The sequence below is a fragment of the Lethenteron reissneri genome, chromosome 50, assembly GCF_015708825.2.
Source record: "Lethenteron reissneri isolate LAM-NWPU_2019-01 chromosome 50, ASM1570882v1, whole genome shotgun sequence".
Classification (NCBI taxonomy): domain Eukaryota; kingdom Metazoa; phylum Chordata; class Hyperoartia; order Petromyzontiformes; family Petromyzontidae; genus Lethenteron; species Lethenteron reissneri.
The window spans coordinates 1203834-1344775 of record NC_083828.1 but is presented as its reverse complement, the minus strand read 5'-3'; the positions used below and the strand labels follow the sequence as shown (position 1 = coordinate 1344775).

General features: G+C 55.5%; 6 protein-coding genes across 13 annotated transcripts in view; 3 read left to right on the top strand and 3 right to left on the bottom strand.

Annotated features, from left to right (window-relative positions):
- Nucleotides 1-4764, bottom strand: part of EPB41L4A (erythrocyte membrane protein band 4.1 like 4A) — a 40077-nt gene extending 35313 nt beyond the window's left edge. For all 3 annotated transcript variants that reach the window (XM_061572343.1, XM_061572344.1, XM_061572341.1), the window contains exon 1: nucleotides 4505-4764. The gene's annotated coding sequence lies outside the window, so the exon portion shown is untranslated. The remainder of the gene's footprint in view (nucleotides 1-4504) is intronic.
- Nucleotides 4765-7668: 2904 nt separating this feature from the next.
- On the top strand, nucleotides 7669-13801 carry RPS15 (ribosomal protein S15). Its single transcript, XM_061572394.1, has 4 exons — nucleotides 7669-7753; nucleotides 9423-9511; nucleotides 11200-11434; nucleotides 13625-13801. Exons 1-4 carry the CDS (start codon nucleotides 7751-7753, stop codon nucleotides 13736-13738), a joined length of 441 nt encoding a protein of 146 aa, XP_061428378.1. The 5' UTR covers nucleotides 7669-7750; the 3' UTR covers nucleotides 13739-13801.
- A 5946-nt stretch (nucleotides 13802-19747) lies between these two features.
- On the top strand, nucleotides 19748-87130 carry LOC133355049 (adenomatous polyposis coli protein-like). 6 transcript variants are annotated; one of them, XM_061572307.1, is made up of 15 exons: nucleotides 19748-20027; nucleotides 25042-25200; nucleotides 34371-34464; nucleotides 37458-37716; nucleotides 49476-49584; nucleotides 50053-50166; nucleotides 52080-52172; nucleotides 70295-70390; nucleotides 73143-73554; nucleotides 74209-74304; nucleotides 74601-74740; nucleotides 75946-76023; nucleotides 76372-76488; nucleotides 77317-77531; nucleotides 78315-87130. In XM_061572307.1, exons 2-15 carry the CDS (start codon nucleotides 25060-25062, stop codon nucleotides 85477-85479), a joined length of 9129 nt encoding a protein of 3042 aa, XP_061428291.1. In that variant the 5' UTR covers nucleotides 19748-20027; nucleotides 25042-25059; the 3' UTR covers nucleotides 85480-87130. The 6 variants fall into 6 exon arrangements, with proteins under 6 accessions (XP_061428291.1, XP_061428290.1, XP_061428293.1 ...); XM_061572306.1 differs by having other exon boundaries at nucleotides 70295-70414; XM_061572309.1 differs by lacking the exons at nucleotides 19748-20027; nucleotides 34371-34464; nucleotides 37458-37716 and having other exon boundaries at nucleotides 25085-25200; nucleotides 70295-70414.
- A 116-nt stretch (nucleotides 87131-87246) lies between these two features.
- Nucleotides 87247-92445, bottom strand: SRP19 (signal recognition particle 19). The gene is made up of 5 exons (XM_061572396.1): nucleotides 91988-92445; nucleotides 90579-90654; nucleotides 90001-90072; nucleotides 89305-89413; nucleotides 87247-88391 (listed from the first exon to the last, which is right to left on the bottom strand). The coding sequence occupies exons 1-5, from the start codon at nucleotides 92023-92025 to the stop codon at nucleotides 88261-88263; spliced, it is 426 nt and encodes a 141-aa protein (XP_061428380.1). The 5' UTR covers nucleotides 92026-92445; the 3' UTR covers nucleotides 87247-88260.
- Nucleotides 92446-93539: 1094 nt separating this feature from the next.
- On the bottom strand, nucleotides 93540-101010 carry C50H19orf25 (chromosome 50 C19orf25 homolog). Its single transcript, XM_061572397.1, has 2 exons — nucleotides 100581-101010; nucleotides 93540-96832 (listed from the first exon to the last, which is right to left on the bottom strand). Exons 1-2 carry the CDS (start codon nucleotides 100711-100713, stop codon nucleotides 96594-96596), a joined length of 372 nt encoding a protein of 123 aa, XP_061428381.1. The 5' UTR covers nucleotides 100714-101010; the 3' UTR covers nucleotides 93540-96593.
- Nucleotides 101011-106965: 5955 nt separating this feature from the next.
- LOC133355006 (microtubule-associated protein 1B-like) lies at nucleotides 106966-135503 on the top strand. The gene is given in 14 exon segments (XM_061572263.1): nucleotides 106966-107220; nucleotides 117830-117931; nucleotides 120230-120312; nucleotides 121713-121856; nucleotides 122531-122650; nucleotides 123709-123855; nucleotides 124554-124676; nucleotides 125350-125804; nucleotides 125806-125947; nucleotides 125949-126125; nucleotides 126161-128209; nucleotides 128211-130647; nucleotides 131632-131858; nucleotides 132206-135503. Coding segments are annotated over 14 exon segments (6546 nt in total). The 5' UTR covers nucleotides 106966-107036; the 3' UTR covers nucleotides 132362-135503.
- The last annotated feature ends 5439 nt before the right edge of the window (nucleotides 135504-140942 follow it).

The window sequence follows — 140942 nt, the reverse complement described above, 5'->3', positions numbered from 1 at the left end:
TTGACCATACTTCACCACGCCGGCTAGCGTGTGGGCCCAGGGCCGGGTCAGATATCACCGACGTCATCTTGAGGTCGCCGGGTTCGTAGCGCAAAGCGCGTTAACCGCTGAGCCCACCGCTCCATTGGACCCCCCACGGCAGCGCCAATTGACACTTGACTGACTGATAAGGCGACAAGCGCCCTGGGAAGGGCAGCACGTAGTCATCATCAACATCGGGGACCGCCTCCAGGCCAAGCCATTCATTCGTTATTATATTTTTTACGCGCACAAGTTGAACGTAAAGAGGACTTTCAAAGGCACGAGAGAGAGATATAAATTGAAGGGAGAGAAACGTCTTAAAATTCTGACTGCAGGAACACACCGATCGGAGCGTGGTGCAGTGAGAGAGGCAGGAGGGAGTGAACCTGGCTCCCGGTGCCTGTCGCAAGTCTCCATGACGACAGAGTCATTCGTTTGCAAGGCAATTTTGCAGTGCGAGAAACTAGAGTTCTTCCAGGTGGGGATCAAAGCGTTGGCACATCAAAGATGATGATGGTGGTGGCGGTGGTGATAATGATGGTGATGGGCCAAGTTCACTGGGCTGCATTTCAGATGAATGCCTCGTGGCTGCGTACCGTATGAAGTTAAGTTTTAGGACTTCACATCGCACGGTCTACCACTTACAAATGGCCCAAAAGTTACATTAATCCAGGTCGCTGCAATAAGCAAATTAGCGGCACTAATTGGGCACAAACGGGCAGTAGTTTTGAGGTGGTGACACTGAATTTCTCGTGTTGGTGTGCTCAGTAAACCGCACTCACTGCTAGAGTGGGGAGCGGTGGCACAGTGGTTAGCGCGCTGCCCTCCGACTCGAGTTCAATTCCCACTCCCCGACCAAAATTCAGTGACAGCGAATATCCGAGCTGCTCCTGGGCCTCCGCTAGGTCGACTCAGCCTTAAATGACCAGCTCGTGCAGCGTGTGTGTATAAGACATCAGCACCGGGGAGACAAAGGCGGTTGGGCGAGGCGTTGGCTACACCTCCCCCTAGTTGCGCTAATCCGGCCTTCACAGGTGCTCGCGAACGGCACTTGCCCCACGTCTTGTGAAGTCCGTATGGGGGATTTGTAGTTGATGTTGCCCGCCAGCGGCATTTTGCAAGTCGTCTAGGAAGGGTGTCTACGCCGCTGATGCAGAGACACAACGTGGCCTCGCCAAGGCCACGCGTCGCTCCCTCCTCTCTCCGGGGCTTTGTGCCACCACACACAGGCATGGACCCCCCTGCCTCGCCTTCAACAGAGGCTGTTGGGGGGTTCCGCCTGTGAAGACAGCCGGCACGGCACACGAGGAGGTGGCGTGGCCAGCACCACGCACGGCCGCACGGCTGCTCAATTCAGGCTGAGTGTATCTACCGGAGGCCCAGGACCCGGCTGAGGTTCGTAGCGCGGTGCAACTCGACTCCACTGCAACACCGCAGCCACACACGGACACGGACACACACTATACACACACGCGCGTAGTTTTTACGCACGCGCACCGCACGCACTCACACAATGCACACCTTATGTGTTTTGCTCGCCACTAACACAGCCGCCTCTTCTCTGAGATCCCCCCCAGCAGCAGCAGGCCACCAAGGCCGTGCCAGCTCGGCCAACGCTCTGCCTGTAGCCATGACCGGCGCGCAAACCACTACAACAACAGCAGCAGCAGCAACAACAACAGCAGCAGCAACAACAACAACACCACCACGCAGGAGGAGGCGACACGCGGAGTGAGGAGATACACGGGGGGACAGGAGAAGGTACGGAGAGGTGGGGGCAGACACACGGGAAGATAAATGAAGAGGCACCGGGAGATGGGGGGAACAGACGTGGGGAGACACGAGGAGACACGGGTATACGTCTGAAACGTCAAGGATATGAAGGGAGAGAGACAGGGAGACACGGAGAGGCACGGAGTAACACAGACAAACGAGGCGAGAGCATGAGACAATTGTAGACACATAAAGACACGGGACGCATGGGGAGACGCAGTGACATGACATGGACAGACACGGAGACACACAGTGAGACACGGGGACACACAGTGAGACACGGGGACACACAGTGAGACACGGTGAGACACGGGGACACACAGTGAGACACGGTGAGACACGGGGACACACAGTGAGACACGGGGGACACACACTGTGAGACACGGGGACACACAGTGAGACACGGAGACACAGTGAGACACGGGGACACACAGTGAGACACGGTGAGACACGGAGACACACAGTGAGACACGGGGACACAGTGAGACACGGGGACACACAGTGAGACACGGGGACACACAGTGAGACACGGGGACACACAGTGAGACACGGGGACACACTGTGAGACACGGAGACACACAGTGAGACACGAGGATACTTCAGGAGACTCGAGGAGACTCGGTGAGCCACAGTGAGACTCGGTGAGCCACAGTGAGGCTCGGGGAGACTTTGTGAGACTTTGTGAGCCACAGTGAGGCTCGGGGAGACTTTGTGAGACTCTCGGGGAGAATCGGGGGGACTTTGTGAGACTTTGTGAGCCACAGTGAGGCTCGGGGAGACTTTGTGAGACTCTCGGGGAGACTCGGGGGGACTTTGTGAGCCACAGTGAGGCTCGGGGAGACTTTGTGAGACTCTCGGGGAGACTCGGGGGGACTTTGTGAGCCACAGTGAGGCTCGGGGAGACTTTGTGAGACTCTCGGGGAGACTTGGGGGGACTTTGTGAGCCACAGTGAGGCTCGGGGAGACTTTGTGAGGCTCAGGGAGACACTGAGAGGCTTTGTGAACGTGTCCCGACCTGTGGGCGCGTCACCTGACACCGCAGCAGCGAGTCAGGGAGCTTCGTGACGACGACCCCCGCCACGTGACCCTGCAGCCCTGCCTGGTGAGCAGTCACCCAGCCAGTCACCAGGTAGCCACTGCTGTCACCCAGACAGTCACCCAGTCAGTCACTCAGACAGTCAACCAGCCAGTCACCCAGTTATTCACCCAGTCACCCAGCCAGTCACCCAGTTAGTCACCCAGACAGTCACCCAGACAGTCACCAGGTAGCCACTGCTGTCACCCAGACAGTCACCAGACAGTCACCCAGTTAGTCACCGAGTCACCCAGCCAGTCACCCAGTTAGTCACCCAGCCAGTCACCCAGACAGTCACTGCTGTCAACTAGGCAGTCACCCAGCCAGTCACCCAGCCAGTCACCCAGCCACTCACCCAGCCAGTCACCCAGTTAGTCACCCAGTCACCCAGCCAGTCACTGCTGTCAACTAGGCAGTCACCCAGCCAGTCACCCAGCCAGTCACCCAGCCAGTCACACAGACAGTCACGCAGTTAGTCACCCAGCCAGTCACCAGACAGTCACCCAGACAGTCACCCAGTCACCCAGACAGTCACCCAGACAGTCACCCAGCCAGTCACCCAGACAGTCACCCAGTCACCCAGACAGTCACCCAGACAGTCACCCAGTCACCCAGACAGTCACCCAGCCAGTCACCCAGACAGCCACTGCTGTCACCCAGACAGTCACTAGTCAGCCACTGCTGTCACCCAGACAGTCAGAGTATTCACAGTAGTTACTGAGACTTACTATCTACTAACAAAATATAATTAGAGTGATGATAGTCATCAAGACAGGCCCTAGCCATGGCTAGTCAGTGACGGTAGTCACCAAGTTGGCCGATCTAATTGATGAGGCAGTTAACAATCAATCGCGACTGAGCGATCGTTGCCAACGTCTGGAGTGGCTTGGGCGTTTGCGAGCTACAGCTGACTGGGTAACCAGGGATAACCTGGGGTAACTTGGGGTAACTTGGGGTAACTTGGGGTAACCAGGGATAACCTGGGGTAACCAGGGGTAACCAGGGGTAGCCTGGGGTAACCTGAGGTAGCCAGGGGTAACCTGGGGCACCGCAGGGCGAACTTGGGTCGCTAATTGAAGGCAGCAGCAGTAGCTTCGGCCCTCACTCAGCAGTGGAGAGTGAGCAGGGGCTGGTGACGGCGGCCGCGGTGGAGGTTCAACGTAACGAAGCAGGCAAGCTCGAGACACTGAACCTCATCGGCGGAAGAGACAACAACGACGACGAGAAGGGGGAGAAGCTGGCCTCGTTGGGTATTGGGCCACAGGGCCCCACGTGACTTAGTTAGCGAGCGCCTATTAAGTCACTCGAGCGGTCACCCGAGCAGACACGGCCACGTCCGCCACGGAGATGGAGCGCACACGTTCGGATGTCGAATGCCCCCCCCCCCCCGTCAGACAGCCAGCAACAAACAGCACCATCGAAGTGTCAAAGGTAACGCAGTAGCTGCAACAACAGTTGACGCGTATGAAGGAGGGACATTGCCCGAACCGTCGTCTGTTGTCCACACAGTAGTATTATTGACACGGACTGTGTGTTAACAGTGGTGGAATCGAGAAGGCAAGGCTATGAGAGAGAGTGGCGAGGGGGACACAGCGAGAGAGACGAGAGCGGCACGGGGAGGGCTCCCCTCCTTACCCGCTCAGCTGCCAGGGGGAGCCGCCAGGGACGTCATCAAAACATCCCCAGCGGGGGCAGCAGCAGCAGCGAGCTCGACATCCTTGGCGGCACCGCAGCAGCTGCAGCAGCAGCAGCAGCTACAGCAGCAGCAACAACAGCAGCAGCAGCTACAGCAGCAACAGCATCAGCTGCAGCAGCTACAGCAGCAACAGCAGCAGCAACAACAGCAGCTGCAGCAACAGCAACAACAGCAGCTGCAGCAGGAGCGACTGACAGCGGCAGCAGCTGCTGCCTACTGCTGCTACGACAGCAGCTGACGGGCAGTGGCTGTGGGGGGGAGGGTCGAGGCCCCCACCCACATCCCCGCCCCCACGTGACGTCACACGGGGGGGGGGGGTTGGGCCCGTCGCTGAGGGGGGGCGACAGCAAGGGACGATGTCACGTGGTTGGGGTTGAGGTGGCCGAGGGCGGGGTGGGGTGGTGGAGGGGCGGGGTGAAGTGGTGGAGGGGAGGGATAGGGGGTGAGGGGCGGGGTGAGGTGGTGGAGGGGCGGGGGTGGGGTGGTGGAGGGGAGGGGTAGGGGGGTGAGGGGCGGGGTGAGGTGGTGGAGGGGCGGGGTGGGGTGGGATAGGGGGGTGAGGGGCGGGGTGGGGTGGTGGAGGGGAGGGGTAGGGGAGTGAGGGGCGGGTGAGGTGGTGGAGGGGAGGGGTAGGGGGTGAGGGGCGGGGTGGGGTGGTGGAGGGGAGGGGTAGGGGGTGAGGGGCGGGTGAGGTGGTGGAGGGGTGGGATAGGGGGGTGAGGGGCGGGGTGGGGTGGTGGAGGGGAGGGGTAGGGGGTGAGGGGCGGGGTGGGGTGGTGGAGGGGAGGGGTAGGGGGTGAGGGGCGGGGTGGGGTGGTGGAGGGGAGGGGTAGGGGGTGAGGTGAGGGGTAGGGGGTGAGGGGCGGGGTGGGGTGGTGGAGGGGAGGGATAGGGGGGTGAGGGGCGGGGTGAGGGGAGGGGTTGGGTGAGGTCGTCCCTTATGTAGATTATGGATGCAAAGAATGTAAGAGATAAGCGAGACAGTCCTGCTTATATCTCCAATCCCACATCTGTCCTTCCACACCACTAAACTATGTCTTTACACATCCCACGTTTCAGCAGCATTGGTTCAACAATCAAAACTCTGGACCGGTTTCGACTTTCAGAATCTAAAGATGTATTGATACCGGAGGAATCCGATAAGCTATGAAGCTCTTTCCCCACGGTAATCGGAATGCAGTGTCTCGTCAGCGGCCAGGCTCGCTAGAACAAATCGATTCATTCTGGTGAACTGCCAGACGTGTATAGGCCCCACTCTGTTGGACATGGGTTCGATAGTTTGACACAAAACGAAACGATTCATTGAGTATTGATACATTGATTGTTGTGTCAGCTGAAAGCGAATCAGGTTGGAGAGTTATTGGCGAAGAAACTGAACTTGATTGTAGTATGATATATTAGCACGATTGGCTCTGTATGGAGCGAAATAAGTTCAACATACACGCTGCTATGTTTGATTGTTTATATATATATTCGATTTTCAACATTTAAAAGCAGGATATTTATACATTATATACCATGTCTAATACCTGTGGATTTAATATGTCACGGATTATCATTTTTTTTATTTTGCATGACCAATATTCAAATTATGATTGATCAGTTGTGTTAATGTGCAGCATACATTATATTGTTAACGATCGAACATTATTTCATATTTTGTTAATAATTGAGGACGTATTAAATACGTCATATAATGTGTTGTCGAAAATCGAACATATACACAAAGTATAAAATAAAATATCAACAAATATCAATCCACAGCTCAACAATAAGAGTTCACATATTGGGCTATACTGCTGCTGCGTTGGGCAGTGGTGGACACGCACAATGAACATCCTCACTGATCAATAATAACACGTGGCCTTCAAAATAACAAAAGGTGACGTTTCGGGCAGTGGCCCTTCTTCATGGCACATCGAGTGAACAAGCAACGTCGGGTCAACTGTTCCAGTAGCGTGCCAACGTTGATGCAACGTTGAATGTTGACTGGGTAAAGTGCGTGTGTGTGCTATTAGTACGGTTAGCTAGGTACGGTGCGAAAGAAGTTCAACATACAGTACGTACATTAGTTTAATGTATGTGCTTTGAAGAAGGGGTAAACGTATTATTAATGCCACAGTATTTTAAAAATAGATTGAAAGCTAATTTCTTTAGAACTGCCTTGTGTTTAGTTTGTTGTCCTTCCACCGCACACCTCCGATTAACGCGGTTGGCAATGTGCGGTGTGAAAAAATTCAACATCACATACAAATTCTAGATTTGAAGCTTTCGTGACTGCAAGGATTCATACTCTTAGTTTTTCGGTAAAGTCACGTAGGTAAAAAGAAAGAAAAAAAAATATGAATATGTAAAATTTGTATTATTAGTTATTCTATTGATTTTATTATTTATTTTTACCCACGTGACTTTACCGAAAAAACGTAAGAGTATCACATACAAAGCCATGGCAGTATGTGTGAGAGTGCGTATTGTTGTTGTGTTGTTGTTGTGTATATAGCGGTCGTGTGAGGTGGGTTGAATCGCCAAGCAGAGTGGCGCAGCGGAAGCGTGCTGGGCCCATAACCCAGAGGTCGATGGATCGAAACCATCCTCTGCTAGCTGTTATTTTTTTAATTTTTGGACAGCGATTACTTTTTTTTAAATAAGTACTATATTTTTTGGGGTAAAAATTTCCAATAATCGAAGTCTGCTCTATATGTTTCAATAGATAACTGATGTCAAATAATTAATTTAAAACATTCATATACTTGTGGCTGTCTGGGAGGAACGTCTCGTTAACCAAATCCTGACACTCATGACTTACACTTTGCAGACCTCTCTCTATGTTGCTGTGAAGAAGGGCCATTGCTCGAAACGTCGCCTGTTGGTTTTCCCTTTGAAGGCCACACACACAGTGTGATTGTTGAGTGATGTTTGAGACCCTGCGAGGTTTTTCTAAACAAATACATTAGCATTTTAAACTCGTTACGCAAGTAAATTACCAAATCCAAACCCGCTCAGCCGCTTATGTAAATTAGTAAATCCAATATCCCCCGCTGTGCCGCTTATGTAAACGAGCAAATCCAAATCTCGCGACGCCGCGCGCTCTTATCCATACTACGGAATCGAATGCAGCGTTACATCTCGCGATAACTCACGTCCCGCGGGAACTCTCACCCCCTCTTTCGCAAGCGGCCTCCAAGATGGTGAGTATGGTGGTGTTTCGGCGTCGTTCGCCAATCCTTTAGCATCGCCTTCCCTGTCTCTCCTAGCGACTTCTATCGCATATCCCCGCGAAGGAAGGATCCCCTCGCTCGCGTTCGCGCCTTCATTTGTCTCGGATGGCGTCGGAATATTGTGTTTTTGTCTCAATATGGTTAGTGTGCGCGGCGCGGCCTTATCGGCAAGGCCTTGTCGGCGAGGCTTCCTCTTGAGTGTAGCGATGTTCAATGGTTACGTGGTTATGAATGTAGTTTTATTGTACACGGCGAGCGGTTGTGAATTGTTATATTATTTTTAATATTGAATTATATTTTTGGAACTTTTTAAAATCCCCTCAGGATAGTCTCATCCTACCCCTTTTACTGATTGCAATAGACTCGAGTGTACAGTACTATACGGTGCTAGGATAGTGCTCAAGGGAGTGAGTGAAGCTGTCGTCGTAGTATATACATTTACGTTTTACGTAGCTTTCAGCCCCTTGGTCAATCCACTATTGATGAAGACCTCGCCGCATGTCAAGACAGAGCGGGGATCTCAAGAGTTTTAGTTTGACCACGCTAGTCCACTCTGGCGGGTTGGTGAGGGAGGTTTTGTCTGGGCCGCGTTCATAGGGCAGTGTACTAACAACCACATTGCAACCGCTACCCCCCCCCATCCCATGGAATTTATAAAGAGTCGATATGGATAACGTTCGCAGTTATTCTCATTTGACTTTTGTCCTCTCCGTTGCTTTGGAAAAGGAATTGGTCGCAAAATTGAGGCCGGAAAATAACTTAGACCGGTACCACGGCATGGGAATGTGGAATTTCCATCATCGGCTCGGGGCCATAAAATATATGTATAGGATTAGCGCTGACCTGCACGCGTGGTTGGAGTTGGAAGACGCTTTAATGTGAGCTATGAAGAAAGGCCGTTGCCCGAAACGTCGGCAGTTTTATATATTTAAAAGCGGTGCTGTTGAGGTGTTTTTGTTACTTGTACCCGTGCACCACTGCCACAACGCAGCAGCAGCAGCACCATCAAATAATTGGTTTCACTTGAGGTCGGTGCCTGGTTCTCTTAACAGTTCGGGTCTCTCGCATGCGCTGTGTCCATAATAAGACACAAGTTAGCACACAGTCCCAGTGGTTATTTAGAGTTTTGGGCGGCGGCGCATTTGTAACACTTACCTGGGTTTTATTCTAGATTCCGTTCACCTTGGTATTGTGAAGGGCTTGTTCTCCCCGTGTTCTGCATGGGATTGCTCCAGGTTCCGTTTCCTTGAATCGATTAAACAAACTAGCACACAGTTACTGGTATTTTCCCAATACTGTACATGACTGATAAAAAGTTACCTGCAAATTACGCAATTGGGGTTACACGCAGCAGCAGCGTCGGCCACGACTGCAAAAACTCGGTAGGACCCTCCTGAAAATGTGTCTTGAGAATCGGGCCTTTCTGGGGAGCCAAACGTAAAGATGATAACGGGTCAGGGACTCGTACTTACTTGCGATGAATCTGCGGGGACCGTGGCGTCCGCCTCGTACGATACCTGCATGTTATACTGTCATTACTATGCATTTCATGTGAAGTGTTACACAAGCAGCAGGCATATCCATGTGCCAGTCAGGCGGCGTGTTTGTCTCCTCTAACTGGTTGCGCCGTCCCTCGCAGGCGGATCAAGGCGACCAGAAGAAGAAGCGCACCTTCCGCAAGTACACGTACCGCGGCGTGGACTTGGACCAGCTGCTGGACATGTCCAAGTGAGTAGTCGGTCACGTGGGTGGACGTCTCAGGCGAGTGGTGACTCCGGAGGTTGCCCGGTGGCTCTGGAGATTCGAGCGTCGAGCTATCAATGCTATGATGTTGGGATTGAATCCGGGCTTCGGGCCCTGCGTGTGATTAAACCAAGGTTGTAGTGGAGATAACGGTCTCAGCATGGTCACCAATGACTTCACAACAACAGCAAAAACGTCATGTTAATTGCACTTTATGAGACACAATTTCAGCCCTGAAGTTTGAAAAATATTAGTTTGACTCTCATGTGAAGAACATTTCTGTTATTGGTAGAGTGAGTGGGAAAGTGCTGCCCCATTACTGTGGATTAAAAGGTCACTTGAAGGGATCTGAGGTATTTCTATGACATCCGCTTCCACAGCGTGAAGCGTAGCATCGCTCTGCGAGAGATCCAAATGGATACGTCGTCTCTTGACGATGTGACACAGCTCAATCTGAATACTATTGCGGGGAGGGAGTTTAAAAAACGTGGGAGGAGCCTTTCACAGAGCCATGTATCAAGGCGGCTGTGGCTCTATTCCACTGAATTTTCCATTGTAGGGGGCAAAACCGCATTATTGTTCGAGCGAAACGTTAACATTGCTCCTGCAGTAAAGGAGCTCGGTCTGACCCTGTAGCGATGTGTGCTTGAGTGCCCCCTCAGGTCGGTGGCTTTCAAATGTCCGTAGCCCAGCAGCTCGGCTTTCCAGCTCAATGGCGCCTTTGGTTATTAACAAGGCCGGCAATGGGAACCACAGGCTAGAGTTACTGTGACGCTTGAATGGTGTGGGGGAGAGGGTTGGGAGAAAGGGAAGCGGTCTTTATCCCCGTGTTCAAAACTATTTCTGTGGCATGAAACTCACCATGTCGGCATTGCCTTCAGCATCAGTAGCCATGATCTGATGGCCTCTCCCAAGTCGCCCCCACCGCTCATTATTCTGCTGGGTGGGAGACGGTATACTTTTCATGTTACCTTAAACAGAACAGTCATCTAGGTAAAGTGGATGTCGTTAATATATGATCAGTAGAGCTATAGAGAAAAGCCATAGTAGTGTGATTGTGGCCATGCAACCCAAACTATAGACCATATTGGAAACCCACGGATACATAGAGACTCGAAGATACAAAGAGATGCATTAAAGACAAGCCACAGTAGTGCGGTTGTGGCCATGCAATAATTTATGAACCACTAGTCTTCACTCCTTCAATGGAGGAATAGGAAAACTAGACGAACTCTCCTGAAACCCTCTCTTTGTGACGAGCAGACCTCGATATTGGCATTTAGCTCCTGAACATTATATTGCCATACAAGAATGGAAGACTATCATGCAATGTAATAATCCACCTAGTACTTCCGCACAAGCTGATTTTATTGATCCATCTCCCTCGTTGGATATCCTCTTGCGTGTGTCTTTTAAAATCGATAGGACCGATGAAAATTGTGTCCATAACAAATGCTTACTGGAAAACATGATAAAATAAGGATTTTTTTATCTGAATGAAAGAAAGTTATCTCCTGCTTCTGACCGGAAACAGTGCTGCAAAAGAAAAGCACTCCCTTAAGGATCTTTGATTTTGTGTAAGATGACATTCCGATACCCCTTAATCTGATGTTGTGTTTCTGTGTGCCGCGTGCGTGCCTGTGTCTCCCCGTGATCGCGTGCGAACTACGCAGTGAGCAGCTGATGCAGATGTTCAGTGCACGCCAGCGGCGACGGTACAACCGCGGGCTGCGCCGGAAGCAGCTGTCTCTGCTGAAGCGCCTGCGCAAGGCGAAGAAGGACGCGCCACCGCTGGAGAAGCCGGAGGTGGTGAAGACGCATCTGCGTGACATGGTCATCATCCCCGAGATGGTGGGCAGCATGGTGGGCGTGTACAACGGCAAGACCTTCAACCAGGTCGAAGTCAAGGTACTAAAAAGTTTTCTTCGTGCTTTTGTTATTTTGGGCTGAGGCTACGGTCTCCCTCGCTGCTGCGGGTGTAATGGTCGGCATACTGGACTGGCAATACACAGGTCACCGATTTAACCTGTTGTGGCTGTGCTTGGGCTCAACGTATCTCGTTTGTAAAATAGCCGGGAAACTGGATAAACTGGGAACCAACCGTGTAACCAATCAAATAAACTCTAATTTCATTCCATCTCCCAGCTTGGTAGTTGAGCCATTGAGCAGTTGAGCCAAAGGACAGTTTCACCAATGGGCAGTCTTAGACACTACAGTCTTAAACCCTTAACATCTATCCTCTAAACACATCACCCCAAACTTGACCCTGAATGATACATTCTAATCCCACATGAAAACTAAAGCAGCGGCGTCACTTAACCCTTTGAGACGTCTGCAAGTTGCAGAGTGGGTCCTGTTCACCCCTGAATCTCGGAACGCGCAAGCGGTTGGCGTTAACCGCTAACCGTATAACGCCGCTGTTTTTAAAGGCATTGTACTCACCGCAGAGAACTGCAGCAACACGATCGCACTCTAGCAATAGCTGGTGCCAAACTGCCACGTCCTCCCGCATGGCTTTGTGGGAGCCTCAGTACCGATTAAGTTATTTTATTTTTTTCTCCCAGATTCTGTTCCGATGAAGTACATGTACGTCATGGAATTGTAAAGGACTTGTAATCCAACTACAGCTTCACCCCTCGCACTGCTCGTTCCCTGCTACCGTCTTCTTCCAAGTTCATAAAACCTTGCACAAACATTTTGAACGTTAGAGAAGTGGGAACTATGGCTAAGCGCAACAGAACTCATTCAAGTGGCCTAACTATCAAATACAGACGTCCTTTGCATAACGTGCTACATTGTTTTATTTGAAAAATATTTTTAACAAAAAAAATGTAAGTTTTCTATTCAGTTTTTTTTCTTGAGCACGTAACTGAAACACATAGCATAAGTGTGAAGTATGTTCCTTAAAGATGAATCGTGTAACTGCAAATTCGTGCTCTGGTGGGGGGCGCATTACTTGAGGGGCGCTTGTACAATAGTACATAATTTGTAAGGATTGTTTGCCATGCCCGCAATTCTATACAATAGAAAAATATATAACTCGGTTTTTATCAGCAGGGTCCATGACATGGCAAGTTGTGTTTTGAATTATCATTGATAATTATGAATCGCTCACCTTGGATGACGTACGTTTATATTATTTCAGAATCATACCTAAAATTCGAAGGGTCTCTTGGTCTTAAACCTATTTGTTTAAGTCGTGATGGCCTAGCTCCACTGCTACGGAGTGGGAGCTGCAGCTGTTTGCACAGCGAGACAAAGTAAGGCAGCATCTAGTTGTGCGTACGTTTGCCAAGCCGGCTGAAAAGCCCACTGCTTGTCTGCTGGGGTTAATCCCTTGTAAAAGCGGATTGATTTATTGTGGGCCTTTATAATGGCGATGCCTCAGTCTTTTTCTGGAAAGTTCACTTAAATGTTTTCTTTTTATGTTTGGCATTCCTAAATGAATATGCTTAATGGCAACACTTCAAGTTAGTGGGGCAAACCATGAGCATCTCCCGTTTGCTGGAGGCTTCCTCTTCGTACCCAGAGGCTTTCTGAAAAGCTTTGTGCGGCTCATCAATCCCCAGTGCTTTCAAAGCAGCTACAAAAGGCCAGCAGCAGTAATAATAATAATGCCTTTTACCCTGGAAACCGCATTGAGTCTCAAGACTTTGAGAAGTGTCCTGCGTTGAGCACTCTGTTTGGCCAGTTCTATGTTTAGATACAGGTAGAACTCTTACCACGATTCTATTTAAGAATACAGTATAGCTTCGTATGTTATGATACTAATCTTTATTGATGAATGAAGTTAATAGGTCACCTACACATTTGCACGCTTGCAAATTAGACTATTCCTGGGCTCCAGTTCTCACCTGGTTAAACAAAATCAACTTGAATTTGCCTGTGGGTTGTGTAATGTGTGTAAAGGTATAGGCTGCAATAAAATGCTGCTAATTCAGTGTGGCATTTGTCCCCCTCCCACCTACGAATGTGTACACTTGTAATATAATCCTGCTCGTGTTTACCTTTCGTCTCGTTTGCAAAAAGATTTAATCTCCGTGGTGGTGGACTCTCGCCTGGGTGTAAATAATTGTGGTGTGCTTGTGTTTGTTTCAGCCCGAGATGATTGGCCACTACCTGGGCGAGTTCTCCATCACCTACAAGCCCGTGAAGCACGGTCGGCCCGGTATCGGTGCCACCCACTCTTCCCGTTTTATCCCGCTGAAGTAAAATCTCTGTGCACATGCCTTGATTTTGTTCAGAATCAATACAAAATAAAAAAAAATCCCAGTATCCTTTTCCCCGAGTCGTCTTTGAGCCATTCTGATGTTTGGTTTGCAGCTTTTAACGGATGCCCGCCTCCACCGCGTTTTCTTTCGCTTGAGTTGTCTGTGAAAGGGCCACTGCTGCAGCTGAAGAAGAATGGGAGAGAGCCGGACTAATGGAATGTTTGAAAATGCTTTGTACCAACGTGCGCGGTTGTTGTTGGCATGTCGTGTCCAATTTCTTTGCGAGACGGCGGTTGTGCAATGCTGCAATTCCGCTTGGTGGAATGGTACGCGAATGTCAAGCGATGGCCTGGTTTGAGATTTTAATTTTTCATGCAGCAAATATTCTTTCTTAAGTCGTGGTTGCTGAGGAACAAACTCAAAAGTCCAACCCTCTCAAGCAGTCAAAAACAAACCGCATTATTGACGTTATAATGGATACTTATATTATACTTTATTTGAAAAAGAGGTTATAGCTTAGGAAAAATAGGGGATGAAAGTGATTTTCAGAGTGAGGGAAGGAGAGTTGTGACCTATCGTGAGTGGGTGAGCAGATGAAGCAAGTTTTTTGAGTCGGTGGGCGAGTGTGTTGTGATACGCAGTGTTGAGTGAACGTTGCATGAGATGAAACGAAGTCCGGTAGGCTGCGTCCTCAACATAGAGGAGGAATCGATGAGGGAAGTTAATGGGAACGGTCATGGTTCATTGCTGAAGTATTTTACGAACAGCGCTAACAAGATGGCGCTGCCCAAGTGGTCTCGGCGTGGTCAATAGGTTTATTGCCACCACATTGCGCCAATTGACATGTGCTGTGCCTGATTAGTTCATCAATACATCTGAATTCAGTTATTTGGTGATGCCGCTTCTTTTGCAGTGGTGCATAAGCAGCACAACAAAACACTCAACACATTCATCGATAACACTGGTCTTGAAAGGGGAAGGTATAGGTGACGTTTTGAGCGATGGTCCTCTATAGCAACAAAATAGTTCTTTGAAAATGACCATTGCCATACTAGCCAAAAGGGTGGATTGAACCGCAACGGATATATGAATCTTAACGGGTGCCTGCTGAAGAAGAGGAATGCACTGTACCTGTGACCTTTGTAAATACAGGTGTGTGTGTGTGTTATTCGTAAAAGGTAATGCTTTAATGTGTGCTTTCGCAATACAAAGTACGACAATGGTACAAACAACTCGGCTCCTGGACGATATTTAAATTGCGCTTCTTACCAACTCTTTCGCCTGCTATGCACGACGCCGTGGGTTCGATCCCCGACCCTTGACGCCTGCTGTATATTTGAAGTTTGCATGTGATCGTGTGGATTTTTCTCCAGGTTTTCCGGTTTCTCTTTTAAACATAACATACGTTGAAGAGTAGTTGGGTGCTATACAATTTCATGTAGTAAGCCACTTCGTTGAGCTATCATTTGCGGATAGGTCGCTTCTGACATTTATGTAGTGCAGTGGCCCTTACCTGGTAAAATAAAAAAATGCTGTTTGAATAATTGAAATGCGTCACGCCGTGACTGGACCCGCTGTATCGTTAGTACGTTGCGCGCGTGCCAATAACATTCTTTACTCATCCCGCCGGAAACTGTTCCCAGTTCCTGGCTTTCAGAAGCGGTAACGGATTCTGAGACTTGTTTATTATCGGTTTTATCATTGAACAACCCCGTGCATGCATAGACACGGACATTGTGTACAGGTGACCGAATCGCACGAAATATCAATTTGTAACTGTGCCGCTGCACAGCGTTGCCTCGTAGCGAGCGACGCCGAGAATGGGGAAGGCTGTCAAATTATAATGAGCAGGCGCCAAAATTGTCTCAGCTCTGCGCTCCTCTATTGAGGTGGTACTCCCACCTGGGGGAACGCGAGGTGATTTATACATGCATGAAATATACAGTACATGAGTAATTGGTTGAAATATCACGTACGAATCTGGAAATATAAAATAACTACGATAACATTTAAATCCGTATGGTAACATAACGATATAAAAGGCATTTCTAAACGCAATGATCGTAAACAATGCCGTTTTCAGGAGTAACCAGCGAGCGAGAACAAATTACATTTCGCATGCAGAGCGGTCGCTGGTTATTTTATTTCCCTCGCAGTTCGTGGCTCGTTAGGATAACCTCATTAAATGGACAGTTGGTTAAAGTATAGGTGTTCATTTTTCATTCATTTATTTCTCAGAACCAGGTTGAGTCAGGCAAGGGTTAAAAATAATTTCATCAGTAGCCAGACAAGGTTGAGAACCACTGTGTCTCTATATGAAGGTGTTGTCGGTCAATGAACGAGTGTTTATATGTGGGATTCAAGCCGATCACCTGGAGAATGCTCACGCCTGCGAGGTGATGACTAATCCGGTACGGGCGGGACTGGTGGAGGAGGCCACATTTTGGCTGTACCGCCATCTCCTGACGCGCCAGAGTACAGCACCCTCGACACCCATGGGGAGGGAGTTTCACAATGCTTGTGCCATCCACCAATAGTAATAGGTTTTTACCCTTTCATCTGGTACAAAAACTGACACCTTTATACAAGAGGTCATGTTTGCAATAACCACAACACAAGCAGTCAAAATGCAAACAAAAAGAAATAACTGATAATGATATACACTGTCCTTGAAGTTGATTGGTCCACACCCGAGACAGCTTTTTTTAGAGCCTAGTCTCACATGGTGTTGGACCAGACGACGCCAACAGGCGTACTATACCCATGTTCGCTGCCTCCACGAGGGCTGGATTACAGGCCACGTGCGTCGCCACCGCCGCCCGGAATGCGACTGTGTTCGTCTGATATTGAGAGCTCAGCTGCGGCTGGAGTCTGGATAAGCGGTCGGATGTGCGAAACTGGCTGCTGGTCCCAGTATACCGGATCATTCTAGTAGCACAAGTAGCAAATGCTACGGGCCCCACACTTTCAAGAGCCACGCGCTAAATGTTTTCAGCTATAAATTCCGGTTCAATGATTCTGCACTAGCTCTATTACTATAGTACTATACCGCCTTCAACTTTTATGAACGACTGTATTTTAAGGTTAGCGATTTGTCTGTCAATGAAACAGGTGTTAAGATTATGATATAAAGCTTTCGTGACTGCAGGGATTAATATTCTTGGTTTTTTCGGTAAAGTCACGTAGAAGAGAAATAATAAAATAATAAAAAATATTAAACAATAAAATTCTCACGACGTTTAGACTGCAACACAAGCAATCATCAGGTGTGAAATCCACAGCAAGGCAGTCGTGTACGGACTTCATCACCAATAAAATGTTCTTGCTGTGGGTTTCACACCTGATGATTGCTTGTGTTGCAGTCGAGACGTCGTGAGAATTTTATTGTTTTATATTTTTATTATTTTATTATTTTCCTTCTACGTGACTTTACCGAAAGAACCAAGAATATAATAGGTGTTAAGATGTTAAAGCTACAAACTGAAACATTTTACGACGAGAGCATGTTTTTTGTTTGCATGTTCACCACGGGTATATGTGGATACTGCAGACATGGTTCCCTGCAAAAGGTTTCAAGTTTTGTGTTTTAACATCTTAACACCTGTGTGTTCTTTCCAGCGAGAGTAAAACCTGTTCTTATATCTGTACGGTATTTCCCCTCTCAGTCCGCTCTGAGGCAGTCGTACGGACCTCATCACCACGACTTACCTGAGGCAGTCGCACGGACTATTCATCACCACGACTGATCTGCACGTTGTGCTTAAGGCCCTCCGTCGTCCAGCAGTGGATGATATATGAAGAGGGCCCTTCTTTATAACACGTGCACACAGTCCATTGTGTCCATGACATCGCGGGGACTGATCCACGTACGCGCAACATCAATCGAACGGCTCCGTGTAACCTCGGAGGATGACAGTTTGGTTTGGTGTTTACAACTCGGTTCATAATCATCCCCGGCTGAATCTGCCACGTGGTGATATGCGTGGACTCCACCGTGCAATGAACTACACATGAACGCGTGTCCCAGTCAACATGGGATGTTCGGCAAACAGTTGCAACCGCGTGGCAACGTTTCGGGCAATGACCCTCCTTCATAGCACACACATTAGCATACCTGTCAACCCCTTATCAGTGCCTACCTCATTACAGACCAACTCAGACCGTAGTGGTCACCCCGTGCCCTTACAAATCTCAACGTTCATCCTACAAAGTCCCATCACAAGGGAGAAACACAAACAAATACACAAAACTAAAAATTTTGTCCGTATTGAAACGGCTGTACGCCGTATTGACCTGAAAACTCAATTTTCCTGTACAAGAATGCAGGTAAACCGTATGGGTTGACAGCTATGCATCAGCACACACGTGTGTGTGTGTAGTCGAAACGTCGCCGATTATATATTTTCCTTTAAAGGTCACAAAATGTTGTTGACGAATGCGAGTTGTTTTTACGGCAGTAATTGCATTCAACAAACTATTCGACAAGAGACTTCATGGGTCTGTAAATCGTCAGTTTTATCACCCGATAAATGATTAATTAGTGGGCCGTAAATTGCAATGATTGTACCGTCGTGGGACTGTGAATGATGCTGCGGGAGACACGTGGAAGTGCAGTTCTCCCCACGCTCAATTCACCTCCACGATCCGCACATGCGTGGGGGGAGGCCACCGTCCAGCAGTGGATTAACAAACAGGGGTAGGGTGTGGGGGGCTGTGCGTGTGTTGTTGGCAGAGTTCATTAATGCTGCGGTGTTGTTCGCGTGCGCCACGAGGGGGCGACTGCTGCATGGGCGGGGCTGGGAGGAGGAGGCGGGCTTAGTGCGTGTTGGTGTTTGGGTTGCCTCCCGTGGAAGTGGTTGGTTGCCAAATGCGTCGAGGACCCCTCGACCACCCGGCACGACGCTCACGCTCGCACGCGGCGACTCTCCCTGCCCGCCGACCACGTGGGTGACGGGGGCGTGGCCATTGAAGACGAGCTGAACCCCGAATAGTGGGCGTAGCTCCAACGGGAGAGCCCCATTGGTTAGTTTGTAAAAAAATGGGCGTATTTCGATTTAAAGCTTCTTTCGTGACTGCAGGGATTCATCTTCTTGGTTCTTTCGGTAAAGTAACGTAGAATGGAAATAGACAGACCTGTTCTCCACCTGAGCACGGCTGCTTGCGTTGTGGCCGAAACGTCGTGAAAATTAATTTTATCATGTTTTATTTTTATTATTTTATTATTTCCATTCTACGTGTCTTTACCGAAAGAACCAAGAAGAAAAATGGGCGTAGGCGATCATTTTATGGGCGTGGCTTGTTGGGGAGTGGGCGCGGCAGTGAAAGGGGCGTGGCTCTTATTACGAGCCCCCCCCCCCCCCAATTGATTCCTTTGTATCACAATCAGAATATGTATTTATACTCGAGGACTCCGATGACCTATAACGCTCTTTTTCACAGATGTCCAGTCGGGGCGTGACCCACTAATCCGAATCTCCACCATGGAGGAATCGGATGAGCTATGAAGCTCTTTCACAGATTTCCAGTAGGGGCGGTGCGAGAAACTAAAACGTGATCGAGTCGGCTCCATTGGCTGACACCGGGGTGGTGGGGGGGTGGCTCCGATTGGGTGGTCTAAATAAGTGGGCGTGGTCAACAAGGTAACGGGGCGTGGCTTATCGCGATGAGGGCGTGGCTTTCCTGGGAACTGCTCCGATGTCCCCCCCCATCGGTTTCTTCGTCGTAGCGGGCGTGGCTAGATAGTGGGCGTGGCTTGATAGTGGGCGTGGCTTAATAGAGGGCGTGGCTTGATAGTGGGCGTGGCTTGATAGAGGGCGTGGCTTGATAGTGGGCGTGGCTTGATAGTGGGCGTGGCTTAATAGAGGGCGTGGCTTGATAGTGGGCGTGGCTTGATAGAGGGCGTGGCTTGATAGTGGGCGTGGTTTGATAGAGGGCATGGCTTGATAGTGGGCGTGGCTCTGTCAAAAAAGAAGCGGGCGTGTTCGTATTTTGGTCACGTGACGCGAGGCTGAGCGAGGTGGGGGTGGCCCAGGGTCTGTGCCCCCCTCCCCCTCCCCGCAGAGCTCCGTGCCAGGCGAGGGCCGCGCTCGTCCCCACAGCCGCCCGAGCCGCCGTCTTCCTCCATCTCACCCCGAGTCGGACCCCCATTCGACCCCAAGCCGCCGCTCAACTTTCTCTGCGGCGCCGCGAATCATGTGACGGCGACGTCGACCGGAGCTCGCGAGACGCCCGCGACTGTGTGGAGGCGGACGGCGATCGCCAAGGGCTTTGTGCGGCCCGTACGCGCGGAGGTGGGTGGCGGTGGTGGCGGTGATGGCCCCTTCCCTGCGCCCGTGTGTGTGTGTGGGGGGGGGGTCCTTGCGACTCCCTCGGCTGTCTATCTTCGGGCCCCGCAGTCCCGGTACCCCCCTCGTAAGGGTGTCCCGAGGGGACGCGAAGGGTCGAGGTGGAGACGGCCGCTATTGTGGTGGTGGTGGACGGGGGGTAGGGGGTGCGGTAACGCGCATCGTGATGGTGGTGGGGCTACCGTAGTGCTGCTGATCCCCGGCGCTTGTTTGTGATTGATGGCGAGGGACGTAGTGGTGGGGCTTCTTCTGGTGTGTAGATGGTGGTGGGGCTTCTTCTGGTGTGTAGATGGCGGTGGGGCTTCTTCTGGTGTGTAGATGGTGGTGGGGCTTCTTCTGGTGTGTAGATGGTGGTGGGGCTTCTTCTGGTGTGTAGATGGCGGTGGGGCTTCTTCTGGTGTGTAGATGGTGGTGGGGCTTCTTCTGGTGTGTAGATGGCGGTGGGGCTTCTTCTGGTGTGTAGATGGTGGTGGGGCTTCTTCTGGTGTGTAGATGGTGGTGGGGCTTCTTCTGGTGTGTAGATGGCGGTGGGGCTTCTTCTGGTGTGTAGATGGCGGTGGGGCTTCTTCTGGTGTGTAGATGGCGGTGGGGCTTCTTCTGGTGTGTAGATGGTGGTGGGGCTTCTTCTGGTGTGTAGATGGTGGTGGGGCTTCTTCTGGTGTGTAGATGGCGGTGGGGCTTCTTCTGGTGTGTAGATGGTGGTGGGGCTTCTTCTGGTGTGTAGATGGCGGTGGGGCTTCTTCTGGTGTGTAGATGGTGGTGGGGCTTCTTCTGGTGTGTAGATGGCGGTGGGGCTTCTTCTGGTGTGTAGATGGCGGTGGGGCTCGCGGGACCGTAGCGTGGTGGCTATCGGCACCGAGGCGTTGTTGATGTGGTTGACGGTGAGGTTGTTGTCAGGGTTGTGGTGTTGAGGTGGTTGACGGTGAGGTTGTTGTCAGGGTTGTGGTGTTGAGGTGGTTGACGGTGAGGTTGTTGTCAGGGTTGTGGTGTTGAGGTGGTTGACGGTGAGGTTGTTGTCAGGGTTGTGGTGTTGAGGTGGTTGACGGTGAGGTTGTTGTCAGGGTTGTGGTGTTGAGGTGGTTGACGGTGAGGTTGTTGTCAGGGTTGTGGTGTTGAGGTGGTTGACGGTGAGGTTGTTGTCAGGGTTGTGGTGTCGAGGTGGTTGACGGTGAGGTTGTTGTCAGGGTTGTGGTATTGAGGTGGTTGACGGTGAGGTTGTTGTCAGGGTTGTGGTGCTGAGGTGGTTGACGGTGAGGTTGTTGTCAGGGTTGTGGTGTTGATGTGGTTGACGGTGAGGTTGTTGTCAGGGTTGTGGTGCTGAGGTGGTTGACGGTGAGGTTGTTGTCAGGGTTGTGGTGTTGATGTGGTTGACGGTGAGGTTGTTGTCAGGGTTGTGGTGCTGAGGTGGTTGACGGTGAGGTTGTTGTCAGGGTTGTGGTGTTGATGTGGTTGACGGTGAGGTTGTTGTCAGGGTTGTGGTGCTGAGGTGGTTGACGGTGAGGTTGTTGTCAGGGTTGTGGTGTTGATGAGTGGCAGGTACGGGGGGGGGGGATTAGGCGGAGGGTGTGAGCAGCTCGGATTCAAGGCCTGGTCTCGTGTGTAGTGTGGTGTTTGTGTGTGGTGTGCGTGAGACTGGTGGGTGAGGCTGTGTGTGGAGTGTGTGTGGTGAGTGTGTGTGGTGTGAGTGTTTGTGGTGTGTGTAGTGTGAGTGTTTGTGGTGTGTGTGTGGTGTGTGTGTGTGGTGTGAGTGTGGTGTTGATGTGTGTGGTGTGAGTGTGGTGTTGATGTGTGTGGTGTGAGTGTGTGTGGTGTTTGTGTGGTGAGTGTGTTTGTGTGGTGAGTGTGTTTGTGGTGTGAATGTTTGTGGTGTGAGTGTGTGTGGTGTGAGTGTTTGTGGTGTGAGTGTGTGGTGTGTGTGATATTTGTGGTGTGAGTGATACTGGTGTGTGTGATATTTGTGGTGTGAGTGATACTGCTGTGAGTGGTGTGAGTCTGCGGCGTGAGCTTGGTGTGTGAGACTGTGAGTGAGCCTGGTGAGTGAGTCTGTGGTGTGTGAGGCTGGTGTGTGAGTGTATGTGAGTGAGTCTGTGGTGGGTGAGTGTGTGAGTCTGTGGTGAGTGAGGCTGGTGTGTGAGCTGTATTGTGTGTGTAAGAATGTGCGGTGTGCCATACAGCGATGTGGGTTTGCTCTCGTAGGGTTTGCAACTAAAGCTGCATTGCATGCGTGGTGTGTAGGTGGGTGTTTGGTTTGTGTTCACATGGCCACATTCGGTGTTGTGTGTCTATGAGGCTGTGGCGACTGTGTGTAAGGCTGAACGGTGTGTGTGTGTAATGGGACTGTGTTGGGTTCACGACGCCTGTGGCTCTGAGTGTGCGCGTCCTGCCGTGTGTCGGTTCACCGCAGTGATCGGACTCGCAAACACCGCGATGTGGGAACCCTCGCCTCCGGGACTCCCGCTAGCAAACCACCATGGGCCCCTAAGTACACCTAGCCTGGCACCAGTTCCACAGTGACCGCAACGCGACTAATAGCTGGAAAGCAGCAGCAGTTGTTGTTAGTGAATAGCTCGTCAGGGGCAGCAGGAGGAGGAGGCTCTGCCAGTCTGCTCCTCATGTCTGCCTCGCGTTGCCATTGATTGGGTGGTGGCATGTGAGGGTCTGCACCCCCCTGGGTGGCGGGACAGGTAACGATGTCGCCGCCGCCGCCGCCGCCGCCTTGCTTGGCTGGCTTTAGTGTCCGCGATGAGGTGAGGCGTCGAGTTGGATTGAACAGGAATCGACTGCTGCATCATCATCATCGTCGTTGTCGTTATTGTTGTTATCATGGGGAGCGGTAGTGCAGCGGTTAGCGCGCTGCGCTATGAACCCGGAGACACGGGTTCGATTCCCGCTCACGGCCAACACCAGTGAAGATTATCTGAACCGGTCCTGGGCCTCCCCTAGGTCGACTCAGCCTGAAATGAGTACCTGGTGCGATGTGTTAACATCGCCACTGGGGAGACAAAGGCGGTCGGGCGTGGTGCTGGCCACCCACCCCCTCGTGTACCGTTCCGGCCTTCATAGGTGCTCGCTAACAGCACTTGCCCCTACAGTCTGTTAAGGCTATACGGGGGATCTTTGTTGTGTGCACATGGCCTGGCACAAGCGTCGTGGTGACGTCACCGCCACTTCGTGGCGAATGGCGATTGTTGGTGTGTGTCTGTGTGTGTGTGTGTTTGTTCGTGTGTCTGTATGTGTGTGTGTCTGTTTGTGTGTCTGTGTGTGTCTGTCTGTTTGTGTGTGTCTGTGTGTGATGGATGGGCGCCTTCGGACCTCGATTGTTGATCCCGGGTGTTACGAGTCGCTCCCTCGGCATCTCCCCCCCCTTCCCCTCTCAAACTACGCATGGTCGCCATTTGGAGCTTCGCGATTCAATTCACGAATCCTTTTTTGTTTTATGCGCGGTCTTCGCATTGTGGAAGAATGTCGCGCCTCAAGTGGCTGGTGGGGGTCACGTAAATCAGCTGCTCGCTGACCTCCATGGGGGGGTGGCGTGACACGGCCCAGCGGAGGCGCCTCCGCCGCATGTTGCAGAGGTGTTCACGGTTTGATTCTCGGCGGCTTCTCCTGGTTAACAGTGCGGTGTGTATTTGTAGTATTGTCATTAACCATAACATACTACCCGCAGTCCCGCTTCGCAGCGGACCTTAAAGATCCCCTGACGTCGTTATAAAGAAGCAGGCCATTGTGTGCCGGCGTCACGGTGGTGACAATCTCGCCGAGCTCAAAAAGTGTCGCCGCAAGTCACTCAAGTTGGGATGACGGTAACAATCGTAGCCCCCCCCCCGCCCTGGCCGGCAAACTCCAGGTCCGCTCGCCCGCCAGGCGCTGAGTGGCCTCTTGGCGCACAGGGCCGGCTGCCCCTGGGGAATCATGCGTTGAGATGTGACGTGACGTGCAAGTCGCCCATCGCGCCTAACGGATGGTCACATTCGGACCTCGTTTGTCTATCCCGCGTGGAACGATTCGCTCCCCCACCTGCCATTCACTTTGATTTGGTTGCCGTGCGGAGCTGCGTGAGACAGCCTGGCGTGAAGGGGGGGGGGGGCGGCTCAGTCGATAACAGCAACTCGTTCCCAATCGCCGCCTGGGTTGTTGCCTGCGATCACTTTCGCTGCCTCTCTCTGGCGATGTCGACGTGCAAATCGCAGGCCATCGTCTCCCGTGTTGACAGCAACTCCGCCTCTAATAAGCTGGGGTTCGTCGCTCAGAATCGAACCAATCTACCCAAACGGCAATGGATACTCGTAGTCATTTATATGCATTCATTAACCCCCACCCACTTCGCGCAAGAAGAGCGCACAAGTGATGTCATCACATCTACTACCCCTCTATTTAAGGAACAAAACAGGAGGACTACCCCACAAATCTGGCTGTCGCCTGATGAAGCGAGTCGTAATTACTGGCGAAACGTCGTACTCAGATTGTGAATGTTGTGGCTTGGCTCTCCAACACCGGTTAGTGCTGTACTAGTGACGAATTGGCACGTTCTGTTTACGTGACGAACCTGTCGAGAAGGAGCCGTGTAACTTGGCTCGCCAGGAGGGTGGTACAGCAAATAAGTGGACTCCACCATTTCCGTCTGTATTGGATCGAGTGTTTCCCCCTCGCGTGTGTGGGTTTTCTCTGAATGCTCTGATTTCCTACCACATGTAAGCACTTGTTAAATCGCCGATAACACCTTCATGTATAGAGGACTGCAGAGCTTGGGCAATTGTTAGTAGCGCCGGCTCATCACCGCGTGGCTGCCGCTGCCTACCCGCTCGTCCGTGGTTCCCCCTCGTGCCTCCGAGTCGATCTTTTTGTATGAGAGCGAGCGAAGACTTTGCGGCGACGCGTTACAAGGTAAAATAGTTCTCCTGATGAGTCCCATCCTACTTGCTGTACCTAATGTTCGGCGTGCTCTGCGTGTGTGTCGCAGGCTCAAGAAGCATGTGCGATGGCGCTGCCGAGCGTGTCGTATGACCAGCTCCTCATGCAGGTGGAGGCCCTCAAGATGGAGAACTCGAACCTCCGCCAGGAACTGGAGGACAACTCAAACCACCTCACCAAACTGGAGAGCGAGGCGTCGAGCATGAAGGTGTGTCGCGTCACGTAGCGCCGCGTCCTAGAAACCTTGGAGGTCGCGTGCCTGTCGTGCAGCAGCAGCTACTGGATCTGGTAGTGGGTCATTAACATTGTTTCTGTTGTTATTGGCAGGCCTCATTATTGGTAGGCCTGATTTATTAGGCTTGTTTACCCAGCAGAAAATTTTACCGAGTCCCAAAACTCTTTATCGGGAGGGTCCTACCGAGTTGTCGCAGTGTGTAATCTCCACCTCAGTAATTTGCAGGTAACCTCTCAGCATTGTGATGTTTTTGGCCGATACTTGTTACATTGTGTGTGGGGGTTTTTTTTAGCCCTTGGAAGGAAACCGGTGAAGCTGGAGGAAACCCATGCAGAATAAGGGGAGAACACACTTGCAGAATAGAGGGAGAACATATAACCTCCACACCAGAAAGGCACCCAAGTTAGGAATCGAACCCGGGGGGGGCCCTTCCTGCTGTGGGGCATGAGTGTTACCGCTGCGCCGCCCATACAAAGTGTTGGCGAGGAACGGTGGCATATAAAGCTTTGGCCACGGTGACTTCTTGATCTTCATCAGTGCCATTGCCAGGTTGAAAATACTCCCCGTCCAATACCCGTTTAGTGTGGCTAAGATGCTTATCGCAGTGACGGATTATTATGTCGTTTTGCTGGCCCTTTGGAGGTGGTAGGCCTCATGTTGCCGCGGGTTGTGTGAAATGAAGTCGTCGGCCAGATGGGGCCTGTGGTGCCAAAGGTTCTCCACCCTTGAGTTATATGCAGGCCTCCTCAAGCCATTGCACCAACCCTCACGGTCACACGACGCAACAGTCCACCTAGTTCCTGCACACGAGCTGACCCCATCGCTCCATCTCCCTGACGGACGTCATTACGGGAACTGCCATTTAAGCGCAGATTCGTGACCCATACTTCGCTGTGCTGGCCAGCGCGAGTCGGTGAAGCTATCCCACCCGTTTGTGGGGAGTAGAATCGCGGCACCTTGCCATCGGCCTTTCTCGGGTTAGCCACGGCTAGTCATAGAGATGGGAGTTACAGCTGGTTTCTGGATGATCTGTATGGATTTTTGTAGTGTTATCCGACCATTGTGTGTGTGCATCGGAGTTCTCTGAGTGTTCTGCTTTCTTCCAAATGTAAATGTATAATTAAGGAATTGGCCAAACATCCCTTTGTTGGGTTCCTTCTTGGGAGGAGTCTTAAGTGGCACTCACATGGACAAATATAGAATTATTATTATTGCATGATAAAACATAGCCTTCAAACGAATTCATACATAATTTAAACGTATTACCCCTGAATCTTAAATTCGGTTGTTGGCGAAGTGGATTTGCCCTCCGTAGGAGTACAGTGCGGGGCAGCGGTGCTGTGGTGGTTCACGCACTGTCCCTCTGAGCACAGTCACACGAGTCTGATTCCTGGCCACGGCTAACAATAGTGGCGAGTGATATATACAAAGTGCAACGGAATGACCAGCGTGGTGAAGTATGTTCAAATAATCCTCACCCAGCAGTGGATTGACAAAGTGCTGCAGATCGTTCTTATGACTCGTATGACGACTGCAGGGCCGCATTTAGATTTCCATCGCGGCGGGTAAAATCCAGTCGCGGTAACTGGCTGAAATAAAATGGTCAAAACTTATTCATATAGTTTTTAGAAATATCCAGTGCAGTAAACATCCACGCAGTTGGCTTTTCACGTGAGGAACACGGGAGCTGCCACAGTGGTGGTGTTAACGGTCAGCAGCACGCACTGGACTTACGGTCCAGAGGTCACCGGTTCTATTCCATCTCCATTCCTAGCAGTTCAATCAATGGGGAAAGTTTTTTAAATCCACCCACCCCACCTCCCACCACTGCTCCTGTCCAGTCACCAGCAGTATAAAATGGGTACATCACCGTTCGCACGATTAGCGGGTCACGTGTGGTGGTGGTGGTGGGACAGAGTGTGGCAATGCCCACCACAAGCTGTGATCGATTCTCTAAACACTTAACTGGGTTACCGGTGACCGATCAACACCCCTAGTTTCCATCATTAGCGCGACACTGCTGATGATTTACGCGGCCAGCTTACCATCCCTTGCGAAGGGCGGCGCAGTTGCCATTGATTTCCACGTCCTCGCGTCTGCCCACACGCAAACCCTGGCCGCCCGCGGCGCTCTCCCCATGAGCACGTGTCTCGTTCTCGTCGGCCGCGGCTGCGGTGTTTTTGATTGGTTCGTTCGAACATTGATTTCTCTGGACACAGCCGGCGCAATTCATGCGTCTCGCTTTGGCCGTATATCGAGAGGCTGATGGCGGAATGGGCGAGGGCGGATAATTGAAGGTGCTGTGGCTTTGGCCGGTCGGGTAGGATTTATGGCGTACTGTGCGGGGGGCGCGTTGCGTGTGTCCGGAGTGGTCTTTGGGGCGGTCAAGTAACGATTCGCACGGAGCCTGCTGTTGGGGAGATTGAGGTTCTGGAATTGGCATTTTTCGAATTGCCAACCACTTTTGAAAAAAACTAAAGGCTGTGTTTTTCCTTCTCCAATCATATTGCGGTCGTGCTATCGACATTATGTCATGAGGTGAAGAACTTTCTTTTGGAATCTTCGGCAGAGAGTCGGCTGACTGCAACCCTGCATCAGTGAAGGGCCTATGGAAGGCGATGTCACATAACTACTGCTGTTCTATCCTTTGTATGATTGCAGCAATATAAATCAAGATTGCAGCAATATAAATCAAGATTGCAGCAATATAAATCAAGATTGCAGCAATATAAATCAAGATTGCAGCAATATGAATCAAGATTGCAGCAATATGTTCAGGAGATAAATGTCAAACTCTAGGTCTGCTGGCCACGATGAGAGGGCCTCAGGAGAGAGCTTGTGCTCCTCTATTGAATTAGTGGCGAGCACAGTCTGTTCTGCTCTAACGCGAATTGGATACAACGTGATGTATGTATTGGGGAACAACTTTTCATAACGCGGATGCGAATTGGATATAACGCGATCGATTGAGAAGGAATAAGCGGTCGTATGGCTGCCTCGGTGTAGCATCACACAAGGATGCATGTCAATGCCGGGAGATGCAGCGTTTGTGTCTCGAATGAGATGTTTATTCAACAGTGTACTTTACCACCAATTCAAGTCCTGAATACCCTTCGGGAATCGCGCTGTCAACGTCCTAGAATCCGCCCAGTTCTGGAAGAATGTTGGTGAATCGAGTGGAACAATGCAGACGTCCAGTATACATACATCGCAACTACTGCTGAGATCCCTTTCACTGGCCTCTTACTAAGACTCGGCGATGCTACACTGCGTGTCGTCCTGTGGAGATGGTGATAAGGTGGAAAAATCCTAATTTATGCGATTGTTTTTCAGTTTAACTCGTAGGCTTTCACGACCAGTATCATCCATAATACAGGGGGGGGGGGGGGGGTTGCGATTAGATCGCTGAAATATAAATGTGTCGTTAACCCACCACTACTACCACCCGACACAACCAATTAGCGGAATTTGAATGTGTTTATTATGCGATGGTTTCTGTCTGCAGTCATTAGTTGCCGGGTTAAGATTGTTGACTCTCTGCAATCGGGGACCCAGTTTCAACCACGGGCGTTTGAAACTCAATTCACATTCAGGACCTCAGCGGTGCCGCTCGCTTCGTGGCTCTGACACCGCCGTTATGACCCCCCCCCCCCCCCGAGCCACGCGGCCGCCTTGTCAGCTGCCGTGTCGATGATGCCCTCTCTGAGCTCGCGTGAGTTTCTAGACATTTTCTTGTTTTGTTTGTGTGCATTCATCACAAATACTCAACTGCCGTAACCGCATTGCTGAGCCGATGCACAGATCGCCTCCATCACACCAGTGGGCTTTCCATTGCACCATTAGGTTGATCATTACACCAGTGGGCTGACCATTACGCCAATGGGCTAACTATTAAAACAATGGGCTACCATTACACCAGTGGGCTTACCATTACATCGGCAGGCTTACCATTGCACCAGTGGGCTTACCATCACACCAGTGAGCTTAGCATCACACCAGCGAGTTTACCACTACACCACAGGACGGTCACAAGATTCTGGTGTCAGCACAAAATGCCGCAGTGAGATTCCTTGTGCTGCCTCCCGAGTCGTCCGTGTTTACCAGATCTCAAAATAGCAACAAAGATTCATGCCGGTGGTGGGCGGGGAGCTAAACTCGTCCCGTTTGTCATTGCTGCTCGTGCTGTCGATGGAGCCCTCGCTGGGGCATGCCCCGTCAAGATGGTCTGCGGTGCTCGTTCAGGGCGGCCGTAACAGGGAGGATTTTGGCAAATGCTCCAATTGCAAGGGCGGCGGTGGCGGCAGGGGCCCTGACACGAACACTCTAAGCTGAACAGTTTTTTTTATTTCACCAGTTAAGGCCCACTGAGCTACGTAGCTTGTATTCAGAAGCGACGACCTGGCCATCACAATTGATGTCTCAACGAAGTGGCTTGTCACTTGCAAATTTCGAGCAGCCACATACTCTAAACGCATGTAAATCCAGAGGACCCGGAGAAAAATCCACGCGACTATGGCGAGAACATGCTAACTCCAAATATACAGACGTGAGGTTTGGGAGTGAACCCACGACCTCCTGTATACCAGGCGAGGTAATTAACATCCCGCCGCCGTGACGCCACTCACCGTGTGCTCCCTCTGCCGGTGAGTGTTGTTGTTGTTGTTGTTAAATTGCGTTTTATGTTTTGTTAATTAATTTTTTGAGCCAGGCCGGGCCAATAAAACAGCACTGACATCTAAAACGCGATCGCAGGATGAACGAGTGTCACAGCAAAGGCATTTTGGCCAATCGGTGGACCGCCTTCCTTAGTTGTACGCGTTCTTTTTTGTGTGGCCGATGTTGACAGCTGTCATTTTTACATTGAGGTGGTTGAGCCAGATGATTGCATCGGGAGAATTGTCGTGGTGAATGGCTCTGATGACCTGCAGTGTTGGCGAAGTGGGTCTGTGCGGCGTGATTGCAAGTCACATTCCAGATGCTCTGGCCACTCTAGAGTCTGCAAGCAATGTAATTGTATTTGTGAATCGAGCATTGATTCGTTTTTATACGTTTCACGGTCCTGTTCTGGGTGACCACAGTGACCGCAGAGATTAAAATTTGTGCAGTCGTCATCGGGTATCCGCATCTGCTGCTGCCGCTGCCGCCATGGTTTGTGTTACAGATGATGGGGGTTAGGGGTTGTGGTCCAGAAGCTGCAGGGCGTAAGATCGTAGCCAGGGATCTTTTACGCCGTCAGGTCTTTCACAAGGAGGTGTTTGTTCGCGAGTTCACGTGAACCCCCATTCGGCTTTTCAAGCATCGTCATCGTCAGGGTTGAAGTTGCTATCAAATCGGTGTTGGCTTACCTTCGTCGGACACTCAGCACTGCCGATAGTCGGCAAGGAGGCAGCGAACGTGACGATTGCTTTCACTCTTTGTGCACACCCCTCTGCTGGTAGTGAACGTATCGTTACGAGCAGCGTGGAGGTTGTATATCGATTAAGCCCCCCTTTTAAAATCGACTATTTTTCAGTGCATTAAAATCCTTAAGCAGAGTCCTTGGCACGCCGTGTGAAAGATCATCATTGGAGAGACACATTTGGCCGGGCATTGTCGTGGCCACACCCCACCGACTACGTTACGTACCATGCCAATTGCAGAAGGCGCGCTCGCGCACAGCACAGTGTAAAGCCGGCCAATGCTGCATAAGCGCGTCCCCTTTTAACGATGCACACGCAGCCCGCGGACGCTTTCCAACATAGCAGCCACTCTCCTCCTTGGGATGTGCGCGGTAGCGTGCTGTCGGAGTGGCGGTGGGGGGGGCGACCTACATAGCAGGATGTGGCATTGTCTGCTCGGGTATCACCGAGTGGGGGGAAATCCTTTGCTTCTGATGGTCTCGTGAGTTGGTGGCGGTGGGGGACGTGTGGAGTGTGGGATGGGCAGCCTCGGTGGTGGCGAGGGGGTGGCGGCGGCGATGGGGGTGGAGGAGCAGGAAGGCAGGAGGGATTACATCTCAGAAACGTGACACCGGCAGACGGCCGGGATTCAAATTAACGTGTAAAGCCAGGAAGCCATTTCACTTAGCGGCTGCTGTGCGGTTGTGGGTGCAGTGTAGAGTGTTGGCGGGAGGGGGAGGTGACGGGTAGGCGGTGGTGGAGGAGCGGGAGTGCCGCCGATGGCTCCGAGGTCGGTTGGGGTGCAGCCGCCGTGCGCTGCTGAGAGCGGATCTGTTTTTGTTCCGGCCTGCAGTCGCCGCTCACGGATTGCTGCCGAGCCAGACGGTCGCTGCGATGCATCGAGAGGGCGCACGCGCAGACGTGGAGGGCCGTTAATTGGGGCGATTTGTCCGTCGCTCCGTCGCAAATATTTCTGTCTCGGTGCCAGTCTCGCCGTTTGTTATCCTGCAGAATGTTGACTCGGGCAGTACGCAGTCGGCGCGGTCTTGCGTGTGTGAACGCCGCGGGGACTTGTGGGTGTGCGTGCTGCTTACACGTGTACTGCTCGTTGAAGGAGCGGCATCTTAACGTGGACCACGAGTCCCCGCTATCTCGGACGTGGCGAGGCCGGCGTCCCACTGATCTCCCATCGGGTGTCATCGCACCACCGAAGGCAGTTTGCACGTGATGGCTCGGCTGCGTTAATTATTTAGCCGCGCCGACAACATCGATAACGTGTGCCCCCTCCCGTGTCAATCCGGAGCGGTGCAAATGTCATGCTGCCAAGGTGCTGCCGCTCTCTCCTTGAGAGAATGGAAGATGAATGCGCAGCGTGGGCAGCTGCGCGGGCAGGATGTGCGGCGGGGTTGCGAGTTACATTCCAGACAACGCGCTCCGGCCACTCCAGAGCCTGCGAGCAATGTAATTGTCACGAACCACCTCTGTTAGTCTTTAATAATTGATCGGCCCTAATGCAGGAGCATCAAATAAATTAATAAATAAAGCACGTGAGCCTCGGCCCTCTGATGATGTCAGCCGCTTGCTCTGTCTCGCCGGAAACGGGGTCGAGTGGCACAAGAAGAGCGCGTGCGTGCGTGCGCACAGCTTCTCGTTCGCCACTGCTCCGCGCCCTCGGGGGGGCGGGGGTGGGGGAGTGGCTCTCTCTCCGCGCGTGCGTGAGCAGAGCGCCGGCGCGCTGCGCAGAGCGGCTGTGGGGGGGATGGCGGCACGCGTCTGGCTCCGTGTGGAATCGTAGCGGCGCCGTCGTCGCCTGCCACGCAGAATCCGCGGCGCTGCCACCGAAGGAAGAAGGCTTTGAATTAGAATTGGATCGGCTCCGGTGGTGTTATTTAATCGCTGTTATTAGCGACGTAGGGGTTTATTTTTTATTAGATTTTTTTTTGCAAAATTACCATTTTCGTTGGCAGAATAGGCTGAATTAGACGTTTACATCGGCGTGAGCTCTAGAGTGGGGGGCGGGGGGGCGCCCTGCGTTTGAGCAGCGTGCTTGCTGGATCGGCGAGCGAGACGCACGGTCGCTGCTTCTTCACTGGTCAGGCGGCCAGGCGGGCAGCCGCGAGGCGACGCCGCCGCTGACGACGAGAAAGAGAGAGAGAGGGCGCGAGGGATTTTGCCGAGCCGGCAATCGGTGCCAAGCTTCCGCCGGTCGTCGAGCCGCGAGAACGACAGCTGCCTTCCTAATGCGGCGGCCGGGGGGGGTGCGGGGGCGGCGCTGGGAAAGTTACAAGGACGTGCGGTGACGCCGCTTCACCACTGTGCCTTGGCCGTCGCTGCCGGCGGGGAGGGGTCGGTGGTTTGAGCTCGTCGGTGGTGGCGGCCGTGCGGCGCTCTTCATCTCGGGAGCCGCGGGCGTTCGCTCGAGGAAAAAGGCGAGGCCCTCGCCGCTGGGCGCCTTGCGGGAAGCTGCCTCGTCGAAGTGATCCACGAATAAAATGACGTGCGCCGGGCCCTGCGACGTTTCCGCCCCGCTCGCTGTGATTCTGCGTCCTTAAGGACACGGTCGGGCGGATCCAATTAATAATAATCTGCAAGACGGAAAATTGCGCGAGCGCACGAGCGACTTATCGAATAACAGGCTCTTCTCTCGTCTGCTGCATCCGTCCTTCAGGAAGCTGCCCCATCAGCAAAAATTGCATGCATTAGTGCGGCGCTCCCTCGCTCCTAATTTGCATACCTGTTGTGTCCACGCGAAACAAAAAAACCCGTTATCCTCTTCAGGCACAAAACCCAGCGAGCGGCGGTGAGCGTCGAGGGCCTGCCGGTGCTTTTGGCGCCGATCGCACCGCGCGTCCGGCAAACAAACGAATTGGCCTCGTTCACCGATAGTTTATGCAAAGTAGAGACGCCCGTTCTGCAAAACCTCTCTGCCAGCTGCTGCTGCTGCTGCCTGCTTGCGTGCAATAATCAGGGACGCAACAACAAGAGACTGGCCTTCTGCGTGGGGTGAAGGACACGGCCGGGGCCGATACGGAACGTGGGCAGGGTGGCAACGTCACTTGCAGAGATTGACAGCAACCAATCCCTCCCCGCTGCGAGGAGCGCGCCTCGGGGCGCGTGCGGCAGAGCGGCCGTGGGATCGCGCTGCGACCACTCGGCTGTAGGACTGGAGGCCTCGGAAAGCGCCGCCGCTCGGTCACGCCGGACGAGCCTGCGCCCCCCCCCCCCCCCTCCGCCGCTCTACGTGTGACAGCCCCAGATTCCCGGACGTACGATTGGGGAAATTCCTGCGGGGAGTTTGAGGTGCCCTCATTAATATTATTATTATAGTCTTCGTCTCAGCCATTGTCTATCTGCTGCTGGACAAAGGCTACCCAACACTCGCTGCCTCTGTCCCGTCACAGCCCTGCGACGCCACGACCCATCTCACTCGTGCACGCCAAGCGGTGGTGGTGGTCGTCGTCCACTCGGGCGCGTTTCCCCCATTTGCCTACCGCTTCGTCGTTAGCCTCGACCGCCGCCCACCGTCCCTTCTAGCCACGACCTGTCCCCGCCCGAGCCAGCTTCAACGCCGACTTGTCTAAAGGCCGACCGGCGTCTTATCAGCGAAGAGACCGATCGACGAGGCTTGGCGGAGTGGCGGCTTGTCCGGCGGATGGCGGCGGTGCCGATGGTGGCGATGGTGGCGGCGGCGGGGTCGGCGGTGATGGCGGCGAGTGGATGAGCATGATCCTCCTGTTCCTCCTGGGCGTTCACTCTGTGCTGCAGGAGGTGCTCAAGCAGCTTCAGAGCAGCGTGAAGGGAGACACGCTGGAGATGGCGGCGGCAGCCACACCCGAGGCCCTGCTCGATCGTCTGAAGGGTAAACCGTGCGCTGGCACACATCACATACATCACGCACACACACACACATCACACACATCGCACACACACACACCACACACCACACACATCGCACACATCACACACATCGCACACACACATCACACACATCGCACACACACATCACACACATCGCACACATACACACACATCACACACACATCACACACATCGCACACACACACATCGCACACACACCACACACACCATTAGACAACGACCCCCCCCCCTCCCCTATAAAGCCTTGTATTGTTGGGGCAAGATGTGTTGGCGACCACCTAATGAAGGCCCGCATAGCACATGAAGGGTGGGTGACCAACACCACACCCAGTTCCCTTTGTGGGCCCATTGCTGATCACGCGCCCCACACACACCTCGAAGAGATCATGTTCGTGTACCACACACCACACACAGGCCATACACTCCACGCGTAGACCATGCACACACCATGCACACCACCACTCGCGTTGTGCACACACCATGCGTGCACCATACTACACGCACATACAACATGCAATCATACGATGTTGTAACGTGCATGAACCACACATGGACCGTGCACACAGCTTAAACTTCCCACACACTCAGTCTGCCAGACCGTTCAACCACCACACTGCAGGTCACAACAACACACTCACCCACTCACCACACTGCAGGTCACGACAACACTCACCCATCCACTCACCACACTGCAGGTCACAACAATACTCACTCATCCACTCTCCCACTCGCCACACTGCAGGTCACAACAACACTCACCCACTCACTCACCACACTGCAGGTCACAACAACACTCACCCATCCACTCTCCCACTCACCACACTGCAGGTCACAACAACACTCACCCATCCACTCACTCACCACACTGCAGGTCACAACAACACCCATCCACTCTCCCACTCACCACACTGCAGGTCACAACAACACTCACCCATCCACTCACTCACCACACTGCAGGTCACAACAACACTCACCCACCCACTCACTCACCACACTGCAGGTCACAACAACACTCACCACACTGCAGGTCACATCAACACTCACCCACTCACTCACCCACCACACTGCAGGTCACAACAACACTCACCCACTCACTCTCCCACCACACTGCAGGTCACAACAACACTCACCCACTCACTCACCCACCACACTGCAGGTCACAACAACACTCACCCACTCACTCACCCACCACACTGCAGGTCACAACAACACTCACCCACTCACTCACCCACCACACTGCAGGTCACAACAACACTCACCCACTCACTCACCCACCACACTGCAGGTCACAACAACACTCACCCACTCACTCACCACACTGCAGGTAACAACGACACTCACCCACTCACTCACCCACCACACTGCAGGTCACAACAACACTCACCCACTCACTCACCACACTGCAGGTAACAACGACACTCACCCACTCACTCACTCACCACACTGCAGGTCACAACAACACTGACCCACTCACTCACTCACCACACTGCAGGTCACAACAACACTCACCCACTCACCACACTGCAGGTCACAACAACACTCACCCACTCACTCACTCACCAGACTGCAGGTCACAACAACACTCACCCACTCACTCACTCACCAGACTGCAGGTCACAACAACACTCACCCACTCACTCACCCACTCACTCACTCACCACACTGCAGGTCACAACAACACTCACCCATCCACTCACTCACCACACTGCAGGTCACAACAACACTCACCCACTCACTCACCACACTGCAGGTCACAACAACACAATTCACCCATGCACTCACTCACTACACTGCAGGTCACAACAACACTCACCCACTCTCCCACCCACCACACTGCAGGTCACCTAACTTCTCTTACCGCTTCTTACTCGCACTGCTCTCCTTTTGAATTCCCCTCCCATGATCGTCTCCCTCCCCCCAATATCTGACAGTAATAAGCTCGCTCAATTCCAGGACCATGTCACTATATTGTTTATCTATTACAACTCTGATACGTGTGCTCTTTGTTGCTGGCCACTTGACGTTCTGGGCTTTTCGGCCATGTGCTTAGCAACGGTTTGAAAACGAGCAAACTAAATCTGCACGCAAGTTCCAAGTTGATTTCATTTAGCCAGGTGAGAACTCAAGACAGCCAGGATCAGAGTGGCCCGAGTCACCAAATCATTCACACGCAGCCTTTCGAAATCAGTGTCATGATTCATAATAGATTTTTTGTGTCAGATCGTGTAAATTAAATTTTGTCGAAGCTATGACTAACCTCTATCACCATGTAATTATATATACAAACCTTTAACACAATTTATCATGATCTAATGCAGCATTGTAATTTATTCAAATACGTTCAACTTGATGTACCACTTCCTGCCTCACCACCTCCAGCCCAAGAAGACTGGAGGACATTTTCACAATCCTGGCAACCGCTGGTTGTAACCACCAGCAAAGCGCCCACACCCAATTCCATGAGTGTTGATCCCTCTCCAACGACAACGCTGGCGCTGCTGCTGAAGCAGTAATACATCGGCCGCTTTTGTTTCATGGCAGCTTTATTAATTGGCCATGTCGGTTGGAGGAGGGCGTACGACACAACACATTTTACTCACAATGGCGATCTGACCCAAGAATAAATTGTGAACACGCAGCTACGGCCAGTTAACCCGGACGTGCGTTGCTCCATTCTTGCAATCCTCGCAGAGGCTTTTGGTCGCCCATCGAACAAAGGCGGTCACCGCATCGCACGCTTTCAGATGCGCTTTTGGGGCCATCTGGAACGCTCTTCCGTCCGATATTAGGAAGGCACTGGAGCTATGCACTTTTAAATCATCATCTAGACTGAATACAAATTTCTGTAGAACTGCTTTTTGTGTTTAGATATTTGTCCTTCCCACACACCTCCGATTATCTCGGTTGGCTACGTACTGTATGAAAGAAGTTCAACATTGTACATACGTGTGCGCACATTGCCGCCCGGCGCAGACCTGGAGGGCGTGTGCCGTGGCGGGGTGAAGCTGCGCTCCAAGGTGGTGCTGTGCAGCAACGGGGGCGGGGGCGACGGGTCGCCGCTGTCTAGCCGCTCGGGCGACAGCAGCCCGATCGCGGGCGGCGGCGGCGGCGGCGGCAGCAGCAGCAGCACCGCATCGGCGGGCACCACCGGGGCGGGTGGGCACAAGCCCCGGAGCTGCCTCAACGGCAGCCGCAGGAGCGCGGGTTACCTGGAGGAGCTGGAGAAGGAGAGGTAATGCGGGGTGGGGTTGGGGTACTCGCTCTCACCTGTGCTCCATTGCTTAGCCGGGCTGTGGTGGTGGTGGCGGTGGTGGTCGTGGCGGTGGTGGCGGTGGTGGCGGTGGTGGTGGTGGCTGTGGTGGCGGTGGTGGTGGTGGCGGTGGTGGCGGTGGCTGTGGTGGCGGTGGTGGCGGCGGCGGCGGTGGCGGTCGTGGCGGTGGTGGTGGCGGTGGTGGTAGCGGTGGTGGTGGCGGTGGCGGCGGTGGCGGCGGTGGCGGCGGTGGCGGCGGTGGCGGCGGTGGCGGCGGTGGCGGTGGGGGTGGCGGTGGTGGCGGTGGTGGTGGTGGTGGCTGTGCTGCACGCGGCCTGTGGTCCAGTACTGTGGAAGAGGCAACAGTGAGGGTTAGTGGATGACACAAAAATGTTGTGAAAATGCATTTCTGCCGGCGTAGAGGAGGAGCTGTACCCTGGTTCATTCACCGAGAGAAGGCAGTACAGCAAGTGGGTTAAAGTCCTGTTTAAATTTTACGGGGATCGAGTGTTGCCTCCTCACGTGTGTGGGTTTTCTCCGGGTGCTCCGGTTTCCACCTCCGAGTCACCGCCTGGCTGCCTTCCCGCTTGTCTGTGGGTCCTCATCATGCCTCTTAAGTCGTTCTCTCTCTACGAGAGTGAGTAAATACTGTGCGCATTACAATATTAAATTAGAATAAGGACATTACAAGATTACATAATAATTATTATTCATGATCATAATATACATCATCACGTTTCACCTCAACACATTTATAAGGGGGCACCCCCCCCCGGTGGCAGCTGACTGTGTGTGGCACAGGGGTTGGTAAGTGTGTGGCACAGGGGCTGCTGAAGGAAGGTGGGGGAACCCACCGGGACCTGTTTGAGATATCAACCGGTCAACAATGTTAGCCACGGCCGGGAATTGAATTGGGGTTCACCAGGTTCTCAGCTTTCTGTGTGTGGTATTCACAGGTAGTGTTGGTAACTGACTTTGTATTTTAAACCAGGTGAGAGCGTGCAGAGAGAGAGGCCAAAGATATTATTTTCTCAAGCGAGATCTGGGTCAGAACAAGTACGGCCAGAAAAAACGAAACGGAACTCCGGTGCGGTCAAACACACGGCAGTACAGAATGAGGGACACGTTTAGAATGTTAATTTGAAGTGCAATTTCGAAGATTGATCAGTTGGAAGAAGATTTATCCGTTCATTTCTAAAGAATCAATAAAGATGCACTTTTACAAATTAAACAGGCTTGGGGTAGATTGATGATGAATGTGTAGGGCATTGTATAACTGTTCTACGATTATAATGCAATTGTGCATCTTGCCACGTTATGAACAAAGAATGCCCCTGAAGGAGACGTTGTAGAACTACTTTTGAGGCCACTTGCCAGCACGAGTGGCGCACATGGCAGTCAAACGGAAATGTTCTAATTCCCACCGGGATAATTCACAAGGAAGTGTTAATGTGGTGATGGTGGTTTCTATTTGTGCAGTCATCGGTGACCTGCCTGATACCATCAACTCCACGACACTTCAGAACCCGGTTTAATCACAACCCAGTCTATGCAAGTCTATTGGGGTCTTATATGAGTCCGTGGGTCTCCGTGCGAGCTTACGTGGCTCTCATTTGTGACCAAGCGGGAACCATCAACTCCTTGCACTTGAGAGCCACGGTTTGGGCGCCAAGAACCCGGACTCACATCCACATTTTTACAAGTGCCGGCTCGGTTGGCAACGCCACGACCATTATGAACCTCCCCGTAATCCTCCCGGCTGGCTCGAGACGCCGCTCACAGAAGACAATTACAAAACATCGCTGCGTTTCGTAATCCGGTGTCAAAAGCAAGTGATATTAAATAAGAATGATGTTGCCGAACAAATTATTATTGTATCGGCTCAACGCTAAGTTGAGCTGAAACGGTCACGATAATTTTGATGCATTGTTAAATGCATGTACACCATGTGACAGTTGAATTTTGTTTGGCCGTGTTGGGTGGTGGAGCGTTCTTAACGACAAACATTTGGCCGGATGGTTAAACAATAGTTTAACCCAATGTAATGAGTCATTATATTGGTCATGGCGAAGACCTACTCCGCATTAAAATATACTGTATACAAAACTAATTGCGAAAGCTCCCCCACCCCCTGACGAAACGTGGCCCTGGTCCACGAACGAGGGTAACCGATGCAAGGGAGTCATCGGCTGGGCGTGTGACCCCGTGGTCGGCGAGCCGCGTGCTTTGTCATCGCTTCCCGGTGCCTTCTGGGCCAAGGGGCCGAGTCCAACCTTGCGTCGTCATCGCCCCCCCCCTCTGTCCCCACCATCCCCCCAATCCCCCAATCCCACCTATCCCACTCAGGTGCTCATCGCCCCCCCTCCGTCCCCACCATCCCCCCAATCCCCCAATCCCACCTATCCCACCCAGGTGCTCGTCGCCCGCTCTCAGCCAGTCGTCATCGTGACGGCTCCCCTTGTGGGTCTCTGTGTTAAGAATGTAATGATTCATTCCCATCGCTACCACCCTCCACCACCACCACTTTCCCCCCCAATCTGATGGATCGTCATGATTCAAGATAGTGGTTTGATGAAAGGACCGACTCCATCTTGTCCTTTTTCAATTTCATCTCTATTGTCAGTCTCGCTTGCATTGTCCGTCTCATCCATACGGTCTCTTTTGTACTCTCTGCCTCATCCGCACTTTGTTGTTGTTACTGTCTGTCTCATCCGTACTGTCTCAGTCATGCCATCCATCTCGTTTGCGTGGCCTCATTTGTAAATTGCACGCTCAGCTGCATTGTGTGCGCTCTCCGCACCGCACCGTCTCCCTTGCACCACTTTTACCCGTACCGTGTGCCCTGCCCTGTTGTCCCCTTCTCCTTTATACCATCTCCTTCATTACGCCCGTTAAGTCTGTGGGTATCATTTACACCAATTACGGATCGTAGGCCGCATGGTTCTATCGGTTCGGCTCCTCCCCAGGGATGGTTACGCCGAGCGAGCGTGCCCTGTGTGCTGCCACAGCAACGCTCGGGCAGTCCACAGAGACGGTGATGCCGACCGCGCCCTCCCACCCCTCGGCACTTAGGGCTTTTGCTGTCAAGCGTGCGTTATTCATTTGTTGTCCAGCGGTAGAGATCTTTAGCCCTGGCTCGCCAGGAGAAGACAGTACATCACAAATGTGGACTCCACCTGCTCCATCTGTACGGGATGTCGGGTTTCCCCCTCGCTCGCACACGTGGATTTTCTCCGGGTGTTCCGGTTTCCTTGCACATTTATAGACATTAAATTATTGGCCAATAACATCTTCACATATATAGAGGACCGCATCGGTTGGGCAATCGTTGGTGCAGGCTTATGGCGTGGCTGCCTTCCTGCTTGTCTGCGGTTCCTCCTTACGCCTCCGAGTCGTCCTCTCTCTGTCTACGAGAGTGCACGAACACTGTGTGGCAGCGGTGCTGCATTCCAAGTTGACATTATTATTAGAAAGAATCGCACAGAAACCCACTGACTCACATAGTGGACTCATCGAAGCACGTAGAGACTCGTCGACGGCTCGGAGAACCGGTGGGACCGGCGGTCCGGTGATTACTCTTCGGGACGGTGGCGTTCACCCAGATCTACAGCAGAAATATCAGCGATGCAGCAGCATACGGTGATTATTGTTTGTCTTGTTAAGCCTGTTTACCCAGGAAAGGCTCACCGATTTTCAAGGCTGCTGCTTTGTGTGGTCTGAATTGAGTTATTAGGAGGTAATTTTTCAGTCTTGAGGTGTTTTGGCCAATTGCAGTTACATTGTACGAATTAAAATTAATTTATTTTAGCTCCAAGAGGAAACCGTCGAACCTGGAGAAACGCCATACAGATCAGGGGGAGAACATACAAACTCTACACAGACAGGCACCAGAATCGGGAATCGAATCCAGGGCCTTTTTGCTTTGAGGCACGAATTCTACAACAGCGCTGCCAACATGCCGCCTAACACACACAACGACACGATGTGGATTACATGGCGTGTAAATGCGACCGCGTCTCAAGACGCTGTAACGGCGCCGTCCCTTTGTGCAAGCGCTGCCACACGCAGCCTGCCAGGAGGGGCAGGGTGTGGCCACGCCTGTGACATCCGCACAAAGGGGCCAGGGCCGCTCGCGATGCAACTGGCCTATGGTGCATCGAGCGGCATCGGTTCTCACGCGTGCGATGGTTTACGACGATTCGCCGTTCTTTGGCAATCCACTGCTGGACGAAGGCCCTCCCCCACGCGGTGTCGGTGGTCATAGCGCTTGTTGGGGACGGTGACAATGGCCGGCTAGCGGCAGCGCGTTTGCCACTCGTTGCGACGGTTTACGGTTCGAATCCGGCAGGCCACTCCGATTACCACCGCGGGTATAAGAATAATAATAATAACCGTGGTCATGGTGCTAGGCGCCGTCTGCTCCGCATTGGAGGGTAAAGATCCCCCCTGATGTCATTCGCGAGCAGCCCTTTTTTGTGCTCTGATGTCGGGGTCCACATTTGACAAATTAAAAAATTGCACCGCAAATTACTCAATTGGGATTGTACCCACAGCAGCACTCATCACCTCTTACTGGCATCAGACTAATGCCCGAGATTATTCTTGCACAAAAAGAGCAAGTCAGTGAGAGAGAGAGAGCAATCGAGTGAGAGAGAGAGCGAGTCAGAGAGAGAGAGAGCGAGTGAGTTAAATAGCAAGGGAAGTGAGTGAGAGAGCAAGTGAGTGAGAGTGAGTGAGAGAGAGAGAGCGAGTCAGAGAGAGAGAGAGCGAGTGAGTTAAATAGCAAGGGAAGTGAGTGAGAGAGCGAGTGAGTGAGAGAGCGAGTGAGTGAGTGAGAGAGCAATCGAGTGAGAGAGAGAGCGAGTGAGAGAGAGAGAGCGAGTCAGAGAGAGAGAGAGCGAGTGAGTTAAATAGCAAGGGAAGTGAGTGAGTGAGAGAGTGAGTGAGAGAGAGAGAGCGAGTCAGAGAGAGAGAGAGCGAGTGAGTTAAATAGCAAGGGAAGTGAGTGAGAGAGCAAGTGAGTGAGAGAGTGAGTGAGTGAGAGAGCAAGCGAGTGGCCCAACCTCTAATCCTACCCCACAGTGCCCTATTGATTTCTGTCTCCTATGGCATCATGGCAGGATGCGGTAATAATCAACAGAGAGGACCCCGTATCGATGTCGCAGCTGAGTGCATCCTTGGCTAAAGCGCAGAGCGTCGCGTTGCTTACGCTGGCTCAACATACCGCACGCGCAGCGTGGATTTGTTTTATTTACAGTTTTTGGTCTTTTCTTCCAATTATTATTTGCAACCCACCTGCGGGCTACACCGTTATCACAGGATGATCGGGCGATCTCGTTGGGAAATCGGGAAAAAGTGACGAAACGTAACCCCCACCACGCTCCAGCGAACGGCCGTCAGGAAGATGACACCACGGAGCTACTTCTGACAAATCCCTCCAGTTGCTTCTCTCCCCGTGCTAGGAGGCCACTGCAGTGTCTCGCACGCCCCGCAGTCGAGGCGTTTGTCACGTGGCAGTCAAACCGAGTTTTTTTTTGTACTCCTCAGAGCTGGAGTATAATTTAAGTGAGATATACGAGTTTACCCTTGTCGTCTTTGAGGAGCGAACTCCCACACCCACCGATAATTGACACAACGTCCTCCCCAACCCTCCGATCCCTCCGCTGGCTCCCAATCCAGTCCCAGATAAACCTCCGGATCGTCTCGACCGTCATCAAGATCCTCCATCGACTCGCCTTTGCTTACCTCTCCCCTCTCTCTGCCTCACTCTACTCCCCTCCACGCACTTTGCTGGCGCTCCCCTCATCCCGGCGCATGATGTCCCGTGGGCCCACCGTGCGATTGCACCGCCTGCACACTCGTCGGCTACGCCCGCTGCGTTGGGCATCCCTTTCCGGGCTCTCTCTTCGCTGCCGTATTTGCCGTGCTGCCTAAATTCCTCCGCACGCTGCACGCGCACGTCACTACTTGTGACACGGACGCGCGCGGTTTGGCGTGCGTCTGCGCTAGTACCCTCTGTGTGTGGTGGCGGCAGCGGCAGCGATATCGCTGCCAACGCGAAATTTCTAGAGGGCGTGAACGACGGTTTTTGCATTCTCATTTCTTTTCTCTCCCTCTCTCCGTTTCTGGGTCCTGTTTGGCCGTGGCCGATGAATGGAAGGGGAATTCAAAGTGGTGGTGGCGGGGGGGGGGGGGTGGTGGTGGTGGGGGGGGGCACTGCCGCCGCACATGCGCCGCTTTGCCGGTTTGTTCCGACGCGAGAGCCTCGTTGCTCCCGCACCAAGTTGCTATGGTGTGGAGCAGCCCGCTGATGAGAGGGGCCCTTTATTTCGCCTTTTCTTTAACCGCATACAAGACGACGTGCACTGCGTGAGGAATTGAGCGAATGTATCCCACAAGCCAGGGGTGGAGGGGCCCCTCCTGGAGAAGGGCGTTGTTCTGCGTGGCGCCGTCGTTCATTTACGTGCATTTAATAAATGTGCAGCGTTGCGGTGCCCTTTTGGTTTAATCCACTGCCGGGTGAGGGCCCTCCCCACGCCCCGGTGTGGGTCTTGGGGTTTAGTTTGACCATACTTCACCAACCTGGTCAATGCAGGTTGGCGAATGGTGGTGTAGATGTGTAGATTTTTCTGCACTGCTGTGTGCTGCCCGCCACGTAGACCCTCAGCAGCCTATAGCACCTGTGTGTGCGTGGTGGTCGCCGGTCAGAGCGCTACCCAAGCTTAACCCGGGCGGTGACGCGTTCGTCACTTGTTACGGAGGCTGACTGTTCACAATCCAGCGACCGCCCTGGTTAATACTGCAGCGTGTGTGTTGACCGTAGTAATAATGCTAAAACCAAACAATTTTCTATATTACGAGGCAAGGCCCACTGAGCTATATATCTCTTTTTCAGAAGCCACTTGGCCACAATTGAGAGCTCAACGAAGTGGATTATCACGTGGCAATGTATAGCAGCCAAATACTCTGAACGCACGTTGATTCTAAATGTGGAGGAAAAAACCCCAGAACCCAGATAAAAATCCACACGACCACGGGAGGGAGAACACGCAACCTCCAAATCAACAGCAGTCAGAGGTGCGATTGAACCCACGACCTCCTCCAGACCAGGCGAGATAGTTAACATCTCGCTACCATGGGCCACCACGCCGTCTGCTTCACTCGCAGTGGACATTATAGTTCCGGTGACGCCATTCGCAAGAGTGAACCATTGTGTGCCAGTGTCAGGGTCCAAATTGACCAAATTTGGAATTACACCGCAAGTCGCTCAATTGGGACGATACACATAACAGCACTCACTGGCCCCTACTTGCAGACTAATGCCCCACAGGCCACTGTTGCAAATAAGACTTATCCCGAGTTGTCACATGATTAAACTAAATTAACATGACTTGGTTTGCTGACTCAATCACTCACTCAAACCTCCATCCAGCCACTCAATGACTCACTTTCTCATTCACTAATTGACTCACTCACTCTTGCAAAATAACTTTTATCCTGGTCTCTTCAGTTCTCCTCACCCGGTTGAACAAATACTCTTGAAACTCGAACCGTGCTTAACAGCCGAGGTCAGACGACAATTGTGGGTGTGGTCTGGGCAATGTGGTCGTGGGTAACAGAGTCACTCGGGAAGTTTGTTCGATGCCCGCTCACTCCGTCACAATGGGGTGATTTTGCCCATTTTGGGGTGGCATGGCTCGCCATAAGACATTTGTGTTTTGTGCCTGGATCTCTTGATTTGTCAACAATCTAGATATAGAAAACTAAAAACTCACTGATAACAAAATCTGTGTTCATCGCATTGAAAACTAAAGGACGGGTACTGGTAGCGGTACGCAAGCACAACAAATGAACTCCCTATGTCTGTCACCAACACAAGCTTAAAATATAAAATTGGCAGGGCGGCACTAAGCACCTTCTATAAGCACGGTTGGCTACGTACGGTGTGAAAGAAGTTCAACATACGTACACAAGTGGCTTGTGATCCAGCACTCTGGAGGCAGCAGCGAGGGTTGGTGGATCGCCACACAGATGCTGCGAAACTCCGTTCCCCGTGGGTGTTGAGGAGGAGCCATTATTCCCTGGCTCGCCAGGAGGAAGCGGTACAGCAAAATTGAGGATTCCACCTTGTTCCGTGTGTAAGCGACGGTGTTTTCTCCTCGCACGCGTGGGGGTTCTCTCCGGTTCTGCGGTTTCCCCCCACGTGTATAAGCACTCATTAAGTGGCCGATAACACCTTCATGTAGCAAGGACCCCAGAGCTTGGGCAATTGTTGGTAGCACTGCCTCGCCACATTGCTGCTTCCTTTCCCATTCGCCTCCTCCAAGACGCCTAATCCTGCGATCAAATCGCCCAGAATTCACCCTCCCGGAAGCCAAACGGGACTGAGCCTGGATAGCGATGGGATGGGTGGCCGCTGTGCGTCACCGACGTCGTGGGCTGCGGGAATATGTGGTGGTCAGCAGTGGGGGCCGTGCGGCAAAACATTGTTGTACTGCACTTATATGCTCCCCACGTCTGTGCTCCTCTCCCAGCTTCACCAGGCCGCGCCGACAAAGCGTGCCGAAGCGTGGTCGGTTCACCCCGACGGATCTGCGCAGCATGGCGAGACCCTCATCCAGCAGCGGATTTGCCAGTGGGGGCCTTTTACGTCTTGTAGGCGCGTTAGGCGCGTAACAAAAATACAAGTAACAGACCCGACACTGTGAGGAGTGTCCCCCGATTCATTGTGTTGCCTTTCTTGATCAATCGGATGAAGGGGGCTGGGAGAGAGCCTTTCTTTACTTTGTGATGTGGCCAAGGGGCCTCCAGCTTCTCCCGAAAGCCATTCGTGAATTTAAGCTGCTGTCTGTCCGTGTCCCGTTCCCCCGTGATGCTAATGCGCCTGCTTGTGATTTTGCTCGTGTAGCACCACAAAGGCGCCGCGTCTCGGCGCCCGCTCTCCGCGGAAAGTAGGTCACCCGCTCTGCCGACGTTACTGCGGCAGCGGCGGCGGTCTCGTCGCTATAGGCTGGGACGTGTCCTCCTCGCCATGTGCGAGGAGGGAGGGAGGGTGGATTAGAAGGAGGAGGGAGGGAGATACGGGGAGGATGAAGGAGGATTTGCTTCAAGGTCCAGCGAGACAGCCCTGCGGGTCCAAAAAAATATATAAAATTAATTTGACCGGCTGCCCTTTGTTTGCTATTTGCACGGCGACGATGCCTCCGATTCCCCGCTTAATTTATGACCCCCCAGCGCTTGCATCTTCCCCTTGTCGAGGCATATCTATGACGAAGTGCGAAAGATCCGTCAGCATTGCGTAGCCGGTATATAAATATATATTTTAATAAGCGTCTCGGTCTCTCTCAACCCCCTCCCCCAACCACGGTGTAAAATCTTTACGCGGCCCTTGGTGGGGGAGGGGTGGTGAGGTTATGGGGGTCATTGTTTTTGTGATGAGCTGCAATCTGGCGGTGGCACACGTGGGGTTTTTACGGCGGGAGCGGTGACTCTATATATTTTTAGTGGGATGGTGAGGCCGACGACGTAAAAGCCATATTGATTTTGGGTTCTGCATAAAGGGTTTTCTCTGGCGAACGTGCGGTCCGCACGTTTTGTTGGCGCAAAAGAACCTTTCGTGCATGGCTCGGGCGCCCGGGGGCTCTTCGTTTATTTGCAGCGTTCCGCTTTCATCGTCGCTATTCATTTTCTCGTCGCCGTATTTTCTGCCGGTGCAGCTTTTTTTTTATTATAATCGTTGGGCCGCCCTTCGTGGTTGAGCCTGCGGTTACTGACAGGGGCGGGAGGCGCCGGGAATAGCGGCACGAAGGTGCACTCTCCCCTCTTAAGAGCAGGGGGGCGCGGGGCGGGAGCTCGGTGCGCACGGCAGCAGCGATGCTCACGGAAATCGATGTCGCATTGAGGAGCGCCGCCGGCAGCTGATTCCCCACGAAGTGGCACAAGGTCACGTCGTGCTGGCTCCGCCTTCCCACGTGCGTGTTCACATCTGGGGCCCTTTGTCAATCCACTGCTAGATGATGGTCTACCCTCTACCCCTCCCTCCCCTCTACCCCCCCCCCCCCCCCGACGACACCCCCACAGTGCTGGTCGTGTGTGTTGCTCGATCATAATTAGCCCACCCTGGGCAGCGTGCGTTTGTGCGGAGAGGAAGAGGGAAGAGGGCCCCCGGGGAGCCTGTGTGGACGTCGCTCGTCACCGACGGCTCCCGTGGCCGGGAATCGAACTTGGATGGCCACGTTCATAGGGAGCAGAGCGTCTGCCACTGCACCACCGCATGACTGCTCCATGTCTCAGCTTCCATGATCATTATACGACCATTTACACAAAGGGTTTCGCAGACAGTATTATGATTCCTAATTGATTATTGGGTTACGTGGCTTATCCAATAAAACATTTATGAATAATAATGAGTACGGTGTATCATTCGTAATTAGATTATTTTGGGTTAGATCGTGTTGGTGTAATGCTCCAGAGCCAATTGCATTGTCACGTCGTGATTTATTTGGTTTTGCATAAAAACCAGAGGAGGATGAGAAACATTGAAAAGCCCGTGCAAATTTACGGCTGTTTGTACGACGTATCACTGGAGATTGGATCCAGCATCATCAGCCGTTAAAAAAAAGCTCCAGCTAAGTCCATAAGGACCTGGATCAGGAACCTCTTTAACACAGAGAGCTGAGCTGCTGTTAACAGCTGACGATGCTGCACTTAATCTCCGGCGAAACGTCGTGCGAAGTTGTCGTACTTTCGTTTGTTCTCTTCCTCCACCTCCGGCGACTTTTTGGACTAATCAAATCAGTCGCTATAATTGCCCGTGACGTGACAACTTGATTTGGTCGGCGCTGTTGCACAGTGGTGGAGGGTTACAGTGAAACAAGTCGACATTGTTGTCTACACGACCATCTAACCCGCACGAAATCTATTAATGAATCGTGAATTCTGCTTGTATAAAAAGAAGCCTACGTATAAAATTAATGGGGATGTGTGGAAACGTGAACGCTTGCCGGTGTCCGTGGAAACGTGACGTTATAACCACAGTGCTGTCCGTCGTCATCGCCACCGCCCCTTTGGCGTTTTGTTCATTCCGTTGCATGGGGCGTCTCGCGTATGCAGTTTTGGGGACTAACAAAACAGCAAAGAGACCCGGGGATGTGTGCAACACACGTATCTCAGGGGCTCACCGGAGAGATTCGTATGAAATCAAAACCACTCGACAAAAATACGCCGTGTGAAATGCATCAAATTATAAAAAAAATCGCAGCCCTGTAGGAAGAAGAGGGTGGCAGAGTGGTGCCAGCGCACCGACAACCACTGTGGCTCGCAGCGAGAAGGAATCCTGGGTGCGATTCCTGACTCGGACGCCTTTCTGCGCGGAAGGTTTTTATGTTCCCGCCCTGCTCTGCGCGCGTTCCCTCCAGGTTCTCCGGATTTGCTCCCAGAGCTAAAACGAACACTCGGTGTCACTGGCATTGGCCAAACATCACCAATGCTGGAAACGTCCCTGCAAATGAGACCAAGGCTGCCGGGCATGGTGCTAGCCACCCACCCCCCTCGTGTGCCGTGCCGGCCTTCATATGTGCTCACAAACAGGCCCCAACAGTCTGTTAGGCTGTACGGGGGATCGTTGTCTAAGTTGTGGTGTTGGATGCCCGGTGCCTGCGGCATTGGAGGCGACGCACGTGTGCGGTCACGGAGTTTATCTGACACGTCGGTCCATCCGTCCTTCTGTCCGTGACGCACAGGTCTCTCCTGCTGGCTGAGATCGAGCGAGAGGAGCGCGAGAAGGACTGGTACTACGCGCAGCTCCAGAACCTCACCAAGCGCATCGACGGGCTCCCTCTCACCGACGGGGTGAGCGGCATCATCACCGCCACCGCCACCGCCACCGGTCGGGAATTGTGGTGGTACAGGCCACCCCCCCACCCCCCACCCCCTTGTGTGCCGTGCCGGCCTTCATAAGAGCGCCACGGTGGCAGAATGTGAAGTACCTCGCCTGGTGTGCAGGAGGTCGTGGGTTCGATCCCGACCTTGACGCATGCTGTATCTTTTGAGTTTGCGCGTCTCCCTGTGGTCGCGTGGATTTTTTTCCACGTCCTCCGGTTTTTCCCTACACATTTAGAAGCGTGCGTTTCGAGTGTTTGGCTGCTATAAATTTCCACTTTTGTTGGGCTATTGTTTGTGGCCAGGTGGCTTCTGAAAAAGAGCTGCATAGCTCGGTGGCCCTTACCTGGAAAAATAAAACAAGTAAAACCGACCTCGCTGACGGCGCTTGCTCCCCGACAGCCTGTGTAGCGGCTTGGTGTGCCCGTCCCTCCCCAGCACTACCTGCAAACGGACGTGACGCGCCGGGAGCTGGAGCTGGAGGCTCAGAACATCCGCACCGCGATGGAGGAGCGGCTGGGCACTTGCCAGCAGATGGCGCAGAGAGCACAGGTGCCGCCCGATTGCGCAATCCCCCCCCCACCCCCCCTTCACCAGAATGCCCTGGTTCCGCATCTCCACTTTAATGTCATTATTTCCCAAATGGTTTTTATTAGGGCTGAACGATTAATCGATTTCAAATCGAAATCGCAATTTGAAACAATGCGATTAGCAAATCGCAAAGGCTGCGATTTTTTGCAATTTGAAGAGTCCTCTTACTTTCTTATTGGAATTAAAGTTAATTTTTTTAATTATTATAACTGTATTGATTTAACTTAACAATTGTTCTATGTTTGATTGTTCTATATCAATTAAAACATTTTAATAAATGCATGGAAGCAATTCATATCTTTTAAGTTCTCATCCTTGCATTAGAATATAAAGAGCAGTTCATATTTTGATGGTATCTTGTGGTAATGCTCCATCACATGTTTAAATCTTATTACACAGTGAATATTGAACTGAAGCTGGACTTGAATAAATGTAATCGCATATCAAAGCGCAATATCTGTCAGAAAAGTCGCAATTATATATTTTCCCCAAATCGTTCAGCCCTAGTTTTTATCCTGATTGTTATCGGTGACGTAATAATAATGATGATGTAATTTTGTACGTCGTCACGAAGGAAGGCCCTGCTGTGTGTTACGGAGGGGTTTCGTGCCACTCATCCACTCATCCACTTACCAACCCACCTGATCATTCACTCGCACTCAATCGCTCATCCACTCACTCACTTATGCATCCAATCACGCACCCATCCACTCACCCTGTCACTCATTAACCCGCTCACCCACACACATGTTCACTGACCCGCCCATTCTCATCCAATTGCTCATTTTTGTATATTTTGTATTGGGGCGGCATTTTCTGTGTGCGTTGTGACGTCACTCGAGTGATGCTTATTGAGTGCGATCTCATTTGAGTCGCGTTGTCACGAGTCAAAGAATCCTTTTGGATTCTTTGCAAGGCGGTGCGTCGATTCGTGTCAAGAGTACGGCCCACGATGGCGGATGTCACAGAGCTACATCTGAGCGACAGTCGTCTGCACACACAGTAGGGGGCAGCGCTTTCCCGCTCGCTCTGCCGTTTGAGATTCGTGTTTGGCGCATGACGATCACACCGATGTTTCATTCTCAGAGATGGAATTTTGCCTAATGAGGTGCACAACAAAATGAAATGTCATCAGGGTTTTTTGTACAGAGACCATTAGCTCGCTACGCTTGAGAACCCGGTTTAATTATGACTCGGGCTACGTAAAACTATGTGTCTCTGTGTGAATGTGTCGGTCTCTGTGTGAGTGGGTTTTTATATGAATCTCTCGGTCACTTTATGAGTCTATTGGTCTCAATGTTAGTTTGTAGCGCTCTGGCTCCGTGTAAAATTATGGGTCTCTCTGTGAGTCTATGGATCTCTATAGTGTCTATGATTGCTCTGTGAGTCTATGGGTCTGTATGAAAACCGTTGGTGAGCGGGCTGAAACCATCAACTCGAGGATCCGGTTTCATCACTGTGGTTGGGATTGAAACCTGGATTCGAACCCAGGGTCTCAGCGGTGCCGGCTCGGCTTCTCTGACCTCCGAGCCACCTGGCCAGTCCACTCGGTTCTGTGCGTTATGTTGAGCTTCTTTTGCACCACATACGTAGCCAACCGTGCTAGTCGGAGGTGCGGGGGAAGGACAACAAACGAAACACAAAATACAGTTCTAAAGAAATGAGTTTTCAATCTAGATTTAAAAGGTCATAGCTCTAGTGGCTTCCGAATATCGGAAGGAAGGGCGTTCCAGACGGCCGCAGAAGTGCATCTGAAAGCGCGCGATGCGGCAGTGACCGTCTTTGTTTGACGGCGAGCCAAAAGCCGCTTGTGCGACGGGAGTGCCGGCGGGACGCGGTCATCTGAGCTGCAACGCCGTGCCTCTCTCCCACAGGTGGACGTGCTACGCATCAAGGAGATCGACCAGGAGATAGCGCGCGTGCGCCAGCTGCTGCACGAGGCCCAGGGCGTCGGCAGCGACGGCGAGGTGAGCGCCGGCGAAGGGGCTCTCTGTTTTGTGGCCGGTGGCGGGGCGCGCCCGCATTGCTCGGTCGCTCGCTTGTAGCCTCCGGTATTATCTTGGCACGAAAATTTGCCGACTCGCAGAGAAGCAAATGAAGCGGACGCTATCGGTGTAGAGCGCAGGACGCTGGGTCGGGGCGCCGGGTTACGATATCCGGCACTTTGATGGATTGTCATGAGTCAGAGATGCGATGATTCAATTCGAGAGCCCATTCTTGTGGTCTCTTGCTCACGTTTCCCATGTTTGCTCTGACGTCCGTACGGTGTTATTAAAATCAAGATTATTATTCCCTCCATTAATGTCAATTTAACACGAGAGTATCGTTTGCATATCATTTGCCTAAAAATGTAAGTCATCGATTGTCACTCGCACCATTGGCACTCCTCGAAGACACTGGCGTAGCCATCAACTGCCTGTGTTGCGATCGAAACGTCGTAGTTTTTCGTATTTTGTTTGTTCTACGTGACTTTACCGAAAGACCCAAAGAATATCAACAGACCGATGTACACATCTTCTTCATAAACAGAACATTAAAGACACAAGCCCCAGTATCTCGATTTTGGTCATACAATACAAACTATGGACTATAGAGTAAACCACTGTAAGCTGCGCTCCTTCAAAGTAGGAGTAGCAGTAAAACTACACGAATCTCTCTGCCGAAGCCCTTTCGTCACGGACCTGAACATTTGCAATTAGCTCCTGAACATATTGTCATTGTGGGCAAGAATATAATTCGCAGAGTTCACTGTACATGGAATATCGTGAGCATAGCAACAACAACAGCAAATTAAATATACACGGCGTATTTTAAGCCCGTCGCATCTTACGAGCATTTACCAAATTGACAAATGATTAAGTTCGGGTGGAACGAGAGTGCGGGTCACAGGGCAGGGGAAGACGTGATGCAGCAAAGAGAGAGAGAGAGAGTGACTCCGTGGCATGGTCGGAGACAAAGCAGCCATGGCCCAGCACCCACAGCAGTAACAACAAGCTCCAAGCTTATTTTGTTTAACCACGTGAGAACTCAAGAAGAGACCAGGATAGAATCACATTTACAAGAGCCGCTTGGGTGAAGGAGTGAGTGGCTGAGTGGAAAAATCGCCCGATGATGCTGGATGTAATATCCAGTGAAACGTCACATTACTCAAAGTGTAAATACTGTGGATTTACTCTCCAACACACCGGTGGGCTGAAGTAGCAACTAATTGGTGCGTTTTGTTTACACAATAAACCTTACTGGTTGGCTGTGTCGGGTGGTGGCGGGTAACCGACACATTTATACGTACGCGATCTAACCCTAAACACCTTTATTATGAATAATATTGGCCGCGAAAGTTTACGTGTCAAACTGGCTGAGTGAGTCGGCGAGTGAGCAGTAAATGAGTGAGTGGGTGGGCGGGTGAGTGGGCCGTGGAGTTCAAGTTACAAGTTGATTCTGTTGAGCCAGGGTGAGAGCTCAAGAGACCAGGAGGGGTCTCATTTGCAAGAGTGAGTGACCTCCTTCACCCGAATGACAAAACAAATTAAGTACAGCAATGAAGAAATGAGAAATCATCGCCAAAACGCCTGTGTCATAACATGACAAATTGATAAATAGTGCACAAATAGAAGTTGACGTTATCTAATACATTCTCAGGAGGTGGGGGGGGGGGGCGCAGGGATAGGGGGCGGAAGAAGGCTTTGAATTAGATTCATTTTTCAGTCAATCAAGTTTAATCAATCATTTGCGGAATCCATCTGTGATTCGGTGTCTCTGTGCTTCTGCCCAGCTTAGCACCTTTAAGGAGGACCAACATGACGGGCTCGGCTGGTACATCCAGCGGAAAGAAAAACAATCGCGTTACCCGATTCGTTTGTTTTGTGTTAGTTGGCGAAGGTGTAATGCCGATCAAAGTTGAACTATAACCCTCCACCACCCAGCGACAGAGCCAACCAAATCAAGTTGTCAAGTCGTGGCTAAAAATATGCCGACTGATTTGGTTTCTAGTAAACATTCTTACTTATACCTACACGATCTAACTCAACAATAAACTAATTGCGAATCGTTATATTGCTCGAGAAAGCCGGCGTATAATCTTAATAACATTCATTGCTTGAGGTTGGGGCACGGACAAGTCTTAAGTGGAAACGTGTTACACTGATGATGACATCATGGTTGTGGTAGTGATTGTGGTGATGCTGATGTTTAGCATGAGAGTGATGATTTCGTGAGGTTATGATGGCAATGATGGTGTTAGTGATGAAAACAGTGGTGGTGACGACGACGACGATGATAGCAGTGACGATGGTTGGAGGCTGACAATAGTGGGGTTAGCACCGGCCGTCCGGCCCATTTCCTTGACTGCAGTGACCGTGACGATGATGACATTGGTAATGAAGCTAATACTGGTTACTTCGACAACAACAACAATAACAATTAAAGTAATAACGACTCTCTTTGTAATCACATCGCCTCTCGTTATTAATGCCCGATTCGTCCATTTGACCGCGCGCGCTCCGATCCGAGCAAATTTGCTCGCGCTCCGTTCCAACGGGCCTGGACGCCCGCCCGCCCGCCTGCCCGCCTGCAACAATGGGCGGCTTGGGTTTTGAACGATGGCCGTCGTCGCATCGACGGCTCGGCCAATCCCCCTGGCAACGGAGCGACCGCCGCGGCGCTTTGTGAGGCCTCCGCTTGTCGGGGTGGCACAGGGGCAAGGCGTTGTGCGGAAGCCAAGGGGATGTTTTTGCGTGGGCTCTCGTGTCGTTTAAAAAAAAATAGTTTCTTAGTTTTAGTACCCGGGCAGACAACGACGTAAATCTCCCTCTTGTGTCTTTGTTTTGCGATGGATTTTTTTTTGCTGCGCAATCTGAAATGAGCCTGGCGGTGGTGGCTACGTTGCTGCACGTGGCTGCTGCCTGTAGCCCGGCAGCACTGTGGAGGAAGCAGCCAGGGTTGGTGGATCACCGCACAGATGTTGTGAAACTCCCTTCCCCTGGGCGTCGAGGTGCGAGACGTACCCCGGCTCGCCAGGAGAAGCAAAAATGTAGACGCCACCTGTTCAATCTTTATGGGATAGCGTTGTTCCTTAGCACGTGTGGTTTTCTCCGGGTGTAAACAATTTAATATATCGAGGACCACAGAGCTTGGGGCGGGGAGGGGAGTGCGTTTGTCTCTGTGCGTGTTGAATCGGCGGCAACGGAAGTCCGATGGGGAGCCCGTCAGCGCAAATGACGTTTGCGTGTTTGGCCATTTTTGTGCTCTGGCTTTTGTCTCCCGGCTTCTTTGGGGCCGCCCTTCTGATGGATCAGTTTGTCCACTTGTTCACATGGTGGTCATCAACACGCCCCCCCGTGGCTTAGATACAGCTCCACTCCATCCCAGCGCCGAGCACCCAGCCAGTCGTGTGCGAGCCGGAGCGTCCCCGTGACCGCGCATGGCCACCGTATTTAACCCAAGTACTGACGTGCAGTTTTTCAATTGGTTAAAGTTGGTTATAACAACGCAACTTCATGCGGCAGTTTCGTTCGTATCCCACCGTGACGGGCGGACGGAGTGGACGCATAAACGCGTTCGACGTCGGCTGGAAAGCGTAAATAACGCTCCCAAGTCAAAAAGTGGTCCCTGTGGTCAAATAAACATCTGCCTGGTACTCATGTTAGGATTTTTTTTGTACATTGCAATAAAAGCAACATGAATAGCATTACAAGCTGCGAATGGGCTCGTGAAAATAACGGGGATATTGTTAGGGAACCTGTCATACCCGGGCACCCTGACCATGCGTTAGCCCGGTACGTTAGCGGACGCTCCGCGGTGCGTGAGAGGGAACAAGAGCGCTGTATGATGGGGGGGGGGGGGGGGGGGGGACCATCGCGTCTCCCTCTGTAAGGCGATAAGAATGTTGGGTCTTACCCAGAATCCCCACGGCTGCTGCGGAGTGGCAGACGAGACGGCCGCCCCCCCTTCCCCCCTCCCCGTGTCACTCCCTCTCACATCCGCTCCACTCCATCGCGCACCGCACTTATTGCCTGCTGTGGTTGATGTGCAGAGGGCTCCGGGAAAAAAAAAATCTGCGGAAGCTTTCGGTTTTTGCGGTTATTACTATGCGGTCGCGCACGTACGTACGTGATTGAGAAGCGGGAGGTATGTGAGAGGTTGGCACACATACGTCCGCACACGTACACAAATAAAGACAAAGATCCCTCGTATAGCCTTTAACAGATTTTTCGAGCAAGTGCTGTTAGCCAGCACATTTGAGTGATCAACACCACACCTGGCCACCTTTGTCTCCCCAGTGCAATTTTGTTTACACACCGAGTCGACGTCGGGGAGGTCCGCAATCGATTCAGATGTGCACCACTGTTATTGGCTGTGAGCGCGAATCGAACTTGCGTCGCCCGGGTTCGCAGCGATGGAACAAAACATTTTTCAGCCGCCATCTGCTCCGGCTTCATCATTATAACACGGTGTGGATCTACCGTGTTTTAATGATTTCGCGACTCCATACAGACGGAACAGAAACAGTGGATACGTTTACTGTGCAGAGAGAGGCTCTCGGTCGCTGGCAGAGGAGAAGTGGGGGGATGGCCTTGAGCCTGGGCTCGATCAGGGGCAGGGAGTCGAGAGCACGGACGGATGGATGGGGGAAGGAAATTCCTGAGGCAGCAGAGGAAGAGAATGAGTGACCTCCCACGGAGAGAAGGTTGATTGCGGGCTTCGGTAGAAAGCCTTGGTTGATGGAGCGGAGAGGGCGAGGGAAGTAGAGAGCGATGGGAGGAGAGAGGTGGTGGGGAGCCGATGGGGGGGGGAGGGAGTTGAGTGAGACGAGAGAGGCAGGAGAGTGGTGCATGGAGGGGAGTCGAGTGAGATGAGAGAGGTAAGCAGAGGTGAGTCTGTGGAGTGCGGTCTTGTAATTGACCCGGGGTTGTGGGCCGACCCCCGCGCGTTGGGGTTACGTGGCCTCATCTCACGGGGGGCGAGTGAGCAGACCGCAGTCTGCAAAACAGTCTGGAAGCAACGGTAGAAAATTCCACATTCCCATCGCAGGGACGGTCGGTCTCTCCGCTCGACAATTTGCGACGGAACAAATATCACACGAAGGTGCACAGCCAGATTCCCAGGGAAACCGCCGGGTGGAGGAGGGTTTAACGACACGAAATTTCACGCGGCGATCTGACACTAAAAAAAATTGTCAATTGCGATTCGGAATGTCTGGTCACTCCAGCCCCTGCGTCGTGTTGAATGTGTCCGTCCACTGGAGCCGGATTGAACGGCAACGCTCCCCCACCTTCATGGTCGATTCTCCAGTGATCGTTTTGTCCTGTGCGAGTTGTCTCATGGTTATTTATTTATTTTCGAAAACGATTCCGAGAGTATTTCTCGCACCGCCCTTGGTCACGTGACGCCGCAGCTGACGCGATAGAAATGGAGGCAGTCGTCGGTGAGAGCAGAGATCGTTGGGCGGCCGCGGTGTCCTCTCCACCCCCGCCGCTCGGAGCCGCCGGCGGTTCGCTGCTGCTGCTGCCGCTGTTGCTGCGTGGGCCGCGGGTGCCGTCCCCGGCACTGTCTCCCGCGAGGGTTCTTCTGCCGTCGGTTGTCAACAGCTGCTGCCGCGGCGGTCACCGCTCGTGGCCCGCAGCAAGAAGGGACCTTGGTTCGATTCCCGACGCCGGCCCCCTTTTTTGCGTGGAGTTTGTGTCTTCTCCCCTTGTTGAAGTGAGAGTGTGTGAGCGTGTGTGTGAGCAGTGGCGAAGTGGTTAGCGTGCTTGCAATGTGAACCCGGTGAACCGAGTTCGATTTCAGCTCACGGCCAACACCAGTGACAATTAGCTGAACCAGTCCAGGGCGTCCGCTAGGTCGACTCAGCCTTAAATGAGTACCTGACGCCGGGTGTCAACATCGCTGCGAGAGAGTTAAAGGCAGTTGGGCGTGGTGCTGGCCACCCACTTCCCTCGTGTACCATGCCCGTTCTTAAGTGCTCGCTCACGGCACTTGACCCAAAAGGCTGTCAAGGTTAAATGGGGGATATTTGTATTAGTGTGAGAGTCAGTGTGTAGAGTTTGTATGTTCTCCCCTTGTTCTATACGAGGATTCCTCTGGGTTTCCTCCGCAAAAAAATCATTCTAACTGGTTTTGACTAACTTAAATTGGCCCTCCTTTCCTCGCTCCCCCCCCCCAGCCCCTGCTGCTTGAGCTTGGTGTGGGCCCTGGTGCAGGTGCACCGCCTGCACACTCGATAGCTGCGCCGCTGTTAGCGAAACAGTTCGTCCGAGACACAGGAAATGGAACTCGTGTATTGAAGACATATTGACGAGTGATGGTAATGTGGTCATGATGGGTGTAGTGATGGCCATGGTGGTGGTGGTGGTGCTGGTTACTGTGATTTTCGTAATGATGGTGTTAAAGGCAGTAGCAATGATGATGTTGCTTATAGTAGTGTTGAGAGTGATGTTTCTGTAAGTGATGATGATGTTCATGTTGCTGGTGATGTTAGTGGAATGTAGTAATCATGATGATGCTACGATGATGATGTCACTCGGTATGGTAGTGGCCATGATGATGATGATGATGCTGGTGACGATGTTGCTCGCCACGTGGTATTGGTGAATAATGAGATCACTGCGGCCCCCCCCCTGCATTAGTTGTGGCCTTGACGTGACATCTGGCTGTGCGCCTATGAGAGGGCTTCTTCCCCCCCCCCCCCGCACGGCAGACGGCAACCCCCAACAGCTGCTTCTCCTGCTGCCTGCTCCATTTTCATATTTTATGCTTCGCAGCAAAAACTCGATTTTGCTGGAGTCGAGGTTTTCCCGCTTGCGGTCCGTGGCAGAGGTTACGCGGGTGCACAGCGATAGCTGGGAAAGCGAACCGTCATCAAGGGTTATCTATCCAGGATGTGTCCTGTTACCCTTATCCTCAGAATGATCAGGGCTTAATTTCTTACTGAATATTTTCCAGGTCACTGGTCGACTGGGGGGTAGGTAGGTAGGTAGCTGGCGACACGTGACCAGGAGTATCCATTCGCAAAGAGGTATGGTGGATGTGGTGTAAAGTAACGCGTGCGCAACGGCCTGTCGCCTACATGCGCACGTGTAGACGTGTGGCGGTCAGTGGGTGGCCTGTGAGCGCGACGTACCCTTGACGAGGGTGGCGCTTCACCACTGCTGGCGGCACGGATCCGGGGTGGACGCTGCCCGGCCCTCGGTGACGCCGATGTACCCCGGAGTCGGCTGGGCGAAGTGGCGGCGGACGCCCCAAGTTTAGCGCGGGAGCGTGGTTATTTTCACCGCCTTGTTTTGCCGCAGATAAAAACTAGCGGCGGCACATTTCGTTTGCATCGTCCGGTTTGTGTGGCAGCGCCGATGTGACCGGGGCCGGTGTGATCGGGGCCGGTGTGCGAGCGGCGCTGTGCTCTGGGGCTCGGGGGTTTTCCCGCGAGAGCCGCCGGAATTCCAGATTTGTTGCGCCGGCGGTCGTGGTTTCTGTACGTGCGGAGGGATAATGGTAATTATGATCGTGATGAAGCACTGCTGGGTTTCACGGACACAGGCTGCGGTAGTTTCACATTTGGGGGTGGGGGGGGGGTTGCTGCTGTTGCGTGTAATCCCAGTTGAGTCATTTGCAGTGTGATTTTTTTTAATTTGGCAAACTTGGACCGTGAAGCCGGTACGCAGTGGCCTACTACTCTTTAAGAGCGATGTCACGGGACCTTTCAACGTTCCACTGCGAATGAAGCAGACGGCACGTCGTGGTTGTCGGAGTAAATTTACGGGCAATACACACAACTGTGGTATTAAGCAGGGCGGCCCGCCTGAATCAAACCACGCACCTTTGCGGCGAGCGGCGGCGAACGCGGCTAACCCGAGGCCGCATCACCGCCCCCTGGATGGCGAGCGGCCTCCAGGAGCTCTGTGGCCCTGACGTCGTTTGTCCAGCCCGGTGTTTGGCAGAAGAAGTAATAAAATCTAACAATAATACACGAATCAGCCTAATTGGACGCTGCAGCTGCAGCGGCACGGTGTTGTGTTTCTCCGCTGCGATTGTCGCTGGTTATTTTTCCCTGTTGTAAACGGACCGCGTGCTTTTGTTTGCCTCGGCTGTTAAATCTGCTGGGCATGCGGGGGTTTAATGAGGATCCGGCGGATTAGCCGGTGCTCTTGCTGGGCCTAACGAGCTTGCGTGGCACCAGTCGTGCCTTAGATTGAGTGCACGGAAGCTCCGTGCCCATTTTGTGTAAATGCACATTGTCGATTGTTCCCGTTTGAAAGCGATCGAAAGCTATGCGGCTAGCTGTGTCGGGTCAGTTGGAATATCGCAGCGATTATTCAGCAGTTTTGCAATTGAACCCTGGGTCCCACGGAGAAGGGGGTCAGGGCAGTCTAGGGAGATAGGAGCTACAGCAAGACCCAGGCAGGGGGCCCTAGAAATCAGCGGAAGTTATTGGTATCCCTCGCATTTATCATCGCTAGAGCGGTCGCGATGTGTCGAGGGATGCATTGATCAGCGCACGCATTTGCATGCCATGCATAATTCAGGCTCTAACAAAACTGAAAGAAAAAAAATCCGACAAAATCGGTCGTTCCTCGAGAATAAGACGAGGCTTCCGCAGATTTTTTTTGTTCCTGCAATCTGTCTTGCAAGTGAGGAGTCACGTGAGCAAGCGGCTGGTGCCTTGGCTTTGCAGCCGGAGAGCGGGCGGGTGAGAGCGAATAAGAGAGAGCAAATGAGAGAGAGGGAGCGCTAGTGGGAGCGCTAGTGAGAGCGCAAGCAAAGTGCGAGCGAGCGGGAGAGCGAGAGAAATATCAGGGCAGGAGCGAGCGCGCACGCGCGCCTGCGAGATGCAGCGAGCGAGACGGCGAGGGAGGAGTGAGCGAACGAGCGAGCGAGCACACGGGGACCGCGGGTGGGCGAGCGGATGGATGGGCGGACGCCACTGAGCATGCTCCGTCCTCCATTGTCCGGCGCGTCGCGGCACCGAGCCTCGCCGCGGCCTCCCTCTGCGCGCCCACAATTTGCACGCTCGCCGGCGCGCGCCGTGTCTGCGTGGACCTTAGTCGCCGGGGTCACGACGCCCCTCCGCTAATTCGTCGAGTGGACGTTCGCAAGCTGCCCGCCCGCTCGCTCACCCGCCCGCCTGCCTGTGTGCGCGTGTGCGGCGGCGGCGGCAGCAGCTATTTGTCCGCGGTGCTGAGCTCACGCTGCCGCGGTCGTCGCGGGAGTGGCGGTGGATCGATTGGCCCAGTGGCCCGAGACTCGGTGCCGGTGCCGGAGCGGCGGTAGTTGTGGCGTGGCTCCGGGCTGGCTCGGTGCGGACGGGGGAGGGCGGGGGCAGGTGCAGGGATCGTGGCAGTTGCCGGACATAGGTGCGTTCCCAGCTGCAGGTAAAAGGATTGGCCGACAGCTGAGTACAGGTGAGCAGATGGGTGTACATTTAGGAGTGTAGGAAGGTGAGGGTACAGGCGCACAGGGCTGGAAGCCATTAGTGGACAGCTGCAGCGGCAGGTCTAAGCACAGGCGAGCGGATCGGTGCAGGCACAGGTGTGGGAGAGGTGACCTAAGACTAGAGGGAGGTGTTGGCACAGGTGAATGTACAGGTGAAGCGGCCAGGTGGGAGGGCGAGTTCAGGTGGGCAGACAGGCGGAGGCTTAGCTCGGGTGAGCAGACAGGTGAATGCACAGGTGAGGAGACAAAGGCACGGTGCCCCCACCCGCGCCGCCGCAGCCGGTGTCCCGGCCCCGTCGCACCTGCGGGCCCTCCCATGCCGGAGTGGAGCGCCGCGCTCATGTTGAGGTTCTTCGCCAACCGCAAGTCGGTGCCGCACAGGGAGGGCGCGGGCGGCCTGCGCGGCTCCCGTGGACTCGGCGGCAGTTCCGCCTCGGTGGATTCGGACCACGACCCCCCAGAGTGCCGCCAGGTAACGTGACGGAGGGGTGGGGGGGGGGGGCAGAGGGTGGGGGCTGGGGGGGGCCTGTCGCTTCAATTTCTCACTGGATATTTTTAACCGGTCGCTGATGGACTGACTGGATAGGTGGCACGTGATTACTCGTAGCCAGAGGGCATAACGGGAGGGGTACTGGATTTGGTGTGCTGGGTGTGAATATAGTTGACGAGGTCGCCGACCCGGACAGAGCGTAGGGATGTTTGACACTTGCTGGCGGCTGTGCCAGTCAGGTGGTGGTGGGCTCTTGACGACACCAATTCGCTCAGATCATTACCGTGGCCTCGCCCAACAATTCATCACGACGCAGGTTTGTCGTTGCAGTCCAGAGGGGACTCAATGTTTGGGTCTCGGATTAACTGACGTGTGGGGACTGGAACCTTCTTTCTTCTCCACGCGCCGAACAGGCCATCATGCAGTGAGCATGCTTATCGATCTCTCCATGTTACTAATCATCTTCACCACCACGAGCCATGGTTTATCCACTGCTGGATGAAGACCTCCCGATGCCCGTTGCCACACGTATCACGGTGCGTGCGGATGCCGCACGATCCGTGGCGCGCCCGCTCACGCGGTGCCGCTTATTGCGGACGCCCTCGTCCGGCGAGGTTCCACCCTCGACCGTCGGCCATCGCTCCCCTCCGAGGCACGGAGCCGTCCTGCCACGAGGCCCACCAAAGTATCCTCAAGTCGCCACGATGTCACCCACTTGCGTTTGTTCCCCGATCCGTGCGTTTTCCCCTTCCTGTCCTCTCAATGCGCAAACGCGCAACACTCGGCGCTTCTTGTTTGCGGGCTCGTCAGCTTTCGTTCCGTGTTTACGATCCCTGTCGTGTCGCGGCAGTCTGCCCTCACACCCCCCCCCCCCCCCGCAAGGCATTCGGAGGCCCCTCATCCAGCAGGGGCTTGACGACAGGGGGTCTGTTCACGTTTCGGGGACGTCACTTCCGATGAGTGTCCGCACTCTAAACGGGAGCGCATTGAGAAGCGCGGCGGTAATGGTGGTGCGCAGCATCGCCCTTTGTTAATTAACGATTGAGCGGCGATGGATTCCAAACGTTTCCTGTCGATTGCCTCTCGTATTCCTTCCGAGAAGCTTTCATCTGCTCCACTAGGCCGCTGCGTGTTTTCGCAAATCTGTCTGGGCTCTGCTCTCCAGCCTCCCGCACTCTGTGCAAGGTCTCTCCTCGTGGCGGATTCGGGCTGCCGAGTTCCGCCGTGGCAGCCGGGTGCCGACTCGTTACAGGCGTTACCGTTGCCTCGGTTTGTTGGTTGATTTCGGTCTCTGGAAACTCGCGATTTGACGGCATCGAGCAGCGCGTGATATTGTTGATGTGTACTGCATAATGATAGAATGTGACCCACTAGCAATCCCTTACTTTCACTGCAGCTTAAATTAAAAAAAAAAAATTTCTTCAATCCAGTCCTGCGGGCCCTGGATCGCGACGATTCGATTAATTTGCGACAAGGGTGCGGAATTGTTTGTGCTGCCTCGTCTCCAACTGCGGTGACTGCGGGAGTCTCGCAGACGGGAGGAAGCGATGGCAAGGCGGCGTTTGGGGATGCTGGTGACGTCATCGACCTTTCGACCGTGACCTCGTGAGGTGACGTCGCTCGGCGGGGCCATCTTCCCGTCGGCTCTCCGTGATAAACCGCCGTCGCTGTGAGCGGCGCGCCATTTGACGAGTCGTGAATCTTCCGAAGGCAGGCGCTCGTACAAAGGGGCCCAGTGTGCCCGGGCGGCGCGTCGCAGCGATCAGCTCGGGCAGATCCTGGCCGCGAGATGCAGCCGCCGGTGCCAGCTCTTGCGTCTTCTTTCTGGTGGCGGGGTGGAGGGGGAGGGGGAACTTTCACATCGTGCTGGCGTCAGCGCTGTTTTTTTTTTACGGGCGATGATGCCTTTGGCCCCGGTACAGATTCGTCGCTTCCAGCAATCGCGCTCGAACAGACAACGTAAATGTATCTTGCGGCGTGGGTGCCGAATCGGGTGTCCTGGCGCGGTGACAACGCCGCCCCGGTGATGTCACACGCGTCTTGTAAGGCTCACACTGTGCCTCTTGTTGTGCCGATGGCTTGGAGAATCATCGCGGTCGATGGTGGAGGCAGAGGTGGTGCCACACCTCTCCCCTCCTCCTCCGTGATTATATTTCTCATCAGCAATGTCCACGGCTGTGGACGCTGCTGACGTTTGGACGGCGATTGTCGGAGTAGAAGGGGAAAGGGTTGAATAAAAACCGGCGAGACGGAATGAGCAAGCGAGCAGGGGAGGGAGGGAGGGAGAGATGATTCCTTGCTGCCTGGCTGCTCGCTGCGGTTGCCTGGCAACGCGAGGCTGTGCGAGGGGAGCGAGGGAGCGAGGGAGGGAGGTGCACAATGGCCGTGGCACTACGTGACCAGAGAGGGAATCTCCACAAAATATGGCCGAGCGACCCCGGGCGTCGTGCGCTGCCTCCCTCTCCCCGCGGCTCGGCGTGTGCCGGCGCCCCGTGGCTCGTTTAACGGTCGGGTCGCCGATGTCGGGGAGGAACCGTATCGGCTTCATCGCCCGGGCGACGGCGCTGCGGTGCGGTCCCACGTGACCCGTACGACCGACAGCTGTAATTCATAATCCCCCGAGCACAAAGCGGCAGCAGCAGCAGCAGCGTGTCAGCACTGTCTTGTGCAGCGCTCGCAGTCCGCACGGTGGCGGCGCCATTCACGCGTTGGGTGTCGGTGCAGTTTGCAGGGCTTTGCTCGGTTGCTTTGCCGATTGAATGAATGAGAATCGCTTAAATTCAACACCACACAGGCTTTTGCGATCGATGTTAAGTACAAGGCTGGAGGACATTTTTACAATTCTGGCAAACTGCCTGATGATGATTAAGATGCGAGTAGCAACTTCGGTATTCGGTTGTTAAATTCGTGTGGATCGCTCTCCAACACACCGGTGTGTTGTCCAGCATACTGGGTGTGTACTCCAGCACGCTGCTGGTGGTGCTGCTGAAGCAGTGATCAATAGCCACATTTGTTCAACTGACAACTTAATGAATCGGCTGTGGCGGGTGGAGGATGGTCCACGACACAGATTTCACTCGTGCTACTTGACCCAAAAATCAATGATCAATCGTAAGAATAATTCACGGCCTTCTGTCAAGCCACTGCTGGATGAAGCCTTCCACGTGCCTTTGCCGGTCGTGTGCACGGTCGCAACCAATCCACTGCTGGACGTGTGGGCCTCCGCATTGGTGCAGGTCATGGGATGTTGATTGACCGTACTTCACCACGCTGGTTCAGTGCGGGTGGGTGAAGGAGTTGGGTAGCTGGGGGGGCAGCGGCGGGGGGGGGGGGTGAAGGACAATAGGGCTGAGCCGGCTCGGCTCCAATCCCTGCACAAAGGAAGCGCGGCGGGGCCAGGTGAGCGAGTTCGCATCGAGCTCGTCGCGACGACCGGATCGGTTCGCCCATCATCATCATCGATCGCTACACTCAACGATGCGCGCCTCGAACCGCGCACGGACTATTTTCAGAGAATGCAAATTGTAGGCAAAATAATAAGAACGGTGTACACGTCAATGCTAATCAGTCGAAACGCAGCAAGGCAGCGGATTGCCGTGCCCTGAGCTGTCGTGTGAACACGTCGATTCGTGAGCTGCCGTTTGCTGTGCAATGTAAACCAAACAAGTTTTAGTTTACCAGGCAAGGCCCACGAAGTGACCTGGCCACGAATTCTAGCTCAACGAGGTGGCTCGTCATCTAAGCGCATGTTGACTCTAAATGAGGAGGGGAAAATGCACTCGACTTCGGGGAGAGAGAACGTGCAAACTCGAAAATGTACAGGCGTTAGGGACGGGATGAAACCCATCACCTCCTGTGTATACCAGGCGAGGTAGTGAACGTCTCACCACCACGGCGCCCTCTGGGTTCTCCTGTTTCCTCCCATAGCTAAACACACACACAGCGTAACTGGCCTTGGCCAAAATATCCACAATTATATTCAATGGAGGATTACACAAAGCAGGAACGTCTCCCATCCCTTCTGCACACACCTGACAGGACCCTCATGAAAATAAAGAGACTTAACGAGGCTTTACTGGGTAAACGAGCGTGCGTAACGATAATAATCGTAACTGGCATGCCGCGTGGAGTTGTTTGGCTGCCCTGCAGCATCCAGCACGCGGATAAATCGTTCACGAGAAAAATGGGTCATTGATTGTGCGTGGGGTAATTAAAATAAATTAGTGGGGCAATTAATCACGGAGCGATCGCGCGGAAGTTGGCACACCTGAACCGCGAGCTCGGGGACCTGGGTTCGACTCCAGGGTGAGGGCTCACAGCGGTGGCGAGTGATACCTGAACCGATTCCAGGGTGACGGCTCACAGCGGTGGCGAGTGATACCTGAACTGATTCCAGGGTGACGGCTCACAGCGGTGGCGAGTGATACCTGAACCGATTCCAGTGTGACGGCTCACAGCGGTGGCGAGTGATACCTGAACCGATTCCAGGGTGACGGCTCACAGCGGTGGCGAGTGATACCTGAACTGATTCCAGTGTGACGGCTCACAGCGGTGGCGAGTGATACCTGAACCGATTTCAGGGTGACGGCTCACAGCGGTGGCGAGTGATACCTGAACCGGTCCAGGGTGACGGCTCACAGCGGTGGAGAGTGATACCTGAACCGGTCCAGTGTGACGGCTCACAGCGGTGGCGAGTGATACCTGAACCGATTTCAGGGTGACGGCTCACAGCGGTGGCGAGTGATACCTGAACCAGTCCAGGGTGACGGCTCACAGCGGTGGAGAGTGATACCTGAACCGGTCCAGTGTGACGGCTCACAGCGGTGGCGAGTGATACCTGAACCGGTCCAGGGTGACGGCTCACAGCGGTGGTGAGTGATACCTGAACCGATTTCAGGGTGACGGCTCACAGCGGTGGCGAGTGATACCTGAACCAGTCCAGGGTGACGGCTCACAGCGGTGGCGAGTGATACCTGAACCGGTCCAGGGTGACGGCTCACAGCGGTGGCGAGTGATACCTGAACCGGTCCAGGGTGACGGCTCACAGCGGTGGCGAGTGATACCTGAACCAGTCCAGGGTGACGGCTCACAGCGGTGGCGAGTGATACCTGAACCGGTCCAGGGTGACGGCTCACAGCGGTGGCGAGTGATACCTGAACCGGTCCAGGGTGACGGCTCACAGCGGTGGCGAGTGATACCTGAACCGATTCCAGGGTGACGGCTCACAGCGGTGGCGAGTGATACCTGAACCGATTCCAGGGTGACGGCTCACAGCGGTGGCGAGTGATACCTGAACCGGTGCAGTGTGCGCGTGCTGCCCTCTTCACCAATGCCGCACTGCAACAATGCCTGGGCCCCCTCTGTCCGGCCCGTGGACCCTAGCGGTGCAGGTGCACCGCCTGCACACTCGACGGCTCCGCCGATGTCCATTAAAGCGCTGGGAGCGTGACGGGTTTCCTTTTCATTCCTGTTGCCGTATGCCCCTGTACCGTTCCCGTTTATCTGTAATGTGCACCGATGCCTCATTAATTGAGGCCGATATTGGCGTGTAAAATAAATATTGATTGAGTGAAACTCACATTGACACCTATGGACTGCTGTTGAGACGCGTAGACTCGCATAGGCTGGGTTGTCCTCAAGTCTAGACTCGCATATAAACCCGTAAGGGATCCTCGGGCGATGCTGCTGCACTGGGGGACAAGCACGAATAACAAACAACGTGGGCCAATAACACTGCGGCATTAAAGGAAATTATATAATCGCCGATGTGTCGGGCAATTGCCCCTATTTATAGAACATAAGTTCAAAACCCAGAGAGACAGGATGGATGGAGACTGCGCTTGTTTACATTATGGAGGCCTGATGAGAATTACACTAAAACAATGTTTTCCGATCATTAATTTTTAAAGTGGTATATGTCACAGCAGCATAGAAAGCCATAGAGACAGAGATACATAGGTACCTATCGTCTCATAGAAACCCATATAGAGTGGCATCACGTGGTCGGCATGGGCCCTGGTGCAAGGAATGCTATGGCCACCCCTTGTCCAACTTCCCCCACCCCCCTCTACCACCCCCCTCTTCGTAGCTCCGGCAGGTGCAGCTGCACTGCCTGCACACCCGATAGTCACGGCACTGGCGAGGGCATTTAGCCTGCTGCTTCCATTGTGTGTTTACGGGGGAGGAGGGAGAGGGGGGAGGGAGAGGGGGGGAGGGAGAGGGGGGAGGGAGAGGGGGGGAGGGAGAGGGGGGGAGGGAGAGGGGGGGGAGGGAGAGGGGGGGAGGGAGAGGGGGGGAGGGAGAGGGGGGGAGGGAGAGGGGGGGAGGGAGAGGGGGGGAGGGAGAGGGGGGAGGGAGAGGGGGGTGTGTGCCCTTGCCCCACTGGGCGCTTGCGTGCGCCGCCCGTGCCGGAGTCGTCGGAGCGTCGTGAATCTGTGATTGTTACTTGATGGCACCTGGGAGAACAAAGCCCTGCACCACGCTAGGCCCTCCGCACGTACGCAGTCCATCCCCGGTGTGTCTCGGTGTGACTGCAGCCTAAGATGCTGTGTACAGAAACAGTGGGCGATATTCACTTGGAGAGAGAGAGAGGCCGTCAGGCACAGGCACAGGAGAAGATGAAGGGCTCAAGTCCTGGACTTGAACAGAGGCAGGGAGTCGACAGCACAGGTGGCTGGGGGGAGGGGAGTTGCAGACAAATGTATGTGTGTGCGTGTTCCTGTGTGTGTATTCTGTGTGTGTGTTCCTGTGTTCCCGTATGTGTGTGTATTCTCATGTGTGCGTGTTCCTGTGTTCCCTTGTGTGTTCCTGTATTGCTAGGTGTGGATTTTAGGAGTCGTGGCGCAGTGGTTGGCGCGATGCGCTCCAAACTGGTGTGACCTGAGCTCAATTTCTATCCCGTGGCTAACACCAGTGGCTAACACCAGTGGCTAACACCAGTGGCGAGCGATATCACAACTCGTCCTGGGCTGTCCCCTTGGTCAGCAACTTTAGATGATAAGTTGGCACAGTGAGCAAACATCAGCAATGGGTGGGGACAAAGGTGGCAGGGCTTGGTGCAGGCCGTTACACACCCTTGTGTGTGCCATTCCAGCCTTAACAGGTGCTTGCTAACAGCCATTGCTCTGACTGTGTCTCTGTGGTTACACGGAGGATGTTGGGATTTCTGTACGCGCGTGTGTGTGCGCACGCGCGTTTGGTGCACGTGCGTTGCGCTTGACCGGCTGCCTTGGATGGCCGTGTCAAATCAGATGTTCACACCTCGGGACTAGCGTTGGCGGTGTCAAAACGAATGAGAAGTGACAGCGAGAAAATCTCATTTCTGTTCTGCGGCCGCGGTGTCAGCGCATAGCGTAACGCAGATCGTTATTCATCCGCGCTTCACTCGTTCACTTTTGCGTTCAATGATTCGTGATTGATAAATTTTTTGAGGCCAGGCCACGTTAATGATCTGCCCAAAATGTAACTTCCTGGATTTTTTTTTTATGTCCTGGAACTTGTCCTGGAGTTGCTTGGTGCCGTTTCAAGCGAAACGTCGCGTATCTCTCACACTTGGCTACATTCGGTTGTGAGAATTGTTCAGAAAACTTACCGCCAGTGGGTGAGTGAGTGTCTGGGTTAGTGGCTAAGTGAGTGAGTGTGTTCGTGAGTGAGTTGGTGGGTGAGTGGATAAGTGAGTTAGTGGGTCGGTGAGTGAGTGTGTGAGTGAGTGAGCGTGTGAGCGTAATAATCGGCGCATTATTAAACGCTTGTAAACCGTGTTAGATGGTGGAGGGGTTTCTAACAAAACAAACTGATCGGATAATTACATGGCCTAACCCAAAGCCCGTATCGCGAGTGCATGTCGGCAGATTGATCCTTCGCCTCCCGTCCCCCCGTGCCCTTCAAGTTAACTCCGCTGCCCAGAACGTTCAAAAGTTAACGTGCGATGCATCGCACGTTAGCCGTGTTTCACGGATGTAGCAATGCGTTGTGAATGAAACCGCGTGTTGTACCTCCACCGCATCTCTCGACGGTGTACAGACATCGAGGCCCTTTGACTCGCACAGAGAACCGTAGATTCACGTAGAGAAACCCGTGCAGTAGAAAGCAGCAGTGTGGATGTGCACGTTGTGTGAGGTGTGAGCGCCTCGCAATATGCTGCTGCTGCTGTTTCTGTTGCTGCTGTCACTGCAGAGCTCTGGAGGGCAGGAGCACGACGTGGGCAGTGTGATGAGCTTCAGCAGTACGTGCTCGTTACCGCGGCAACCGGCGAGCCACCTGGGTACCAAGGTAACGGAGGACGTCAGAGTTCAGGTTTCTGCCTTCTCCACTGCCCTCTTTCACTCTGTGCCGAGTCTGTTTACTACACACAACCCTGATAACCGCAAACACCTATCCGCACACCTTCTCACCCTCGCTTCCTTATAACTTCTGTGGCTTAATGGTGAGCAGCGGCGCTGGACTTGCGATCTCGAGGTCGCTGGTTCGATTCCATCTCCTGGAGCGGCAGTTGAAGCGACGGGGCAAGTTTCTTAAATCCCCACCGCCGCCCCCGCCGTCAACCCAGCAGCCGTGTAAATGGGCTCCCCCACAGTTGACCTGTGATCGGCCGCTCGCGTACAGCGGGGCAAAGTGGCGGGTACGCCCTCATCTCTTCCCACACGACTGGCTAAAAGCGGAAGAGTAGACCAAAAACGCCCTCTCGGGCAGGGCGTCGGCAACCTGCGGCTCCGGGCTCGGCGCGCGGCTCTTTCGGGACTGCCGCTTGGTGACGTTATTCACCACGCACGTTGCGGCTCTCGATACGTTGAGATTTTTTTTGTTTACCGGATTCGACCAAAAACGGCTGCTTTTGTTATTTTGGTTGCCGACCCCTGGCTGATCCCAATTGAGGAATCAGCGATGTAATTTAAAACATTTGGTCACATAGACCGTGATGTTGGCACACAACGGCCGACTCTTGCGAATTACGTCACGTGGTCCTTGACCGGTAAATCACGCCCGCAGAATTAACCAGGGTGGCCGCCAGAATCGAACCGCGAACCTCTGCAGCCAGCGGCGAACGTGCTCCCGCGGAGCCCTTGTCAGTCGCCAAACACATGTACACGCACATGCATGTTACAGCCATTTCATATATCTCTGAACCGTGATGACCTCGCCAATGCATAGCCACTCGGCCTAAACTAACGCTTCAATCTGCACGTCTGGTCACCACTCGTCAATGCCGAACCTTGCAACCGCTAAGCTCAGTCAGACCTTGACAACTGCGCAGCATGCTTGGCTACTGAGCATTTATTGCCTCTTCTCATGTTATCTCATTAATCATAATGCGGCTGCTTGCATGTTTTGCAACAAAAACTTCCGTGCGTTATTGAATGCATTGCCAAATGAATGTGTACACGTGTGTGTGCTTGTAAACGGTGGTTATCACCGCGGTGGTGTGTATTAGCGATAATAATTCACTCATGGTGGACATTCGCAAGAGTAGGCCATTGTGTGCCAGCATCACTGTCAAGATTTTCCTCATCGGGAAAATGACAGCAACTGACTCAGTTGGGATGACACGTACAGGAGCGATCATCATCTCCCCCCCCTCCCCTACTGGCAGACGAATGCCCATTCAAATATATGATTCTGACTATAACTGAATATACATTTCGTCTCGTCCATCGTCGGAGGTTCGATGCGGCTCACAGGGACGCCGCCTCCTCCGTTAATTTTCTGAGCGCTGCTGCTTCTCGCCCGTCTTTGTCTCCCCCACGGCGTGGGGTCCCGTCCGCATTTAGCCCCGGCCCCCGCACCGTTGAGGTTCAGCCGTTTTGTACACGCAAAGGTGCAGCCACATTGTCAGTGCTTTACTGGAGGAGGAGGTGATTAGTAGACAACGCTTCTCCACGCTGGCCTGTGCAGGTTGGTGAAGGCGATGTGGCATAGTGCAGCACAACAAAGGATTGCTTTGCGAAGGCCTTCCCTTCTTAAGCCACTGCCATCCCTCGCAATCCTGCCCACACCGCCCCTTCTGTGCCGCTCATCCGGGCTTAACCCGAGGTGTAACGAGATTGCGTGCATTCCGGGTGATTTGGTCCTAGGAGCCATTGTTTTGTTCCCTGTAATTGGGGCCGCGTGCGTGAAGCGTTCGGGGGTGGGTGGGCAGGGGGTCAGCGGTGGTGAGGATAGGAGGCGGTGGAATCGGCGGCAGTAACCGCATGCACCAGCTTCTCGCTCGCTGTGCCGCCAAGCCGGTTTTAGAGTCTCCGTTTTCCGTGCTCGTTGGCCGCCCGGCATCGGAACACGTGACCCGATCCACACGGGCGTACGCAGACAACGCGTCTCCTTCGCATAGAATCCGTTTCTCCGCGTAACGCAATGCGAGCGTTTCTGACGCATCCCATCAGCCGCCCTGCACGGCCTTCCGTCTGCCAGTGTGCATAATCGCAGCGGCATTCTCTCGTGAGAGTGCAGACCACAGTGGCTGACCGTATGGTCCAGCAGTATTGATTCAAACACTCGGTTGTGACATGGTGTCTCATCAGCAGGCCTCAGGCTTGCTTGATTCAATACTGGCGAAATGCTAATCTATGGGTCCTAGATACTGTCTGTCGTAATCGGTCCAGAGGTTTGCTTGTGTATATATCTGCCCCTGTTATTTGTGGACACCTGTATATAGAAACCTGGCCAAGTAGCTCAGCGATAGAGCGGGCGGCAGCTCACGAATCCAGTGGGTTACGAGTTAATATTATGGTCGAGATTTGATTCGGTCCATCATCCAATAAATACCTATGGAGGTCGAGAAAATGAGAACCACTTTGTATGAAAGTCAACGGCGATTGTCCTATTGGGAGGCTCGCCCTGCCCCCCCCCCGCTAGAGGAATGTGCAATGGCCACGAGTGGCTCCGCAAAGCTGTAAACGGGACATTTAGCACCAATGCCTCGACGCTCGTGTGAGCAGCGACGTTGACCAGTTGTAGCAACCACGGCTGGGTGTGTGCGTCGATCGTGACGACGCGCGTGCCACGGTCGCTGCCGCTGGGGGTGCCCTAGGTGGAGATGGTCTACTCGCTGCTGTCCATGCTGGGCACGCACGACAAGGACGACATGTCGCGCACGCTGCTCGCCATGAGCAGCTCGCAAGACAGCTGCATCGCCATGCGCCAGTCGGGCTGCCTGCCGCTGCTCATCCAGCTGCTGCACGGCAACAACAAGGACTCGTCGCTGCTCGGCGCTGCCAAGGGCAACCGGGAGGCGCGGGCGCGCGCTAGCGCGGCGCTCCACAACATCGTGCACTCGCAGCCCGACGACAAGCGCGGCCACCGCGAGATGCGCGTGCTCCACCTGCTGGAGCAGATCCGCGCCTACTGCGAGGCGTGCTGGGAGTGGCAGGACGGCAGGGAGGCCGCCGGCGGCGTTGGCGCCGCGGCGTCCGCCATCGCCGCCGACGTCTCGTCCGTCGGCAGTAAGGAGGGGCTCCGCCTTCGCACCACCGCATCACCGCACCTCCGCACCACCGCACCACCGCACCACCGCACCACCGTCACGATAGGCATCCGGAGGGCACAGACTCTCCGGTTGCCTGGGTGGAAAACGAGCTGTGCGCTGGCCCAGTCCTGGCCAGCTGGCTCAGAAATCTAAACACGTTCTGTTTGTACCGCCTCCGTTCCTTGGCAATTGTACGTCCGCAGCTGTGTCGTGGGACCAAGTGTGTCGTGGTGCAATGTGGTGTTCACGGGGTCGGGGCACCGTCGCTTAGAGACCTGGGTTTGAATCTCGGCGACCGCCTGCGATCAAAGTGGGTTGTCAGACCGCAGCGAGTTCACTCGAGGGAGATCTTCAGACGCGCCTCTCACCGCGGGCCCTCACGGGGCGGCGGTGTCGCGGAACAAGTTCTCGGCCTCGTGACCCAACGCCAACAGCGGCGTGGTGCTGACAAGATTCCCCGACGAGCCAGATGTGCCGCCTGACTGCGTGCCACATCTGCCGCGAGCACCCCCGCATGTTTTGCTGTCGGAACAAAGTGGCCCCTCCACCCCTCGGGCACACCGCTCATTTGTCCGACGTTCCCCCCCCCCCCCCTCCACTGTGTGCTGCCCCCGGCTCCGTGCGATGACAGAGCCATCGCCGGTGGAGAATCAGATCGGGCCGGCGATCTGCGTGCTCATGAAGCTGTCGTTCGACGAGGACCACCGGCACGCCATGAACGAGCTCGGTGAGGGCAGCACCGCACCGGGTGGCGGCTCTCGTGGCCGCCGGGGTGACGCGAGTGAGGAGTGCGCCAGTCGGAGTGAGCTAGTCCGAGAGAGCGAGTGGTGGGTGGTTAAGTGAGCTGGTGAGCGAGTGAATGTATGAATCGGGAGTGTGCATGTTGGTGAGCGACAGTGAGTGGGGGGGATCAGGTGTGTGAGCGAGTGAGCGGCTGAGCAGGCGAGTGAGTGAGTGTGCGAGCAGGTGGGCGAGCGGGTGATTGAGCCGGAGAGTAACTATACACGCTGGCGCTCCCTGCAGGTGGACTGCAGGCGATCGCCGAGCTGCTGCAGGCCGACTGCGAGATGTTTGCGATGACGAGCGACCAGTACAACGTCACGCTGCGGCGCTACGCTGGCATGGCGCTCACCAACTTGACGTTCGGTGACGTCGCCAACAAGGTGCGTGCCGACGCCGCCCGGCCCGTTGCGCCGCCGCGGAGACCACCGGGGAGGGCTCGCCGGGGACAAGGATCATCGTTGTCATCGGCCGTGATCAAGCACCGAGTGTAGAATTGATTGGTGCGCGTTGGTGAAAGGAAATTACTCGCCACTGAGGTTAGCCGTAGCCGGGCATCGAACTCGGGTGGCCCGGGGTCACGGGGCGGTTCTCTAACTGCCGCTGCACCACGGCTCCACCCCTTGCGGGGGCTTCACTTTGCAGGTCACGGATACGGCCTGAGACGGGAGAACATTGTCACAATTCTGGCAACTGCCTGATGATGGTTGTTGAAACTACTGGCGAAATGTCCGCACCTGACATTCTCAATGCGTGTGGATCACTCTCCAACGCAGCGGTGGTGCTGCTTTGAAGCAGTAATAAATTGGCCGCGTTTGTTCACCAGACAATTTCAGGTGGAGGAAGGGTGCACGGCCCACACATTCTACGCGACCATCTGACCCAAAAGTTAATTGTAATGCTGGGCATGTTGAAGGTCGTCGGTAATTACCAGTCGTGTGCTTGTATCAGAAGTTGCCCTAATTTTCCACCACCCCCCCACCCACCAGTGTAATGCAAGCACATGTTGCTTATATCAGAATTGTGCTTCTACAAAGTCAGCAGTTTCCTGTTCAAATGTAGCTCGTCTTTATGTGTAAAGCCCTGCAGAGCCAGTGGTGGAAGTTGCAAGTTCCCATGGCGGGAGTGGTGGCGGAGGGGGGTGCGAGTCTAACCATCGGACAGCCACTGTTGACTTCTACCACAAAGTGGTGCTTCTTTTATCAACCCTGGAGGGATGATGATGGGCCGAGTCAACCCCACCCCCAACCAAGATTTGAACTCTGAACCTTCTTATGGCGAGCCTCGGCCGCTGAGAGTCACCCGCGTGCTCATGGCCACCGTGTACAGCGTGAGGACTGCTTATAAAAGCTGACTGAAGCTAATTTGTGGAACTACTGCCAACCCCCTCCTTTCTGTCTGCCCTGTACAATCAACATATCCCCTGCCTACGTGTGTGGCCTGGCGTGTGCGTGGCGTGTGCGTGGCGTGTACATGGCGTGTGCGTGGCGTGTTCGTGGCGTGTGCCTGGCGTGTGCGTGGCGTGTGCATGGCGTGTGGCGTGACGTGTGCGTGGCGTGTGCGTGCTGCTTGCTGTGTTCGTACGCAGGCCACGCTGTGCTCGATGCGGGGCTGCATGCGTGGCATGGTGGCCCAGCTGAAGGCTGACAGCGAGGATCTCCGACAGGTAAGAACACGACGACACTAATGGTAACCACAGGGAAAGGTCGTGGAGTCGAGGATGCTAATGTAATGAGAACAGAGATAGGAAGAGTTAAGAGAAGAGAAAGAATAGTGGGAAATTAGAGGAAAATCGTGGAAAAATAAGGGAGAAACGGGAGCCAAAGGATCAGGCGAGATGAAGAGAATTAGGAGGGAAGAGGCAACATCAGGGCCTCGACGCTGCTGCACGGAAGAGCGCCGTTTGCTGAAAACAGCAGGTGGAGGGCATAGGGTGGGGGGGGGGGTTGAGCGTGGGGTGGCTGCCGCAAACTCGGCGGGGCTCTAACCGCCGGCCGTGGTGTGCGTGCCGCAGGTGATCGCCAGCGTCCTGCGCAACCTCTCGTGGCGAGCGGACGTCACGAGCAAGAAGATCCTGCGGGAGGTGGGCAGCGTCTCGGCCCTCACCAAGTGCGCCCTGGAGGTGAAGAAGGTAAGCGGCAGATTTAGCTTCCGAAGTAATAGTTGGATTTCTTCATCGCACGTGGTATTGGCCGAAGGCAGGGGTATAGTGTCCATAATAGAGGTGTTTGGGTTAGATCGCCACGTACATATATAAATGTGTCGTTAATCTCGCCACCACCTGACAGGGCCAACTAGTAAGGGTTGTCACGTAAACAGAACGTGCCAATTCGTCACTAGAGAGCCAAGCCACTACATTTACAATCTGAGTTCGACGTTTCGCAAGTAATTACAACCAGCTTCATCAGGCGACAGCCAGATTTGTGGAGAAGTCCACCTGTTTCGTTCCTTATATAGAGGGGTAGTAGATGTGGTGACCACGCTTCTGCGCTCTTGTGCAAAGTGCCAACGGTAATCCCTATTGAAGTATGCTGCTCTTTGTAGGCATCATTTAAATAATGTATTATTTGATGATTCGCTTCCACGCAGCACTAAGACGGGAGCTATCCGAACGGTTAAAATTATTTTTATTCTTTCAATTTCGATAGATTCTCTAATCAGTCTTGGCCAGTAGTAGCTAGTCTTGCACATAACTTCAACATTATCTAAACCAATTGAGTGTCCTGGTTGGCACGCTTGTTCTGCTACTGCTGACAGTGATATTTGGGAGTATTTAATGTTTCTCTGATGATAAAGTGTCGCTCGTCCACTCGCCAACCCACCCACCTGGATCGTTCACCCGCCCACATCATTCATCCACTCACCCTCTTGCTCACCAACACACTCATTATATATATATATATATATGCTGATGATGTGATGATGTGATGATGGTGGGGCGGGCGTACGGGTTTCACAGGAGTCGACGCTCAAGAGCGTGCTGAGCGCCCTCTGGAACCTGTCGGCCCACTGCACGGAGAACAAGGCGGACATCTGTGCGGTGGTGGGCGCGCTGGGCTTCCTCGTGGACACGCTGGCCTACCGCAGCCAGACCAACACGCTCGCCATCATCGAGAGCGGCGGCGGCATCTTGCGCAACGTCTCCAGCCTCATCGCCACCAACGAGGACTACAGGTGAGCGCCGACAATGCTACGCGTGTGTGAGCGTGTGTGAGCGTGCGTGAGCGTGTGTGAAGGTGTGTGAGCGTGTGTGAGCGTGTGTGAAGGTGTGTGAAGGTGTGTGAGCGTGTGCGAAGGTGTGCGAGCGTGTGCGAGCGTGTGCGAGCGTGTGTGAGCGTGTGTGAGCATGTGTGAGCATGTGTGTGAGCGTGTGGTGTGAAGGTGTGTGAGCGTGTGTGAGCTTGTGTGAGTGTGTGCGAGCGTGTGCGAAGGTGTGTGAGCGTGCGCATGTACTTGGAGCGGCGAGTTCGTTTTCCGCTCACGGCCAAACACCAGTGACGATTATTTGAATCGGCCCTGGGCCTCTGGTGCGATGTGTAATCATCGCTACGAGGGAGACAAAGGCGGCTGGCATGGTGCTGGTCATCCACCCCCTCGTTTGCCGTGCCGTCCTTCATAGGTGCTCGCTCACAGCGCTTGCCCCAATAGTCTGTTAAAGGCTATATAGGGGATCTTTATCTTTAGTTTTTTATATTTTATTGAGGGTTCTGCTAGGTTTGTCGTAGTATTTGGTGGGAGGGTTTCGCGACGCTGCTGCTGCTACTGCTGCCGCTGAGTCGTTACGAAGCTGGTGTCGCCCTCCCCTCGCATCCCCCTCTCCCTCCTCTCTCCCTCACATCCCCCTCCCCTCTCCCTCACATCCCCCTCCCCTCTCCCTCCCCTCTCCCTCCCCTCTCCCTCCCCTCTCCCTCCCCTCTCCCTCACATCCCCCTCCCCTCGCCTTCCCCTCGCCCCCAGGCAAATCCTGCGCGAGCACAACTGCCTGCAGACGCTGCTGCAGCACCTCAAGTCGCACAGCCTGACCATCGTGAGCAACGCGTGCGGCACGCTCTGGAACCTGTCGGCCCGCAACGCGCGCGACCAGGAGGCGCTCTGGGACATGGGCGCCGTCGCCATGCTCAAGAACCTCATTCACTCCAAGCACAAAATGATCGCCATGGGCAGCGCCGCCGCCCTGCGCAACCTCATGGCCAACCGGCCCGCCAAGTACAAGGACGCCAACATCCTGTCACCGGATTCCGGCATGCCCACGCTCGCCGTGCGCAAGCAGCGGGCGCTGGAGGCCGAGCTGGACGCCCAGAACCTGACGGAGACTTTCGACAACATCGACAACCTCAGCCCAAAGGCGCAGCACCGCAGCAAGTCGGCGCACAAGCCCCAGCGGCACGGCCTGGTTAGCGAGTACGTGCTGGACGGCGGCGGCGGCGGCGGGCGCAAGAACGGCGTGAACGTGTGCCGGGCGGACGCCGCGGCCGGCGGCGGAGGCGAGCCGGTGGCGCTGTCGCCGTTCGTCAACTCGCCGCTGCTGCACGGGCACCACCACCACAACCTGTACCCCAAGGAGCGGCACCACCTGCCGGCCGATGGCGCCAAGGGGGAGTCGCCGGCGCTGGGCGCGGAGCGCGAGCCGAGGGCCGCGGACGCGTACCGCGTGGGCGGCGCGATGGAGGCGGTGCCGGATGTGAGCAAGCACTCCCGCGTCGCCTGGGCCATCGAGGACGCCGCGGCGGCGGCGGGAAGCTCGGCGTCCTCCGTCGACGGGGCGAGGTCGCTGTCGTCGGACGGACGCGGGGGCGGCACCTCGTACCCGCAGCCCAACGCGCCCGGCTACGGCAAGGCGGACGGGCAGAGCCGCGGCTTCCAGTACCACTACGGCGGCGTGGAGTTCAAGGCGGCGCACAGGGACGGAGGCCGAGCCGGTGGGAAGACCGCGCACTCCAAAGGCGCGTCGGGGAAGGCGCCGTCCGATTCTGCGGCTTTCGAGAAGGAGAAGGGGAAGTACCACAGCTACGGCAAGTACCCGCCCGACCTGGCGCAGAAGATTCACAGCGCCAACCACCTGGACGAGAACGACTCGGAGACGGACACGCCCATCAACTACAGCCTCAAGTACTCGGACGAGCAGCTCAACTCGGGCCGGCAGAGTCCGAGCCGCGGCAGCGACGTGTGGGTGCGGCAGAAGCAGGAAGCGGAGAGCGGCGACAAGCAGAGCGCGGAGGAGAAGGGCCTCGCCGGCCAGTTCCCCGGCTACTGCAAGCGGCCACAGTACGCGCCGCAGCACGAGGCCGCCGCGCATTTCTACCCGATGCGGCCGGGCGGCGGCGGAGATGGCGGCGGCAAGAGGGAGCCACCCGTCGAGCGGCGCATCAACGCGGCGGACTGCCAGGACGACGACTACGAGGACGACAAGCCGACCAACTACAGCGAGCGCTACTCGGAGGAGGAGAACCAGGAGGAGGAGGAGGAGGCGGAGGCGGCGGCACTCGGCGGGTACCGAATGAAGCTGCCGGAGAAGGGACGCGTGCGGGACGAGCCCATCGACTACAGCCTCAAGTACCCGGCGGAGTACGGCCCCACGGGGCACAAGCTCTTCATGGGCGTGAAAAAGATGAGCGCCGAGAAGGAGTCGGCGCACGTGGCCGGCAAGCCTGCCAACGTGCGCGTCGGCAAGCTGGCGGCGCGCGACGGCAACGCGGCGGCGGGGGGGGCCGGCGAGCCCGGCCTGTACGCCAACAGGCAGGCGGCCAGCGGCGACAAGATGCAGACCTTCTGCCTGGAGGGCACGCCCATCTGCTTCTCGCGCTGCAGCTCGCTGTCCTCGCTGAGCAGCGCCGACGACGGCATGGAGACGTCGCACCACCCACCGAGCGGGAAGTCCGGCGCCGGCCGGGCCGACATCCGGATCGTCGACCTGGCGGAGGACGGCGCCGGCGCCGGGGAAGAGGAGAGCCCCGAGCCGTCGCCGGCGGCGCGGCGCGCCAAGGCGGCGCGGCACCAGGGCGAGGGGGCGCACCACAAGACGGTAGACTTTTCGGGCGCCAAGTCGCCGTCCAAGTCCGGTTCGCAGACGCCCAAGAGTCCGCTGGACCACTACGTGCAGGAGACGCCGCTCGTGTTCAGCCGGTGCAGCTCGGTCAGCTCGCTGGACAGCTACCCCGACTCGTCTATCGCCAGCTCCATCCAGAGCGACCCCGTGAGCGGCACGGTGAGCGGCGTCATCAGCCCCAGCGAGCTGCCCGACAGCCCCGGGCAGACCATGCCGCCCAGCCGCAGCAAGACGCCGCCGCCGCCGCGGCTGCGGTCGGAGCGGCCGGACGACGAGGACGAGGGCCGCGAGGGGCCCGGCGAGGGCGGCGCCAAGCCGGACGGGGGCCGGCAGCCGTGGCGCGGCAAGGCGGACGCCGGCGCGCAGGGCACCCAGTCGCGGGACTCGCTGCTGCACTTCGAGACGGAGGCGACGCCGGACGGGTTCTCGTGCGCGTCCAGCCTCAGCGCGCTCAGCATGGACGAGCCGCCGATCGCCAAGGACGCGGAGCTGCGCGGCGCGGCGCTGGCGGCCGTCGTGGAGGAGGCGGCCGCCGAGGCCGCGTCGCCGGAGGCGGCGCAGAACTCGGCGACGCCGGCCGAGCGGGCGCGCCGCGGTCGCCGCGCCGAGGAGAGCGGCAGCGCGGAGGCGCTGGAGGACTCGGAGGACGACTCGAACATCCTCGAGGAGTGCATCAACTCGGCGATGCCCACAAAGTCCACGGCGGCCAAGCAGAAGAAGGATGCGGCCGCCGCCCCGTCGCACAAGGCGTTGGGCGCGAAGGGCCGCACGGCGGCGGCGGCGGCGCCCAAGAAGCCGAGCCAGCTGCCGCTGTACCAGGCCCGCGGCGGCACACGCCTCCCCGTGCAGGCGCCCAAGCACGTGAGCTTCACCAGCGAGATCTTCAACCGGGACGTGCCCAACGTGTACTGCACGGAGGGGACGCCCATCAACTTCTCTACGGCCACGTCGCTCAGCGACCTCACCTTCGATTCGCCGCCCAACGAGGCGACCGGCGAAGTCGGCGCGGGCGGCGACGCCGCCGAGCAGCGGGACGCCGTCCCCACGGAAGGGCGCAGCAACGACGAGGAGGAGGGCGGCCGCGCCGCCGCGGGGACCCCCGGTGCCGGTGGCGCCAAGCCGTCGGAGAACGACATCCTCGCCGAGTGCATCAGCTCCGCGATGCCCAAGGGAAAAAGCCACAAACCGCACCGGGTCAAGAAGATCATGGACCAAATGCAGCAGGGCCCGGCGGCCGGGGGAGAATCGGCCAAGTCGAAGCTGCCCTCCCTGCGCTCGGCGGCGCAGGGCCGCCTGCTCCTGCAGCCGACACCGGCAAACGACTCGCTCGAGACGTACCGCACCGAAGGGACACCCGTCAACTTCTCCGCGGCCACCTCGCTCGGCGACCTGACCGCGGACGACACGGCGGAGCGGCGCGACGGCGGGGAGGCGGCGCCGGCGCCGGCGAGGAGGCCGCCGGCCAGGCACGAGGCACGCGGAGGCGGCCACCGGGGCCCGCCGGCGGCGGCGCGCGAAGAGCGGCCGCGGCCCGGCTTCTCGTCGGACTCGCCGCTCCACTTCACGCCCATCGAGGGCACGCCGTACTGCTTCTCGCGAAACGACTCGCTCAGCTCGCTCGACTTCGAGGACGACGAGACGGACCTCGCCGGCGACAAGGCGGGACTCGAGACGGACGGGGCGGCAACCGACGCTCCCTCGGGGGGGGCCAGGGGCCCGGGGAAGAAATCGGGAGAGGCCAGCGCCGTCGGAAGAGGCGGCGGTTACCACAAGGGCCCCAAGTCGGGGCCGCCGGCCGCCAAGGGCGTCCACAAGCCGGCGGCCATCCCGGAGGAGGGCCAGAAGCCGGGAACAAAGCTGCCCAAGGGACTGCCGAAGCTCGTGCCTACGAGCCAGCTGCCGCGTGCCGAGAAGAACGCGGACAAGAGGGGGAGCGGCCTGGAGGAGCAGGTGCAGAGGTTTGCGGTGGAGGACACGCCCGTGTCCTTCTCGCGCAACTCCTCGCTGAGCTCGCTGAGCGACATCGACCGCGACAACAACAACCGGGGAGGGGCGCGCACGGCCGGCGGCGGCGAGGGGGCCGGCGCCACGGAGAGGCCTCCCGCGCGGGCCAAGGCCGCCGAGCCGTCGGCCTACGCTCCGCGGGCGTTCCGCGTGGAGGACACTCCCGTGTGCTTCTCGAGGAACAGCTCGCTCAGCTCGCTGAGCGTCGACTCGGAGGACGACCTGCTGCAGGAGTGCATCTCGTCGGCCATGCCGCAGCGGCGCAAGCAGCAGCGCACGCGCAAGGCCGAGGCCAAGGAGCAGGGGGCGGCCGGCGACGACGGCGGCGCCCCCCCCGACCCGTTCGTCAGGAGGTTGAGAGCGCGCGGGCAGGAGGCGGCCGTGAGGGACCACGGTCCCGGCACCGTGGAGCCGGAGAGGGACGGCGGGGCAGCGGCCGTGAACCGCGAGGGTGGGGTCCCCGTGGAGCGGTTCGACAGCCCCGGCTCCGAGAAGATCGGCTCGCCCGATTCGGAGAGCTTCGACTGGAAGGCCATCCAGGAGGGCGCCAACTCGATCGTGAGCAGCCTGAACCAGGCGGCCGCGTGCCTGTCTCGGCGCGCCTCCTCCGACTCGGACTCGATCCTCTCGCTCGTGTCGGGCCTCTCGCTGGGCTCGCCGCTCCACATGACGCCCGAGCACGAGAACAAGTCGCTGTCCGGCGGCCGCGGCGGTGGCCCTCGCATCGTCAAGGCCGCGGAGAAGGGCGGCGGCGGTGGCGGCGGCGAGTGGCGCAAGGGAGACGAGGAGGCGGTGCCCAAGGCTGTCAAGGGAGGCAAGAAGGTGTACCGCAGCGGCATCACGGGGAAGGCGCGGCCCAGCTCGGACTCGGCGGTGCCGTGCCTGTCTCGCCCCGCTCAGCCGCCGGCGGCCGTGGTGCCCATCGTGACGCGGGGCCGGGCCACCGCACCGTCGCCGGGTCTCAGGAACCCCTCCCCCACCGCCAGCCCCGCCCCGAAGAAGCCGGTCGCCAAGACGCCGGTCGGCTCGAAGAGCCCGGCGTCGGCGCGCGCGCCGGCCGGCACGAGCCGTTCCATCAGCGCGCCGGCGCGCTCCGACATGAGCTCCGCGGCGAGGCCGTCTCTGAGCTTGGGCCCCGTGACGCCCAAGGCCGTGGGCTCGCGGCTGGAGCAGCTGGCCAGCGCCCGCAGCCTCCAGTCCCCGGCGCGAAAGTCGCTCTCTCCGGGGCGCGCCTCCATGTCGCCCGGACGCAACTCCTTCCCGTCGGGCCGCAACGGTGCGCGCGGCGCCGCCGCGGGGGGCAGGAGCGGGCAGACGTCGGCCGGCACGTCGTCCCCCAACGCCCCCTCGTCGCGATCGTCCAGCTCGGGGAACCTGGCCTGCCTCCCGACCAGCGGAAACCTGTCCTGCCTGCCCTCCAGCCGCTCCCTGGGCTCCTCCACGCCCCCGCGGCAGATCACGCCGCCCAAGGCCGGCGGCGCGGCGGTGGCGGCGGGGAGCAGGGTCGACGGGAACGGGGCCGTCGGACGGCCGGAGCCCGCGGGCGCCCGGGGATCCCCCGGAGCCAAGATGGTGGCGCAGACGAGCGGCAGGAGCGGCGGCATCCCGGCGAAGCGCGCGGAGCTGGCGCGGATGTCGTCCACCAGGTCGAGCGAGAGCGAGTCGGAGCGATCGGACAAACCCGCGCTGGTGCGGCAGTCCACCTTCATCAAGGAGACGCCGAGCCCGGACCTCCGCAAGAAGCTGAAGGAGTCGGCGTCGTGCGAGTCCGTGTCGGGGCTGCCCGAGCTGTCGCCCAACTCGGAGCGAGGCCTCGAGGGGAGAGGGGGCGGCGCGGGGTTAGCGGAGGAGCGCGCCGGCAACGGCGCCCGAGCGCGGCCGAGCCGATCGCAGTCGCGCAGCCCCACCCGCGTCCCCACGGGCCGCTCGGGCACGTGGAAGCGCGAGGGCAGCAAGCACAGCTCTTCGCTGCCCCGCGTGGGCACCTGGCGGCGGGTGGGCAGCTCCTCCTCCATCCTGTCCGCCTCCTCCGAGTCGTCGGACAAGACGAGGAGCGAGGACGTGAAGCCTCGGCAGGGGGCGGCGGTGTTCAAAGCCCTGGGAGGAGGGGGAGGAGGAGGGGGAGGAGCCAAGGGTCACCCTCCCAACGGCGGGAAAGGCCGTCCGGACAAGCTTCACCCAAACGCGCAGGCTGGCCAGGCGGCGACTGAGAAGCGCAGCAATGCGCTGCAGTCTGGCCAGCGCTTGACAACGGACAGGGCCTCCAAGACGGGCCCCGTGCACGGGACGGGAATCTCAGACGGCCCGTCCGGCGGGGAGAGCGGCCACCGGTCGCGGGGCACCTGGCGGAAGCTCAGAGACGCGGCGGACGTGAGCGCGTCGCCGCCACCGCCGCAGCAGCAGCAGAACGTGGACGCGCACGCCAACCACGAGCCGGCGCTGCGGATGGCGCCCGCCGTCTCCAAGACGGAGGACGTGTGGGTGCGCATCGAGGACTGCCCCATCAACAACCCGCGCTCGAGCAAGTCGGCGAGCGGCAGCGACGGAGCAGCCACGTCGCCCGACAAGACGAGCCAGTCGGGCCTGGACGACTTCTCGGAGGGCGGGACGTGCAGCAGAGACGCGTCGACGCTGAGCCTCAACCACGAGGCCGACGGCGGCGGCGGCGGCGATGCCGAGCGGGAACGCGAGCGTCCGCCGTCCGCCGGGCAGCAGTCGCCCGAGTTGGAGTCGCAGCCGACGCTGAGCGAGAAGACGCCGTTCAGCTCCAACAGTTCGAGCAAGCACAGCTCCCCGAGCGGCGCCGTCTCCGTGCGCGTCACACCCTTCAACTACGTGCCGAGCCCGCGCAAGTCCAGCGCCGACGCCAGTAGCGGGGCCGTTGTCGTTGGCGGCGGTGCCGGCAGCGGTGGCGGCGTGGTGGTGGCGGCGGCCAGGCCGTCCCAGATTCCCACGCCCGTTGTTGGCAAGCGGCACGAGGAGCCGAAGGCGGAGGGCGGTGGCGGCGGCGGCGACGCCGATGACGCCAACACCAAGCTGCACTCGGGGTCGTACCTCGTCACGTCCGTGTGAGCCGGGGGGGTCGAGACGCCTTCGCGTGCCGCCGCCGCCCGCGGTGTCGCCGATTATGACGATGAAAATAATAATCCCGACGATGACCGAACTGCGGTGAACACGCCAAGGGTGTGGGAAGGGGGGTGGGGGGATGGGTTTGCACTTTTTTCTGTTTGTGCGTGACGAGAGCGATGTGTTACTGTGGGCGGAACCGCGACAAAATAAATCAAGGTGTACGTTTTTACCTAGAATTTGCAATGTGAAGTGCGTTCCAATGAAGTTAACTTAAACGGTGGAACTCACTTTTATTTATTGAACAAAAAAAAAGTTCAAACCAACTTATGAATTATTTGAAGTTTTAATCGACTCATTTTGACTACTTGATAGTAGGCTGTGTTTTTTCCAGATCTCACCCCCACCTCACCCACCCCGAGAGTTGCATCTTGATCCTGGGCTTGTCGTGGTTTCTCAGTGTTTACTGTCGCAATGGCATGCTGCTGCTGCACTCCGGCAGGCATAACGGTTTGTACATAGCAATGGATTGTGTCTCGGTGTGTGTTGTGGGGTTTCTTTTCTATTTTACACCCCCCAATGACCTTTTCGTAAGTTTTAGTTCCTCTGGGCTCACCCCACAAGCCATAAATCCACCCCTTCGCCACTACAACTACTACTGCTGTCAGCGCTCGCGAGTCTTTTAAGCAGTGCTCGTGTATCCACTGGAAACACACTACTCGTCCTCATTAGCGGGATGCTTTAATGTGCGATTGTACAGCCTGGTCAATATTTAATGCGTACAACGCGCGTCTTTGTTCCTGTCGCCGGCGTTCCGGCGGTCTGCAAGAGGGTTACTTTGTGGGATGTCGCCCGTTGCCGATGGCGCCGTGCTCTCGCCGGCTTGCGAGCGTGACGGCGCGCAGGCATTGGTGCCGTCGAGGAGAACTCTGCAGCGGTCTGGGGGTCACGTAGCAGTGTGTGTCGTCTGTTGTGTAACAAGTAGCTTTTCACTCGTGTAATTATGATTGTCAGCAATTGACCTCGGTGTTGAACTGCCCTCTCAAGAGTATTATGACGAACACGGAGACCGCCCATTGGCAGGACTCCCCGTGAGCGAACCGTGTGCGATTTAAAACGTACGATAAACTTAACGACAGGGGCCTGAGTTTTTATCTCGCCGTTCCATCTAATTTATTCTTCATCGACGAGGCCAAACCTGGCTTGTGATTGCCAACTCTTCCCTCCTCCGCGACCTTAACACCGTTTTGGCCCCGACGCCTTTCTCATTGGTGGTCGCGAGCGGGGCCCAAACGAGACGGCCATTCTTTCCCTCGTGGGTCGGCGGCACGCCATCGTCGCTGAAGGCGTCCCGACACTCGACTCGGCAGCGCTTTTGCTTTAAGAGACAGGGGAAAGGGCTGAGACGGACAGTCCCGAGGACACGCGTTTGCACACAGGGATTGCTTCATTGAGAAGCTAGAGCTTAGCTGCCAGGCTGTACTCCCTAACCCCCCCCCCATCCTCCCGTTCGTTTATGCAGAAGTAGACGTGGAAACCATTGTGCGAACTACCCTGAATGTATGAGATTTTGCTTTTTTAATGCGCTGTACTCCAGTCTATATGAGGAATTGTTAATGTAAATGAGTTAATTGACAATAAATTGGTATAACCTGCAGGACTGTGTTGTTCTACGTTTTGCTCGGCGTGCTGGGAACTGAAGTGCAGGCGAGGGGCGCCACCTTGCCTTGGTGCGTGCCCTTCGCGAAAAGATGCTCACACCAAAGCCTTGAGCAGAGGACATACATTACTTTATTTTGTAAGACAGCACAAGGTGGTAGGTAAACTGCAGACCATGCAGTACCCATGGACATGCAATTATTCTATGGCAGCTCTTATTAAGGCCATGACCCACTCCGAACATTTCAAGGGCAATTGTCACCGTGGGATTTCTCATTGTAGAAAACTCAATTCAGATTCAAGCTGCCCCCTCGTGGGAACGGGGCAAGAACTTCCAATCAGATGGGCAGAGGGCACAGCACTGCCTCATGGCGTCACACTACATGCATCTTTAAAAAAATGTCAGCTTCCAAATCCAGCATGAGTGGGATCTGGGCAGACGGAAGAGAAAGCCTTCCGATTGTTCTTCTGTTTAGTTATGTATTGACTGGCTGACTTCAATAAAGGAATGACGGCATGACAAGTTGACTAACCTATTAACTAGTCCTGACCCATACCTAATCATCGAGTACTCGGCCTACCCATCCCCAATCAACTAATGACTTGTACTAGGGCCTACCCCATCCCTCAGATAGTAACTACATTGCCTACCCCATCTGTAATCCGGTTCATTTACAGTCTGTAAATGAACCAGATTGTTCAGCATGCACACTTGTAATCAAGCTATGCTTTGATTGGCTAGAGCGATCTATCTCACACCATTCCATTGCCGACTCAAGTTGCCTTGGTCGTTCATGGTTAATGCATTGTAGACAACATTTGCCCTAAAATTGCCCCAGTGGATCGTGGCCTTTAGCCAAGAGGTACAAATTCACATGAGCTGACCCACACAGAACTCGAAGACGGTCGTACTTTGAGCCGACAAGGGGAAGGAACAGTCCCAAGTGTGTGCGGCTGTCACGTTTTAGATTTGTGGAACAGTTATCCTGACAAGCGCTGTAGAGCCCGTTAACGGGGTGGTACGCGATGACGGAGAAGATGGAGAAGACGGGTGAAGAGGTGTCGCTGGTTCGTGAATCTGAAGTCGAGGATGAGAGAGGAGCCATGACGGTGACGGTGTTGGCGGCATCACTTCTTCTTTTTCTTGCCCTTGCGGCTGCTGTCGCCGGGCTGGCTGGCCGGCTCGGCGCCGCCCGTCTTGGTTGTACGCGCCTTCAGCTTGGGGATCATGTCGGCCGTGTAGGTGAAGAGTGCCTGGCCTGCGCGCCACACCGTACAGAGAGATCACGTCATCGTCTCTCCATCAGTAACGCACGATTATTCGCAACACAGGTCACCATTGCGCCCGACCTCAAAGCCTGACGTTTGAATGAATTAGCGACTTAGTCCACATCTACCGGTACTAATACAATAAAGAATTAAATAGCATCGTATAACTGCGTGACAATTTCAACTTGGAACGCGCCGCAGTGTTTGCTCACTCTCGAATGAGAGAGAACGGCTCGGGGCATGAAGAGGAACCACAAACAGGTGGGACTCGGACGAGCAGCAGCAGCAAGGCGGTGAGCCGATGCCAACAATTGCCCAAGCTCTGCGGTCCCCTATATGTAATAAGATGTTTCGGCCAATTAATGAGTGTTTACATGTAGACGGGCAGTGGTGGTTATGCACACCTGTAATCCAGCACTGGAAGCAGCAAGGGTGGTGGATCGCAAAAATGTTAAGCTCCATTCCTGCGGGCGTTGAGGTGCCATACCCTGGCTCGCCAGGATGTTGCAGAGGTCGGAATCCAGTGGCTGTCCCGATGAACCATAATAATACTGCTACGTACCTGTCTCCTTAACTAACAGCTGATGTCAAAGATATCATGAGGTAATTTGAACCGTGGCGTCATGGTCCAAATTTGCCAATTCTTTAAAAATGACAACTAGAATCACACAGCAGAAACATCGCCCCCTTACTGTGAAACCACTGCAGAACTGCGCCTGTGAAACAGCTGCCCCTTCCTTTTTTGACGATCGCCCTTCGCTATCGAAACCATACCGCCAATACCAAATTTGATCAGTTATTATCACTGTAGGGAACTCTTTTCCCCCTGCCATCATTAATAATTTATTATTGTTCATTACCATTCTTAATTATGAGGGGGTTGTGCACGTGTGCTGGACTCACGAGTGGGGATGGCCTCCAGCACTGGGGAGCCGTCCTCGTTCTTCAGCTGCACGCGGATCCGTCCGCGGAACTGCACGTCGCGGTTCCACTCGCGGGGGTACATCTTGTTCTGCGGACCGCAGAGGCCACAAGGTCACACGAGCACCGCAATCCGCACAAGTTCGCAACATTTGGTGTTGGCGCAATCCTTCTTATAGTGCAGGGCTATCATCACGAGGGAAGACCCTGCCATGTTTCACACGGGGCTATAGTGTCACTCACCCTCATGCATTTATACACTCAATGCCAAAAGGTCCCATGATACAGCTGCTCACCCCGAGATATAAATACTCTGATAAGTGCATTGGCTTTGTACTCTTCCTCGTTTGGCGTTCTCTGGCCTGACACTGGTGAGACGAGGCCATGAAGAAGGCTGTCTCTGGTGTCGGCCAATGAGTTTCAAAGACAATGCCAAATATTATAATCACGGATGTTGGTTTGCATGTTCACCACAAGTCGGTGTGGTTAATGCAGACTTGATTCCTTGCAAAAGGTTTCTATTTGGTGTTTGAACATTTTAACACCAGTTTTATTGCCAAAAAGGGTCAAACCTATTCTTATTTTTCATACAAATCGACGATTTGAACTTTCAGTCGACTTGATTGACCGACCGACCGTCCGTCCCAGCTCCAGCGATGGAGTACGTTGAGGCCTTACCTCTACCACAACGTTCATGCCCGCCGCTACGAGGACATCCCTGATCTCCACGTAGGTCGGATTCTCCACCGCCTGATGGCACACACACACCGAGATTCCAATTGGTAAACACCTAATTGGCCAATGAGTAGCAATTACTAAACGTCAAGCAGAGAAGTGTTGACAACAGAGGATTGCGGGGTGCACTGCGCTCCAAACCGGGCGAACCAAGTTTGATTCCTGGCCACAGCTAAATCAGTGGCGGCCGGGAAAATTCTGAACCGTTTCTCGGTGCACACTTCACCAATCCGCACTCGGGGGGATGGTTAAGGGTCAAACAAGGCACGCTTGACAGACACGGCATAGGGAGGCCCTAACTGAGCAGTGGCTTGACAGAGACAAGCTGCTGTACGTAATCAAGATTGTACGTTAATTATACAGGTAGGAACAACAGGTTCCACACTGCCCACCAGGGATTATTTGTCTGTCACGCATAATTGTCTGTCGTGCACGAATTCGCTGACCAACCAAGTTCCTACCTGCCCACTCCGAAGGGACGTGTTTAATTACGATGATTTACGACGAGAGCCGCCCCTCACCTTATCCTTTGGTACCCTCCTCCCTTCCGCTATCGTCTTCTTGCTGTTCAGGTACGCGGGGTAGATGCAGACGAACCTGTGGCAACACGCCACAAACAAGACGGGGCATCACGGGTGGGATGAGACCGTGTCGCATCATAAACACCGGTGATGATTCTCAGCGCATAGTAATTCCACGAACCTCCTGACATTGGAGCATGGGTAAAACATTTCATCGCATTTATAATTAGTTTATTTTGGGTTAGTTCGTGTATGTCAATGTTTTAATTAAAAACCCTCCACCACCCGACACAGCCTATCATGTCGGAAAATATGCCAACTAATTTTGCTTTGGCGTATTTTCCAACTCTCAAGGGATGTGGTTATGATCAGCTGCTCAAACTGAATTCGCGATGATGCATTAACCCTGCTCACTCATTCAAGAGGTCATCACGGCCATACACTCGCAACAGACGCGTTCGCGCCACGCCATCGCTTCTTCCCCGATGCCAGATTTCGCAGTTAACGTCATGTCGACACCAGACGGACGCCATCCATTTGTTCATCATTATCAGCAGTGGTCTCTCCACTGCTGGATGAAGGCCTCATCGCCATGCGGCCGTCATCACGATTCTACGATGTAAGAATCCATCTGGCGAGCTAATTGCATCGCTCCATCTCCGCAATCAACGTTTTGTTTTATATGAGAAACACGTTGGTTAAGTCGCAATAGCTTGTGGTGATGCTGTACCGTCCGCCTTCGACATATGTTTCGGAAAATAACGAAAGTGGAACAATAACCGCGAAACGTGCTCGAACTGACTCGGAGAGCCTGAGGAGCACGAGGATGAGAGAACACACAAGCGGGATGGAGACTTCTTCATCTCCATGCGATGAAGTGACGGGGGCTTCGGAAGGCCACGTCATGGCGAGAAGGGATGTTGGTGGGCGTGTGGTCGAGACTAATGAATGAGTGTCAGCCAGGGAAGGGAACGCGTCCCAGAGAGAGAGATGGTACCCACGGGGAGATGGAGCGGTGGAATCAGTTTGCGTGCGAGCCCCCAGAGGGTTTCACGATCATCGCGGAGTCGTGAAGGCCTCCATCCAGCAGTTGATTTGACCAAGGCGGGTACCGATTAAATTTAATTACAAACAAAATTGCAATCGCAGACATGCCTCGCAACTTTATTGTGTCGCCTCAGTGTCTCAATTTGCGCGTTAAAACAACGAAATAATTATAAACGTTAAGGAGTTGTGACGGAACCCGTGTTATTCGCGCACCCGTCACCGCCCTAGACTAGCGCCGCGTACCGACCCAGCGGCTTCGCTGGCGGGCGGGCAACTCAGGCCAGGCCGTGGTCGTGAGTGGGCCCGTCGTGAAGTCGGTCATCCTCACTCCCCTTTGCCTTCCCCAGGTCCCTGTCGCTCACCTCTCCTTGTCGGCGGGCGTCTTGTTGAGGTGCGACATAACGCAACAGTCGATGGCTGTGGTCGGGATTCCGTCGAAGTCGACGTAGTGTAGCGTCAGGCCTCGGTGGGAGTCCGGGTCCCACCCAGCACTAGGCCCGGGGACAAACCGCGTCCCCAAGTCACTCTTATTGTATTACAGAAAAGTGTTAAAGATGAAATTACATTTACAATCTACCTAGAGAAGCACAGACACGCCGCGTGGATGCCGTAGAGGATGTTTTGAGTCGCGGCTCTGGTTACTCGGAGCGCTGCGAGTGGTGTCCGCACGGCCTCCCAGCTGCCTCTGGAAGGGGCCGGTGGCTGCAGCGAGTTAATTATTTATTTAGATTTGGCTCCGACTCACGCGAGCCGCGGGTTTAGGTCGCGAGAGACGCGCGCCCTGAGTTTAATACGAACGGCGACTATTTTGTTTTTGTTTTACGTTGATAATATATTGGAAAAAATTTTGCTGTTTTTTATTTAATTATCGATCTGCAAAAAACACGCCGAGAGGTATCGACGGCGGCGGCATGGCGCCACCACGTGGCCACTGCTTGCCACGCCGGTCACTCCCACGCGGTTTCGTGTCACTTTCAAAGGCACTTAACGCGGTGGAATGCATTGGCTTGCGTGGTGAAGTATGGTCAATTAACGATCCCTGCCCCCTCCCCCCCCACTAACCCACGTGGCGTTCCCAGGCGGGACCTTCATTCTGCAATGGAGTCGGCGCGACTACACATTTCCCAAGCTCTGCGGTCCTCTTTCCTCTATATATCAAGATGTCATCGGGGCAATTAATTGGGAGGAAACCACAGCAACCGGAGAAAATCAACGCATGCGAGGGGGAGAAACTCTATCCCATACATTCGGAACTGGTGGAGTCCACACTTTGCATTCACATGAGGAAGAGCGTTCAGCTGGCTACCAAGCTAGCCAGGCTAGCCAGGTAAATGATCCTGCATGTGGCCTGTGATCCAGCACTGTGGGGACAGCGAAGGTTGGTGGATCATGGCACAAATGCTGCGATAGGGATTTCCCCGAGTGCCCCGGTTTCCTCCCACGTGTAAACACTCATTCGTTGGCCGATAACGCCTCAATACCGCAGAGATTGGGCAAATATTGGCACTGGATCATCTCGTCGCTGCCTTGCTGCTTCTCTGTGGTTCCTTGTGCATCCGAGACGTTCTTGCTCTACGAGAAAGAGCAAATACTGTGCGGTGGTGCGTTACACATTAACATTATGATTGCCAGCATTGGTTAAAGGCAGGCACAGGACAAAAAAATAAATGCATTAAACTGGAGAATGTTTACTGAAAATAGCTCATTGGTGATGTGGGGTCACGCTTGGTTTCGGGCATCCAAAGGTTTGTGCTTGGGGAAGGTGTCTGCATCACGATTCATCTTGGATACCCTTGCGATTGAGGCTGCATTTTATATTGCCTTCATCTCCCGGTGTAATACAGGTGAAATACCACGACAGGGAGTGCTAAGCGTCATAGGAATATTTACAAGCATGGACACGAGCATTTGAGGTCAAAGTTTTATTTCAAGAGGAAAAGGTCACGTGTCTCTAGGCGAGCCCAGCCATCCCAAGATTGTGATTAAACGAAATCGTGAAACGCCACACCCTCTTTCCATCTCGCCGACAGGCGAGTATAATCAGCTTGCCGATATGCACGGTTGGCTACGTACGGTGCGAAAGAAGTTCAACATACATGAGTACATCATAAGCCGTGAGATAACCACTGTTGGGATGGAGGCCCCCTCTCCAAACTGTCGCCATCCCTCAGTTACAAAATATAACGATCCATCCTCGCTCCTGCACAACGGGTCATCTCATCGCTCCATCTCCTCGGCAGGCGCCCTCCCTTTAGCTGGCTACTCACAGTCGTTATTCTCGGCTCCCAGTCAGCACCCTTGACACCCTTGATGGCGACGTGTCCTGCCCAAGCCCACTCACAACTGACCCAAACGAGGTCTGATGATACAAATTATGCAGTCAGAATGTCAATGCATTAAAAGTAAGAGTTTTATTGAGGAAAGGTGTGCTATCAGGTGGTATTGATAATGCGCAGAATTATCTATCAAATGCACCACAATAAAATCTGCTCTTTTTGTTTTTATCCCAAGTCTCTTGGATTTTATTTTTCAATGGTGAATGGGTACAGTAATGTCAGGTCACACCTCTAATTATATTTATAAAAAAATGATCACTGAGATTCAACTCTATTGCAGGAAGGGTCCTACATCAGGATGTTTGGTCAACTCCACATTCGAGTGTTTGGACTGCGGAACGAAATCAGAGTACCCAGTTAAAATAAAGCATGCATACAATGTGATAACTCCCAAGAGCTCTGCACAGTGCAGTTTGTGCATCCACGTGCACTGCTGCCATAACTCCTGGTCACTTAGTAGCCTGGCATGTTTGAGATTTTCGCACATCTCTGTTATCCACCAACCCTTTCCTCTACAGCGCTGGATCACAGGTGCGCGCGGATATCTGGCGCAATCACACACAATACAGGGTTGGCCTTCAAACATTCAAAAGCGATAATGGCATAAATACACACACCCCCAAGAAGGCACAATTATTTTCTTTAGTACACATTTAAAAGCCACCTGCTTTTTAATCCCACCACCAATCCAGCATTCCCTCTGCATCATCCTCATGCTTATAATTAGCCACGGCCAATCCGCGCCTGGACGAAGGCTTCTCCAAGCCGTTTCCATCTCTCACGGTAACAATCCATCCTTAACCTGCACAAGAGTCCATTTCATTGCTCCATCTCCCTCCGTGCACGTGGAACAAGTTAATTTAAAAATAATTTATCCTGCAGAGACATGCCAATGCAGAGGAAGAAAGTAACCATCAAAAGAAGCCCGATGCTCCGCTCATGTTCACGCTGGCCCACTGCTAATGGACACGCCTTGCAGCCGGTCAAAATCCACATAAGCATGACATATGCAAACTGCAGCAGTCGCTCAGCTCTTATTTTTAGCTACACTCCTATGCTGCGTGACCCAGGCAGACTGAGTTTGAAGCTTCATTAATGAGAGGACTTTAAAGTGATGGGGGAGCATGTCATCATGGCACTAGCGACGTCGTGACATCACTCATGTATTATTATGGTAAATCAGTGACATCACTGCAGTGCTATGATGAAAAGCTTGACCTAATTTGGCCTTTTCTTACCAAGCTGGCAGCCGCAGTCTTCAGAAGACTTTTCGCGCAAGTGTCGTTAACGAGCACCTATGAAGGCCGGCACACCGCACACGAGGGGGGTGGGTGGCCAACAATGCACAGCCGCCTTCGTCTCTCCAATGATTGTGTTTTCACACCGCTCCAGGTTCTAGTTTTGAATGCTGAGTCAACATGGGGGGGGGGGGGGCAACGCGGGACCTCTTAAAATATTTGCCACTGTCTAATAGTCGTAAGCAGAACTGAACTCAGATCACCGAAGTTTTTAGCAGAGCGCGCGACCCACTATGCTACCGCTACCCACCCATACACACATGCGTAAACCGTGTAGCAAAAACATTTAGAACTGTTTGTTTTCTTGGATTGTATCTTCCCATAAAACGCATCATCACGTCGCCGAGGTCGTCCTGGCACTCGAGAGACCGTGGCGCTACGTGACTCTACGGTGTTTGACTTTCAAGTCCACCGTTTTGATGAGGCGGGTGTGGAAGTGGCGGTGGGAGTACTGCAGGCCGGCAATGTGAGACAGTATCTGAGGCGACTTTGCACCTCCCACGTACACGGGCACCAACCTGAACAAAACGGATGGCTCCAAGCATTGATGTAGGCTCCAGTGCATAATGGATCTGTACCAGGCTGACTCCAGTGACTGCGGGGACAGCACCACCACGGAGCAGCGGCTGCTTTGGATGACATTGGTGACTGCTTTGATGGCCAGCTCACCAGCCACCTCATCGACATGGTCCACAAAGCGGCGGAGATCCTTTGAGTCGAGCGTGTTCGTGATGTCTTCCGCCACCGCGCTGTCCTCCTCGCAATACCACAGGGAGTAGTCATAAATCATGCGTCTCTCGCTGGAGGAGCTTGGCTGCTTGGACGTGGCACGAACCATTCGGTTCTCAGGTGTCGGTCGCCCAAGATTTCCCTTCACCGGGAAAACCACGACCGGCAGCCCAACATCACCGAAACGTGCCTTGCGTGGAAAGTACGATAACGGTACCAGCTAAGTGGTTAAAAAAGAAAGGTTAAAATGCAGCCCTGCAATTACTTGCTCAAACCCCTGCTGGTGGAAGGGCTAATGGTACACAATGGTAAGTGGCAATATTTCACGTTACTACCAAGTACGACTTCAAATTTACCAGCAGGTCATGAGAAGCACTGAATAAACCTGTCAGGATGTGAGAAAAGGGTCAAGGGAATGTACCGTCCAGTATGCTGATAAATACTAAAGACCAGCCCACGAAACTTCAGCGTACCCTAACAATCACTTGTAAACACTAATTTGAGAAGGGCTGGGAACTCTGCATGCGGTGCCACGTGATTTGATGCGACGGGCTTTCACGATTCCGTGTCTCCGGAAGCGGGGGACAACCGAGAAGGCACCTCCCTCAGGCCACCAGGCCTGCGCCCTCGTTGGCCTTGGCCTGTAGCTCGGCGACGGTGGCCTGCAGCTCCTCCTCGCTGCTCTGCAGCTGCTGAAGCTTCTCGTCCAACAGGCTCCGCGCGGCACGCAGCTGCTGGTGCGTCTCCACGAAGCGCCGGCAGCGCTGGAAGCAGTCGTGGACCTGGGTGTCTGTGGTCTCGTGCTCAGGACGCCCGCCCATGTCCTGCACCCCTGCTCCTCCTCCTGTGCCAGAGGTGACATTTGAGAGCAGAGCTTAGTGCAGTGGCATAACAACTGAGTGTGTAGGCCGGGAACTGGAACCCCTGTGACAGGGGTTTTCAGGCACCAGGCTACAAAGACCTTATCTTAACGTAATTTATATAGCGCTTTAACCAAGGCGCTTTGCAGCGAGTTAACAACGGCACGTATGACTGTAATGGTGAAGATGAGGCGAATGAAACACATGAGAGGAAGTAATGGGTGAACCTGTGATGCGTGAATTAAGTAAAAGCTAAATTAATGACAGCAAATTATGATGAATGGATGGGGAAGGAGTGGTAGCCAGGGAGAGAGATTATGAAGAGGGAGCAGGAACGGTAGTGGTTCAGATAGGGGACATTGTGGACAGATGGCCCAATAGAAATCCTTGCACTCGAGCCCATGCCAACCACGCTCAGCGAGAGCTCAGTCATTCTCCTGTGCACGCAACCCCCTTCTCTCGTCCATCCGTGCTGTCCCCCTAAGTCCAGACTCAATACCATGTTTATTCTCCTTGTGCCTGTTACGGATTGCCTCTAAATACAATGAAGACATATACACCTTTTTGTACAGATGTGGTTACATGTAGTCGCTGAAAATTCCATATTGTATTGACATACACTGAGACCCATAGATCCGTAGGGACTCATACACTCAGTCCCACAGACTCATTACGTGCAGACCCATAGGCTCACACAGAGATCTATAGACTCGGAGAGAGATCAAGACTGACAGAGACCCACGACTGCCTGCCTCTATAAAAATGAATACGCTGCATACATCAGTAGCGATTCTAAATTACAGAATGGGCCTGAGTACTTAGCAAGACCGGTTTGTGTTACGCGACTAGAACATGCGATGTATGAGCATTCTTACTAGGTGACTACAGAATTAATTTTTATTAGTAACATATTTGGTGTGGGGACGATGATGATGAAAGGTTTACACTGAAGGAGGCAATGGGACCCACGGCCACCCAAGTTTCACGTTGGCTTTGTTTTTAGCGGACGAGAACTCCAGAGAGCCAGGTTCACAAGTGACCTTGCTCACCACACTCACACACAGAGATGCATAGACATGTCGATACATAGAGGGAGATACACACACATAGATATATTGATACATAGAGATAGATAGATACACAGAGACGGAAAAATATAGTACATTGAGATACACAGAGACATATAGATATACAAAGATACACAGATAGATACACAGAGATAGACAGATAGAGACATCGATACAAGGAGACAGATAGATACATAGAGACAGATACAAATCGTACATAGACACACAAATACAGAGAGACACGACATAGTTTCGAGTTGAAGATGATTTTGTTTAACCAGGCAAGAATGCAAGAGACCAAGGACAGTGACCTCTATCACCGAAAAGACAAACTCAATGACGTAAACAAAGTTACAACGATTAAGCAAATCGAAATCTATGCAAAAAAACGTGTTCCATAAGGCACCCAAAACGATGCACAAACATAACCACTATTAGCAACATTACATTCTATCAACATCGAGATGTACACGAGTCGCGACTATTGCGGCTTCTTTAAGTGTCCACACGATAAGTCCGCTCCGTCGCGCTCTCGTGTGTGGTGGCCACGTCGCCTCTGAGCACCTCGGCTGGACACTTACCCGGCACAACAAACAAACCAAAGACTTTAAATCGCGCAACTTTCAACCCTCCGAGCATTGCCCAAGTACGTGAAGGTTCACACGGGAGGGAGGCCTTCGCCAGGCAGTAGGCGGCCTCGGGGTGGGTGGGTGAGTGGGTGAGTGGGTGGGTAGGTAGGTAGGTGGGTAGGTGGGTAGGTAGGTAGGTGAGTGGGTGGGTAGGTGACTGGGTGGGTAGGTGGGTGGGTGGGTGAGTGGGTAAGTGAGTGGGTGGTTGAGTGGGTGGGTAGGTAGGTGAGTAGGTGGGTGAGTAGGTGGGTAGGTAGGTGAGTAGGTGGGAAGGTGAGTGAGTGGGTGGGTGAGTGGGTAGGTGAGTGGGTGGGTAGGTGAGTGGGTGGGTAGGTGAGTGGGTGGGTGAGTGGGTGAGTGGGTGGGTGGGTGGGTGAGTGGGTGAGTGGGTGAGTGGGTGGGTGGGTGGGTGAGTGGGTGAGTGGGTGGGTGGGTGGGTGAGTGAGTGGGTGGGTAGGTGGGTGAGTGGTGGGTGGGTGGTGAGTGGGTGGGGTGGTGGGTGAGTGGGTGGGTGGTGGGTGAGTGGTGGGTGGGGGTGGGTGGGTGAGTGGGTGGGTGGGTGGGTGAGTGGGTGGGTGGGTGGGTGGGTGGGTGGGTGAGTGGGGGGTGGGGGGTGGGTGAGTGGGTGGGTGGGTGGGTGAGGTGGGTGGGTGGGTGGGTGGGTGGGTGAGTGGGTGGGTGAGTGGGTGGGTGAGTAGGTGAGTGGGTGGTGGGTGGGTGTGGTGAGTGGGTGGTGGTGGGTTGGGTGAGTGGGTGGGTGGGTGGTGAGTGGGTGGTGGGTGGGTGAGTGGGTGGGTGGGTGGGTGAGTGGTGGGTGGAGTGGGGGGGTGGGTGGGTGGGAGTGGGTGGGTGGTGGTGGTGGGTGGGTGAGTGAGTGGGTGGGGTGGGTGAGTGAGTGGGTGGGTGGGTGGGGGGTGAGTGGGTGGGGGTGGGTGAGTGGGGGTGGTGTGTGGGTGGGTGGGTGAGTGGGGTGGGTGGGTGGTGGTGTGAGTGGGTGGGTGGTTGGGTGGGTGGGTGAGTGGGTGGGTGGTGGGTGGGTGGGTGGGGAGGTGGGTGGTGGGTGGGTGGTGGGTGGGTGAGTGGAGTGGGTGGGGTGCGTGGGGGTGGGTGGGTGGGTGGGTGATGTGGGTGGGTGGTGTGAGTGGGTGGGTGGGGTGGGTGGGTGGGTGAGTGGGTGGGTGAGTGTGGGTGGGTGGGTGAGTGGGTGGGTGGGTGAGTGGGTGGGTGGGTGAGTGGGTGAGTGGGTGGGTGGGTGGGTGGGTGGGTGGTGGGTGGGTGGGTGGGTGGAGTGGGTGAGTGGGTTGGGGGTGGGGGTGAGTGGGTGGAGGTGGGTGGGTGGGTGGGTGGGTGGGTGGGTGGGTGGTGAGTGGGTGGGGTGGGGATGGTGGGTGGGTTGGGTGGGTGGGTGGGTGGGTGGGTGAGTGGGTGGGTGGGTGGGTGGGTGGGTGAGTGGGTGGGTGGGTGGGTGAGTGGGTGATGGTGGGTGGTGAGTGGGTGGTGTGAGGTGGTGGGTGGGTGTGAGTGGGGGTGGTGGGTGAGTGGGTGGGTGGGTGAGTGGAGTGGGTGAGGTGGGGTGAGTGGGGTGAGTGGGTGGGTGGGTGGGTGAGTGGGTGGGTGAGTGGGTGAGTGAGTGGGTGAGTGAGTGGGTGAGTGAGTGAGTGGGTGAGTGAGTGGGTGGGTGAGTGGGTGGGTGAGTGAGTGGGTGAGTGGGTGGGTGAGTGAGTGGGTGGGTGAGTGAGTGGGTGAGTGAGTGGGTGAGTGAGTGGGTGAGTGAGTGGGTGAGTGGGTGGGTGAGTGGGTGAGTGAGTGAGTGGGTGAGTGGGTGAGTGAGTGAGTGAGTGGGTGAGTGAGTGGGTGAGTGAGTGAGTGGGTGAGTGAGTGAGTGAGTGGGTGAGTGGGTGAGTGAGTAGACGGGTAGGTGAGTGAGTAGGCGGGTAGGTGAGTGAGTAGGCGGGTAGGTGAGTGAGTAGGCGGGTAGGTGAGTGAGTAGGTGAGCGAGTAGGTGGGTGAGTAGGTGAGTGAGTGTCTCGACTCGCCTTCACTCTCCTCGGAGAAGCTGAACACGGGGTCCGAGGGCCCTGCGCCGTGGACGTCCTCCACCACCTCCTCCACCGTGGGCGGCTCGGGCCGCGAAGGCAGCGGCGCCCTTTTCCTGCCTTTGGCGGACATTCCCCTGCGGGCGGCGGCCCGGGCCTACCCCCGCAGGCTTTCGGCGGCTTTCCTAGCGCCTGAGCGCGGCGGCCGCCGCCGCCCCGGCGAGCTGTGGGCGGCGGCGTTCGCGACCCCAGCAGCTCAATTCCAGGGTTCCGCTCACTCGCTCACGTGGCCGACTGACGGGGGCGGTGATCGTTTTGGATTTGTGAGGATAACAAAACTAAAATATATATATAAAAAAAGATGCAATTTGCCAAGTGAAGTCGCGTACTCAGCTTCAGCCGCAATCGGCGCACCACGTCGTGTCAGAGGTAAAACCTCTGACCTGGCGCGTCGTGTCAGAGGTAAAACCTCCGACTTGGCGCGTCGTGTCAGAGATAAAACCTCTAACTTGGCGCGTCGTGTCAGAGGTAAAACCTCTGACTTGGCGCGTCGTGTCAGAGGTAAAACCTCCGACTTGGCGCGTCGTGTCAGAGATAAAACCTCTGACTTGGCGCGTCGTGTCAGAGATAAAACTTCCGACTTGGCGCGTCGTGTCAGAGGTAAAACCTCTGACTTGGCGCGTCGTGTCAGAGGTAAAACCTCTGACTTGGCGCGTCGTGTCAGAGGTAAAACCTCTGACTTGGCGCGTCGTGTCAGAGGTAAAACCTCTGACTTGGCGCGTCGTGTCAGAGGTAAAACCTCTGACTTGGCGCGTCGTGTCAGAGGTAAAACCTCTGACTTGGCGCGTCGTGTCAGAGGTAAAACCTCTGACTTGGCGCGTCGTGTCAGAGGTAAAACCTCTGACTTGGCGCGTCGTGTCAGAGGTAAAACCTCTGACTTGGCGCGTCGTGTCAGAGGTAAAACCTCTGACTTGGCGCGTCGTGTCAGAGGTAAAACCTCTGACTTGGCGCGTCGTGTCAGAGGTAAAACCTCTGACTTGGCGCGTCGTGTCAGAGGTAAAACCTCTGACTTGGCGCGTCGTGTCAGAGGTAAAACCTCTGACTTGGCGCGTCGCTCACGCGCAGACGCCGAGGCGGGGAACCTGCGACCTGACATGAGCAGTCACCACGTGGGCAGCAATCTCGCATCATCATCGTCATAGCCCTCATCATCATACTCATACTCATCATACTTATCATCATCATACTCATCATCATCGTCATAGCCCTCATCATCATACTCATCATCATCATCATACTCATCATCATCGTCATAGCCCTCCTCATCATACTCATCATCATCATACTCATCATCATACTCATCATCATCGTCATAGCCCTCCTCATCATACTCATCATCATCATACTCATCATCATCATCATACTCATCATCATCATACTCATCATCATACTCATCATCATCATACTCATCATCATACTCATCATCATCATCATACTCATCATCATCATCATACTCATCATCATCATACTCATCATCATCGTCATAGCCCTCCTCATCATACTCATCATCATCATACTCATCATCATCATACTCATCATCATACTCATCATCATCGTCATAGCCCTCATCATCATGCTCATCATCATCATACTCATCATCATCGTCATAGCCCTCATCATCATACTCATCATCATCATACTCATCATCATCATACTCATCATCATACTCATCATCATCATCGTCATAGCCCTCCTCATCATACTCATCATCATACTCATCATCATCATCATACTCATCATCATCATACTCATCATCATAATCATACTCATCATCATACTCATCATCATCATCATACTCATCATCATCATACTCCTTATCATCATCATACTCATCATCATCATACTCATCATCATCATACCCCTCATCATCATACTCATCATCATCATCATACCACTCATCATCATACTCATTATCATCATACTCATTATCATCATCATACTCATCATCATCATAACCCTCCTCCGCCTTAAACGTCGTACTCTCGACTTAAAGCTTTCGTGACTGCAGGAATTCATATTCTTTGGGTCTTTCGGTAAAGTCACGTCGATATAGGTTCAAAGAAACTATATCTATGTGGTTCAAATAATCTATAGTTGTTCTCAATATTGTAGTCATTGTTGTTATTACCATTGTAAGTTGTTATTGTTGTTGTTGTAGCAGCCAACAACTCTCAGATAGTCGGACTGAGCGCAAACTCCAAATACACAGCAGCAGGCGCCAGCGTTCGTGATCTAGCCCACGCTCTCCTGCACACCAGGCGAGGTAGTTCACATCTCATATTCTTAGGTTGTTTCGGTAAAGTCACGTAAGTAAAAATTAAAATTAATAAAAGTAAAATAAAATAATAAAATAATATACTTTACTTTTATTAATTTTTTTTACCTACGTGACTTTACCGAAAAAACCTAAGAATATGAATCCTTGCAGTCACGAAAGCTTCAAATCTAGAATTAGTCAACATCTCGCCAATCATCCCGAAAGTGCCCGCACGGTCTCCACAAATGGGCAGAACCACGAGTCGTCTGTGCCCACACGGGCGCTGGGTGACGTGTGGGGTGACGTGTGGATGCCCCCCACCACCAGCACCACCACCAGCACCACCAGCACCACCACCAGCACCACCACCAGCACCAGCAGCACCAGCACCACCAGCAGCACCACCACCACCAGCACCACCAGCACCACCAGCAGCACCACCACCCGCAGCACCACCAGCACCACCACCAGCACCACCAGCAGTAGCACCAGCACCACCAGCAGCAGCAGCAGCTCCTACAGGACCAGTGGTGGCCACGGCGGGGATATCAGAACAGTTCGCTGTGGGCCTCGGGACGAATCTGATGGCGAATACAAATCCCCCCGACGAATACTAATTATTATTGTATCTTATCTTATTCTTGTATGGATGTCTGTTTAGCTACTCGTATGTGAGCATACATTTGCTGTTTTTATTGAAAATGCAATATTTGATATCTCAAAAACCTGATGTAATAGACAAAAACTGACAAAGATTTGGAATCAGCAGCCCAAAATTACCTTAAACCCGTTGGAATACCTTATGCCAGAAAAAGTGTGTTGACCAGTGTTATTAGAACTTTGAGCAGATACCAACGTCTGTCGCTTGAGGGCGCGAGTGCTTGGTGATTGTCTTTTGGTATGATGTTCCGTGTCCATGGCAACAGCTTCGTGGTTCAGGAGCTGGGTGTGAAACGTCGAGTCCTGCTGCTGGCCACGATGAGAAGGGCTTCAGCAGAGAGAGAGAGTTTTGCGTCGTTCTGCTGTTCCTCCTCCACTGAAGGAGCGCAGGCTACAGTGGGTTACTGTGTGGCCCGTAGTTTGTCTTTAACGCATCTCTATAGTAGAGGTTTTTGGGTTAGATCGCGTAAATATATAAATGTGTCGTTAAAACCCGCCACCACCCGACACAGCCAACTAGTAAGAGTTGTCACGTAAACAGAACGTGGCCAATTCGTCACTAGTACAGCACTAGTGTGTAGTGTAGTGTATAGTAGTGTAGTGTATAGTGTAGTGTATAGTGTAGTGTACTAGTACAGCACTAGTGTGTAGTGTATAGTGTAGTATATTGTATAGTGTAGTGTGTAGTAGTGTAATGTGTAGTGTTTAGTGTAGTGTGTAGTGTATAGTAGTGTATAGTGTAGTGTACTAGTACAGCACTAACCGGTGTGTTGGAGAGCCAAGCCACAACGTTTACAATCCGAGTACGACGTTTCGCCAGTAATTGCAACCAGCTTCATCAGGCGCCAGCCAGATTTGTGATACTGACGGCTGTGGCCACTGCTCTCTCTCTCTCGCCTCTACTGGAGGGAAGACTTCGTTGGTGATGCTGCACGAGCACCTCCTGGACATCGGTGGAAAAGAGCTTCATAGCTCATCGGATTTCTCCAGGATACATAAAGATTCTGATTAACAAAAACATCTCAACGTAGCATGATGTGATATGAATAAGGGCTATTCCCCGAAACGTCGCCTATAATATTACTGTACTGTACACATTTCGTGTTTTTGACTCATTTGCTGAGGTTTTAGCAATTTTCTGGGGATCATCAACTTACTGGGGATCATCGCTGCATTGACTACACGACGAGTCCACGCTGGTTTCGTCTATAGTATAATCACTCATCAGCATGTCCTGCTACCCCTGCGACAACACTGCACGTGTGTATGTGTACGCTTGTTGCCAGTATAACAATAAAAAAGGCTCGAGTAACAACTCAATTATGACCCAGAACGATGCGGTGTGTGGGGATGGCATCAGCCGTGGTGACTCCACTGCTGTGTGAAGACCTCCCCCAGGCGTCCCTACAGACTCGCACACCACGGTCACGATCACCACGACACTTGCTACCCAAGAACTGAGTCTCAGCAATCGGTTTATTTGCAGTAGGGGGCGCTGACTGCCGATGTAGACCCCGTTATACAGGCAGCTATCGAATTACGAACGCCCGACTTACGAACACCCGTACTTACGAACCAGATTCCATGAAAAATAAAAAAAAAGATTTACTTAAAACACGAACTCGCAATTGCAAACTGAACCGAGGCACTATTTCGTTCAGAGGAGCGATCCCCCGCGAGATGCAATGAGTCGGCCTCGCGCTGAGTGTGTGTAAGTGTGTGTGTAAGTGTGTGTAAGTGTGAGTGTGTCTAAGTGTGAGTGTGTGTGTAAGTGTGAGTGTGTGTGTAAGTGTGAGTGTGTGTGTAAGTGTGTGTGTGTAAGTGTGTGTGTAAGTGTGTGTAAGTGTGTGCGTAAGTGTAAGTGTGTGTGTGTAAGTGTGAATGTGTGTGTAAGCGTGTGTGTAAGTGTGTGTGTAAGTGTGAGTTTGTGTGTAAGTGTGTGTGAGTGTGTGTGAGTGTGGGGAGGGAGCGGTGGTGCAATGGTTAGCGCACTGCGCTACGAACCTGGCGACCCGAGTTCGATTCACGCTCACGGCCAACACCAGTGGCGGTTATCTGAACCGTTCCCGGGCCTCCCCTAGGTCGATTCAGCATCAAATGAGTACCTGGTGTGATGTGTAATCATCACCACTAAGGAGACAAAGGCGTCCGGGCGTGGTGTTGGCCACCCACCCCCTCGTGTGCCGTGCCGGCCCTCATAGGTTCTCGCTAGCAGCACTTGCCCCAACAGTCTGTTCATGCTAAACGGGGGATCTTTGTCTTTGTGTGTGAGGGTAGCGGTAGTGCAATGGTGAGCACGCTGTGCTACCCACCTGGCTGGAGTTCGCGCCGTGAACTTCTGCATCGAGTGGTGAACGCGCCACCGCAGGGCCAATGTTCACCGCCCCACAAATGTCGCCATTCGCCACTAAGTGGCCGTGATGTCACAACGGCGCTTGTGCCGTTGTGCCAGGCTACGTGCACCTTGAGGCTATCGCGTGAAGTGTGGAAGGCTGGCGTGAGGAGGTCACGTGACGGACCTGTGCTCGTCGCTATGCCAAATTGCTGCGCTTTATCTGCCCGGCGCTCTGCTCGTTGTTGTGAGCGTCCCTCATCTACCCCCCACTGTTGTTGGAGGGCGACTGCCTCACCCACCCAGTAGCGTCCTTCACGAGCCTGCTCCATCGAGACCAAAATGAACACCGCTGGTACCACCAGTCACTCACCCCCTCACTTACTCTGTCACTCACCCTGTCACTCACCCCCAAATCACCCTGCCACTCACCCTGTCACTCACCCCCCACTCACCCCCACTCACTCTGTCACTCACCCCCCAATCACCCCCACTCACCCTGCCACACACCCCCCACTCACCTTGTCACTCACCCTCCACTCACCCCCCACTCACCCCCCCCCCCACTCACCCTGCCACTCACCCCCCACTCACCCCGCCCCTCATCCTCCGAAGTCACCCCTAGCGACCATTCATCATCAGCTATGGTCTATCCACTGCTGGATGACGGCCCTCCCGACGCCACCTCCCCCCCTAATTTATCCTCCACCAACTCCTCCCCTCTCATCCCCCCTCATTCCCAGCCTCTCATCCCCACCCACGCCTCTCGTCATCACCATGCCCCATGGTCTATCCACCGCTGGATGAAGTCCACCGCCAATCACGATCCTGCGATGTCGTGATCGTGCACGGGGGCGCCCTCCTTGTCCCATCGCTTCAACCCCCCCACCCCACCCCCTCTTCATCCCCCGCAGCCCCCCCCCCCCTCCTCATCCCCCGCAGCCCCCCCGCCCCCCCTCTTCATCCCCCGCAGCCCCCCCCCGCCCGCATCTCCTCCTGCCCGCGGTGACGTCACCCGCCCCCGGGTCCCTTTAAACGCGCGCAGAGGGGCGGCGCGTCCACAGCGCATTGCGAGGAGGAGCAGGAGGTGGACGAGGAGGTGGACGAGGAGGAGGTGGAGAGAGAGAGACAGAGAGAGAGAGAAGCAATGGCGAGCGACGCGGCTCCGTTTGGAACCGACGCGGGCCACGGAGGAATGGGGGTGCAGGATGGAGGGGGAATCGGTGGAGGGTCACCGTGCGCGGTGGATGGCGGTGCATCCATGGTGGTGGTCGTGGGCGAATTGAGCAGTGAAGAGCAGCTGAGAGTGGCTGTGGAAGATGTGGAGCGAGGTGAGTTGCAGCGGCGGTGTGTGTGTGTGTGTCTTGCGGTGTGTGTGTGTGTGTTGCCGTGTGTATGTGTGTGTGTCTTGCGGTGTGTGTGTGTGTCTTGCGGTGTCTGTGTGTGTGTGTTGCGGTGTGTGTGTGTCTTGCGGTGTCTGTGTGTGTGTCTTGCGGTGTGTGTGTGTTGCGGTGTGTGTGTGTCTTGCGGTGTCTGTGTGTGTGTGTTGCGGTGTGTGTGCGTCTTGCGGTGTGTGTGTGTCTTGCGGTGTGTATGTGTGTGTCTTGCGGCGTGTGTGTGTGTCTTGCGGTGTGTGTGTCTTGCGGCGTGTGTGTCTTGCGGTGTGTGTCTTGCGGCGTGTGTGTATGTCTTGCGGTGTGTGTCTTGCGGAGTGTGTGTGTGTGTGTCTTGCGGTGTGTGTCTTGCGGCGTGTGTGTGTGTCTTGAGGTGTGTGCGTCTTGCGGTGTGTGTGTGTGTCTTGTGGTGTGTGTGTGTCTTTCGGCGTGTGTGTGTGTCTTGCGGTTTGTATGTGTCTTGCGGCGTGTGTGTGTGTCAGTGTGTGTGTGTCGGGGAACGTGTCCGTGTGCGGGAGGAGCGGTGGCGCAGTGGTTAGCGCACTGCGCTACGAACCTGGCAACCTGAGATCGATTCTCGCCAAATATCACCGGGCAATGACAGCTGAAGGGATCGTGGGCCTGCCGTGGGTTGACTCGGCCTGAAATAAACGCCAGGTGCGGTGTGTAAGCATCAGAACTGGGGGGAGGGGGAGAAGACAAAAGCGGTCGGGCGTGGCCCTGCCCAGACCCCCCCCCCCGGCCGAACGCGCCATGGCGGTCTGAATGTGCGCTCGCCAACAGCTCCTACACAACAATCTGTGCGCTCGCCAACAGCTCCTACACAACAATCTGTGCGCTCGCCAACAGCTCCTACACAACAATCTGTGGCAGGCTACGCCGGCGGTGATCTTCGTCTGTGTGCATGTCGCTGCGTGGAGCGTGCCGCTGTCGGGGAGAGGCCGCACAGAGGGTAGCGCACTGCGCTACGAACCCGGCGACCCCAGTTCGATTCCAGCTCTACAAGCAATAAGCAGTGGTGAATATTTTAACCGGTCGTGAGCTTCCCCTGGATCAACTCGGCCTTAAATCAGTACCAGCTGCGGTATGACAAACATCAGCACTGGGGAAGGGGGGGGAGAAAGGCGGCTGGGCGTGGTGCCGGCCACACCGCTCCGCCGCGTGCCGCCTTCATCTCTGCTCGCTACACACCACTTGCCACAACAGCCTGTTAGCGGTCACATGGGGGGGTCTTTGTCTTTTGTCTGCGGTGTGTCAGTGTGTGTGTGTCTGTGTGTGTGTCAGTGTGTGTGTATCGGTGGGTATGTATCGGTGGGTGTGTCAATGTGTCTGTGTGTGTCTGTGTGTGTGTATCAGTGGGTGTGTCAGTGTGTCTGTGTGTGTGTGTATCGGTGTGTGTGTATCAGTGGGTGTGTCTCCGTGTGTATGTGTGTGTGTTGCTGTGTGTCTGTCTCTACGTACGTGTCTTTGTGTGTTTGTGCTTTTGTCTTAGTATCTTGAGATGTATTCGCACGCGATATGAATGGATGACTAATTGTAATTAAGGCCCCTCTGTGCGCGCGCCTAATTATCAATCACGTATTGCAATCACGTATTGTAATGAAATGCTTGCATCTATTAACGGTAAATCATGTAAAATAGCAATTATCACACGGGTAATGTCGCAGCGTATCTCAAACCAGGCAAACGAACATCATCACGTCGGATCGGTCTGTCGCCAACGTCTTCCGCTTGGGGAGCGGTGGGTGGATTTCGCGATTTGCGCTACGAACCCGGCCACCCGAGTTCGATTCCCGCTCATGAGAAAATAACAGTGACAGCGAATATTCGAACCGGTCATGGGCCTCCCGTAGGTCGACTCAGCCTCAAATGAGTACCTGGTGCGATATGCAAATATTACCACTCGGAAGACAAAGGCGGCTGGGCATCGTCATCGCCACCCATCCCCGCATGCGCCGTTCCGGCCTTTATAGGTGCTCGCTAATAGCACTTGCCTCCATAAATCCGTGAAGGCTATACGGGGGATCTTTGTGTGTCCTCTGCTCGCATCCGTGCTCTGCGCGGGGCGTGACCCGCGTGTGTTCGCCGCATCGATCTCCCGCATCGATCTCTCCATCGGCTTAGCCCTGACCTAGCCCCAGCGTGAGAGGGCAGCCCCAGCCCTGTCTCCAACACTAGCCCAGGTCCTAGCCCCAGCCTTGTCTCTAACACTAGCCCGGGTCATAGCCCCAGTCCTGTCTCTAACACTAGCCCAGGTCCTAGCCCCAGCCCTGTCTCTAACACTAGCCCAGGTCCTAACCTCAGCCCCAGCCCCAGTCTCTAACACTAGCCCAGGTCATAGCCCCAGCCCCAGTCTCTAACACTAGCCCAGGGCCTAGCCCCAGCCCTGTCTCTAACACTAGCCCAGGTCCTAACCTCAGCCCCAGCCCCAGTCTCTAACACTAGCCCAGGTCATAGCCCCAGCCCCAGCCTTGTCTCTAACACTAGCCCAGGTCCTAGCCCCAGCCCCAGCCTTGTCTCTAACACTAGCCCAGGTCATAGCCCCAGTCTCTAACACTAGCCCAGGTCATAGCCCCAGTCTCTAACACTAGCCCAGGTCATAGCCCCAGCCCCAGCCCTGTCTCTAACCCATAACCCGATTCCTAACTCTAACCCCTCACTCATCTCTAATCCTAGTCCTAGACCCAACCGTAGTCCTAAGCCTAGCCCCTGTCCTATATCTAACCATAGCCCTTTCCATTATCTGTCATCGTAGCCCTAACCCCTAATCCCTACCCTATCTCTAACCTTCATTCTGATACGAGTACCCATGTATGAACCTAGCACGAACAATTGTCATGACTCTGGACCTCACCCATAACCCGAGCGATAGTCCTCGAACTCTAACCCCAAACCCACGCACGAGTCACAGCCCGCACATGAACCCGCCCATCACCCTCGCCCTAGCGCAGGCCCTAGCAGTGACCCTAGGCCAAAGCTCATAGCCTAACACTTGACGTCATGCCAGCAGTTGTTCTAACCCTACTCCCACTAATTGTCATAGCCCTGAACATTAACCCTAATCCCAGCTCTTTCCTAACCCTTGTTCCAATTCTAACCTTAACCTTGACATTAACCATAGCCCTTAATCCCTTTAGTCCAATGCCAGTTATTCCTTTGCTCTAACCATAGTTACAACCCTAACCTTGATACTAACCACAGCCCTAATCCTAATGCTAGTCTTAACTTTGACCATAACCCTAAGCCTAACCATCGTAGCCCTAACCCTCGCCCTAACTCTAGTCCTGACCTTGACCCTACAGCTCCAACCCGAACTCTAAGCCACTACATCCATGCACCCTCGCGCTAGCCCCAGACCTACTGTCACTCTAACCCCAGACCTACTGTCACTCTAACCCCAGACCTACTGTTACTCTAACCCCAGACCTACTGTCACTCTAACCCCAGACCCACTGTCACTCTAACCCCAGACCCACTGTCACTCTAACCCCAGACCCACTGTCACTCTAACCCCAGACCCACTGTCACTCTAACCCCAGACCCACTGTCACTCTAACCCCAGACCCACTGTCACTCTAACCCCAGACCCACTGTCACTCTAACCCCAGACCTACTGTCACTCTAACCCCAGACCCACTGTCACTCTAACCCCAGACCCACTGTCACTCTAACCCCAGACCCACTGTCACTCTAACCCCAGACCTACTGTCACTCTAACCCCAGACCCACTGTCACTCTAACCCCAGACCTACTGTCACTCTAACCCCAGACCCACTGTCACTCTAACCCCAGACCCACTGTCACTCTAACCCCAGACCCACTGTCACTCTAACCCCAGACCTACTGTCACTCTAACCCCAGACCCACTGTCACTCTAACCCCAGACCGACTGTCACTCTAACCGCAGACCTACTGTCACTCTAACCCCAGACCCACTGTCACTCTAACCCCAGACCCACTGTCACTCTAACCCCAGACCCACTGTCACTCTAACCCCAGACCTTCTGTCACTCTAACCCCAGACCCACTGTCACTCTAGCCCCAGACCCACTGTTACTCTAACCCCAGACCCACTGTCACTCTAACCCCAGACCCACTGTCACTCTAACCCCAGACCTACTGTCACTCTAACCCCAGACCCACTGTCACTCTAGCCCCAGACCCACTGTCACTCTAACCCCAGACCTACTGTCACTCTAACCCCAGACCCACTGTCACTCTAGCCCCAGACCCACTGTCACTCTAACCCCAGACCTACTGTCACTCTAACCCCAGACCTACTGTCACTCTAACCCCAGACCTACTGTCACTCTAACCCCAGACCCACTGTCACTCTAGCCCCAGACCCACTGTCACTCTAACCCCAGACCTACTGTCACTCTAACCCCAGACCCACTGTCACTCTAGCCCCAGACCCACTGTCACTCTAACCCCAGACCTACTGTCACTCTAGCCCCAGACCCACTGTCACTCTAGCCCCAGACCCACTGTCACTCTAACCTCAGACCCACTGTCACTCTAACCCCAGACCCACTGTCACTCTAGCCCCAGACCCACTGTCACTCTAACCCCAGACCTACTGTTACTCTAACCCCAGACCCACTGTCACTCTAACCCCAGACCCACTGTCACTCTAACCCCAGACCCACTGTCACTCTAACCCCAGACCTACTGTTACTCTAACCCCAGACCCACTGTCACTCTAACCCCAGACCCACTGTCACTTTAACCCCAGACCCACTGTCACTCTAACCCCAGTTCTCCAGCCCTGGTCCTAAACCTTGACGCTAAATCTCATTCCTGCACAGCTCGTCCACTCATTGTGCAATCTCAGTGTTGTGATTTTATCAAATATTTAAGATTTTAATATAAATCACGTGGCGATTTCGTGCAGACTCTGTCCATATATCTCATCCTCGTCATCATGCGGGGTGGTGGTGGTAGTGGTAGTGTTGGTGGTGGTGGTGTTGGTGGTGGTGTTGGTGGTGGTGGTGTTGGTGGTGGTGTTGGTGTTGGTGGTGTTGGCGACACTGCACGTGGCCTGTAGTCCACGATTGTGGAAGCAGCAGCAGCGAGGGTTGGTGGATCACGCAGAGAGCTCACGAAGCTCCCTCGCCAGGAGAAGGCGGCGAAGTGTGGACACATCTCCATCTGTTCCAACTCCCTTACCGTGGGCGTCGAGGATCCATCTGCATGGGATAGAGTGTTTCCCCCTCGCACGTGGGTTTTTTTCTCTGGATGCTGGCCATGATATTCTATATATAATATATATAATATATGGGGAAAAATGTGAATATTATCTTATTAAACACTGCAGAGAATAGTTTTACATCAAATCAGATTTTTTTTTCTGAATAGCAGGAATCACAATACATATATGGTATCATTATTATTGTATAATTACTCGTGGTATTAATTGGGGCACGTGTGGGTAGTCGGTGTGTACGTTATCATGGCCGCATCTCGCCCCGTAACAGCCCCGCAAGAGTGAAACACCACCATGGTCGCTTTGACGCATTCAGTCCAACAACAACAACCACCAGCCGTGCCTGCACCAGAACAATGGTGCACACTCACAACAGCCGAGATGTCCGCCTGTGACCAAGTGTGGGGAGCGGTGGCGCGGCGATTAGCGCAACTGCGCTACGCACCCAGCGACCCGAGTTAGATTGCAATGACAGTGACGATTATCTGAACCGGTTATGCCCCTCCTCACACACTGACACACTCTCACTCACACACTCACACACACTCACTCACACACACACACTCCCCTGGTTTACTCGGCCTTGAATGAAGAAGCCGGTGAGTTGTGTAATCAGCATCGGCACTGGGGAAACAAAGGCGGCCGGGCGTAGTGCTGGCCACGCCCTCGTCTGCCGTGTCGACCTTCATAGGTGCTACTCGCTGACAGCACTTGCGCCAGCAGTCTGTTGACGCTACATGGGGGACCTTTACCTTTGTGCCGTGGAAAGGCACCCGGGCACGATGGCGGTAGACTGGGTAGGTGAGTGAGTGTATGGGTGAGCGGTAGACTGGGTAGGTGAGTGGGTGTGTGGGTGGGTGGTAGACTGGGTAGGTGAGTGGGTGTGTGGGTGAGTGGTAAACTGGGTAGGTGAGTGGGTGTATGGGTGAGCGGTAGACTGGGTAGGTGAGTGGGTGTGTGGGTGGGTGGTAGACTGGGTAGGTGAGTGGGTGTGTGTGTGAGTGGTAGACTGGGTAGGTGAGGGGTGTGTGGGTGAGCGGCAGACTGGGTAGGTGTGTGGGTGTGTGGGTGAGTGGTAGACTGGGTAGGTGAGTGGGTGTGTGGGTGAGCGGCAGACTTGATAGGTTAGTGGGTGTGTGGGTGATTGGTAGACTGGGTAGGTGAGTGGGTGTGTGGGTGAGTGGTAGACTGGGTAGGTGAGTGGGTGTGTGGGTGAGTGGTAAACTGGGTAGGTGAGTGGGTGTGTGGGTGAGTGGTAGACTGGGTAGGTGAGAGGTGTGTGGGTGAGTGGTAGACTGGGTAGGTGAGTGGGTGTGTGGATGAGTGGTAAACTGGGTAGGTGAGTGGGTGTGTGGGTGAGTGGTAAACTGGGTAGGTGAGTGGGTGTGTGGGTGAGTGGTAGACTGGGTAGGTGAGTGGGTGTGTGGGTGAGTGGTAGACTGGGTAGGTGAGTGGGTGTGTGGGTGAGTGGTAGACTGGGTAGGTGAGTGGGTGTGTGGGTGAGTGGTAGACTGGGTAGGTGAGTGGGTGTGTGGGTGAGTGGTAGACTGGGTAGGAGAGTGGGTGTGTGGGTGTGTGGGTGACTGTGCAGTATAACGGAGTTTGCAGGGCAGAAAGTGTGCACTAGGAAGCGGTGTGCGATAGAACAGGGTACTTGTTAGAACCGGAAGTTCAGCTTCACTGATGTGTCCTTGAAATGGCGTGCGTTAGTATGAGATGTGCGTTAGAACAAGATGTGTGTGTACTGGTTTGTGGTTAACGCGGTGAGCGTTAGAAATCGGGGTGCGCGTTAGAACTCGGGGTGGTGGGCGTGCTGCCAAGGGGCGAGTCTGCAGACCTCACCGGGCTCCCCACTCGCTCCACACGTCCCCTCGTCCTCGGGACTCCGAATGAGCCCCGCTACGAACCCCCACGACTCACACGAAGGGGGTTGCATCGGAGTGCGTGGGTGGGTGGGGGGGGGCTCTCTCCGTCCCCCAACGCCCCCCCCCCCCTCTTCGATGCAAAATTCTGCAGTCTTGGCTGCACCCCACGTCTCCTCCCGGCAATACACGATCGGAGGGGACGGGACGGCGGAGGGATGATGATGATTCTAATTATAATGATTCTAATTATAATGATGATGATGGTTCTAATTATAATGATGATGATGATGGTTCTAATTGCTCCTGTGTCTGTGCTGCGGTTACACGTTCGGTCCAATTCGCTGGCTCCACGGGTTGATAGCCGGCGGCGGTCAAGGATAGTGGAAGAGCGCGAGGCGAGGAGTGGAACTCGTCCGTGAAGACGTCACCGGCGAGAGAGACGGAGCGATGGGGCAGTCGTCTCGCGTCCAACGTTCCGGGTGGACCCCCTACGTCGCAGACACGCGGGCGATGTCGGCGGGCTTGCGGGGGGAGGTCTTCGTCCAGCAGTGGATCGCCCATGGCTGATGGCGGCGATGATGATGATGATGAATTAGCGCTCATTCACGTGCAAGTGCTTTATTTTGCGTGGTTGGAGGCTTGGGGCCGAAACGTCGATTCCTTTGTGTGCTTCATTGAGTGATGTTGTACTTCGTAGGGAGGAGGCGAGAGAGGGAAATTAAATCCATCGCCTTTGTTGGGGCGAGACGCAGGGAGCAGCTGAGTCAGCAGAGTGCGATGATGATTGCCCGGTGTGAGCGTGCGTCAGTCGGGGTGTCGGGAGCGGTGGTGCAGCGGTCAGTGCGCTGCGCTACGAACACGAGTTCGATTCCCGCTCACGGCCAACACCAAGTGACGATTTTCTGAACCGGTCCTGGGGCTCCCCTAGGTCTACTCGGGCTCAAATGACTAACTGGTGCGATGCGTACATGTCGCCACGAAGGGAGACAAAGGCGGCCGGGCGTGGTGCTGGCCACCCACCCCCTCGTGTGCCTGCCGGCCTTCACGGGTGCTGCTCGCTAGCAGCGCTTGCCCTCGACAGCCTGTTAGAGGCTACCCGGGGGACCTTTGTCTCCGTGTGACCTTGCTTTGATTTCTGGCCATGAACAATGTCAGTGGGAAGTGCGATCTGTGGCGCTGCCCTGGGCCGCACGCGGGTGCACACAGAGCAGCAGTCGCGCCTCCAAGTGTGCACGCCAACAAACCTCAACACATTCGCCAATGCCACTGTGTGGTCTTAAAAATATGACAGGCGACGTTTCGGGCAATGGCCCTGCTTCTAGGGTCGCGCTCATTGCACACAAAGTGCTTTCCGCATATGAACCCACAAACGCCTTGTTGATCTCGTCAAGAGGCACGCGAACTGACTGCGGTCATCCTCGCAGCAGTAGCTGCTGCTGCCGCTGCTGCTGCCGCTGCTGCTGCCGCTGCCGCTGCACTTTCACATCTCAAAAGAACTTGTTTTTGTACAAAGACAAGGATCCCTTGGGACAAGTGCTGTTCGCGAGCAGCACCTGTGAAGGCCGGCACGGCACACGAGGGGGTGGGTGGCCAGCACCACGCCCGGCCGCCTTTATCTCCCTAGTGGCGATGTTTACACACCGCGCCAGATGCTCATTTGAAGCCGAATCGACCTAGGGGAGGCCCGCGGCCGGTTCAAATAATCGTCACCGGTCTTGGCCGTGAGCCAGAATCGAACTCGGTTCGCCGGGTTCGTAGCGCAGCGCGCTCACCTCTCACCTCTACTCTACCGCTCCCCACACACAAACACACAACAACAACCGCCATTCGCCACGAAGTGGCGATTACGTCACCACGACGCTGGTGCCAGGCTAGGTGCACGTTGAGGCCACGTGAAGTGTCGAACGCCCGCTGGCAGGAGGTCACAGAATGGACCCAGGTGCCATGGGTTGACTGCTTGAGATGACTGGTCGATGCACCACCTGTGCCCCCTACCATGCCAACTCGCTGTGTTATGCGCCCGGCGCTCCGCTCGTTGTTATGAGCGTCGCTCTTCTGCCCTCCGCTGTTGCTGGAGGGCGACTGCCTCCAACTGCCCAGTAGCAGCAGCAGCAGCAGCGTCCTTCACGAGTCTCCTCCACAGAGGCCGATCTCGACGCACGCTGGTACTACACACACACAGCGCGGCGTACCCAGAGCAAACTGACGCACACGAGCGGGATAACGGGGAGAGCTCCACGCGGTTGTTTGGCATCCAAAACCTGCCTCGCTGCCATCTCTCTCCTGCCGTTGGTTGGGTTTGGCCGTGCGGCCAACACTGCGGATCCTGCTGCTGCTGCTGTTGTTGTTGATTCTGGCGGCACGAGCCATCGCGGTGGTTGGCTGGCGCCTGGCCCGGAGTGAATGAGTTGCATTGTCGCTGCTGCTGCTCGCGCGGGTTTAATGTCGCTCGTCAACTCGCTCGTCTCCGAGTGACATTTGCCGGCGTCTGCTGCCGCCGCTGCTGCTGCTGCCGCTGCTGCAACGCCGAGCGAGCGCGCGCTTGGGTCTCAACCTTACAGGAGGCGCCATGAAGCAGCAGCCACAAATCCACTCGGGCTGCTGGATCATGGACCGTGCCAGCAGCGGTGCCTCGTGAAGAGCACAGCCTGCCGGCTGCTACTTTCTCCCTGCTCCTGCTGCCCAGCTACGAGCAGACCTACCTCAACCCCAACCCCTGCCAATACCAAAACCCCACTCTTTATTTCAACCACGATCATCGTATGTACAAATGTAATATCGTTGTGAAAGCGCCTTGGAGTAAGGCGCTGTATGAATCGACGTGAGATCAGATCCAGGAGAATGCTGCAGCAGCAGCAGTGAGATGGTTCAGGAGCTCAATGCCACTGTCGAGGCTGTTGTAGCTGCTGCTGCTGCTGCTGCAGCTGCTGCTGCTGCCACTACGAGAGGGCTTCAGCAGACAGAGAGAGTCCGTGTCGTGTCGCTCTTCCTCAACCTTCTCCGTTGTTGAAGGATCGCAGCCCGCAGTGGGTTCGCTGTGTGGCCCATAGCTTGGGCAGCATGGCCAGTCGCACTGCTGTGGCCTGTCTTTAATCTACCTCGAAATGTCTCTCTATGTATGTGTCTCTATGTATGTCTATGTACCTCTATATTTGTATGTGTCTCTATGTGCCCCCTATGAGTCTCCATGTATCTATGTGTGTCTCTATGGGTTGCTGTGGCCTGTATCTTTAATTGATCGTCTACGCATTGCACTGCGCCACAAACCCGGCGACTCCGGTTCGATTCCCTCTTACGAGCAACAGCATCGCTGGGCACCTGTCGCGGTGCGCGGTGGGCATGACACATCAGCGACGGCGTTGATGGCCGCCCGCAGCCCCCCTCGTGCTCCGCGCCGGCCTTCGTAGGCGCTCGCAGCACTCGTCCCAACGGTCTCTGGAGGCTACACGGGGGACCTTTGTCTCTGTCTTTGCAGGCGTGCGTGGCTGGGAGGTGAACGGCCGGTCGCGCTCGCTGGACCAGCAGCTCAAGATGTTCGTGTCGCGACACTCGGCGCGATTCTCAGCCGAGATCCAAGGTCCGAGACAAACCCCGGCTCGCACGAGGGCGAGCACTGGAGACGCCATCGTCGTCATCTTCATGAGCACCATCGTCGTCATCATCAGCATCAGCACCACCGTCATCATCATCAGCACCACCGTCATCATAATCATCAGCATCGTCATCAACATCGCCATCATCAGCATCATCATCAGCATCATCAGCATCACCGTCATCATCATCAGCGTCGTCATCAACACCACCGTCATCATAATCATCAGCAGCATTGTCATCAGCATCACCATCATCAGCATCATCAGCATCATCATCAGTAGCATCAGCACCACCGTCATCATCATCAGCATCATCGTCAGCATCGTCATCATCAGCAGCAGTAGGCTCACCATGACGAGGATCATCACCACTTCCACCGTTATCTTTACATCGCGAACATCACCATTAATCACCATCATAACCACCTTCATTCTGTCATCACAACCACCCCGATTACGATCTAACATGATCTGCAGCAGCATTCTCATCAGCATCATCATCCTCATGGTCCCTTCTGCCTAGTGACGCAGCCGTCACGGTGTGCAGGCGGTGCAACTGCGCCAGGGCCCACGCTGCCCGGGGCCGGTGGCGGTGGGGGGGGGATTGGAGAGAGGCGTTGCACTAAGGGGCCCTGCCACTCACGCTGCCCCCCCACTGTGTGTGCTGGTGTCTGTGGGAGTCTTCGCTGGCTGTGTGTCTCCAAGTGAGCCCGTGGGTCTCTCTGTGTACGAGGACGGCTCTCGATGCACGGAGCGGCGCTCTTCGTTGCGAGGCCCCGTGGGCCCCTGACGGCCCCTGGCGGCCTTTAGTGCGGCCCCTGATGTGCGGCCCCCCACAATACACAACACGTAACGACCCCCCCCCCCCCATTCATCAACATGCTGTCAAATCCCCAATGGTTGTAATAGCGTGTGGTGGCCGTGACACCGATGATGTCTCGTCGGGCGGGATGGCTGTGCCGGCGTGGTGCGGTCGGCGTGGTGCGGCCGGCGTGGTGCGGCTGGCATGGTGCGGCCGGCGTGGTGCGGCCGGAGTGGTGCGGCTGCCCGGCGCGCCAATTCCGAGCTCGCTCGCCGCGCCTCATCGGCGATTCATGGCGCGAGGTCAACTCCCTCCGGATTCCTGGGGAGGGAGGAAGGAGAGGAAAAACAACACGCCACAAATCTCAGCGGCGGCGGCGGCGGCGGAGGCGTCCGCCGCCGGGCTTAACCCTCGCGCTGCCGGATCTCCAGCACCGGGGAGACAAAGGCGGCCGGGCGTGCTGTGTTGCCCGCCCCCCTCCACTCAGTCGCGTGCCGCGCCGGCCTTTGTTGACGATCGCTTAAAGGCGCCTTCCCCCACCTTTTGGGGGGGGGGGGGTCTCTGTCTGCTCGTCTCCTTGTGGGGGGTGACGCCCCAGGCCACGCGGGGTCTTCCCGTTCTTGTCCCGAGTCCTATTCGCCTCATTGCTCCAGCATGGCTGTGTCTGCTTCGTCTTTGTGGTCTTGGGTGACCCCAGGGTCTTCTCTTGTGCGTGAGAGAATTTCTCCTGGTCTCCTCTTGAGCTCTCACCTAGTCGCACAAAGACAACTTAGAACTTGAGCTCGCTCACTCACTCGCTCACCTACCCACTCAATCATTCACCCACTCGCTCACTCACTCACCCTCTCAATCATTCACCATTTACTCATTCATCTACCTACTCAATCACTCGACTGGGTGAGCGAGTAAGTGAATGAGTGGGCGAATGAGTGGGTGGGTGGGTGAGGGAGTGGGTGAATGATTGAGCGAGTGAGTGAATGAGTGAGTGAATGAGTGAGTTCATCGAGTTCCCTGTTATTTGGCTTAACCCGGCTGGGAACTCAAGAGACCACAACGCAGTCTCATTTGCACGAGTGGCATGGATCATCGAAATGGCAAAGGCAAATAAAAGAAAGTTACAGCGACCAAGGGAATAGACACATCATGGCCGAGACGGCCGCGTTACCGAAGAAATCGATAATACCGCACGGACATCCGGTCGATATTGAAGAAAATGCATTTCCTGTGATGAAAGTTGGCACGGGCAAATTACGTTTGAAGGTGGACGGGAAGGCAGAGAGGTCCTCAATCCAGCAGTGGATTGACCAATGGGGAGTATGCACGTGCGCAGGTGCCTGTCGAGTAATGATTTGATGAACTGCGAGGTACGAGTCTGATCTCTGCTCGTCAACATGAATGTCGGTGGTCGTGTTCCCCATTACCCCCCCCCTCCCGCCCCCTCTGCTGGCTGCTCCGCCCGCTCCTCTTCTCCTTCTTGAAGGACAAAAAGTGTTGCACCACGAGAGCGACGACCTGCAGAGCGTGGTGCTGATCAACCCCGCCGAGGAGACGGTGTTCACAGAGGTGCGGCCCCCTCCCATACCCCCCCCCCTCTACCCTCCCCTCCATACCCCTGCATCACTCGCTCCCCTCCACCCCTACCCCCCTCCACCCTCGACCCCCTCTCCATCCCCCTGCATCACTCCCTCCCCTACACCCCTACCCCCCCTCCATCCGAGACCCCCCCCTCCATCCCCCTGCATCACTCCCTACTCTTAGTGTGCGTGAGCGTCTCAGCATCTCGGGGTGAGTATGTGTTGGTGTGTGTGACGGGATGCGTGCAGTGGAAAGAACCCTGCAGACACCAGTTCGATTCATACACTTAGGTTTTTTCGGTAAAGTCACGTAGGTTAAAAAAAATAAATTAAATAATAATAAATGAAAAAATTACTAATTTAAATCACGAAGTTTCGGAGGCAACACAAGTCTCCGCCTTCAGGTGGGACCGTCACAACTAAATTTACTGTGAGTAAATGTATTTTTACCTACGTGACTTTACCGAAAAACCCTAAGAGTATGAATCCTTGCAGTCACGAAAGCTTCAAATCTATAACCTGTTCGATTCCCGCTCACGGCCAATATCCAAACCGATCAATGGACCTCCCCTAGGTCCACTCAGCCTTCAACTGAGTACCTGGTGCAGTGTGTAAACCCCATCAGCATTCGGGGGTGGGGGGAGACAAAGGCGGCCGGGCAGGCGTGCTGGCACCGACCGCCATTCACCTTCGTGAGCCGAGTCGGCCTCACCATCGGCGCTCGCTAACGGGGTCACAGCACTTGCCCCACGGGCCGGGTGAGGCTATACGGGGAGGCGGGATCCTTCTCCCTTGGCTTTGCGTGGCGGCTTCTTCTGCTTCTGTTGCCTTTGAGTTTCGATTCGTGTCCTCCTGTGCCCCCCCAGGTGTTAAGGATGAAGAGGTTGGGTTAGTGGTATCATTCACGAGGGGTGAGGTTAGGGATTGATTTGGAGGTCGGGGCAGTGGGAGTGGTGATCACGAAGCCACTGTAGCAATGCACTCCTAAATACAAATTGGAAACTCATTTCTTTAGAGCTGCTTTAGGGTTTAGTTTGTTGCCCCCCTCACCTCCGATTAGTGTGGTTGGCTACGTACGATACTAAAGAAGTTCAACATACATACTTACATAGAGGTAGGGATAGCCTCAGGAGTGATGCCAGGACTATAATTTGGGGTATTTGTAGTGGCAGGGTAACATCGTGTTCGTGGTAGTATCGGGGGTGGTGTTGGGGTAGATGTTGGGATTGTGTTAGGGGTCGTGTTTAGCTGTAGGGGTACCGTTAGGATCGTGGCATGCGTCACGCGCGTCTGCATTATGTGACCCCCCCTCCCCCCACCACTCTTCACGCTCACACGCGTGCCCCCCCCCCCCCGCGTGTGCCCCCCCCCCCCGTGCCCCCCACTTAGGTCCGAGCCCTGGTCGCGGGCGCGTGCCGCCACAAGCTGCTCGTCCTGGCCGGCTGCTGCTACGAGGACTCGGGGGACCTGTGCCTCCGCGACGGCTTCTTCACCCCCGACTCGCTCGCCGACATCATCTTCTCCGAGCCCGAGGTCCCCCCCCCGACCCCCCCCCCCCCCACACGATCACGATCCCAACCCCAACTCTATCCGTGACCCTGCACAGTGGAGTAAAACGAAACTCGCTTTTATTTCAGCAGGGAAGGCCCCGCTGAGCTCTGTAGCTCTTTTTTGGAAGCGCGCTGGCCACAAATGACGAAGTGGCTTATCACGTGGACATTTATAGCAGACAAATACTCTGAACGCACGCCGATTTGAAATGTGGAGAGAAAATCTGGAGCACCTGGAGAAAAATCCACGCGACTACGGGGAGGGAGAGACACGCAACCTCCAAATATACAGCAGCAGCAGGCGTCAGGGTCGGGATTGAACCCACGACCCCCTGTATACCAGGCGAGGTAGTCAACATCTCCTAGTCACCGTGGCGCCCCAAGTACAATCCTAACCCCAACTCTGTCCCTAATCCCTACCCCTGGGCCCCCACAAGCGTATCCATTAACCCAAACCCCGAGCAAGTGCAGTGTCCACCCCAGTGCAGTGTCCACCCCGGTGCAGTGTCCACCCCGGTGCAGTGTCCACCCCGGTGCAGTATTCCACCCCGGTGCAGTGTCCACCCCGTGCAGTGTCAACGCGAGCGCTACCACAGCCCTAACCCTGGCACACTCCCGACCCGTGGTCTTGCCCCCCCCTCCCTGCCCCCCCCCCAGGTGACTGAGCCCCCGAGCTCCCCCGAGCTCCCCCCTGACCGCCCCCGCCTCACCCTGCACTGTCCGCGTCGTGGGGGGTGGCACGCGCTCTCCTCGCCGGCACTCGAGCACCTGCAGCAGGTGAGCGAGCGAGTGTACAGGTGTGTGTACAGGTGTGTAGTGGTGAGTGTAGTGGTGTGTGTAGTGGTGTGTAGAGGTGTGTGCAGGTGTGTAGTGGTGTGTGTAGTGGTGTGTAGTGGTGTGTAGTGGTGTGTAGTGTTGTGTGCGTGTGTGTACAAGTGTGTACAGGTGTGTGTAGTGGTGTGTGTAGGCGTGTGCAGGTGTGTACAGGTGTGTAGCGGTGTGTAGAGGTGTGTAGTGGTGTGTGTAGTGGTGTGTACAAGTGTGTAGTGGTGTGTGCAGATGTGTAGTGGTGTGTACAGGTGTGTGTAGGAGTGTGTAGGTGTGTAGGTGTGTAATGGTGTGTAGAGGTGTGTAGTGGTGTGTACAGGTGTGTAGTGGTGTGCAGGTGTGTGTAGTGGTGTGTGCAGGTGTGTGCAGGTGTGTACGGGGAGCGGCGGTGCAGTGGTTAGCTACAAAGCCGGCGACCCGAGTTCGATTCCCGCTCACGGCCAACACCATGGACGATTCTCTGAAACGGTCCTGGGCCTCCTCCCCTAGGTCGACTCAGCCTCAAATGAGTACCTGATGTGGTGTGTAAACATCGCTTCTGGGGAGACAAAGGCGTTCAGGTGTGGTTCTGGCTACGCACTCCCTCGTGTGCTGTGTCAGCCTTCACAGGTGCTCGCTAACAGCACTTGCCCCAACAGTCTGTTAAGGCTGTAAGGGGGATAATTTGTCTTGTACAGGTTTGTCTAGGTGAGTGAGTGTGTGTACTGATGATTGAGAATGTGTACACGTGAGTGTGTACACGTGAGTGTGTGTACACGTGAGTGAGAGTGTGTACACGTGAGTGTGTGTATAGGTGAGTGTGTGTGTAGGTGAGTGAGTGTACAGGTGAGTGAGTGTACAGGTGAGTGTACAGGTGAGTGAGTGTACAGGTGAGTGAATGTACAGGTGAGTGAGTGTACAGGTGTCCCCTATGATACCCCATGTTCTCCGTGATGACCCTGAATCTCCTGTGACCCCCCCGTGACCCCCCTGATCCCCCGTGCCCCCCCCCCCCGTGTGTGCTGCAGGAGCTGCTGGAGGTTTGTGTGAACCCCGAGCCGCTGCTGCCCCCCACCGAGGGGCTGCTCGAGTTCACCGAGTACCTCTCCGAGTCCCTGGAGGTGCAGGGCCCCTTTGACCTCCTGGAGCCCCCCACGTCCGGGGGATTCCTCAAGGTGCAGCGGAGAGCCTCGGGGGGGGGTGCGGGGGGGGGGGGTCGCCGCCTTGCCCACAGTCGGCCCAGGTCAGGGGTCGGCAACCGGCGGCTCCGGAGCCGCGTGCGGTGGCTCTTGAAGTGACCGCTTCATGGCACTACTTATTATTGAGGTTTATTTATTTCACTAAATTCGACAAAAATGCGTCCTTGTTATTTTCGTTGCCGACCCGTGGCCTAGGCCTTCTCTCAGCCCATCATACCTCCTCGGGTCGATAAATTGTTCTGTCATCACCACCGAGTTCAACACGGCAACAGTTTCCTGCTGCCACCCGAATACACGCGCCGATGCCAAGTTGTAAATTGACCAGGGCGGCCACTGGATTGGAACCTTCTGCGACAGGCGGCCAACGCGCTACGGCGGCGCCCGCATCACCATCTTGAATCCACTGCTGGATGAGGGCCTCCCCCCAACGCTGACGTTGCAGTGGTAGGGGGTATTTGACCATACTTCACCACACCGGTCAGGGGTGCGGGTCGGGTTGGCAAAGGACATAGACCCGGGTGCATAGAAGTACAGCACAACAATGTGAGTTGTGGGTGGTGGGGGTTGGGGTGGGGGTGTTTGTTAATTGACCACGCATCCACCAAACATCTCGTCTCGAATAGCGAAGGTGAACGTGTATGTCCACCCCCCCCTCCCCCCGCATGGTGGACCAGCTGACTCGCCCCTGCTGCTACATCTTCCCCGGGGGAAGAGGCGACTCGGCGCTCTTTGCTGTCAACGGCTTCAACATCCTCCTGGACGGGGGCTCCCACCCCAGCTCGGGACTCTGGAAGTTGGTGAGGAGGGTGGGGGGGGGGGGCAGTGGGGGGGGGGGGCGACTTTTCCACATTGACCAGACGTGTTGGAAGAGGAGGCGTACAATGACAAAGATCCCCCGTATAGCCTTTAACAGACTGCTGGGGCAAGCACCGAGAGGGTGGGGTGGCCAGCACCACGCCTGGTCGCCTTTGTATCCCCAGTGGCGATGTTTACACATCGCACTAGATACTCAGTTTAAGGCTGAGTCGACCTAGAAGAAGCCCAGGAGCGGAGTGCACTAACCACTGCGCCACCGTTCCCCACGGTAGCGAAGTGTCCAAACTCCACCATACGTTACCTGCCGATCACAGACTAACTGGTGGACCACATCTTCCAAGATGCTTAGTTAGTGTGGAAGAGTAGGCCAAAACACCCTCTCTCTAGAAGGGCTCTCTAGGGCTCCGTATAGCAGTGGCCCGAGCGAGCACTTGCAGGGCTGCGTCTTTATCCTTTAGTATACAAGGCCACGCTTACTTCCTTGTGTGGCGCTGCTGGCGGTCTTTGCTCTGCGTTGTGGCAAAACGACCTCACCCAAGCATGGCGCCAGAAGGAGAGCAATGCTCGAGTGGACGAGGCTTTCTTATTCCTCCCTCTGCTCCTCTTCCTCCTCATCCCCCCACCCTCGTCCTCCCCGTAACCCCCCCCCCCCAGGTCCGCCACCTGGACCGGGTGGACTCGATGTTGATCACGCACGCCGGCGCCGACAACCTCCCGAGCGTGAACAGCCTCCTGCAGCGCAAGGTGGCGGAGGGCGACGAGGAAGCCTCACAGGGCTCCACCTCGCCCAGCGAGTGGATGAAGAACCTCGTCTCCCCCGAGATCGGCGTCGTCTTCTTCAACGCGCCCGACCTTCCTCCTCACCCTCCTTCCTCCTCGTCGTCGGCCGGCACCCCGTCTGCCCGCACGGCGGCGCAGGAGGCGCGGCTCACGGTGCAGCTCCTGCAGAAGCTCTGCATCAAACCCGAGCCGCTCTTCCGACCCCCGACCTCCGACGCCCTGAAGCCCGTGACGCTCTTCCACAAGATGGGCGTGGGCCGCCTGGACATGTACGTGCTCAACCCGGTGGGCGACAGCGAGGAGCTGCGGCGCTTCGTGCGGGGCTGGGCCCGCGACCCCTGGCGGCCCCGGCACCGCACCACCCTTGAACCACGTGACGTCTATCTCGGCGCTCGTGGTGTGGCACCCCGTGGCGCCGTGCGAGAAGACTGTGCGCGTCCTGTTCGCCGGCTCGGCACCGCAGGGCAAGATTCCTCGAGGGCCTCGACAGGCTGCGGCACCTGGACTTCCTGCGCAGGCCCGTGGTCACGGAGAAGGACCTCGCGGTGGGCCGCGAGAAGGAGGATGCGGCGGCGGCGTCTCGGCCGGCCGGCGACAGGGCGCCGCCACTTCCGCCGGAGGCCCGCGGGGGGGCGCGGGGGGGGACCAGGGCCTGGGTCACGTGAACGCCGACGGAAGCGAGGAGGTGAAGAGCTGGCGGGCCGAGCCGGCCGAGGAGGAGGCGGCGGCGGGGTCATCGGCCGTGGCCCCGAGCGAGGCCGCGGTTCCCGAGAACCGGCAGGAGAAGAGGGAGGCCGTGCCGGCGGAGAGCAAGAAGGTGCTGAAGGTCCCGAAGAAGACGGTGAAGGATCCGCAGGAGAGGCTGAAGAGGGCAGACAGCGTCAGCCAGAAGGAGAAAGAGGGGAAGCAGCCGAGGAAGGAGGTGAAGCGGGAGAAGGACGTGACGAAGGAAGTGAAGCGCGACGACGTGAAGAAAGCGGAGCGGAAGGTCAGAGTCGAGAAGAAGGAGCTGAAGAAGGAAGAGGTGAAGAGGGAGGTGAGGAGGGAGGTGAGGAGGGAGTCGTCGCTCTCGTCGAAAACGGAGGAAGAGCCGAAGAAGACGGCCAGGGCCTCGGAGGGGAAGGTGAAACGAGAGGCCAAGGAGGTGAAGAAGGACGTTCGCAAGCCAACCAAAAAGACCCCGGAGAAGCCGCTCAAGAGGGAATCTTCCCTAAAGGAGACAGCGCCCGTCGCCGCAAAGACCACAGACAAAGCCAAAGCGAAGGGGGACAAGAAGAAGGCCGACGGCCCAGCCAGGAATGTCGCGGTGACCGCTCCGAACGTGGCGCCGTCACCCGCCCTGGCCACACTCTACACAAAGATGGAGCAGCAGCTGGAAAGGTCCCGCATGTCCACACCTGAAGATCTGACCCGTGACTTTGAAGACCTCAAGCAGGTGGAAGGGGAGGTGGGGGAGGAATCCGGCTTGGAGATCATCGATAAGGGAGACGTCCCCGTGGAAGATGAGGTCCTGGAGGACCGGAGTCCTGAGACGCCGCTGTCCAAGGAGGACATTGTCCCGAGCATCGGCGAAGAGCCCTGCTTCCGCACCGCACTCTCCACGGAATCCCCCGACGAAGGGATCGCAGCCACGGACGGCGAAGCCGAGCTCGAGTCCTCACCTCCCGAAGAGTCCGGCGGCGAGATCAAGGTGGGGAAAGGAGGCGTGGGCCGAGAGGAGGGGGAGGAACGCAAAGTGGCGGCGGTGGTGGAGGCGGAGCAGGAGGAGGACGATGCTTTCGGGGAATCTTCCGACACAGGGGACTACGAGGAGAAGGCCGAGACCGAAGACAATGACGAACAGGAGTTCAAAGAGAGGGACAGCACGCGGAACGACGCGAACAACGATGCGGGGCAAAAGCCGGGCCCGGGCGGCGGCGAAGCCTCCGAGGGTCCTGGAGACAGCGGTGGCGACGAGGCCGGCGGTGCCATCGCGGGAGACGCCGCGAGCTCCGCTCGCCCCGGAGCGCCGCGGGATTCTGATAGCCGGACCGATTCGGACGGAGCTGCCAACCAGGCCGACGCGGAGAGCTCCGATGAAGAGCCTGAACGACGTGAGGATGGCGGCGGCGATGACGATGACGAACAAGAAGAAGCTGCTGCTTTCGAACGCGAACGTGAAAAAGTGTCGTCAAATCTGACGGAAAACTTCCCCACGAGCGGTGGCAAAGTGCCGTCTGCACCATTGCACTACCCTGCCGCGGATAATCTGTCCACCTACCTAGAGATGGAGTCTCTGGCCTTCGTAGGGAACCAGACACTTGGGAACGGAGCCGCTGGGAACGGAGCCGCTGGTAACGGCCACGCGTCGAAGCTCCACGTGGACCTAGCAAACCCAGCGTGGTTGGAGAGGGAGCGCCTCGACAGCGAATCGTCTTCCACGGTGACCCGCACGGAGGAGACGCAGGGCAAGGACTGCATCGTCTCGGCACACACGATATCTCCCACCTCTTCCATCGAAGAAGACAGGTCCTTTCAACTGCAGCCTGCGAAATTCTGCCTTGCCAACGTGGCCAAGAATGGCGAGGAGGGAGGGGAGGGAGGGCAGCTGTTCCGGCGAGGTTCGGCGAGCAATGGAAGTCCCCAAAAGAGCCCGGTTCCTCCGTCGCCACTCCTCAAGACCCCCGGCAGCGAGCGAAGCGTGAACTTTGACCTGACACCCACCGAGATCAGGACGACGCTAGACCGGAACATTCCTTAACTTTGAGCAGAAGCTCAACAATTCGCTGAATGATCATATCATCGACGAGACTACGGCCTTCCGCCCGAACTCCCACGCGGTCTCTCCGCCGGCCAGCGCCGGCCACACGCCGTTCTACCAGTCTCCCGTCGAGGAGAAGTTCAGCGTGGTGCAGGCGGAGGTCGTGGATGCGACCGCGCCGGGCGCGGCGCCGCCCAGCGCCACGAGCCCCGACGGAGAGCAGAACGTGAGCCCCATGGACGAGCCCGTGCCGGACTTTGTCCACTCCGACGAGAAAGTGCTGTCCCCCATGCGCAGCCCCCCGCCTCTGGGCTCCTGCTACCGGCCGCCATCCTGCCAGTCGTCCGCGTCTGAGGAGGAGTCCCCGGGCGGGAGGGATCGGGGCTCGTCGACCACTCCCGAGGCCGCCGAGGCCGCCGGCCCCCCCAAGCTGGACCTGAAGGAGTTCGAGTCGCTGACCGGCGAGGGCGGCACGCCGAAGAGCACGAGGTCGCTGAGCTTCGACAAGATTCCCCCGTCGCTGGGGGTCGCCGCGGACTTCCCCTCGCTCAGCCCCTTCGAGGAGGCGCGGCCGCCGCTCGGCTCGGGCCCGGCCACCGTCGGAGAGGGCGACCGGGCGCAGAGGGCGTCCGGCCGCAAGCACGAGGGGTCTCTGTCGCAGCAGCCGCGGTCCTCCTCGGAGAGGTCTCTGTCACCCGTGGAGGAGAACATCGTGGGGCCGGGCTACATCCAGTTCGAGGCCCCCTCGCCCGAGTCCCAGGGCCCCCGTCGCCCGAGAAAGGCCAACGTGGTGCTTATCCCGGGAAGCGCCGTCGAAACGCGGGCCCCGCCGGAGAAGGAGTGGCGCTACTTCACGGTCGACGACTGCCGCGATCGCCCCGAGCGGGAATCGGCAGCGATGGGGCGTGGAGAAGAGCGTTCACACGAACGTGAAGCTGCCCCTCGAGCCGTGGCCAACGGCCCCACAGAGGTGGACTTCTCCCCATCGGCGGAGGACCCAGGGCCTTGCCTCCTCTCCGACGCGAAGCCGGGGTGGAGCAACGCCCTGCCGGGCCCCGTGGCACGACCCGAGCCCGTCCTCAACCTGAGTTTGCGCAAATCCGACAACTCCCCCGAGTCGTCCGCGCCGGAGGGCGACCCCGCAGAGAGCGGCGGCCGTGGGTCTCCCCGCGGGGGGAGCGGCCCCTCGCTAGAGGGGTCCCCCGCTGGGTACCCCGTCGTGGAGCTCGCCGAAACGCCCGACGCAGCCCCCGAGGAGGAGCCGGAGTCGGGCCGCTGGCCCTTGATCGAGTCCGTGACGTCGCCCTCGGACCCGCTTGCCGGCTCCCCGCTCACCTCGCCCATCGTCGAGGAGGTAGCCTCTCCGGAATTGTCGAGGAACTCCTCGTTCAGGTCCTCCTCCCGCACCCTCGAGGGGCCGTCCGTGGTGGAGGTGCCGTCGCCCCGAGCCCACCGTGACAACGCGCCAGCCATCCCGGCACGTGGTGACGGCGCGCCGTGCGACCAGGGGAACGACTCGACTGGCCGCAGAGCTCGCAGCGACGACGACGATGACAACAACGATGGTGGCAGTGGGTTTCTTATCAGCGAGGCTACACCTCTTGCTGCTGTGGACTTGTGCCTCGTGTCTCCCTGCGAGTTCAAGCACGCGAGGGCGTCGCTGTCTCCGATGTCCGATGGGGACAACCGACGTGGCGACAGACCGTGGAGCCCAGGAGGTTGGGACCGTGGAGAGAAACGGGAAGAAGAGGAAGAAGGCGGAGGCGGCATCTTGGCGAGCGAGGCCGGGCCCTTGTGTGGGCCTGTCGGGCCGCCGCCGCCACCGCCGCCACCGCCAGCCGCATCCCGTCACCACCACCACACCCACCACCGCCACCACCACGACGACGACGACACGCCGCCCTCGTCCGTCAGCGAGTCGCTGCCCACGCAGACGGACTCGGACGTGCCCCCCGAGACGGAGGAGTGCCCGTCCATCACGGCCGACGCCATGCTGGACTCGGACGACGACTCGGAGTGCCTGCCCGCCGACAAGCCGGCGCCGGCCCCGCCGCCTCCCCCGGCGCCTTCGTCCGGCTTCCGGCATCCGGCGGCGATGACGGCGGCGCCGCCGGATCCCCGCCCGCCGGCGCGGGACCCCGGCGTGGCCATGGTCGACCCCGAGGTGGCGACACCGCAGGACGGGCCGCTCAAGCGGGAGCCCGGGGAGAAGGCCGCCAAGGGTCGCAAGGCGACGGCTGCACCCTCCTCGCCGGGCCGGAGGTCGCACGCCAAGGCCAGGGCGGCCGGGGTGGCGACAGGCGCGGGGAAGGAGGAGGAGAAGAAGAAGGCGAAGAAGAAGAAGGAGGAGGAGGAGGATGTGGAGAAGGATGCGGCGAAGAGCCCCAATGGGAAGACGCGGGCACGGGTTGATGGGAGGGCGGCCGGCACGGGTGAGGCTGCCCTTCAGCAGTAGCAGCATCACTATTATCATCAGTACCAGCATCACTATCACCATCAGCAGCAGCAGCACCACCATCAGCAGCAGCACCACAATCAGCAGCAGCAGCACCACTATCAGCAGCAGCAGCACCACTATCAGCAGTAGCACCAGAATCAGCAGCAGCACCACTATCAGCAGCAGCAGCACTATCAGCAGCAGCAGTATTGTCTGCATCGCCATCGTCACCAGCAGCGTCATGGCTCGTTGCTGTTGCCGCCAGCAGAGCGCGCTCGGCTCCCCTCCCATCGTGGCGAGCCCTGCGCGTGATTCCCTTGCGAGCTCCCCTCGATTGACATCGCTTCCCCGCCGTGTAACCGCGTATCTGTACACCCTGTTTGCCTGCCACCTGTTTACCTGCCACCTGTGTGCAGTCACCTTTATATCCAGTCACTTGTGTACCTGTACTCCTGTGCCCATGTGTGTGGGTGTGTGGGAGACAAAGGCGGCCGGGCGTGGTGGTGGCCACCCACCCCCTCGTGTGCCGTGCCGGCCTTCACATGCGCTCGCTAACAGCACTGGCCCCTACAGTCTGTGAAGGTTATACGGGGGATCTTTGTTTTTGTGGGTAGCGGTAGTGTAGTGGTAAACTTTCTGTACTACGAACCCGTCGACCCGACTTCGATTCCCGCCCATGGCCAACACCAGTGACCATTATCTGAATCAGTTCTGGGTCTCCCATAGGTCGACTAAGTTTTAAATGAGTACCTGGCGTGGCGTGTAAACGTCACCACTGGGGAGACAAAGGCGGCCGGGCGTGGTGGTTGACCACACCACCCCCACCGTCCCGGCCGCCGCAGGTGCTGCTCGCAAACAGCCACTCGCCCCAGCGGTCTGTCAAAGTCGACACACGCGGGGGGGGGGGATCTTTGTCTTTGCGTGTTCACGTGCGGTGTGCGCCCCCCCCCCCCCCCCACTCTGCGTTGTGCCGCTGCAGGCGCGGGGCGCTCCTCCCCGCGGGGGGCCGCCCCCCTCCCCGTGCACGTGGACCTCGCGTTCGTGCCGGGGCACGCCGCGCCGGGGGCCTGCGACGCCGAATTCTTCCGGCGGGTGCGAGCGGCGCACTACGTGGTGAGCGGCGCCCACTCGGGCGCCAACCAGCCCTGCCGCGCCGTGCTCGACGCGCTGCTCCGGGGGAAGGCCACCTGGGGGGGCGACGCGCAGGTGAGCGGGGGGGGGGGGGCGGAGGTGGGGGTGGAGTGCTGACTCAGCGCAGCTCACAGTTCTGTTGCCGGCACCACGCACACACCTGTGTCACCTGTACAGTGCACACCTGTGTCACCTGCACAGTGCGCACCTGAGTGTCACCGTGACTGATCGTGGTGGTGTGTGGGGGTGTGTGGGGGTGTGTGGGGGTGTGTGGCGGTGTGTGGTGGTGTGTGGGGGTGTGTGGGGGTGTGTGGGGGTGTGTGGGGGTGTGTGGTGGTGGTGGTGGTGGTGTGTGGTGGTGTGTGGGGGTGTGTGGGGGTGTGTGGGGGTGTGTGGGGGTGTGGGGGTGTGTGGGGGTCCAGGTGACGGTGGTGCCCACGCACGACACGGAGGTGCTGCGCCAGTGGTTCCACGAGACGCGCGAGGAGCAGCGCCGCCTGCACGTCGCCGTGCTCGCCGCCAACAGCACCGTGCTCATGCAGGGCGAGGCGTTCCCCGCCTGCAAGGTCGAGTTCTGAGAGTTCCGCCAGCAGCGTGGTGGGGGGGTGGGGGGGGGGGGCTGGGTGGTGGAGAGGGGGTGGGGGCCTCCATCGTCATACAACGACGCCTCACGACCGGCCACGATCAAAATTGCAGAATATGTATTTGTACAACACTCCCCCCACAAGGTGCACACCATCTCGACATGTAGCGAGAGATACAGCCACGCCGTCTACTTACAGAGAGAGAGAGATCGAATCCCAGCGTGCAAGGTCGGGGCCTGAGTCGCAGGGTTCACCCAACCCCGAATGTCATCCATGTACACCCTTGGCATGCGGCGTCAGAGACGTCCCAGACCACATGGGCCACCAGCGGCCACAACTCACCGCCCCCCCCCTTCACCGCAGGGCGGCCACACCATCGATCTTACACGGGCGTCACCACCTCTCGCGATGCTGCGATGTCATATCCACGACCCCCCCTCCCGCCTCGCCCCCCCCCCCCCCACCACTGCCCCCCCAGACTTGGGGATCACGAAACAGGGACCCCTGACCCCACCCCCCGCTCCCCTCCACTGTTCTGTGCGGCTGAGCGGGGTGGACATTTCACGCTCGCAGCGGTCACGAATTTGAAACGCAGCCGAGTGTTCGCGCTAAACCTGTCTGTGTCGTCATGGCCCTCCACCACCCGGCACGGCCAAGCAAATCACAACGCCACGTGCTGTACGCGCGGAGTGACTAAGTTACCGTGATGACAAGGGCACAATCGTCGGGCCCCGAGTCTCGGTGCGGTCGAGGGGGCTCGTCCCCACGGGCTGTCCGCCGGTGTCGCTGTCGGTGCGGTGCAGGTCACGTGGCTCCACCAGCCGAGTGGTGATGGAGCGCGGCACTCACGCTGTCGTGGCGGCGCAGGTTGTGGTGAAGTGCATGATGGGTGAAGCGGTTCGGGAATGGTCACGACGATGTCCAGCCCTGACCCCTACCCCTTACCCAGACCCTCAACCCCAATGCTATCCCTGACCCCGTAACCTAACCCCTACATCCAAGTGGGTGGGGGGGGGGGGGGGGGGACACACCACATATCTGCTAGGAGTGTAGAGAGGAGGAGAGGGATCGTGTGTGCGTGTGTGGAGGACGAGGGGAGGAAGATCTCCCGGTGCTCGTGTGTGTGGGGGTCGTTAATGAGTTGTGCGGGGGGGGGGGCAGAGTACGGGCATCACTGCTAAACGAGTGAGTGGGGGTCCCCTGTGCCCCCCTCCCCCGCGCCCCCGGCTCCGTCCGTGGCTGTGTGTCCATTGGAAGGCAGCAGGCAAAGGGGCAGCCCTGCAACAGCCTTGCTCACGCCACCGCTCGCGGGTGGGACCTCCGCTTAGAGGGAGCATCTGGAGGGTACTTGGCCTACCACGTTGGCCATGGCGTGGGGGGAGAGGTGGGAGTATTCACACTTTACCCCACCACTACCACCACGACACGTGACCGCTGGTGCCACCCATTCACAGAGTCACAGGGGGATGGATCCAATGTCGCTTCGGAGCTGACCCGTGCATTCAAAGCGTGTGGCGGAAGGCGGAGTCGAACCCATGCTCCCCCAGTCTGGGTGGCCAGTGTGGCTCACCGCTGCACCACTGCGGCATCCTCACTAAATTGGAAGCGGAATTTAGAGTTGTAATTCATAATAGATGTGTTTGTGTCGTCAAGACCCTCCACCAGCCGACACAGCCAAATACACTGATTTGTCAGGAGGTGTTACACTCGTTTAACAAAGCGAGGATTGTCATTGTTTGAGCTGACTCACTGGTGAGCGTGTGTGAGTATGTGTGGGTGAGTGTGTGGGTGAGTGGGTGAGTGTGTGTGTGTGGGTGAGTGGGTGTGTGGGTGAGTGGGTGTGTGGGTGAGTGTGGGTGTGTGAGTTCCGGCCTTCGTAGGTGCTGGCTAACAGCACTTGCCCCAACAGTCTGTTCAAGGCTATACGAGGGATCTTTGTCTGTGTGTGAGTGGGTAGATGTGTGCCAGTGCGTGAATGAGTAACTGATGGTGAGTGTGTAAACATCGCCACTCGGGAGACAAAGGCGGCCGGGCGTGGTGCTGGCCACCCACCCCCTCGTGTGCCGTGTTGGCCTTCATAGGTGCTACTCGCTAACAGCACTTTGCCCAAACAGTCTATTAAGGCTATACGGGGGATCTTTGTCTTTGTGGGAGTGGATGAGTGAGTGGGTGAGTCAGTGAGCTGAAACAATTGTAGTCGTTGTTGTTGTTAAACGCTTGTACGCCACGTGACGATTTGTTTGGCTGAGTCGGGGTAGTGGTGGAGGGTCCTGACGACACAACTGTGGCCGGATCATTGCGTGGCTTAACCCCACAAAGGTCAACTGTGACCGATACGTAACAGTGGCTGCGGATAGCCCACGCCTTTAGCCGGAGGTTTAAACGCTCGCAACTTTTACGCAGATTTCCGCAGGCTTCCTTGCCACCATGCTCATCAGCTGTGTTTCTGTCTCGCTATGCTTTCGCTCATGTGGTGATTTACGTCTAATCGGATGAAACGGCCGCAATGGAAGCGCAGACAAAGCGTGTTTGGTGTGGCCAGAGCTTCGTCAGCCGGAGCTGTCCAGGGCCGAGCTCCAGAAAATGGGAAAGGGGGGGGGGGGTGGTTAGGAGTTGCGGGTCAAAGGGTGGGGGGGGGGGGGACTCCTGGAGAATATTCCATGGGTGATTAAGTGGTGGTGGTGGTGTGAGTGGAGGAACTAGACACGGGGGGGGGGGGTGATCCCATGAGCACGGTAACTGCTCGCCACTGTGATCACGACGTCAGCTGTTGCTCAGCTGCGCTCAGTCATCCGCCTGCGTTGTCGTCCAGAGCAGGGCTCCTCGCTGGGGGTTGTCACCCCCCCGCCCCCCATGGGCAATTGGAGGGGGGCAGGGGGATGGGGGAGGGGGGCTTCATGGACAAAGAGGTGAATTTTCTGCCCCTTTTAACGCAGCTGATGAGCACAGGGACCAGAACGTGAAGCGGCCAGCGACAAACAGCGCCGTTGTCGAGGGGAGGGGGTGACCTTGCTCTGAGTCGCCGCTTGCGTGCATTGCCTTGAGGTAGCGCTCACTGCCACCACCACCACCACCGCCTCATCATCATCATCAAGCCAGGGGGTAGATAAAGTCGTGTAGCATTCAACTTGGTGGGGGGGAGGGGGGGGGTGTTTGGGGGTGCTCGCGTGAAGACGCGGGGGGGGGGGGGTTGGTTGTTTGAGACCGCAGAGGGGGGGGGGGGGTGTTTGTGTCGTCGTAGTCGCCCTGCTGCTGTAGCTGCTGCTGCTGTAGCTACTGCTGCTGCTGTAGCTGCTGCTGCTGCTGTAGCTGCTGCTGCTGTAGCTACTGCTGCTGTAGCTGCTGCTGCTGTAGATGCTGTTGTAGCTGCTGCTGCTGTAGCTGCTGCTGCTGCTGTAGATGCTGCTGTAGCTGCTGCTGCTGTAGCTACTGCTGCTGTAGCTGCTGCTGCTGTAGATGCTGTTGTAGCTGCTGCTGCTGTAGCTGCTGCTGCTGCTGTAGATGCTGCTGTAGCTGCTGCTGCTGTAGCTACTGCTGATGTAGCTGCTGCTGCTGTAGATGCTGTTGTAGCTGCTGCTGCTGTAGCTGCTGCTGCTGCTGTAGATGCTGCTGTAGCTGCTGCTGCTGTAGCTGCTGCTGCTGTAGCTGCTGTAGCTGCTGCTGCTGTAGCTGCTGCTGCTGTAGCTGCTGCTGTAGCTGCTGCTGTAGCTGCTGCTGCAGTAGCTGCTGCTGCTGTTGCTGCTGCTGTTGCTGCTGCTGTAGCTGTTGCTGCTGTTGCTGCTGTAGCTGCTGCTGCTGTAGCTGCTGCTGCTGCTGTAGCTGATGCTGTAGCTGCTGCTGTAGCTGCTGCTGTAGCTGTTGCTGCTGTTGCTGCTGTAGCTGCTGCTGCTGTAGCTACTGCTGTAGCTGCTGCTACTGCTGTAGCTGCTGCTACTGCTGTAGCTGCTGCTGCTGCTGCTCTCTGTGCGTGCGTTCGTGAACGGCTGCGGCTGAGCCCGTGGTGATATGCAAACTCGTCCTCACTTTCACTCGGAGGCCGCCGCCGCTGATGATGGCGGTTGAATTTCTCCGGAATTTCGCTCGGGGAGGGAGGGATGGAGGTCGAGATGGATGGAGGGATCGAGAGAGATTGGTGGAAGCCAAAGAGCTTCCGATCCTCAAGATAAATGGAGGCAGGAAAAGGCGTGAAGTGTTTGAGCGATTAAGTCGTGCGGGGAGCGTGTGAATGAGGACCCGAGACGAGGGATGGAGAGATGCAGTGATGATGGGAGTGTCGAGAGAACACGCAAATCATCGAGTGAGGCAGGAATAGAAGAAATGAATGACGCGGAGGGAATGAGTGGAGGAAGGATTGAATGAGTGTTGAGATATTAAGCGGGACAGAGGGAATGAGTAACGGAAGCAATGGAAGGAATAGACTGATGGTGGGGGGAATGATTCAGGGATGGATGACTAAAGTGCTGAAGAGATCGGTGTAACTGAGTGAAGCGTGGAATGACGAGTGGAGTGACCGAGATGGTGAGGGGTAGAGTGAAGGAGTGATTGCGAGGTTCAGCGATGTGGATGGAGGAGGGCGCGATGGAGAGGAACGGTTGGAGTGAGAGAGACGAGGGGATGGGATCGTGAGTGATGTATGATGGAGGACTTGCTGGATTGGAGAAGTTTAAGGAAGGTGGTGGTGGATGTCGTGATGGAGAGATACATTGATGAAGGCTTTATCAATACAATGAAGGGGTGACGGAAAGGTGGACTGATGGAGGAATGAATTAAGCGAGGAGCGATGTTGAGCGATGATGATGAAGGGCGCTTATGGTGCAGAGAAGTCACGTGTGCCGTATAAACCACGTGACCGCGTCCCAGAGTAGACGGGTAAATGCATGTCCATCCCTGATGATTGCGTCTTAAGTGAAACGTTCACCACAGGGACAACAGGAACAGAGGAGGAGGCGGAGGACCGCGGGGCGTGTAACTTGAGGCTGTGCTCGGCAGAGTTCGCTGTAACAAACTCGAACGATGCTATCACCACTTACAGTAGACATCATCATAATAATAATAAAGGTGATTTGGCCATGTCACACCGGTTTGACGCGTCCCTCCCTGAGCTTGTGCTGTGGCTGCGCATCACGGAGCTCCATCGCCAACATCATTAAGCTCCATCACCAACATCACTACCATCACTGCTCGCCCGAGCACCATCATCGCCGACATCATGACTACAAACAACAACAGCCTTCATCCACGGCGTTTGTGCCAGGCTAGGTGCACCTTGGGCCACGCAAAGTGTTGAAGTCTTGCTGCTGGCAGAAGGTCACGGGACAGACCCAGGTGCTATAGGTCGACTGAGATGCCTGGCAGATGCACCCCCTGCGGTCCACATTGTGGCAACTCGCTGCATTTTATTTGCTCGGCGCTCCTCCGTTCTTGCTGGAGGGCGACTGCCTCCCACTGCCCAGAAGCAGCAGCAGCAACAGCGTCCTTCACGAGCCACCCCACCTCCTACACAGAAGCCGATCTTGACACCGCTGGTAGCGGTCTTTGGTAAGTCAACTCACCTCCACATCCTCCTGTACCGTATCGACTCCATCTCGTCTCAATCCTGTGCAGCGCCCGTTCAACCTCCTCTACCCGGTCAAACAGAAGCTGATTGGGCACGCGGTGGCTGGGCATGCGGGCTACGTGGCCCAGCCAGCGCAGCCTTGCTTGCCGGAGGAGCTCGCCGATGGGACTAAGTCCAGATATTTCAAGGATCTGTGAGCTCCTCACACTTTAATCCAGCCCGGTTAAACCCAGGATGGATTGTAAGGCAGGCCGGCCTGAATGTTTCGGAGCGATGTTCATTCAAAGGGGTCCGATGAGACCCGGAGCATCGTACGGAGCGACAGGCCAGGCAGCCTCCACAGCGTTCCGTCGCCGACGCCAACACGCACGCACCACGCCAACCGCACACGCCCACCACGTCACAGAGACAAAGATCCCCCGTACAGCCTTGAACGAACTGTTGAGGCAAGTGTTGTTAGCGAGCACCTTTTAAGGCCGGCAAAGTACTCATTTAAGGCTGAGTCAACCTTGGGGAAGCCCTGCAGGACCGGTTCAAATATCGGCTGTCACCGTTATTGGCCTCAGCGTGGCCTGTGACGCCACATCGCACTCATCAACGTCATTGTCCATTGTGACGTCTGATGTGTCAATGGCGCCATGAGGCTGGGCCCGGCGACTCTGCGAGTCTGTGGCTCAGCGGCGCTTAGAGGGCCGCGCTGGTGGATCGCGCCGAGATTTGTCAAACTCCAAAATCTCGCCCAGCTGCCGTGGGGGTGGCCCAGAGGTTGAAGGCCGCAAGTGGCTTCGTGAACCCGCCTGGGGTCGTGAACCCGCCTGGGGACGCGTCAGACAGCTCGCAGGAGGCTCCCGAACCACCGAGTCACGAGGCTCGCGGCGAGACGGCGTCGGCCGCGAGACGCTCGCACAGACCGTCACACAGACACAACGCTGCAGACATTTTCGCCAATGTTGGGCCTCCGCGGGGAACAATATGACGAGTCGATGTTTCGGGCAACGGTCCTTGTGTGCAGATAAATGCATCCGATTATCAATAAATGTGCCCTTGTAATGTGAGCAGAGGTTGATCGGCTCGGAAGGCTGGACCGGATCTTCGGACCGGAGTCGCCGAATCCCATTCGCGCACAGCGGCCGACGAGTCCATGCTCTAAGTAAATGGACTCCACAACAGATTTTGCGAGTGACCGCTGCGGGTTCCTGAGCCTTTATTCATCTCCGTTTGACGTCGCCCTTCGCTGTAGTTCGTAGAAAAACCCGCAATGGATCATAACTCAAATCCGTTGCAGCTTGGAGCCTGGATTTCACAAGTTCTTAGATAAACCCGCAATGGATAATAACTCAAATCCGTTGCATCTTAGAGCCTGGATATCACAAGTTCTTAAAAAAACCCGCAATGGATCATAACTCAAATCCGTTTCAGCTTGGAGCCTGGATTCCACAAGTGCATCCTGCCTGGGTGTCTCACTGTGACACCGCCTTGTTTGCTGCGCCCTGCCTAACGGAGCCCATGCTGTTATGTATAACAAGCACGCATTGTGAATGTTGATAAACAGTGTCGTTCATGGGGGGGGGGGGTGACCATACTTCACCACGCTGGTCAATGCCCACACTGTGTTGCTAGGAATCGAATTCGGGTTTGTCGGGTTCATGCATAGCGCAGTGCGCTAACCACTGCGCCACCGCTGCCGCCCCCTTCCTCCTCCCCAAACGATGCGGAGGTTATCCACCCCGCGTGACATTGATGATGAAAGAGCAGGGAAATGTAATTACAATTCATAAGTGGAGCGATTTGCCATCGTTCCAAATTCAATGGGAAACTCACTGATGTCACTCCGGACTATTCCATTTGTCGTGATACCTGGAGGGGGACGGGGGGTGGCGACAAGAGGCAGCGCTGACAAAGCGGGACGAGTCCACTCCGAGTAAAAAAAGGGGTGATGCGCAGAGCCGTCCCGAGGTGCACGGCGAAGCTGGGCGACTGCCCCAGGCCCCGCGTTTTGGGGAGTCCCCGCGCTTCCACGTCACCATGTCGATGTTCGATGTCATCCTCCCGGTTTAGTTTGAAGGCGTCGGTTGTGGCTCGCCCCGGGTCCCGCACCCCCTATGGCCGGCCCTGGTGTGGTGATGGGTTTGGGCGGGGAAGCTCATCCTCAGTGTTATTTACTGCCCCCCAATCAAGACCACTGGCTTCCGGGCCCCCCCCCCCCCCACAAGAGTGGCGGGGCTCGCAAGGCACGTGGTGGTGGTGCTGCACCTTGCGTGCCAGTGCGCTTTGTCGCCGCAGCGTGGCGTTGACATCCCTGACGCATCTTCAACATTTCGCTTGCACGGTATCCACGCTGCAGGCAAATCTAAATCCTACGGGGGCTGTCTGTGGGTGGGGCTCCACGGCAACGGGTGGGATGTAGCTGCCAGTAAGTGACATTTACGGCCCTTGTCTCAATCCACTCCTGGATGAAGACCTCCCTACGCCACAGCGGGGGGGTCGTGAAGGGGGGGGGGAGTATTTGACCATACTTCACCACGCTGTATCATTATCACGACGCTTTTTGTACGTGTACCCGGGCAAGCGTCGCCGAGTCTCATGACTCTTTTGTCGGAGGGTCCTGCCAAGTCGCCGCTGTAGAGGGGGTAGGGGGTGCTGCTGCTGCTGTGTGATCCCAATCGAGTCATTCATCATCCGTGCTGTCGATTTTCAATTTTTTTACCCAATTGAGACCGTGACGCCCGCACGCAATTGCCTCCTCTCGCGAATGCGCACGTCACGGGGTCACCGCCGTCGTCACGCCGTGAAGCCGCGCAGACGGCGTGCAGCCGTCGCGTCATCACTCGTCAGGTGCCTGGGGGGAGCATGGGAGTAGAGTACAACGACGGATGGATGACTGCTGCGGTGTGGTCTCGAGAGAAACCCAAACCGCACACGGCTGCTGTTTCTCTCCAACGAGCACAGAGGGGAGGCGGGGTAGCATTACGAGCAGCAGCAGCAGCATCATCATCACTGCCATCTCTGCAGCTGATG

Excerpts from the sequence above, each read along its gene's own strand:
- RPS15 (XM_061572394.1), top strand. Across the intron at positions 9,512-11,199 it reads CAGCTGCTGGACATGTCCAA|TGAGCAGCTGATGCAGATGT; the intron begins GTGAGTAGTCGG and ends CGAACTACGCAG. Across the intron at positions 11,435-13,624 it reads TCAACCAGGTCGAAGTCAAG|CCCGAGATGATTGGCCACTA; the intron begins GTACTAAAAAGT and ends TGTTTGTTTCAG.
- LOC133355049 (XM_061572306.1), top strand. The coding sequence starts at position 25,060 with ATGGCGCTGCCGAGCGTGTCGTATGACCAGCTCCTCATGCAGGTGGAG. Across the intron at positions 52,173-70,294 it reads GCGTCGGCAGCGACGGCGAG|AGCTCTGGAGGGCAGGAGCA; the intron begins GTGAGCGCCGGC and ends CTGTCACTGCAG. Across the intron at positions 76,489-77,316 it reads GCGCCCTGGAGGTGAAGAAG|GAGTCGACGCTCAAGAGCGT; the intron begins GTAAGCGGCAGA and ends CGGGTTTCACAG.
- SRP19 (XM_061572396.1), bottom strand. The coding sequence starts at position 92,025 with ATGTCGCACCTCAACAAGACGCCCGCCGACAAGGAGAG. Across the intron at positions 89,414-90,000 it reads GCATGAACGTTGTGGTAGAG|AACAAGATGTACCCCCGCGA; the intron begins GTAAGGCCTCAA and ends TGCGGTCCGCAG. Across the intron at positions 88,392-89,304 it reads GCTGGAGGCCATCCCCACTC|GCCAGGCACTCTTCACCTAC; the intron begins GTGAGTCCAGCA and ends TGTGGCGCGCAG.
- C50H19orf25 (XM_061572397.1), bottom strand. The coding sequence starts at position 100,713 with ATGTCCGCCAAAGGCAGGAAAAGGGCGCCGCTGCCTTCGCGGCCCGAG. Across the intron at positions 96,833-100,580 it reads CTTCTCCGAGGAGAGTGAAG|GAGGAGGAGCAGGGGTGCAG; the intron begins GCGAGTCGAGAC and ends CCTCTGGCACAG.